Genomic DNA, 141,391 nt, shown 5'->3' on the forward strand with positions numbered 1-141,391 from the left:
ACAACAATGAAAAAACAACATCATTTAAATAAATTTATTCCCAAGTAAAAAATGCAAATGTTAGCATGAAAAATAATCTAGCTACCAGCGCTATTATTTGCACGGGCAACCTTGTTAGTTTAAATTTACACGTGTGTTAACCAATTAAAATCAGCCCTGCTCGCACTCTCTCCATCAAAACCGCCGGCCTCCTCCCGTTGCAACTGCTGGCACGCGGGTCCCCCGAGCAGCACTAGCAGCCTGAGGACGACCGGATCCTGGGGCTGCCAGGGCTGTCCAACGGCGTTGCGTTCGGCATGAACGCCGGCTACGTCACCGGCGACGAGCAAGCCGGCCGCGTGCTCTACGCAAATATGGCTCAGCTCCCTAAAAGGATGTTCCGTCCAACTAAAGTTTTCAATTTTCAAAAAATTGTTAAGACCAAATAAACTAGCACAACTTGGAACTATATTACTTGAGTTGAGGTAAGTGGAAAATAAATCTGGCAGATTTTTCAAAGGATACAATTATTTTGGTGTCTAACAGAAATCGTAGGATACAGAATCTGCTTATCCTTTGGGAATCTGGTCATTTTGTTTTTGGAAGAACTGGTTTCTGACATGGAATAATAAGAATCGTATGAGGCTATGACTGCTGTCTCTTCCTGATTGGTCCAGAAATCTGGTTACTAGCAACAGAAAAATCTGATTGTGACGCGGCGTCCTTCAAGGTCATGATTCACTTCACAGGCACGGTGCCCGAATTCGATCAGCAGAGGTCTGCGGCGGCGGAGGAGGCGGTGGCGATGCTGGCTCACCGTCTGCTCGCAGTGGCTCACAGGTATGAGCTGGAGACGCTGAAGCTGTTGTGCAGACGCAGGCTGGAATCTGTGCCATCTTCGTCGACATGGTGCCAGAAACCATAGTGTTGGCCGAGCAGCACGGCTATCGGCGGCTCAAGGCCAAGTGTATCGACTTCATCGTTGGGAACTTGGGACGCCTGAGAATCTCCATGCCGTGTTTTGGCGACAGAGGGACATAGGCACCTGGAAGCAAAGCTGCCCTTCCGTGCTGACTGAACTTCTCAAGTCCGTGCACGCCTACACGGGAGAAACAAACTGAAGAAGTAATGTTAGTTGTCGTATCCATCCCACGAACTTTTATGTAATACTCCCTCCATCTCGTTTTGATTCTTTCTATATACATATGACTTTTACTATGTATCTAGATATACACAATGTCCAGATATATAGAGAATATATATCTAGAAAAGACAAAACAATCTAATTTGGAATAGAGGAAATATTCGTTAAAGAGCTAAAGTTGACCCGCAGTCCCAACTGTAGAGCTCTCCCTCATTCTTCTCTCCTCTCCTCCCCTCGCCGCTGCCACTGCTGCCGTCGCACCTTGCTGTTCCGAGCGCCTCCCTGCTCGCTGCCTCCACTCCAGCACGGGCGCCGCCAGCTCTCCTCCGCGCCTCCCTCTCATCTCCTTGGCGAGCGGCCCCTTCCCTTGGTGAGCGGTGGATGCCTATTCCCACAGGCACTGTGCCCTGACCGCCTCTGCTCCTACCTGTAGCTCCACAGCATGACTAGGTACTGCCAGAAAAAGGAGCATTCGTCTGCGGCTGTAAGTACCGGCTGCCTTTCAGCCGGTACTAACACGCACGTTTAGTACCGGGCCGAAAGAACAGTGCCCCAGGGAGACATTTAATACGGGTTGTAGGCACCGGCCGGCACTAAAGTACACAACAGGCGCCCGGGGGCAACGGCTAGATTCCCCCTGGTGACAACTTAGTACCGGCTGGTGGCTCCAGCCGGTACTAAGTGGAGAGATCTAGTATCAGTTGGAGCCACCAGCTCGTACTAACATGCCTTCTATATATCAGCACCTTCTTCCTCCCCGAGCTCGAGCCAACCATCTGGCCGAGCTTGGACTTCTTGGACTTCTTCTCCTCCATGACATTCTAGAGAGGAGGTGCTGACCATTTTTCTTAAGATTCGTGGGCATTTCACTCATCCAAGTGCTCAACTGGTTAGCAACTTCATTCTCTCTTTTTTGATAGTCTTTATGCTTCGTTTCATGCTTTATAGTTAGAGAAATTTATGATATTAGAAAGAGTGAGAATGAGCACGATTTTTTGATTTATACATTCATTTGAGATATATAGAAGCGATGACTTGAATTTGAGAGAAGGTTTATTGGATAGTTTGCATGTGGCAAATTTAGAGTAATTTTTTCAATTATTGTCAAGTGTGCTAATATTGTTGATGTGGTTTTATTTGCCACGTGTATTTCATAATGTGCCATTATTGTTGATTCTTAATTTGTTTAATCCGTAGAAATGGTTTTGCAACTACATCCATGACTTTTTGATCATGCTAATATTTTATTATCAAATTTTATCCTTCATTATGTTAATATTTTAGCGTGAAATTTGAAAAATAATATAGATAATATAGAATATGATGATAGAAATAAAATTTGGTCCATCATAATACTAATACTATTTCGCCGTCTTTAAAATAATCCGTCAGAGCATTCTGCTTTCCCACCAAAGGATGGTTGAAGACCTTTTGTGTTGTTGAATGAATTTTTAAGTTGCATGTTGGTTGTTGGGACATTTGTGTTTGTTTGAATGGAATTTATGTTGTGTTGACTAATCAAAGAAGCATGTGTAGAAGAATTTATGTTGTTTGAATGCATTTATTTAGAGTTTGGTCCTTTGTGATAGTAATATCATTTCGTCATATTAAGAAAGATGTGCATCTTTGATTATAGTTCCTTATTAAAAAGTGTGAAGCTCTATCCTATTGACTTAAATTGCTCATGCAAAGTGTTCCCTAATGGAAAAATATGATGGCTGATGGACCGATAATGGATGTATGGCGATCGCTGCACCATGGCGTGGATTAATGGCCTAATATTTTTTCTTGACACGGATGAGGCTCATAGGCCATCGAAAGGTTTCATGTGCTGTCCATGCTGCATTTGCAGAAATAACAAAAAATTCTCTAGAAGAAGCATTCTACATGTCCACCTTATTGAAAGGGTTTTCATGGATAAATATATTCTTTGGACCAAGCATAATGAACCTGGATTCTGATGGAAGACGATGAAGAAGATGGTGATGATAACAACATTCTAGACTTGCTCACTCATATGAAGCGGAAGCCTTTAATGATGAACCAATGGACGAGGCTGAAGAAAATGCTGCAGAAGAGCAACCACATGATGAACTAAGTCAGATGTTGCTAGATGCATAGAGAGAGTGAAACTATGAAGGAGTCAAAGAAGTTTGAGAACATGTTGGAGGATCACAAAAAGTTGTTGTATCCAGATTGCAAACAGGGGCACAAAAAATTGGGTAGCACACTGGAATTGCTGCAGTTGAAGGCAGCAAATGGTGTTAATGATAAGGGATTTGCAGAGCTACTGGGAATCGTAAAGAACATGCTTCCCGAGGGTAACGAAATGCCTTTGACAACATACGAAGCAAAAAAAGGTTGTTTGCCCTTTTAGATTGGAAGTACAGAAGATTCACACATGTCCTAATGACTGTATCCTCTATCGCAGCGATGAATATGAGAAACTGGATGTTCGTCCTATTTGCGGCGCAAAGCGGTATAAGATCAAGCAAATTGATACTAGTGATGTCGATGGGGAGCCAGCCACGAAAAAAATCCCCACTAAGGTTATGTGGTATTTGTTGACGCTCGTTACAGACCAAAAATAAGCATCAACTTGACCTCAAATAAGGAGGAATCTGCATTTCTTATACATATGCTACTAATAAAAATACCTACATTCCACATATCCTTGGAGAAATTTATGTATGCAGGAATTTAGCTGAAAATAAAGGAGAAAGCACACCCTATGATCCAAGGAGAAAAGCCTCAACCAATCACGCGTCGCCACATGGACATCACATGGATTGGAGGCAAACCGACTTAACTTCAGCTCTTTCATCAACTAGAGGCGTGAGGGCCCACCTGGCAGTGGCTCAACTAAAGATGAGACCGGTTGGGGCTAGTCCTAGGTCAGCCGAACTAGGATGAACTCCACCGCCTTTCTCCTTCCAAGTGGTGCCTCCACAACTCTTCTCAAGGTCGGTTCCAGGAGGCTCACGCTATTTTTCCGGCCGAGAGGAGGTGTGCCACACCTATAAATATAAGGGGGGTCCTCCTAAATGAACCCACCAAGACGTAGTCCTCTTCTCTCTTGTAAGTGTCTCTAGGCAAGTGGAGTGTAGGTGGAGAGTAGTTCTTCAAGGTATTTAGGTCTTCATGAAGAGTATGGTATGGTCTTGTATCTTCTCTTTTATATAATAACTTGAGTTTGGTAATAAAGTTTATTTTCTTATCTAGCTTGTCTTTAGTTCATATGCTTATAGTTAGTATGTGATCCATTATAGTTCATGCTTGTATCATGTGCCTTGCATGCTTAGACATGGTAACACATTTAGGCCATGGCAACGGTTTCATCCCCTTAACTGGACCCCCTAGAACTAATGCTCCTAATAGAGACGGATGTCCTTGCGCGAGGCTGACGTGGTGTCTAGGTTAAAGGTTACATTTGAATGCGGTCCTACCCCATGGTTTGATGAGGTAGGCGGCAGGTGGTGACAGTCCTGTCCATCCAGTGTAACCCTCCCCGTTCGGGTAGTGGTTGTAGAAGGTCCATAAAGTAGCCGAATTGTCTGGTGGCCCCTCTGCTAGTCATGTGTTGTTCTCCCGGTAGTGCCTGGGAGCCTAGAGCCTGATCCTAAGCATGTGTATGTGTATGTGTATACAAGTATGAGCTATGCTTGCTTTCGATAGGAATAATCTTTAAATACCCTTGAGTGCTCCTGTGCCTAGCTCTAATCCTAGTTATCTCTAATCCGAGGATGGTATATCTTGTGTCACACTACCTCTCAACTATATTATCAATTACCCCTGCTTAGACTTTGGATTTTTAATCATGATATTCGCCTGAACTTGATAACTCTTTAAACCACCCCCTTCCCTGTAGAAATATAAATACGACACCTGAGATTACTCATGGATAAAATGCTACAACGGTATTCCGTGCGCTTGCGGATTTATCTGTGCAGTAAGAAATACCAACAACCATTTGTGGTGCCGTTACCAGAAACTAACAACCCTGGTGATGACGCTAAGAAATGTCAACAAGCATTTTTGGTGCCGTTGCCGGGGAACGCACCGGTTAAAAGATTTATTAATATTCTGGATTTTATCTATGATTGGTAGCCAATGTTTTAGCAGGACAACCTCGCTGTTTTCTCTTATTTGTGAAGATAGGGTAGTGTTCAATTGATTCTGATCTGCTGGTGAATTCATGATGAATCCGAGTCAACTCTCAGAGAGGTGTGATAGTGTGACATTATTCTTAAAAGCTCAACTCTCGGCGATCAAATCAATCCAAATTGCACCATCAAGCTTCAACACTATGGCATTTTCCTTCAAATTAATTTTTGTCGTTGTTTCCTGATCACCACCGGCGGGAGAAGATTATATTGACCGGACAATCAAGCCACATCACATGGTGCAATGAATTAGAGAAGTGGAAATTAATTCATTTCTCAAGGTCACCAGTATGGGATGATCAACATCAGAAATAATTCTTGACTTTGATCAAGAGAAGTAAGAAGATATTCCTGAAGACCCACTAACACCCGCTCCGAGGTAAGAATTTCATCGACAATCAAAATGAGCGGGAATTCAAAAAATCTCCGTCAAAGGTAACTCAAATTCTCCGTCAATCAAGTTTCCAATTGACGGATGAAAGTGTCTTGTTCAAAAGACTAAAAATATTGAACCCTTGCGTGCCGATAGGTAAATCGGTAGTTATCTTATATTTGATTTCACTCATTGCATATTTGTATTTTTCATATTTTTTATTCGAATTTTTCATGTGCATTTGCATCTTTTGCATTCAGGCCCTTGCATATTTGATTTGCTCAACTTTTGCATTTGCATCCCTCACAAAATTTGGATTTAGAAAAACATACAAAGGGCATTTTGGGGAGAAAATTTCAGCCATGAGCATTTGGATGCTAGTGCATGCATGAATGTGGATAATTTTCATGTCCAAGTTCATTTGGAGCCACACCTAGACCTGCACCGGCCTAGTTCTGCATCCATTCAAGTGCTTTTGGGCTTTGTGGCAGGTGATTAAGGCACCAGCAAAAGCTCCGCTATTTTGGCATCAAGATGGGGCCGGCCGAACCAAGGGGGAGGCTCCTCTGTAAAAGCCGGTGAACAGGGTTGGTTCTTGTTGCCCCAAACCGAGCTATGCCTGCTAGCACTCGAGTTTCATCTCCCTCTATTCTTGTTGATGCTTATTTTGGGGAGAGGGAAACCACAATGCAATGACATTCAAAACACCACTTTGCATTTGATGCATAAATGGCTTGCCTTAACGTGTTTCCCAACAGATGATGTTTGGCCTGTTCGTATAGATGAACTCCGAATTATTTTTGCCATGGTGAACAAAATCAAGATTTCCCCAGTGAAGTCTATGATAAAACAATGGCTAGAAAATTTTACCATGGTGGGCGCCGTTGAATGCACTTCTTTGATTACCTGAATTGCCAATCGTTTAAGTGCTTTGAGCTGGGCGAACATTTCTTATATCAGCTCCCTGCGTTTAATGGTCGATGAAAACTATTTGTTTATGAGCATACACTTAAACATGCTCCAGATGGCACTCTTGTTTTCTTTTTCCCCGGCTATGTAAATGAAATCTTGCCTCCTAACCTGGGGTATCATTTATATAAGTGCCGGAGCTTGACCTATGAGTTGCAGCCAATGGAATCCTCACGCACGAGTAGCGTGTCAGGTAGGATGACGCAGAGCAGGTCACGAAGTGCCGCGATGGACATACCGCCAGCACCACCGTACGCGTATCATGGGTATGCTGGAGGGTATGCTCCAGCTGGGGAGGCATCCGAATCCATATCCGGGTATCGCCCTGGTTGGGAGCAAACCGCCCAGCAACAACAAGCTACGGCATGGAAGAGCGCGAGTAGCGGAGAGTAGGATCAGCCCGCAAGGGCACACTGGAACCAGAGTGGTGGTTCTAGTTCAAGTGTTACACCCCCACTCTTTGCTGCTCGGCGCTCATTCTCGGCTCGAGGCTATCATGAGCTCAGCTAGAGAATACGCAACATCAACCTCCAAGTGGATGACATTGGCCATCGACAGCAACAGCTCGAAGGTGCTTTCTACCAACATGTGGAGAACTCAACACGCCAACACCACCATCAAGATGCGCAGCTTGCCCAAACCCTCGCCTTGCTAAGGCGGCAAGAAGAGAAGAGGAGAGCTTTCTACCGGTTCCAAGGGTACAGCCCCGACGCCGATCAATGAGCTAGCTTGGGGTTCTACCATTTTGCTCTGGTGTATATTTGGATGAAAACTCATGCTTCATTCTCTTCTCATCACACAATTCTTCAACTCGATCTTGTGTTTCTAAACCCACTTCTATTGTCACTTCTTACTTTCTTCACTTTGAGGTCAAATTAATTTTCAACCCTTATCAATAAAGGTGTTGTGCAGACGTAAGCTGGAATCTGGTGCCATCTTCGTCGACATGGCAGCAGAAACGCTAGCGTTGGCCGAGCAGCACGGCTATCGGCGGCTCAAGGCCAAGTGTATCGGCTTCATCGTTCAGATTCCGGAGACTCTCCATGCCGTGTTAGTTAAAGAGGGATATAGGCACCTGGAAGCCAGCTGCCCTTCCATGCTGACTGAACTTCTCAAGTCCGTGCACGGGAGAAAGAAATTGATGAACTAAATCTTGCTCAAGATTTCACAATCAGTAATGTCACTTGTACCTGGCCCACAAACTTTTATGTAAAATTCACTGGGATGGAGTTGAAGAGGATGGGTGCTGATCCATGGCATATACTCTCTGGCCTTCATCCGTTTCAAATAAGAGGTTATTCTAGAATTGTTCTAAGTTTAATCAAATACAAAGAAGAGAATGCCAACATCTACATTGGATCTAACTATGCTCGTGCAATCCTACGGATGGAGCCTATATAGACATATTATAACATTGTAATACTAAGAACTAGCAGGGTGGCCCGCGCAAATAGCGTGGATAGCTAGTTTTTTCTTTATTCTCCCTTCATTCCTAAAAGTTCATGCATATACATGCATCTAATTATCTTACAGCCACTCTATCATTTCCATCATATGTTGTATACCTAGCCTACAAATTTACTATTGCCGCTAGTAAGGTACAGTTTTCTCCTTTATGCTCATCATCATCTATGGTTGCCATCATCTTCTCAAAATTTGACTCGTGCTAATTTTTTTGAGCTGGACACGCTGAAGCTGTTGTGCAGATGCAGGCTGGAATCTTGGTGCCATCTTCGTCAACATGGCGTCAGAAACCCTAGCTTTGGCCGAGCAGCACGGCTATCGGCGGCTAAAGGCCAAGTGCTTCCACTTCATCGTTGAAACGCCTGAGAATCTCCATGCCGTGTTGGCGACAAAGGGGTATAGGCACCTGGAAGCAAAGCTGCCCTTCCGTGCTGACTGAACTTCTCAAGTCCGTGCACGGGAGAAATTAACAAACTGACGAAGTAAATCGAGCTCAAGATTTGCTAAAACAATCAGTCATGTACTTGTACCCGCCGCAACAAACTTTTGTGTAAAATTCACTGGAGTGTGCTGATAGGCCTCTGGCATTGACCATGGCATTTTGAGGAGGACGCTAACAGCTCTCTGGAGTGTGTTGCGTGGCTGCAAATTGCAGGCAGAGGCTGCAAGCCTGGAGGGGGCAGAACAGCAGCTGCAAAGCCAACACCTTCAAAATCAAAGAACACTACCTAAGGATCGGAATAATATTGCATGCTAGCTTGAAGAAGGGGCACCGATAAATTGACCTCACCTTTTAATTGATGGATTGATAGTTTTATTTAAGGGGGAGAGGAGGGGAAGGAGGCAAATAACGGAAGGAGAGCAACTAAGTATCTGACCTTCTATTTTCATGGATTTGAGGTTGAGCAGGTTGGATAAATAAATACAGACTAAAGAGGAGTAGGTCTGGAGGGTGGTCGGATTGAAGCGTGTGGGTTCTGAACATGATGTGATCGGAGCGTGGTCTCGAACCACCGTCCCGAAGGGCCAGGCGGGATTTGAGCTAAGATGCAGAGCAGAGAAGAATCCAAGAACAGAGCACCAAGATACGACAAATTATCTGAGTATGTTCTAAGCTAGGGAACGCAGCATCCTCTCCTATGAACCCTCCAAGAGACTGTCGTTAACACAAACACACGCAGCATCCTCCTATGAGCCCTCCAAGATGCTGGAACGATAGATCTTAAGATTGATAAAGTCACCACGGTTACATATGGCGACTAAAGGAATAGCTGCAAATGCAAGCACCCAAACTGAGTTGAAAATTCAAACCTATGTGCGCAAACATTCCACCACAACAAAAAATGTTCATCGGATATGAGTGCATGACCAAGTGACTCGTTAAAAGTTGAATTTTTTGCATGCAGACATACTGAAATTATCTGGAAGAACATTTTCCATGGTAAGACCATGACATCTAGCAGCAGGCTTCAGATCGAATAGGTGCCACACAAGAAGGGAACGGGCTGAAACATATGAAAAAATGAAGAATTAGTAACCAACTAGTACTGGAAGCGTACTGCGTGAGACATTAGCGTAATATACTCCATACCAGTAGATTGGCAAGGCGATAGAGAAGGGAAGGACGTTTAATCCCTCAGTAGCAGAGGTGCAGCCAGAAGTCGGTTTCGTCGTAGCACAGGCTGCGCTATTTATGATCTTTTATATGTATTTGGGCCTGCAGATCCATCCAAGAATGCGAGTACTGCTCCATGTACATACATCCCACACCTAATCCTCTCCTAGATAAAAGAAAAAAGCGCGGGTTAATTTTGATGCAAGACAAAGAAAGACGAAAGTATGTACTAGAAAGCAACTAATCATCATGAGGCATGCCTTGCTTGGAAGAGTGAGGCTGCTAGTATATTCACCTGTTTTGTTTCACGCTTTATTATTGATGTAGGCTTGCCAGGGTTCATGTCCACGGCTTTCTGAATTTCATCTACCACAGCCTCCACCTCCTTGGGCGTGGAACTGTCTAACTTTATTTTAACAGTGACATGCTCGAGCGATGAGAGGTTCTCCAGACCAAAGTTGGCATCACCAAACTTATGCACTGCGCCTTGAACACAAAATTCTAGATAAAGCTCTTTGAGATGTTGCATAGCTCCTGGTGCAAACACCACCTCCATGGATCCATAAGAGATTACTAACCGTGTCAGACACTGGAATGGATAACACTTGCCAATGACCAACCTTTCATCCCTGTCTTGTGTCGGTTCCTTCACAATTATTCTGAGGTCACTGAGAGATGGTATGCTCCCAAGGACTTGAAGATTCTGCTCTCCCAGACTTAATAATTCTATGTTTAAGGAAGAGAGGAAGCAGAGTGATGACATCCATCTTGGCACTGCATTGAGACCGTGGACAGCGTCCATATAAATGGAGCAAAGTTCTTGAGGGCCTGGATCTAAACTGTCACATTCGGAATATAGGCTGCTTATCTGACCTTGTATTCTCATGGATTTGAGGTTGACCAGGTTGGATAAACATTGGATGAAAGGTTTCTCATAGCTGTCATCCCAATCACGAAAGTCAACAGCCAAGGTCCTCAGCTCGGTCAAACTGCCCAGATCATGAAGCATGCTTGGAGACTCGATAATGACAGTCCCTTTAACTTCTTGTAAAGACTTCAGCTTTCCAAATCCATCTGGCAGTCTTATGAAGGGCGAAACCCAAAGCCGCTGCAGCTGTTGCAAGTGAATAATGGTTGAAGGCATCTTTATTACATGCATACGTGTTATATGTAGTACTTGCAAAAATTGTAGGTTCTGAATCTCCTTCGGGAAGTAAGTGATAGAGTTTGCATTGATACTTAAATACCTCAGGTGAAACATATTGCAAATGTCTTTAAAGTGATGGTCCTTCACTTCCAGACATTTCCTTAAATCCAGTACACGTAAGACTGGAAAAGTCGAAAGGTTTGGTATCAAATGAAAATCTTTGCTGGACACAGTAAGTGACCTCACGTGGGAGAAGTCCATGGTCCCGAGCTGCTTGACTTCCTCTTCCTGATTGATTTTATTGAGAGATAGTCGGCGGATCTTATTAGGCGGAGATATCTCCTTTTGTCCACCTAATTTTGTTAGAAAGTGCTCTTCATTCGACAAGAAGTTGGTAAGATCAAGGACCATATCATGTACACGGCAAGTAATTGTCTTACTGTTGCCGTCAAGTTTTACAGGTTGTATCATACTTCTGTTAACTAACTCTTCGATATAAACCTCACCTACTTCATACAGTGTCCTCCCTTGCTCTTCCTGGACAAAACCTTCACCGATCCATTTCCATATCAGATCTTCTATCTCAATCTCATAGTCCTCTGGAAACAAATTTAGATATAGCAAGCAAGACTTCAGACGTGAAGGCAGGTCATAGTAACTAACTGATAGTATCCTTCTCATGTCCTTCACATTAGTACTGCCATCTAGACCGGAACCCATATATTGGTACACACGGGACCAATAGTTCTGTGTATTTTCCTTTGCATTCCTGTTGGACAACATACTAGCTATTGTAATGATAGCTAGAGGTACACCACCACATTTCCTTAAAATTTTTCTAGACGCTTCAGCCAAATTATCCGGAGGGCATTTGTCTTCACTGCCAAATATTCTTTGGTTGAATAATTTTGTTGAGTCAGTGAAAGAAAGAGGTTCCAGTTGATAAACAGCACCAGATTGTTTTGCAACATCAAGATTGCGAGTTGTAGTGATTATTCTACTTCCACATTCATTCTGTATCAAAGCATATTGGATTGTTTCCCACGCAGAATTATTCCATATGTCATCAATAACAATGAAGTACCTATTACACTCCAAGAGACCAATATCAGCAAAAGTCTACAACAAAGTTTTCTGTCTTAGGTTATTCAAGTGAAGAATTAGCTACAGAGAAGGATAAAATAGAAATTGGCTTATGGATGTCTGGGATGTAGATGGCATTTGCTAGAACCCACTGCAAATCAAAATTTGTTGATGGACATGCTAAATTTGAGGTCATTTGCCCGGACATACTTCACCGAATACCGCCCTAGCTGGTCAGAAGGCTACGGCACTAGGTGATTTTTGAATTGTTCCTAAGTGAATATTACATGCATATTTTCTACTCTGCAGCAAAAAAAACTAGTGTCTAAAAGCAAAGAGTGAAAAATTTATGTATCTTGAGCCGAAAGCACTGAATGGGACCGGTGTGTCTTACGCCAAATTGTGCCTAGACTCAAAATACGGGTTAGAAATTTGAATTTTATATATTGCAATCTTCGTAAAGTTTAGAATAATATAATAAACTCTGCTTTCTATTATGCCTCTATTTGAACTTGTTACAAATGAACTCATACGTGGAAGCTGTGTACAAAGAAATGGACTAGCTCATCACGATAATAGCACAGTTGAGGTAATCTCTCCATTACTTTTATTTCTCCAGTCACCATTTCTAATAACTACAGGAATTTCAAATTAAATGTAATGTCTAACATTAATACTAGATATTCTATCACTACGGTGTGCATTGATCACCTATATAACTAAGATTTTGGATTAATCAAAATCAACAGGGGATCGGACATGGCCAAGTGAACTCCCGGAATTAACAGTTTGACATCTTCAGCACAAATAATATAAACAAATATTCAGGGTATATCTACAAATACATTTCATCATGCATCTATAAAAATTGCATATAGGTGTATAAGGGATGGGCAGATACCTCTTGTGTTCAAGGAACTTCCTCAGCTCACTGATTAGTTGTTCTTCACTCCATGTTGCCTGATTATTGATGTATTTGTAATTCTCCCCATCAAGTTGGTGGAGCATATTTTTGAAAATCATGTCCATGTTAGGATTATGAGACACAAAAACAAAGGCGCCACAATCAAATTTCCCTTTAAGTTTCTCGTACACCAGATTAGCAAGAGTAGTCTTGCCTAATCCTCCAAAACCAACAATAGAAACTACCACTTGTTGCTTGGATGCCACGCCACCATCGTCCACTAATCTTTTTATGAGGTCATTGCTCTTCTCTTCAGTGCCAACAAGCTCTGTCGCCTTCCTGTATAGAGCTGATAGACGCAGGTTGTCAATAGTTCTGCCGACAGGCTTTGAAGGAACCTGATCAACCTTGTACCTATCACGCCGCTCACTCACATCCTTTATGCGGCTCCTGATGTCCTTGATGTCTATGCCGATGTTGTGCCGAATCTTGCCCTTTGTCAGCAGGTTGAGGCTTCTATCGATGAATCCCTTGAAACTATGGTGCTTGCTTGGCTTCTTACCACCGTCGATCCGCACCATGAACTTGTCAATGCTGTCCTCAAGGTCGTAGGACAGCTCTCTGACCTCCCTTGTCCACAGCTTAACTTGGATATCAGGTGGGTGGTCGATCGGTGCCTCTGAGACCTTGATGAGAGCTGCCTCCATGCTCTTAAGCTCGGTCTCGAGGAACATGATCTCTCCCCTCACCTTCTTCTGTAGGTTATACTCCTCCTTGATCAGGTTGGCCAGCTTGGGAAGGAGGGAGCCCATTGCCCCGACCACTATCTCCGCCATGGCTAGCTGATAGCTCAAGGTCTCGGTGGCTGGTGGTGTATAGGGTGTAAAAAGGTAGCAATAGATGGATATATGGTGAGTGGAAGATGCCTTTGCTTAATGGTATCTTTTATAGAAGCCGGCCGGCAGTATACCAGGAGGACAGAAAACCTAACCAGGGATCGTGGCACAAGGCCTCGACAACGACACAAAAAAAATATAATCAGCCCACGCTGATATCATTCATCAAGCTACCTGCTCCGTTGCATTTCTTAAGCTACCACAAAAAGGTTTTTAGAGGTGAATAAAAAGGTACTTCCAGGGGCGGGTGACGTGTCCGCCCCTGGTGGCGGATGACGCCATCATCATCCGCCACTAGAAATACTATTTTTTGGGACGGGTGACGTCATCATCCATTCCTAAAAATGCATTTTCAGAAGCAGGTCAAATGCTACACCTGCTCTATTACAGAAACAGGTTACTTTTTAGACCGCCTCTAGAAGTTTCTACATATCATTTTTTATTAGTGTTAAGAAGAACTGACTAACCTAGAGCTAGAAACATAATGCTGGCACGTGCTGCGTGCCCCTGCCACATCGGCGAACGGAAGGTCACATGCTCACATCACATGGTGCACACATCACTAGGGATACAAATATAGCTAGAAGCATCTTACGCCAGGAAAATTAATAAGAGAAATATAAACTGTGAGTACTCTCTCTATTTCTAAAAGAAAATTATATTGGTTTAAAATTTTTCCCACAATTATTGTCATTGTTATCCCTTTGTATAGGTGCATATGCATGCAACAGCCCATTGGCACCAGGTATGACTAATAAACAAGGAAAAACGGGTCATTTCATGCTTTTGCTATAAGCTGTCTGAATTTTGCACCGAGCAGTACAACCAGTATATAGTTTAATTTTTGCTGTATTCTGCGTACTGCTAATGAACCGAATTAATTATTCTAAAGTCAAATCTCCTTTACTTAGGGCATGTTTGGATGGACTAAATTTGAGTACTAAACTTTAGCACCTACTAGCACTTATATTTTTTGCTAGATCTTTTAAGTCTTGAAGCCCACCCATTAGCACTCCTGTTTGAATACATTAGTGCTAAATTTTAGCACTTTAGAGTAGTATTAGTACTTGGATCCAAACACCTTCTTAATCCATTAACTATAGATGCCAGCTCGGCCGGCCATCACCTCCGTGATCCGTGTACCTGCTCTACAGCGACGTATATACATACTAATGCGTGCAAGGAAGATTCGTTTATTCGTTCCGACGGGGACGAACGAACAAAGATGCTGTACCTACCCGGAAAAGACAAAGAAGATGGTATACCTGCTCGGTGCAAAAAATTCAACGAACGAAGATGCTGAAACTTTAGCCACCTACTCGGCTACTCCTAACTTCTCAGGTCAGTCTAGATATATGCCCGAAATCCTCCGGCCTCTGGGTCTCAGCAACGCTTTGGGACCTTTGGCACTGAGAAGCCTGCATATGAAATTGTTGAGATATACTGAAGATTGCAAGGCATGCATGCATTGTTGAGACCTGTAAATATAGCTTGCAACGCTTATTCACATCACTTATACTACAGTGATGTATGTATGTGTTGTCATAGACCCTTGTAACGTAGAGGGACGAACGGAGCTAGGGTTGAAGGGTTGGGGGGAACTTAGGATTAAGTTCTTCTTGATCTCAAAGGTTTCAGTAGAAAAACAGAACCACGAGGACGGCCATGGCCCCTATCAGAACCCCTACTGGCCCTGTCACTTGTAGCTCATATGCATTGGTACAGATCTTATCAACATTGATTTGGTCTTCTAGCAACACATCACATATCGGTTGCTAAGAAGGTGTTTCTCTTAATTATTCTGCATCACCGCCCCTGCTGCGTCACAGGGACAGATCTATACACAACAATAAAGGCACAAATTGAGAGCGAGCAGCAGGGTAATTAACCGGAGTCGGTTGCTATTCTTACACCGTTTCGCCCCACAAGGAACACTTCTTTACATATTATAATCTCTCCGTCCAAAAATAAAGTTCTTTTAAGTTTGTGCTAAGTCAAAGTATCTTAGATTTGACTAAATTTATATGAAAAAAGTATCAATCTTTATGAGGAAAGTAGATATAGAAAGAAAATATATCTCATGATGAATCAAATGATACTTATTTGGTATCGTAAGTATTGATAGTTTTTTCGGATAAACTTGGCCGAACTTTTTTTTTAAACCAATGGCAGGAGCTCTGCCACTCTATTAAGATAAAAGAAAGAGTTTATGAGTTTATGTACAAGAAGGTTAGTCAAAAGAGATGCCTCAAGAGCACCCGAGTAGCTAACCACCCCATGCAATACGGTTGAGCACAAACATGACGCGCTGTTATGGGTTATTGTTGCCGAGCATAGAAGCAAAGCTACCATCAGCTCCGACTTCTGATGGCAGACCACCCACGAACCACCAACCGATGGGTCCAAAGCACGAGATCGCCTCCGTTGCCAAGCTCAAACAAGAGCAGCTCCGACTTCCAGTCACAAACCCCCTCCTTGCCTCCGGCGCATGCAAACCTTCCGTAGAGCCCCAGACCACGATAAGGGGGCGCCGCGTGTCATCATTGCTGAGCCACGTTCCCGACACAGCAGCCCTGAGGGGAATCGATGCGCCAGCTGCTCGCAGTAGCCGCACAGCTGCGTCGACCACCACCCCCACTGTCCGGCAACCCGTAGAGCCGGACCTGACTCCACCGCCCGCGAACACCACCGCACGTCGAGGTCGTCGCCGACCGCCAACGCCGGCACTGGCACCCGCCGCCGTTGCTGTCGGCCTCCGCCAGGAGCCACGAGTAGGGATGGCAACGGGTCGGGTTCGGGTCGGGTAGAGCAAATACCCACCCGCGAGCGTACCCGCGGCCACAGCTCATACCCGCCCGCGAGCGTACCCGCGGGTAAAATCTCGTACCCATGCCCGAACCCGTCGGGTTTCGGGCGGGTTTCGGGTACCCGTCGGGTTTTCGGGCGGCCGGGGCAGGGGGCGGCCAGGGCAGGGGGCGGCGGCCTGGGCGCCGGGGCGGCGGGCGCCAAGCGGCCGGGCCAGGGGGCGGTGGCCTGGGCGCCGGGGCGGCGTGCGGCGCCCTGGGCGGCGGGCGCCGAGCGGCCGGGGCAGGGGGCGGCGGCCTGGGCGGCGGGTGCCGAGCGACCGGGGCAGGGGGCGGCGGCCTGGGCGCCGGGGCGGCGGGCGCCGAGCGGCTGGGGCAGGGGGCGGCCGGGGCGGCGGGCGACGCCCTGGGCGGCGGGTGCCGAGCGACCGGGGCAGGGGGCGGCGGCCTGGGCGCCGGGGCGGCGGGCGCCGAGCGGCTGGGGCAGGGGGCAGCCGGGGCGGCGGGCGCCAAGCGGCCGGGGCAGGGGGCGGCGGCCTGGGCGCCGAGCGGCCGGGGCAGGGGGCGGCGGCCTGGGCGCCGGGCGGCGGGCGGCGGCCTGGGACGGGGTCACGGGGAGGGTGGGCTGGGTGGCGGCTGGTGTCTGGTAATGGGGTGGGAGTGTGGGACGGTGGGTGTTGGAGGACTGGACTACTGGAGGTGGAGTGGTGCTGTGGTGCTGTGGTGCTGTGAGAGTTAGGGTTTTTACCGGGCTGGGCCAAATCTAAATATGGGCTGAATTCGGTTACCCGACGGGTTACCCGCGGGCGGGAATTAAGACCCGCGCCCGACCCGATTTTTTCGCGGGTCGGGTTCGGGTAAGACCCACAGGTCAAAATACGTACCCAGACCCGTGCCCGTCGGGTCGGGTACCCGCGGGTAACCCGAACCCGCGGGTTAAATTGCCATCCCTAGCCACGAGGCGTGTGTCCCACCATGTCGGGCACCACCCCACACCCTGAGGGCGCCAGATCCAGCCACAAACCTGGCGCCCCAGGCAGACGCCCCCGCCTCCGTCCTCGACAGCCCGGGCCGCCGCGAGCAGGCAACCCAAGCCGAGAGCCCCGCCGCCACCCCGCGCCTACACAGGCTCTGGCTGCCACTGCCCCCGCCCCCGCCACCGCTGCTCGCCACGCCTCCTTGCCAGGGTGAGCCGGATCCAGCCGTCGGGGCACCAGATCCGGCCACCGGGCCACAGATCCGGCCGCTAGGGCAGCCTAGGCAGGCGCCACGCCGCCAGCGAGGGAGGAGGTGAGGGGAAGGCGGAGGAGGAAGCTCCGCCGCCAAAAGCGCACGCCTGGGCCCTGGCCGGCACCGCAGGGGCGGCCTAGCCAAGCTCCACACAGCTCGGGCTCAACCCCGCCCCACCGGACCGCCACCATGCGAGAAGAGGCCCCGTCGCCACCATCCCGGTGAGCCGCGTGGCCTTGCCGGCGTCCTGCTCCGGCGGCGGCGCGACGGGAGAGGGGAAGGAAGGTCGAGGCGGCGGCTAGGGTTCGGGGCCTCCCGGGTCGCCCACGTGGGGGGCGACGTGGGGGCAGGGGGAGTCGATTTAGCGAGCTATGCTGAAGGATTCGCATTTAAACTTGGTCGAACTGAAACTGATTGATTTAGGGAAAAACTAAAAAAATACTTATTTTCAAGATTGCTGCTTGCTTGCTATGTTACAACTGCTTGTCATTCCTGCTTGTTCCCTGGAAATTAACCTGAATGCTCTGTTCTTCGCTCACATTATAACCTGCTCTGCTCTGGCCCCCAATATATTCTGGGATTTCTAAATTGTAGTCCCTTTTTCCCTAAGAATTTTATTAATATTTGCAGACTGTTGCAACAACTGATGCATTGTATGGATATTCACATGGACGCAGTTGTAGTGCTGTACATTCTACTGTGTAGGGAGAAGTTAACTACGTGTCTACGTGCATGCACATGAGTACATCTGATCAATTTATTTCCATTCAGTCATATGTGAAGTGACGTGGCAAGATACAATGGGAAACATATATAAAATCAGTGGGAAGAAATGAACTAGAATTTCACATATGACCTCGTTGTGCCCTTCTTTGGTCCCCGCTTCTATCTGCGCGCAAGTAAAGAAAGTGAAGGCTAGCGAGCAACGACTCCTAAGGTCATTCATTAGCTGAACATGTGCTTGCCGGAGTAAGAAGAATGCAGTAACCTTTATCATTGCAATTCCAACGTGGGCTTGTTGGTATTTATGCTGACTGCTTTCTGAGTTGCAGCCTCCACAGAAATAACCTGCCTAACAAATAAGAGATGTGCTGCCAAGGGGTTTGCACTCACAAGGATAAGTGTCAAATAAAACATGTCCTACAAAAAGTGCATTTGTACGTAGTTGCTTGATTTTTTTTCGCTTTTTAAAGTTTGGTTCAGAAGGTGCATGCAGCAAGTTCGGTCAATTATCATCTTTAACAATAGGCACCTAACTCATTCTCTCTGTTCCTAAGCCGGATTTTTTTTAGTTTGGTCTGGACTTCTTTTTTCGAGAAATGGGTATACTCAACTGCAAATTCCTGGCTCCCGACCTTCATCACCGGCCATAGAGACCCCCTAGAATGCTTAGGCGCCTCCAAAAAAGTTTGTTTCTTTTGAGTAAGCGCCTCATTGTTTAATTTATCTCCTCCATTGCCCGGTATGCCACCTCTAACTGTGGGTTTTGCCTCTCTTTTGAAAATATACCACAGGTGATCAATAATTGCCATCACTTTTGCTTCTTCAGCCGTCATTTTTGTAATCCATATATTGTATTAGTAACAAAATGAACAATGTTTATTTACATTAACAACTGTCTGTTCATATTTTTGCAGAATAGCTAAAGGGTGCCCATGTTTTCTTGAGTCTATACTTTGAGACAGAGGCCGCAAACAGTTTGCTCATGATCAGCCAGCTACGGATTGAACCAACTGACAGTACTGCTACACAGCAAGGATTGTGCTGATATGCCCGAAAAGCTTCACCGAAGCAAATTTCTTCACACTGATGTAGCAAAGCAGGGAGCAACTAAACTCATGACGCCAAACAAGTAGTCTTCTATGGTCTTCACCTAAGCAAGTTTGCTAGAGCGCTGCATCTACGATGGCATAGGCGCGCCTGGACTCCTCAAGGCAGTCCGTGGGTTGGTGAAGATCTCCCGTGCAATGCCACAGATCACCAGCTTTTTGCGGCGTCGACAACACTGACGATTGGCAATGGGCAAAACACAGCATTCTAGAGCAGTGCTTGGCTGCAGGGCATGTCCCCAAAGGATGTCGCCGGCCCGGTCCATTTATAAGATCTTGAAGAGAAAAAAAATCTTTTGCTCGGCGAGGCGCTTGCAGGAAATGCATGGATTAAAGATTTAGATCTTCGGCACCCTGCTTTCTCAGCTGGCCACTTCATGGAGTTTGTGCAGCTTTGGAAGGCCCTATAGAAAGTCAGGTACAATTCATTTAAAAATTCACCACCTCTAAAGAGTATACGGCAGGGTCAGCATATCAGATACAATTTTAGGGGGTGCTACCTTCGAATTGCGCTGAAGGATCGAGAGACGAAGGATATGACCGGCCTCCCAGGTGGTTCCAGAAAGTGAGACGAAGGCTTCGGATCGAAGCCTCCCGAAGACGAAGCTGCCACGAAGGACGGGTAAGACGAAGGCAACATAAGGGGTTCACCCAATCAAGCAGCCGAAGGGGAAGCGAGCCGGAGGGCGACAACGAGGAAGGCTGCAGCGTCTAAGTGAAACGAAGGGGAGGCGAGCCGGAGGGCGACAACGAGGAAGGCTGCAGCGTCTAAGTGAACTCGAAGGGCGCGAGGGTGTTTAGATAGAAAATTACTGTTTGGTCTCTGAAATATTCGAGGGATACAGTGGTTGAGGGGTAAAATGGTGTAATAACAGTGAGAGGTAGGTGAAATGCCCCTATAAATACCCCTATTACTGTAGCTGATGGGACGGATCTCTGTTGAACAGAGGCTCACTGTCCCATTCTAAAGGTATCTCTCTTCTTCACTTGTGTTTATTTATGCTGTCTGAATTCGTTCCACGGACTGCTGTGGTGCTTCTTCACTTTGAAGGATACCCTCCACCAACATACAATTCGTAGGATCCATGAATACAAACTTCAACAAGATTATCTGGAAGGTTTGAGCTCCCCTTAAATGCAAATTATTCTTCAGTTGGCTGGCTGTACAAGACAGGCTTTGGATTGCAGACTGGCTAAGCGCAAGGGGATGGCCAAATAATGGGGTGTGTCCACTCTACCGACAGGAGCATGAAACAGGGAGACATCTCTTTGTTGACCTTAGAGTCGCCAAGCGCATTTGGACAGAGCTGGTAGATTGGCTAGCAGTGCCAGGACTTCGACCAATGTTCTGGGAGGCAACCTCCTCTATCCACACCTGGTGGTCGGCCATGCCACTATGCCACCTCGTGCCACGGCGTGGAGTGCGATCACTGATCATCCTAACCACTTGGGAGATTTGGAGAGAACGCAATGCACGTATTTTGAGACGCCAGCACCAGTAATCATCAGCAAGATCAAGGAACGATTTGGAGCTTGGCTGGTGCAAAGCACTTAGGCCTTCTAGTTAACACCGTCTAATTCTTTCGCGTTTCTTAATTTTGTTTCTCTTTCCGATCTCTTTCGGCTTCTGTAATTTGGCTCATCGGGCTCTTCCGGCTTTTTAATATAACAGGTAGATCTCCTGCCGGTTCGTTTCAAAAGAAATTGTCTTCTATGGCTAGGTTTCTCTGTATCAGCACATTCCATTAACAAATCTTCCATTTCAACTGGAAAACATAACAATTGTAACCTACCTAGACGATCCGTCAGCAAACTTCATTCTGTAGTGAACAGGTCAAATATGGATGTAGTGCAGGAGTGGTGCAAGAAAACTCAACAGGTCACTCCACTCAGGTAAGCAAACAAATGTTGGGTATCCCTGCTTCCGTCCAGCATAGCAGCCAAAGTTCAGGTTATGAGCGTGAGACACCAATTCTAAACCGAAAATTGTCAGTACTGCAGCTGATGGGCATTGCCACTTCTTGATGTCACCTACCTGCAGACCTACCAACAGAACATCATGGTTCTGCAAAGAGCACTAATACGGCAGATTAGGACCCTTCAGCTTCCTTCCACTTAAGTAGGAGGTTAAAATGGAGAAACAAGCTGCAGCTAGATAGACCATATGCATTGCTATTTGCTTCACTATGACGGAATCTGGGATGTGCAGGAATGTGTAAGCCGGCGGACAGACAGCAGTTCAAACCACAACTACTTGTCTGGCTACAGCACTTCAAACCACAGCTACACTTGTCTGGCTACTGCACTTCACACACACACAACCATGCTCCTCCTAGTAAGTAATAAGCTACCATATGAAAGTCCTTGTCGGAGCAGAAAAGTTCCATCTCACACTACAAAAACTGATCCCTAAAACTTCTACGAAATCCTCGCATTCAATGGCTGTTGATGCCATGGAAGCTGAATTCAATGAATCGCCCCTGATGTCTGGCAATGTCGATGCCATGGAAGCTGAATTCACTGAATCTGCCCTGATGTCTGACAATTACACACACAAACTAGGGCCAGCTCCTGAAGTCAATCAAGACCAATGCCCGGGCAACTCCTGAGAGATGTCCTATCAGACTGCTTGTTCCTGAAAACCGTACTCCAGTAATCTATCCATTCTCCGTCAAAATTTTCGTTGAACAATGCTTCCTGATGTTCAATCTATGAACAACCTATCGACCGGCCAATCTTTATAGACCGCCATTGGCAGCAAGGCATGCTAAACCGGAATCGACTAGCTGAATTTCATTGCAGAGCAAGCAACCAAGTAATCATCAAGAGATGCACTGAACTGAAAGCAGCAACAGCCATGGATTGGACATTTGGACTAGCACTGCAGATTCTAAATTCGTAATCACAAGCAAGCGGAGCAATTGTTGATAATCTCGAAAGAAACAGTACAATGGAGTTCAAGGGAACAAAACGCAGGAGACGCGGCCGGCGTCGCTGCCCACTCAGTCCGCAGCGGCGGGTGCGGCGGCCGCGGCCAGCTCGAGGACGGGGGCGGGGGCCGGCGCCTCCTCCGCGTCGACCGTGGCACTGGCGGCGACGAGCGTCCAGTCCGGCGGGAGCGGCGGCAGCGGCGGGTACTGCGTGGGGCGGCGCTTGATGTCCCACGGCTGCGTCTTCTTGGGCCGCGTCTTCATGTGGTGCTTGGTCGCCTTCTTCTGCGGCCGCGACGAGCACTCCACCGCCAGCGCCGCGCGCCCGCCGCCTGGGAGCGTGGGGAAGCCGAAGGACGGCCGGGCGTGCCTCGCCGGCGCCGGGGCCAGCGGCACGGCCGTGCCCACCAGGAGCGCGGTGACCGGCGACATGCTGGCTGCTTCTTGGGGGGGGGGGGGGGGGGGGGGGAGGGGAGTGTTACGTTTGGGATAAGACGAGAGAGGTGGCTTCGGATTGGGTTTGTTTTGTGTCGTGGGCTTCCTATGCTGAGCAAAATCTGGCCCGTTCGTCCCACGAGATTTGATCCAACCGTCCGTTCATCGAGTGAGTCTTTCTTCTCTCTCTCTTTTGAAAGAATTTTATTTCTGTTAAGAAAAGAGGCCTTGCTACTTTCGAAATTTTTAATCCGAGCTCTCGTGACTCCGTCACATCTTCTCATCGTACAGAACGTACGGTGCAAATCTCAAAATGAACAATTTAACCGAGTTGCCAAGTCACGCCCAGCTGCAAGAATACGAGGGAATTAGGTGTCAAACAATTCAGTTCCAGTATCAAAATACAGCGAAATGCAACTAGTCGACCACTGTTGCAATTACAGCTTCTGTTGACAATGCATCAGCACAATAATGATCACTAGTACTATGATCCAACATAATAACCCCTACGTATTTTGAGAAAATTTTTCTATTTGACATTGTGTTAAAAGTTGAGTTTCCTTAGTTGACGTATTTTCAAATTTTCTATTTAGCACGGAAAAATTTTCAAATTCCTTATTTGATACGTGATCTGCATTTGACACTTCTATCCATTTAGCCGTTCTCTTAGTTAACTCGCGCAAACGGTAGTACGTGGATTCTCCTCTATTTTCTTAGCTAAAACAGCTATCAGTCGCCTCCAAAACTTATGAAAGATTTTGAAGTACTTTAACATAATGCATTTTAAATTTTTGTTAAGAAACAAAATTTTGAAATAACTTCAAGATTCTTTGAGTAAATTGTGAAAATGGTAGCTTATTAGGGCCAAAAATATTCCTCATCAATTATTTCAAAAAAGTATACTTCATCAAGGCATTGCAATTGCAACCGCTCCAGGCTTTCCAGCCTTTTGCTAGATATTCTTATATTAATATTAATACACCAACAAAACAAGAATTTTTTAAAAAATAGTAGATGCTAGAGAGCATTAATGTTGCAGGCATAAGGAAAAAAAATGATGATGTCTTTTTTTTTTTGCAAAACCTCCCTCTATTTTATTACCTGAAAAATAAATGCAAGGTATAATTCTCGCACAAAAGAAAAAATAGATGAACAATGGAAGGGTACTCAAGCATCATGGTCTTAGAAGAATTGCAATCCTAGTCTTGTGATACGAGAACACTAGTGTAGAACAACAGATGGCATGAGTTCTAAAGCCCATGCATTTGTACTTGAGATTGGTCTGGATACTCGAATATTTATCCAGAGTATGAGAAGGTAAAGTGACGCTAGCAAGTCGCAAGATATCAAAAACACCAGAGCTGGATACGAAAGGACTTCAGTGATTTTGGGAAGGTACAGATCTCACATATTTGTTGGAATGTGTCATGTGTGAGAAGATATCAAACCCAACACCAAAGATATCGAATTACTAGCTCATATCTTTATTTGATTGTTTGAGAAGATACCAAACCCCAGTTGATCTAAAGACATGTCAACAGTACACTGTAAATAAAACAGATACAAGTAGAACTGGATCCACTCGTCCTCGCAACACACAGCAAGGAAAGGTCGAGTTGTCCCGGGCCTCTTCCTCATGGCGGCGCTACTAGTTAGGATGAGTACGGCGAGGAGGCTCGTGTACTTGACGGCTGCTCTGTTCTTGGTCCCGGCGATCATGTCCTGCACCTCGTCGTCCTGCCAAGCTGGAAACTGTATACATACATACATACATACCATTATCTACTTTGTATTTACTTTGTGTTGGCTTAACCCGACGAGAAATTACTGAACCAAGTTACCGTATTACTGAATCAGATTTAGTAGAACGGTGTCTGTAATCGCGTGCAGCAGTTATTACCGAAAATTTGTTTGGTTTGCACTGGGTTGACATTGGTTGCATGTGTGCAGGTATCGGCTCCGCCTGCGGCCGGCGCCCGCCGCAGCCGCCACCAACGGTCCGGATACGGCCGCTGGCCCTGCTTCAAGGCTCCACTAACAAGAAAATGTGGTAAAGCTTATTGCCAAGATGTTTGCGCAGCCCACGGCATTAAGAACTGCAACGACGCCTTCTGCTTAGATAATTATGTTCCACACAAGTGCTGCTGCCCAGATTGGCCGTAACTAAGCATTTTGAACAAGCGGGGCGTTTGATTTGACACTGGCGCCGGCGGTCAACTGCAAGAACTTGAAATCAAACAACTATGTTCCACTATCAAAATACAGTGAAACACAAGACACAAGATGATGTATTTACCAGTGTAACCAAATTTTGGTCATCTGAAATAATATGGTATCAGACAAATTCAGTTCCATTATCAAAATACAAGTATACAACTAGTAAACCACTATTGCAGTGGCAACTTCTGTTCACATACACAATAATGACAGAAGCAACAAGCAACCAAGAACAGTATTGCTAGTATTATGGCACCGAATAATTAGCCGCCAAATAGTGTAAATTATTTTTAAACAGGACTAATAAATTCCAAACTACTGATACATAACATCAGATAACCCTACTATTAGGCAATATGCTGCCAGATCAACTATTAGGCAATTGCTAAAGCAATCAAACAAAGAAGAATCGCTACAGCAAAACACCAAGGAACTATATCTACAATGACAGCAGAAAAGAGCTGCAAGTGAAGCCAAAGCATTCCAGTCCATCCACTTCAGCGCAGCAACTATACTGATTTGCACAGTCCTGTCGAACGCCTGAAAACTTCAGTAACCGTCCAAGACAGCCTTCGAGCTGAACAAGAAGGGTTCACGGTTGCTCAGTTTCTGAAGCAGGGCCTTCTGGTTTGATCTAACATTAGAGTATTGAACCATCTATACTGGTCAACAACTCAATGTTCCACCATCTCAACTAAGTTTTACACAGTACACGAGTGTAGAAGAGTTTGGTGCTGTTTGCAACTTCCTATTCAAGCACATCATCAGCATCACTCCTTAGGCAATTGATCATGAGGCTGCGAGACGAAAAATTTGGCATTCTCAGCAACCTCTGCTTCAAGCACAGCTTCAAGCACTAGGTCTGAGCCTGTTGGTCCACCTGCGAAGATTAAAAAAAAAAGTGAGATGGAATTGGGTATGTACTGATCTGAAGTTTTTGCAGTGTCTTAATAATTTCAATAAGATAATGTGATGCGATATAAAAATTAAAGGGCAACTAGGAAAGTCCCGGTGTATTTCTGCAGAACTTTAGTTATATATTCAACCTACTGAAGACTATCACTGATATAAATACTTCTGGTCACGATCTTACATACAATTTTGATAGACTAGATTTATTATACATTGGCACAAATATTAATAGAAACGCATATGAAAGATAACTGGAAAAGAAAAACAAGACATTCCACCGAGTAGGGTTAATGAAAATTTTAATGCACCAAGCTAGTTTAGCATTCATTGAAGAAACTAACACATACAGTGAGTAGCATTACCAAAAGGAAAAGATTAGAACATAGAAGTTATGAACAATATTTTCTACTATATATCCACTACAAGCACATGATAATCCTGTCCACCTCTCCACATCACAGCATTCCAGTATTTCTAGTAAAATCTGAACTCTTCAGAGTTAAGATTTAAGACATGCATGATTGGCTATATACCTGAGCGGTTTGGAAGTAATCCAGCACTTTCAGCTGATATTGGCAGTACATTTAGCAACCCATTGTTTTCCTTGAGTTGTTCTTGATAGTTCCCACTCAAGGAAGAGTCTGCCTTAAGTCTTGGGGCTTCAGATAGCCTTGCATACGTCATTGCTTGGCTGTGTAGATTTGTCAATCCTGTACCAGCCATTTTCATGTCCTACAGGAGCAAACAAGCGGTGAATTTCATAAAAAATAATCACACCTTGCATAGAAAATAAAATTATATAGTCACACCTTGGATTTCAGTGGCATATGGTCATCAGCCACATCAATTTTTCTAGCTTCAGTTGTGCTTGCTGAAATATTTGTGAAGATCCAATTAGTCAAGTACTGGCAAACAGTTCGGAAAAAAAATAACACTGATATTTAATTATAGAAAGACATTACAGTTACCAAAGTTTTTAGTGGAATCACGCATTCTACAGAAGCTTTCCATTTCTTCACGAATTATACTCCGAATTTCATGACGAAATTCTTCTGGCTGCATAGTCATTATAAATTATGTTGAGTACATTTTTTAACACAGAAGAAAACAGAAATATTGAGCAGAACGAATCAATGTTCTAAATACCATAGTGGAAGCATTGCATGAAAAATTTTCAGTATGTAGTGGCCATGGTATGCTAAGCTCTATTTACTGTAAAACATTAAGCAAACTCATAATTAAACCAAAACAATGCAATAATTTCTTCATGACGTGCATGTCCTAAGCCTTGGAGTAAGGACTCAAAATGGAACAGGGCTATAATACGCAAAAAATGGGATCATATCAACCTAAATTTGTACTGAAGCAGTGGTACAGACTATCCACGAGTAGACACAGCAGGCTGCTATCTCCTGTCTGCTAAAACAGTATAGCACACTATTTAGAAATGAGAACAATTAATGAACTTTTAGCAAGCTCAAACCGCTTTCAATCTATTCAAATCCAAACCAGACAACACAATTTACAGAACCATCATACCTCAGTTACAGAAACATCAGAGGCATCAGATTTCCCTGCTTCAGCCATGCCTGCTCCAATGAGTAAATACTTAGCCGATGCTTTTGAAGTTAAATAATGCACTAGGAAATAGAAACCACAGAAAATGCGACCTTATTACAAAGCAAGGTTATAATTACCAGTGTTCTGCTGTCTCATGTTGAAGTGGCCAGGAGTTAATCTAGACAGGTTCTGAACTTCATAACGAATTGAGTCCAGCTGGGTCATCGCATCTTTAAGCTCCTTATGAACCTGAATAAAAGAGAGATATTAATGATGCATAACGACAACTCCTATCACATGGGCTTTACACGTATATTGAACTTCACAAAGTATAAGCATGTAAAACATCCATAAACATCGCAGCTGTTGAAATTTTGATCACAATTACAAAGGAGTGAGCGTTTAACTAACAATATAGGTAACAGCAAGAGCATTATTTGTCAAAATGAATAGCAAAGCAACATGCAATTGGTTAGCCTCAGGTGTGTTAACAGCTAGTTGTGAGTTTCCTTTACCATCCAGAAATATTGAAATTTCTGTACAAATAAAATTATGTGAAAATGAGGATAGACAATTCAAGGTTCTGAATTTGGCAATGGCGTTTGCTCAGCTGCGCACCTAAATTTGGCCATACATCCTAACTGGCCCAATTATGCAACTCTAACTAGTGAAACTAAAGTAATAGATAGGGGCACCCATTCCTTGTATTGTTCTATACAGGTTTGTCACCCATCTTGTGGCACTGTGTGACTGCAGGCCCATGAGCATAATGCCTAATTCTATCAGGGTATGGCAAAGGTACTAACAAGCGATGATCAACCAAGTTGTTTCAAGAAACCAGAATGCTATTCTCATGAAGGGAGCCCATCCTGGATAACCTTCTAATCTTCTGTACACCCAGAACCTCATTACATCATTGAAAAAAAATGGAATCAACCGTTAAACAAGGTGGATATGAAAGAGCTTTCAACAATGTGGCGGAGTAAGTGATCCTTCCTTTCTCGGACAAAACACAAGTATTTCACCTAACGGTATCTTCCATTGCCACTTGCCAGTCACTCAGCAAACTTAAATAAATGGATACAAAGCATCAATTTCCCATTTCAGCTTAAAATTCAGTAGCGTCCCAGAGTGGCAAAGGAACACTTATCCCCCAAGGTCAGTTAACCTCGCTGAAATTCACCATCTCCTCAATACGAACTCACAGCCTACTCTTGAATGGGGGTGTAGTCAAAAGATACCTGGGTAGCTGCAGACTGCCCCAGGATCTCGTCCAGCTGCCGGCGCGCCACAATGAGCCGCCCGACCGCCCTCCCGGTCATCCTCCCAGCCGTCCTGGCAATCTTCACCATGTCGCTGGGCTCTGAACAAGAGCGAAGGAATCGGATCAGACCGGAAGATCAGTTCCCGAAACTTGCCAATCCGCCCCCAAAATGAACCATTTACTCAACGGTTAATCCTTCAGCGGCATTTGCCGCCGACTGGCCGGAGGCAGAATAAGCTGCGGTGGCGGAGGGCGGATCACTTACTCATCATGACGGAGCAGGCCCCGAGGATGACCAGCAGCTGGCCGGTCGAGAACCCCAGCATCTTCGAACGGACAGGCGGCCTCCGCGAGGGGGTGCAGGGAAGGAAGGGAGGAAGGGAGCCACGCGCTAAGCGGGCGGCGCGGCCGGGACGCGATGCGGCGGCGGCGGCCCTGCGAGGCGCGGCGTGTGAGAGGGGGAGGCGCAGGCGCCGCGGAGACGCGTGGAAGTGGGCCGGGCCTCGGTGAACCGCGCCGGAAATGGTTGGGCTGCGCGGAGGGAGAAGTGGACAGGTGGGCTTCGGCCCAGTGGCGTCGAGAGGGCCTTTTTCCGATGGCCTGATGGAAAGCTTCATTTACTAGAGGCCGAGGGCCTTTTATTACTTCAGTAAATGAAGCTTTTTCAGCATCCCAAAAGAAGAAGAAAAAAGGGTCCTCACATGAAAATGCAACGGCACAATAATCTCCCCAGTCTCCCTGATGGTACGGTACTTGGACTGTCGTGCATGGTCTGATGGTCATTGCACAAAAGATTCTAGAAAGACCTGCAGTTGGGTTGTTACAAGATCACTGTGCATGCATTCTCTGGATGCACAGGGCCCTCATTCTAACCGTCAACTAACTTTGACAGCTCACCTCGACGGCGGAGCTGACACGCCGAACTGCCAGAGACGACCATGCGGCATGCGCCGGCGGACGACCGTCTGATTGCGGAGGTTTTTCCGATCGGACGGTCCTTATTACATACGCCTCGTGCGCACGGCCCTTGTCTGCTTGTAAGTTGTAACATCGATTTCCTTGTCGCAGGCTGACCGATACACTAGACTTGGAACTTGGAAGCATGACTACGTGCTATTCCACTCGATCTCCTACCCAACGACTTCGAAGACATCCCTACCGTCCTATTCCATCTCCGGTGACATCAAGCCTTTGCGCTTGGGTTAGGACGAGAGTGGTTCGGAATCGGGACTACGAATCCGTAGTCTCGGTTCCTACGTCCAGAACTAAAGAGGTTACGAACCGGACTACATTATCTTTTTTGAACTAGTATTTCCTTTGCGCTCGAGGCAGAAGAAAGATGGAGGAAGAAGAAATAAGGCGACATTGTATGAGAGATGAGGTAAAATAGCATGGTATACTATAAACCATCCTTTCTACGTCTTGTAAGGCCGGTCACAATAGAGGGTTTTATAAGAGTTTCATGAGCATTAAATTATATGTTATATCAGCAAATTTGCTGATAAAGCAGAATCATTACAAGAAGAGAGAGAGTTTTATAAGATGAGAGATAAATTCCATCCCCGTAACATTCCTCCAGTTCGATTATTAAGTTCTCAATTTTGATAATTATACCATAAAATTATGTACTAAGACTAACCTAAGTTGGTAGCTAAGTCGACAAAATCTACGTTGGACAGTCAAATGACCGCCTATGTAAGTATGTTCATAAACATATATAGGAACAAACAAAGGTCGTCATAACCGAAAGATTCTAGAAGTTGTTGGTTGTTACTAGGACCTAGTTGTTGCAAGATCACTGTGTGCAGTCTTAAATGCAGCGCGGCACGGCGGAGCTGACACGCCGGAGCCTCGATCGAGAAAAGAGACGCCACGTCCCGGGACGACCGTCTGATCTCCGAGGTTTTCCTCCATCGGACGGTCCTCACACCACGCGCGCACGGTCCTTGTCTGCTTGCTTGCAACATCAGGCTGACTGATACACTAGACTTGGAAGCCATGACTCGACTGTGTGCTGAAGACTAAAGACCATGGAGCCCAGTCTTCACGGCGGCAGGTCCAGACCCCGGCTATAAAATGAGCTAGTCCAGGCCCATGTCTGCAGTACACTTTCCAACACAAAGCACCGTATCCATCGGCGATCCCTTTCTTCCTCCCTGACGGCGGCGCACCATCCTTGGCCATGGAGCGTGCGTCAGTGGCCGCCGGCGCCATGGCCTCCCTGGCGGCGAAGCTCAACTCCATCATCATGCCCAGGTACGAGCTGATGGCCGGCGCGAGGGCAGACGCCCTCTTCCTTCGCGCCGAGCTCGGGAGCATGCACGCCTTCCTCGAGCGGCTCTCCGCGGCGCCCGACCCGGACGCGCAGGCCAGGGCCTGGGTCAGGGAGGTGAGGGAGCTGGCCTACGACGTCGAGGACGCCGTGGACGAGTTCATGCACCGCGTCGATGCCGCCCATGGCGTCGCCGCTCCTCCTAACAACCATGGGTCGGGTACCCTCCAAGGGTTCGTGAGCCGCGTGGCGCGGCTCGCGAGCGCGGCGTGGACGCGCCTCCGCCTCGCCAACGAGCTCAAGGGCCTCAAGGCTCGCGCTGCCGAGGTGAGTGAGCGGCGGTCGAGGTACAAGTACGGCGAGGACATCTATGTTCTGTCAGGGGACCATACGGTCGCCGATCCCCGGATCAACGCCCTCTACGCCGATACGCCGGATTTGGTCGGCGTCGGCGGCCCCATGGTGGACATCGTGGAGTGGGTGATGGGTGGAGCCACGGCCACCCTCAAGGTGCTCTCGATCGTCGGGCCCGGCGGTCTCGGCAAGACGACCCTCGCCATGGAGGTGTTCCGGAGGGTTGGGGGGCAGTTCGGCTGCCGTGCGTTCGCGCCGGTGTCGCAGAAGCTGGACATGAAGAAGCTCTTGAAGGACTTGCTCTCGCAGGTGGCGCAAGGTGGGGCTGACTGTGTGGACTCATGGGAGGAAGGCCAACTCATCCGCAAGCTGAGGGAATGCTTGATTAATAGAAGGTAAGCATGTCAAGTCTTTTTTTTATTAATAACTCGTGTCTACCTACGCTGTTCTTATCAGTTTAAGCTCTGATGCAAGCTAGATATGGTGTCAGAGAATATAAGACCTGGCTGTGCAGTTTGAAAAAAAAATAGATGTAGCTCATTTCAAGTTCTCGTCAAAGTCTCATGACACCTTGATGTAGCATGACTTTTTAGAGCATCAAGAATACTATGTAGCTTAGAACCTAAACGAGCTGGACTAATGCAAATCTGGTTCTTGTGAACTAAACATTTGGACATATCAACATGACCTTTTGTAATAATTCTAAAATCGAAAAAATTGAGAACAATGATAAAATCCTAAGATTTATCTATTATTCTAGAGAAGATCAGAGAACCCTTGTATAGCCAATATTCCTTGTAAACTTGAATTATGAGAAAATCTAGCAAGGCACCATATCTCGTTCTTTTTTAATATTCAAACAAATATGTCTTACTAATTAAGTTAATTTTTTTGATAGCATTATAACTTCTAGTTTTATTATATCATACATATTTATTTGGAACTTCAGGTACTCTATCTTAATATTATTGTTTTTCCAAATATGAATTATATTTGGAAAAATATATATTACATTTGTTAATACTAAAATACAATGAAGGATAGCTCCGGCAATAGCTCTTCGCTCTTGCAACTTTTCTGTGACTGTTCCTCGAAGTCACAAAAATAACTATTTAAAACCTTGGCAAGTACAGTTGTACCTTTAGCCATATATATTAGGATTGTAGAACAACTGCAATTGTATTTTCATAGCTTACAATATGGGCTATTCATCTATTGAAACTTACTTAACAATGGACTATTAGGATAGGAATGTTAGCAACGGACTGTTAATCACGGCACATTATTTTTGACAAGATCACCAAAGAATGTAGACAGTTATACATAGGAATGCTTTTCCACTCAGATTGATACTATTAATATACTGAGCATTAATCCCCTAGGTAATTTGAAAGATTCAAGCTCAATTTCTAAGTGACAATAAATATATTGAACAAAGAAACAACCCGAATTGGATTGGTTACTGTCTGCTGGTTATTCACTGCTCTAAAGAAGTTAGCTCCATCATCTGTTATCTAAATCTTGCTCAATGTTTCAAATAGGTACCTCATTATAATAGATGATGTTTGGACCAAATCAGCATGGGAAAAAGTGAGATGTGCTATACCTCTGAATAACCACAACAGCAGGCTCCTACTAACAACACGAATTGAGTCGGTAGCAAAGTCATGTTGCTCTGACCCTGATGATCGTATATACAGAATTGAACCACTTAGTGAATCTGATTCAAAGGTCCTATTTTTCAAGAGAATATTTGGTGACAAGGAAGGTTGCCCTCCCCAATTAAAGGAAGTTTCTAATCAGATCCTGAAGAAATGTTGTGGCTCGCCATTAGCAATAATCAGCATTTCTAGTTTGTTAGCTAGCAAGCCTGTCATGTTGAAGGAACAGTGGGAGAAATTGCTGATCTCTATTGGTTCTGCTTTAGAAAAGAATCCTGATCTAGAAGGCATGAAGCAAATACTTTCCCTCAGCTACTATGACCTTCCCTACCACCTGAAAATATGTTTGCTGTACCTCAGTCTATATCCTGAGGACTTCAAGATTGACAGGGATAGTCTGATTCAGCAATGGATTGCAGAAGGATTTGTTGGTGTAGAAAGATGTCTAAGTTTGGAGGATGTTGCAGAAGGCTACTTCAATGAACTCATCAATAGAAGCATGGTCCAACCAATGGATATAAAAAGTGATGGTAGGGCCCATGCTTGCCGGGTTCATGATGTTATGCTTGAGCTTATAGTATCAAAGGCAATTGAAGATAATTTTGTCACTTTGATTGGTGGTCATCCAGTTCCAACCTCATTTGTACAAGGCAATGTTCGCCGAGTATCTATCCAGTGTGATTCAGAGATTCCCAAAATACAAGGGGGAATGAACTTATATCATGTTAGAACACTAACCTCATTTGTTCAGGCTACCCTTTTACCTCCTTTATCCGAGTTTAGAGTCCTGCGAGTATTAAATCTTGAGGGATGCCAGGGATTCAGTGAAAATAGTCTGAAAGAGATCAGCAATTTGTTTCAGTTGAAATATTTGAGCCTTCGGAGGACATGGATTTCAAACCTCCCACCGGAAATAGGAGACCTGCAAACTTTGGAAACATTAGACATAAGAGATACAAATATAGAAGAGTTACCTGGAACAATAACTGGGCTTGACCAAGTGAAGTATATACTCAGTGGTGGCTACGCATGGGGAAAACTAAAGGTACCAGATGGTATTGGGAGCATGACATCCCTAAGAGCCATATCAGGTCTCGACATTTGTCGCAGTTCAGCAAGTGCAGTACAAGAACTTGGTAATCTGAAAAGTTTGATGGAACTTGCAATCAATTGGACAGATTTTACTTCTGGAAATGTGAAGCACCAAGAGGCTATGATGACAACTCTAGGAAAACTGGGCACAAGCAACCTTCAATCCTTTGCAATCTGCAGTCGAAACTTAAGTTCCCTTGAATTCCTGGATTCTTGGTCACCACCACCCAATCGCCTTCAGAAGTTCCGACTGTCAGCATATTACTTCCTCCCAAGAGTACCAAGGTGGATGGCACCACTCTGCAACCTCATTGATTTAAACATTAACATTGCAGAACTAACAGATGAAGAGATACTAATACTCAGAGAGTTGCCTTCTTTACTTTATCTCGACTTATGGTTGAAGTCACCCCAGAAAGATGATACGATTGTTATTCATGGAGTAGGATTCCCATACTTGAAAGAGCTCCTCTTCAGTTGTGAAGGAACTTGCTTGATGTTTGAACCAGCAGCTTTGCCAAAGCTGGAGAGGCTATACACAACAGTCCATGTAATCAGAGCAAAAGCATACAGTCAGCAATTTGGCATCGAGCACCTTAAATCTCTCAAGCAAATCAACATCCAAGTTTTATGTTATGGCGCAAGTGCATATGATATCAAGCATGTTGAACATGCAATTTCTACTACTGTGAGGTATCATCCTAACCATCCTAGGATGAATATCGAAAAACGTGGTGTGGACTTGAACTTAGAGGAGAGAAACAAGAGAGAACATTCTGAAAACAAGAATATGGAAAAACATGCTAGTAAAGAGGATATCAATCATACAAACAAGAAGAGAAGGAAACTACGGATTGAAGAACATCATTCGTCAAGTGCATGATGATTTCTCAGCAACTGTAAATTTGAATGCAAAAAGACACAACTAAGGCAGGCTGATATATTTACACTAGGACTTTGTTTTATTAAATGTGTGGCTAGTTATAGTATGCAATTAGCATAATTCTGATGGATAACAACTGGAAGAATAACAAAGAACAAGTCACTCATTTATGAATGACATCGATTACCAAACAAATAAGCACACATCTGTCTTCTTTACAGAAATGAGCAGCAACGGGTGCAGATTACAAATGGCATGAACACAATCATGCCACCCAGATATTGGAACCTACATGCGACAGCCGAAAACTATTGAGCTATGTACAAAGACATTGACCACACCTTTCACAATTAACTTTTGATAGCAAAATCATTAATCACTACCAATTTTCTTTAACAATCTTTGCTTTCTCGAATATGAACTTCCCTTCCTTGTATCTCTGCGACTCCTCGTAAGCTCTTTCGTATTTCCAACCCAGTACTTCACGGCAATCATGGCAGTAGATATCAGCAACCGTGTGAAGCCCTGTCATGAGTTGCCTATCCTCCTTAGGCCCCACAGCTATGTTCATGGCATGAGAAAACAGAAATGCACGGCCATTCCTTCCCTATAACAGTCAGAAGAGCAAGGGAGAGACAGTATCATCCTCCAAACACAGACCAAAAATCCAAGCTATATCAAACTACAACTTGTTCTGCATCTAAATGAATTGCAGCTGTTTTCTCTACAATCAACTAGACTCATGTCAACACCCATTCAGGTATGTAAGCTTTGCTAACAGATCACCATAACTGAAACTTGGACAAAACTTGGATTTACATATTGCCTTCCTTGCTGCTAGAAATGGGAGAAACTTGGATTAACTGAAATCCTGTAACACAAATCTCTGCACTTATAACTCTGCAGGGAGACGAATTTGGGTGTCCCTAGGAATGTAGCAACTAAAGAATTAAAGAAACTCTGTTCAAACTGTGATTTTGGGTGCTCCTAGGATTAATGCAGCAAATAGACAGGATTTTAGGTTGCTGCTGAGCTTCTTCAGTTCTGTTGCAGCCAAACCACTAGTGTTCTCATCAAAAGACAAATTAAGGGAACGCTTCACTCATTGACTGATGACAACTACTACTATAGGATGCCACAAACAATCAGCCCAGCGCTACTGTTACTGAAGAAATAGGCCCCCGTGTTAGGAAGAAATCTGAAATCCCCAAGAACACCCCTCTTCATTCACCTGAAAGGCCTTGGAGATGATGTCATCGTGGAGGCAGACGTGGTTCCGGCAATGGCAGCAGCTGTACACCCGCGGCCCCACCAGCTCCGCCATCGCCGCCCCTCCCCTTCCCCGCAACCAATCTACAAATTCACAATTCAAGAACCGATGGTACATCACGAATCATGAGCGACAGAAATGTGCCATTTTCTCCCCAAAACAGGAGAGGAAGGCCAACGAAAAACCGTGAATAAACAAAGGACAGACCCGGGATTCGGCTTTCCGGAACGTACCTGCGACTGAATCGATGAGCGGGAAGCAGGGGACAGGCAGAGAAAGGTACGGATCAACCAATCTAGCTGGCAAGGCAGGCAGGAAGGAGGAACAGCACGCAAACCACGGTGAGAGGGGCCACGAAGAGGGGGGGCAGAAAGAGACGGCGAGCAAGAGCAAAACCAGCATGAAATCAGGCGGCGCCGACGACTGGAATATAAACGGCGGGATTTATAACCAGATGGATGGAACAGAGGTAAATTTGACTCTTGTGCCAAGAATCTATGGGGAAAAATTTGTCCCGAGGCTGGCGCAATCAGGACAAGGATATCCTTGCCAGGACAGCAGAGGAGGAACAGTGATGACTGCTGAGCGTGGTGGGATGGATGGAGTCCGAGTCGGAAAGGGGAGCGGTGCTGAAGAAGTTTGGATTAGAATAGAATTGGTGCGGATAAATTAGGGAGTGCTTAGTCATTACGCCTGTCTAATTTAATCAGTTGCTGGATTAGGGAGCATCCGGAAGGAAGATAGAGGGAATCGAGCAATGGATTAGACTAGGTCGTTTTTTAATTACTTAATACAACTTAGACGCTCACCACGCACATAGTGACGAGACATCAACACTAACATACATCCACGCCGATATAAATATTTATTATTGATCCTATTACTCATGCTCAACTTAATCATTAGGTGAGTTTATTTTAAGTTCATGTCCATCATATTTAGACCATGGAGACGCGTGCACTTTTATTTTGCTTAGGAACCAAGGAGACGACCGAAATGGAAACGGATTCGCGCAGGCTGGATTCGAATTGCAGAACGGCACAAACTCGTGACGGTCACTACGGTCGCATACGGACTCGGATTGGGACGTTCAAGTACTTCATGAAAAGTTTATGAAGTCTTCTTTCAAACGGATCCTACATCATATCCATATCTGTTCGGAGTCGGCCGCAATCATCGAATTAATACAGAGTTTTTTCTGCCCACGGTGCTACGTCACCCTATTTTAGCCCAATGGACTGTGTATCAAATTGAGTCCATTACAGGCGCGTCCTAAGCTTGGAGTACGAACTGTCACCCCTGTGGCCGTCCTCCGCATCCTTATACCTCTTAACCACCGCCAAGAATACTTGAGTTTTATTTTGTTAAAAGTTTAGCCATTGCTACTTGCTTGTAGACGCGTGTGTCGGCTAGACCATCCGTTCTACTCGATCCAGAATCCCACCTTTGTGATTTCAGATTGGTTTTTATCTCCATATTTGCAATTGAGTTTCTTGTTCTACTTGTTCTTACTTGTTCTTCGATTGCTCGCAGGACGAGTGCCTTAGTGGCCAAGTGTTGCGCTCCACAAGATCACGGCAGACATTGGAGGTGGTATATCGGTTGCTAAGGTGCAGCATCCTTGGAAGGGTGTAGTCGAACCGCGAATATCGTCTCCATCCACCAATCAAGTTATCCATCCCCTCTCACCGAAAGATCGGGAACAAACCTAGCGGGTTCACATTACGCACACTCACCCCTATAAACACACGTACGCAAACCTTACCTCTATGAGCATCTCTGAAGACTGAGCCGGCAAATCCTCGAGATTGACGAAGTCACCACAGGCACCTCGCTGTCGACAGGAATGTCGCCTACCACCTAAAGCGCCATTAAATTCTACAAAATTCGCTCCCACAAAGAATCAAATCTAGGACTTGAGGTGCTACCGAGACTCTTATAACCACTAGGCTAAATTGTTTAGACTAAGTTGTTTTGACCTTATAAAAAGACATTTAAATAGGGTTACTCCAATCCTTACCGTGAAAGGGAACCATATGCAGTCATCATCGTGACACCGAGTCCTTAGCACATTGACGCCGGAGCTGATAGACAAACATTTGAGTCACTCGGCGTCACTCCGACTAGTCGGCTTCATCAATAAACCGTCGTGGCTCCATCAACGACCGCTACGGCTTCATTGACAATCATCCACGAATCAAGCTAAGTCACTTATATCTTTTTCGACTTGTTCTTCAAAGAATCGGCTACTACTTTGGGTACGCCTCTCGACGGGAATTACCCTCGGGAGCTACACCATGATTGACTACTTTAGGGTTAGCTAACTAACAACCCACACACTTGGTACATCGAGTTCGTAGGACGTTGCCCACGCGCTTGGTACACTGAGTTATGTCGGGCTCATAGCGGCTACACCCTACAGGCATATGCTCTGCAACATGCGCTCTCGCCGACTACTTTATGCCCAGAGCATACTGACTACTTATTTATACATTCATTGTCTTCTCTTAATGGTCGCTAATTTACCCGGGTAGCACACGCTTTAATCCGTGAAACCTCGACTCTTCTGTACGTCTATATTCCTACGCGTGCATGCGGCCATGCTCCCTGCGCCATGGGCTACGGCTATCAGGGATCAGGTGCTTAAACGTAATAGGCTAACTACTTGGGAGATTAAATGGCCTAAATAAAAGCTTGATGCAACAAGTTTATTTTTTTACACCGAATAAATTTCGGTATCTCTGTATTATACTACATAATGTCTGCATTATTTTTTCATATCAAGCTTCGACATCAACTCGTCAGACCGCTCAGTGCACCTTCTAGGCTCGAGGGCTGGGTGGATTACTACTCAGCGTATCTCCAACAACTCGCTAGCTCCTCAGCTCGGGGGCTGGGTGCCAATAACTACTCGATGTGGCTCCTACGACTCACCTGGCTCATAAGCTCGGGATCGGACGCCGCAAAATTACTTGGAAAAAGACTTACGTGAAGACTCCCCTCTATTACCACGGGGTTAAATAACTAACGATAACAGATGGGATCTCAAGTTAAGATTTGTTTTGAGCGGTAATTTTGGATTACTTTGGGAAAGATTTTTGCTTAACCATTTTCTCAGGGATGCTAGCCCGAAAAAAGAGATGTTCGAATTTCTGAACCAATTTACCCACTTTAACCATCAATTCAAACTCTTAATTTTTTACACAATGCATGCCATGACTCTTTGGATCCTTTTTTCCAAATCTTGAGATTTGGATTCGAGGCTCGGGGGCGGTAGGACACGTGTTATCGACGGCTTATTTTTCAAATTTTTGAAAGATAAGAGCAGAAGATTCAAGACTATTTTGACCCTCAGCCTGATTCTTCGATTCAACCTAAGACTCGGAAGGGCTACTTCATATGGAGTGCGAGTTCCATCGCACCCCGTATAAAAGAAGACTTGAAAAACTACTCGGGGCTCGAGCACTTCACAGCCTCGATACAGCCAAGAAAGTTCTCAAAAGACACATTCAAGACCGAAGTTCGGAAGAACTTGAATATGCCTCCAAAAGTACTCGAAAGCCTGCAGTACTCAGCTACGAAAAGCTCGAGGGCTTGTCATGAATAGATCTCAGGGTACCCTCAAGGAAGTTACTTGCAAGGAAGGAAGAATTAGACTCCTACCAGAATTCCTCTATAAATCCTACTAGAACTCTAACCTATAATTCTACTAGGACTCCTACATTGTGTACTGCAGCCCTCGAGCCTTGAATCCAAATCCCAAGATTTGGAAAAAAGATCCAAAGAGTCGTGGCATGCATTGTGTAAAAAAATTAAGAGTTTGAATTGATGGTTAAAATGGGTAAATTGGTTCAGAAATTCAAAAATCTCTTTTTTGGGGATAGCATCCATGAAAAAAATGGTTAAGCAAATAACTTTCCCAAAGTAACCTGAAATTACCGTTCAAAATAAATCTTAACTTGAGATCCCATCTGTTACCGCTGGTTATTTAACCCCGCGGTAACAGAGGGAAGTCTTCAGGTAAGTCTTTTCCCGAGTAGTTTTGCGGCGTCCAGCCCCCCGAGCTTATGAGACAGGTGAGTTGTAGGAGCCACATCGAGTAGTTATCGGTGCCCAGCCCCCGAGCTGAGGAGCTAGTGAGCTGCTGGAGATGAGCCGAGTAGTAATCCGCCCAGCCCCTGAGCCTAGGAGCCGCACTAAGCGGTCCGGCGAGCTGCTGTCGAAGTTTGATCTGAAAAAAGATAATGCAGACATTATGTAGTATAATGCGGAGATGCCGAAATTTATTCAGTGTAAAAAATAAATTTATTGCGTCAAGCTCTTGTTTAGGCTATTTAATCTCCCGAGTTAGTTAGCCTATTACGTTTAAGCACCTGATCCTTGATAGCCGTAGCCCATAGCGTAGGGAGCATGATCGCATACACACGTAGGAACATAGGCGTACAAAAGAATCGAGGTTTCACGGATTTAAGCATGTGCTACCCGGGTAGATTAGCGATCGTTAAGAGAAGACAATGAATGTATAAATAAGTAGTCGGTATTGCGATAAAAAGAATGCCTGTTGGCATAAAGTAGTCTGAGAGAGCGCATGTTGTAGCACATATGCCCGTAGGGTGTAGCCGCTATGAGCCCGACACAACTCAATGTTCCAAGTGTGTGGGCGGGGCCCTACGAACTTGATGTACCAAGCGTGTGGGCTGTTAGTCAGCAAACCCTAGAAGTTGTCGATCATGGTGTAGCCCCCAAGGGTAATTCCCGTCGAGAGGCGTACCCAAAGTAGTAGCCGATCCTGTGAAGAATAAGTCAGAAAAGGTATAAGTGACTTTACTTGATTTGTTGATAATTGTCGACGAAGCTGTAGCGGTCATCGATGGAGCCGCGACGGTTTGTTGATGAAGCCGACTAGTTGGTGTCGATTCCGACTAATTGTTGATGGTGTGAAGTCCGCTCCCGACTAGTTTTCTTATCGAGACAAGTAGTCAGAGTAGTCGTCGGCGGGTCGCCAAGCATCCTCGCGATGCGAGCTGGAGTCAAGTTGAGTAGTTGAGGTAGTCGCTGTGGCGTGAGCTGGAGTAGAAACTGGGTAGTCAAGGTCATCGCTGACATAAGCTGGAGTCGATCCGATCATGAGTAGGAGCCGGGTTGGATCCGGACTTGTCCTTGTGATTTCCGATTAGATCAGAAAGTCGAATTTCGCCGAGATCATCGGCGAGGTCGTCAATATCGCGGCAGGATGCTGGAACAGATGCCGTCGGCTCCCTGATGTCGGTGAGGTTGCTATTGAAGCCACCACGACCGTTGGTGATGCAGAACTAGGAATCGAAGGCGAACGTCGTACCCTCGTCGAGTACAACGCTGGTGAAGTTGAACGATGCCATCGACTTCTCCGGTGGATCTTCGATGAGCACCCCTACCTGGCGCGCCTGCTGTCAGTTTTTAACCTTCAAGCCCACCGAGGGATATCTCCGAGGTGGTAGATTGTAGGTGGGGTATCGCCGAGATCAGAAACTCGAAGGTGCAAGAAACACAAGATTTAGATAGGTTCGAGCCGCCGAGAGCGTAATGCTTTACGTTGTGTGCGGTGGTTTGTGTTGCCTTAGAGCAACTCGAACAAGAAGTCCTAAAATTAGGCCCTAAAAGTTAAATTATACCTCATTTGAGTTATTTAGGGCCCAACAGATTTTTGTTACTCCAACAATGAGGCTCTATTAATCAGATTATTGGTTAATTCTGGTTTTCCGGTGGAGGTGTCCGGTGGTTGTGATACGCGATTCTACCGGATAGGACCCCTTCGCCTAGGTACTATATTTAGGACCTCATGGTTGGAGTCCTAAACAAATTTGATCAATTTTTTTAAAATAAGACTTTTGTTGGAAGCTATTTTTTATGCTTAAACCCTATATTTCAAGATAGGATCCAATTTAAGAGCTTTGTTGGAGTTGCTCTTAGGTGTTGATGTTGTGCATGAGGCACGAGTTGTCTCTTATGTTATAGTTGTTGTGATTCTGTTGATATATGTACCCCTACCCTTGTTTATATACTCTAGATAGAATTATAGGATACAGTCCTAGAAGAATTACATTCTAAGTAAGAGTCCAACTTCTTCCTTCCTTACGAGAGTCTCGTGGACAATGCCAAATTTTAGTATTATTGTGTACCTCCTCCGACCTAAAAGTTAAATCACTCCCGGATTCAAAGTTTATCTAAAAACTAAGTTATTTTAACCAATCTAGCGTGTGCATATGTGTGCAGCAATTAATTAATGCCAATAAATAGACATAAGCAAAATTATTTTACATTCTTATTAATCTATGATATAATTTCTCGAATGATTTGTTTTTGAACAGACGGAGTAGACCAATTCCCTTGACAAAATGCCAACTTTTTGAAAAAAAATATTTTTGAGCTAATGCTTTATATTTTAAATATGTATTAGTTTTAAAGGGTCAACGAAAAAGAAATCCACGCAGGTAGCCAGCAACGTTAGCCTAGGAGGTTAGGACCTGAGGTTGCTACTTTTGCTACAACATATCTTCGTATTACCCCTTCTATCTGTTTTACTCAACTATATATAAATTTAAGGGATACTTTTGTGAATTGTACATCTCGGCTACTATTATTATTGACAATTGCCATAGATTAATATTATTTCAGAAACACTTTCAATAAGAGTCCATTGATTTAAATTTTGTATAGTAAATATGCATATTTTTATTAACTTTTTTTTTGGAAGTACAACTTACATTTTATTTACATTTTGGTTAGATGTTCCAAATTTTGATTACGTTTGGATAAAAATACGTCTTAAACTGAGAACGGACGGGTGGAGTAGCTCCCGGCCTGATGCCATGTGCTAAATACCAGGTTTAGACCTAACTAACACTACGGCTAGATGCCTAAATGCAGCCATAGACAGAAAAAGAAAAGAAAAGAAAAGAAAATATCTATTAGTAAACCCTACAACAGCGATCCATCTTACATCCCGACTGTCAAGAACCAGAATGGCATCATTTTTTGCTTGCAAGAAAAAAAGGGGTGACATCATTTTTCGCTTTTAAGTTTTAACACAAAGATTCTCATTTACAGGTCGTTTTAGGATCAGAAACACAGTCGAAACAAAATACTCTAGCCCTGGTCCCATTCTGTGGTAGGCAAGCTACAATTTTGTTCCCTTGTTCAGAACAGGGGCGGCATTCAATTGCCTCCTTCCTCCTTTCCCCATCTCCTCTCCTTGCTCTCCCGAAGCAGCAAGCCAGCCTGGTTCCCCCAACAGGCCAACACCCGCAGCCATCACCTCCTCTCCCCAATCCGGCAATCACCCACTATGAATCTGCTTCCCCAAGAAGCCACCGCTCCCAATCCCTCCTAACCACCCCGCACATCTCCGCCAGCAATGGAAACAGGCCGAGATGGGTTCTTTGGTGCGGCGGAAAGGGCATCGCCGCCGCCGCCCTCTTGCTCGTTTCTTGGATCCGCCGCCGCCACCACCGGCTCCGGTGGAGCGCAGATGCTGAGCTTCTCCTCCAGTGGCGCAGCAGGTGATATGTTGCAAAGAAAAGATAGATCTTTTTTCCTTTTCCTTTTTATTTTTTCCATGGCGAGATTACTGTTGCATCTGTGGGGCACTGGGCCTGCACCGTGTTCTCTCTGAGCTGAGCCCAGCTTTGATTGATTGCTTGCTCATGGGTCACGGCCATGGCCATGGCGCCCTCCTGCAAAAGCCCCTGCCTTTGGTGTCTTGTCGCGAGCAAAAGGGAGCGCATGTCCATTTTATTCCCCTCCCTTTTGCTTTTTTAACCGGAGGCAGGATGTGTCCTGTCCCCAAAGATCCAATCTTTATCCTCCTTTCACATACCTCGCCGCCAAAAAAGCTAAAGAGGCCACTGATTGGGGCTGCTTCCTTAAATCTTGCATGTGTGGGAACTAGGGAGCCATTGGTCACGGGCACCGGTTCCTGCAGTCGCTACTGTACCTGTGTCCTGTGTCCTCACTGTTTCAGTGTTTGTTCTTGTTAGTTGTTACTGATGATGTTCTTGTGAATGAAGGGTTGGGCCTGAGCTCAGGGGCTAGCAAGATGCAGGGGGTGTTGTCGAGGGTGAGGGGGCCATTCACTCCGACGCAGTGGATGGAGCTGGAGCACCAGGCCCTGATCTACAAGCACTTTGCTGTAAATGCTCCCGTGCCGTCCAGCTTGCTCCTTCCCATCAGAAGAAGTATCAATCCGTGGAGTGGTCTTGGCTCCAGCTCATGTAAATATACTTCTCCCTCACCTGTATCTTTGTCAGTAGCTTAAGGTAGGAGTTTTGAAATGGTTGCTTAAAGTTCATGGAAGAAGCAAGTAAAAAGGCCATCTGATTGTGTTTTCTCTGTTAGTTCAGTTATCTGTTTTGTCATTGATATGAAAGGTTGTTCTGCCTTATGATTCTGCTATGGTTTAGTTATATTTCACATTGTCTTTCTTGGGATAAGATGATGTTTTCATTGGTTCGCTTCTTCAGCCGCAACAAGCTTGCAAGACAAGAATAGTGTACTGATAGCTTAAAATGCATGGAAGTAAAATGGTCATCTATTTTTTTTGTTTTCCTGTTAGTCCAGTTCTCTGTTATGTCAGGTATCAGGTTTTAGCTTGACGTTTCGTTGTCTTTCTTGGGATAGGATGGTTGTCATTCTTCAGGCACAAAGAAAAAGGTTGCAAATCTAGGCATATAATGATCTCAATGATTACAGTAATTCTGAAACATGTCATTTCTGTGCTACTTTCTGATGCTCATTAGGTAATATTTTCATGTTACTAGTGTGATGCCCTGATGCTACATGATTTTAGATATATAAAAAACACGTTGGCTTTGGGATTCCATTATGCTGAACAAGATGCCCAGAAGTTCTTCAGCATTCTATATGCAAAAGTTGTGACTTGGGTGATATGAAATTCTGAATTTGCTTCAATTTTTGGGTGGTTTATGTCATTCTCATATGTAATGGGAGCTACATTTTACAGTAATATGGACACCATTTCGTCCTGGTTCTGGTGATGCTGAACCAGGAAGATGCCGTCGTACTGATGGCAAGAAGTGGCGGTGCTCGAGAGATGCTGTTGGTGACCAAAAGTACTGCGAGCGACACATAAAACGCAATTGCCACCGTTCAAGAAAGCATGTGGAAAGCCGAAAGGCGACACCCACCATTGCAGAACCATCCCTGGCTGTTTCTGGTGGACCATCATTACACAGTTATGCTGTGCCTTGGCAGCAGCAGGTGAAAAGCTCAGCTGCTAATGTGACTGATCCTTTCTCAAGAGAATCTAACAGGTGAAATTACCTGATCCTACATGATTTATTGACTCTCTCATATCTTCTTCTTATAGAATTTGCAAACAAGTGTTTGTGAAAATAAATGACACTTATGGTTGATACATGTTGCAAATTAGTGCTCAGGATTCAGGACTTAACAAGATATTTGAACTTTTTTCATGATCATTAATAATTAGATCTGTTTGACCTTAGTTTTTTTATTGCAGCAATAATTTCTTCATTTAGTTGCTAAGCTCATCCTTCCTTTGAAAAACTTCATTTTTTTTGTTCCCATGCTCAGTCGAGCAATTATACTAGGTTGTAAAGTATTTTGAGGATAGCTAAATTCGAGTATTAGGGCAACTGTACAACTTTAACGAAATTTGCATTCGAGAGTGAAAGAATAGTTGAACAATTTTTCCTTCCACGGACTAAAGATATAGACTCCGCTTTGCAGGAAGTTGCTGGAGAAACAGAATGTACACAGCCAGTTATCAGTATCCACTCCCATGGATTCCTTCGACTTTTCAACCTCAGGTTCTTCCCAGAACCGTGACATAGTAGCATTATCACCAGTGGAGTTTCAGCATGATCATGATCAGGCATACCTTGTGCACGGAGTAGGCAGTTCAGCAGAAAATGATAATGATTTGCAGGAAAGTCTCTTACTAGTCTCCAGGGAAACACTTGATGATGGGCCTCTAGGTGAGGTTTTCAAAAGCAAAAGTTGCCAATCAGCATATACAGACATCTTAACTGACCAATGGACTGCAACCCATGATATGCATTCCCCAACTGGAATCCTACAACTGTCTAATAGCAACACAATGCCAGTAGAGAACCACATAAATAGCAATGACTATCTTATGGCAACAATGGTGAATGCTCAGACTGTCCCAACATTCCTTTAAGTGTTCATCAGGCCTGTCTTGTCGGAACCATAAATAACTGAAACTGTGTTCATTGCATGAGTCTGCTGATACTAGGTTTCCAGTCTTGTCTTCTAGTACTCCTGTTTTAGTTGTTACATGTTCAAGTTATGCTGCCTTTTCTTTTCAGTTCAGGTGTACTAATAATTAGTCTTCTTTTGCCCTGTAAAGAATTTGAATTCCAATCTGAGATTGGGATTTATGTTGGTTGCCTAACATGGAGTCATTATGCAATCCTGGTTTCCAATGGAGCACTATTCCTTTCATCGCACAGGGAATGCATTTTTATTGAATTGTCTATGCGCCACCCTTTGCTCGGGCTTTTCAAGTGCTGCTACTTGTGCTTGAAAGAAATTTATCTTGAGCTTGTTTATTAACTGTGAATGTGAACAGAATCTGTCATTCTCGTATAATCTGTCATATATTCAGGAACAGTGCATCTATGCACACTGGGCGTTACAACAGGAGTTGCAAGAATAGCAAGTGATGACTGAGAAGCAGGACCCATATCTTAGCAGGGAGATTATGCGCTGAATCCTTGGTACTTATCATATCACTTCTTGAACACTTCAAGCTTACCACATCACTTTTGCTTGCTGTGGCGCAAGCAGAAGGATTTGAGCCTGTCAAGGCCAACTTCAAGAGAAGATGGTGCGATTGCAAAGGTGATCCAGAGCCAATTCTTGTATCCCACAGCACATCCTGGACAAATTTGTTAGTTCTAACTATAGGTTTTTGAATATAACATGCTTGCAATCACAGAAAAGATAAAAAAAATATCTTGCACTATACAGATGCACTAATGGCCATTCATTTACATGTTCAGTTTCGCATCATGTTTCTGTGAGAATTGTACCTGGCAAAACCACCACCAATTCTTCCTTTGCAAGCCGGCAGCAGAAATCCATATCATCTTTGATGTCTTTCAGGCAGGACAGATCCAGTTTCACCTGTAGCAAGCCAATGAAACTTCCCACCCCATTAGCAAATGCCATTGTGCTTGCCACATTTAACAGTGTGTGTAGTACTCACAGACCATTACAAACATGGAACCTCAGGTCAGCTGGGGCAAGTGATGCAGCTGATTCCCTTCAGCTTCTCCCAGCATATATCTGCGGTTTGTCTTAGAACCTCGATGGTTTTATCGAAAAATTCTTGCTTAGTGTTTTTGATGAGTTGCGGAATTGCTCCCTGACAAGCATAATTTATGTCAGATTGGATTCAGACTGTTGCACTTTTCCTATACTCGAGTCTTTCTTTGGTGATTCATTCTTATCCCGAAAGAAAAAAGAAAATGGCATGGCAGTTTCAGACACCTGGATAAAAGTTGGAGGATCAGAGGAGATGTCAAGGTAACTCTTGATGCTGTCCACTACCTGAAAGGGGGAAAATGATTAAGCATTATTTGAGTACAATTTCCATGGTTCAGGATTCATACAATTCCAAAAATCTGAAGCATCCCTTTGCTAGTTTGCTATTTACTCTGAAATGTGCTCTGTTTCAGCAACTGATTGCGATATTATAGATATATCCAAGCATTAAGTGCAGTGCAATGAACCTTGGTTTTGTGAAATACACCATTAGGATCATTGGTTACTATCCAGCCAAGTCTCCATCCAGGCACCACCCATCTCTCTGATATAGATCCCAGAGTGAGCACCGGCGCCACCAAGCCGAACACGCCCATCGGCACAAACTTCTTCTCCCCAAACGTCAAGTGCGCATACACTTCATCCGCAATCACAAAGATGCCCAGCTTCTTCGCCATCTCCGCAATCTGTGAAAAGAAAACCATTGACGGTTCATGCATGATTCATGAACCAAGCACTTGCCTTGCCCAAATGCTCATAGTTGTAGACGTTGCCCCAGGGGTTCCCCGGGTTGACGATGACCATGGCGACCGTGTTCCCGTCAGCAAGTGCCTGCAGGCCATCAAGGTCCACCTCCCAGCCTCTCTCCGGTACGAGGTCGAAGTACCGGGCCTCCATGCCGTTGAAGACGGCACGCGCCTCGTGGAACAGGTAGCTGGGCCTTGGGAGCAGGATGTTGGCACCATGGCGAGCCAGGGCAGAGCAGACGACCTCGATCGCTTGGGCGCAGCCGCTTGTGAGCTAGACGTCGTCGGCTGATAGCTCGTACGGCAGGTCGCGGGACAGGTACTGTGATATAGACCTGGAATTCTACTTGAAATAAACTGTTAAGAGTAAATAATTTCACAAACGCACCAATAGCCACACACACTTACCTGCGTGCTGGTTCCAGGCCGACGCAGGCGGCGTAGGAGTTGTGCTCCCCGGACCGGACCGGAGCGCGCCGGCGACGGCGTCCACGGCCTCCGGCGCGGTGCGGAAGCACGGGAACGCCGACGGGTCGCCGTTCTCCATTGGGGACTGGCGGTTGTGTGCTTTTGCGGCGCGGGTGGAGAGTGAGACACGAAGAGGATGCGTGCGATTGTGGTGAAGGTCTACTTTTAGTTCTGGTGAAGATTTTTAATCAATATTTTTTTTAAAAAAAAACTCATTCATGCAAACTTTCTTTCCTTTGAAAATGACATATTGGCATATATATTGTCTCGGGAAAAGTATGGCTAGGATGCACTATATTTCAAAAGAGTATATATATTTTTTTCCAAAAAAACAAAACTCACCAAGTGGCACATGAATAGCTCTTTTCACATGGCTTTTCTATATGTTTATCATAAATTTCAGAGTTACTAAAGGTCACTGGAGCCTTTGAAGCCACCTTCTTACACGAATTTCAGGGCAGAGCGAGGATCTTCTCCGCCAATTATGTGCTAATTTAATTTTTCATTATATGGACTTTCCTGGGGATAAGGCCATAATTGGTGTGTGATGCATGCATACATAACACTCGGTGTGTGTGGATCTTCTCCGCCACTAGTTGGTTGTGCGCAAAGATTTGTGTTGGATCGAAGGGTGGTGGGCTGGGCTGGGCTGTTGAGGGTCTTGTTACAGTGGGGTTCTATTATTTCTCCAGTGCTTATATATGTTAGATACAGTAGCCAAAGGTGACGCGAAATACTAGGAAGAAGATGGCAATTTGGTGGTGCTATCGGATACAAACAAACATCGATGTGGGCCACGCGCGAGATCGAAAGAATGAATCTGGCCATCGCACGACGGAGCACCCTATCGACGCGTCTTATTAGTTAATTAATGCACTATAAAAAATAATTTGCAGCAACGTTTTTTTTTATAAGAACGGTCAAAAATTAACCCGCTTCTACAAATAAAACGGGGTACTATAGCATCCGACCCGTCCCTGCCCAAGCAAATGGGCATATGTTCAGGGGCGGGTCATCGTGTCACCCACCCCTAAAAATAATATTTCTAGGGGCGGGTGACGCCACCACCCGTTCTAGAAATGATGGTATTTTTAGGGGCAGGTGATGGCATTACCAGGCCCTATCGAGTTTCTAGGGGCGGGTCCCGTGATCCGCCCCTAGAAATATATTTTTAGAAGCGGGTGAGGGGGTGACCCGTTCCTAAAAATAGATTTTTATGGACGGATGAGCGTATGATCCGCCCCTGGAAATGGATTTGCAGGGGCGGATAAGGGCATAACCCGTCCCAAGAAATAGATTTTCAGGGGGGCGCGTTACTCGTTCCTGCAAACAGCATTTTTACCTGCTAGCTGCGCGAAAAGTAGGGGTGGGTATAGCAACCGCCCCCCTAAAAACTGTTTTTGTGATAGTGATGTGATCGTTCATGGTCAGTGATAGGCGCAAAATTTTGTGGCTTGCCGGCTAAGCTAACTCAGAATTTTGGCACCAAACGTCTCTCCTTGGGTTGTGCAAGGAGAAATCAACTCGCACCTTAATAAATTGAATCCGCCAGTTCACCCACATTAGCAAATGATGGTTATTGCTGGTATGGTTTGCTCTGGTTTACGGTTTGGTCTTTCTTGGTTTGATTTATTACCAGCCAAGCTGCTTTTGATCTATCACGTAAACAAGCGTAGTGTTCCTTATTTTAACTTCATCTCTTCGTTCAGCTCCACATGCTCAGATCTAATTTGGTTTTATCATGCAACAAAATTATAAATCTATTAAGCTATAAAGATTGTATACACAACTCTACAGAAGGCCAGAGACCGCATTCCATTGTCCAGAACAAATTGGGGGCACCAAAATCCAGTCCCAATACCAAGCAACCTTGTAGACTTCAGCACATTGCACACCCAAATTACCCTGCAACAAACCATGCCTTGCAACTAATGCAAATTGATTACCCACCACACCTGATCGAGACCCATTTCCGTGTAGTTGATTGCCTTCCGGAGACTCATCTCCGACTCAGCTCAGCGACCCACTGCCTTAGGTAGCAGCCACAGCTGAGGGAGCTTTTTTCTGTGCTGGTGATTTCATGGACGGGATTGTTCAGGTGGTGATCTGCCAGGCACGTTAGGCATGGTGTGGAAACATGTTAATCTTTGCCGGCTTGGCGGCATGGGGAGCTGCAATTGTGTAAAATGAGGGTTTGCTTTCCATCCTGATGCCTCACATTTCTACTTTACAGTCACAGAATTCAGTGCAACCAATCTGTGCGCAGGGTTACATAAAATCATGATACACTTTGGTTGTTTCCATTTGAACTCCTCAGCTTCAATAAACCTGCTCGGACTGAACTGCAAATTCATAGCAGAGTGGTGAAAAAAGGCTGCTCTGAGTCTCTATATCCATCATTGAAGAGCGTCACCGTCTTTATATCAGCACCCACGTGAGTACCAAGACAGAATTGCGGTGAAACTCTCTCCGCTTCAGTTACAAATAGTCTAGAAATTCAAGATTTAATATTTGAATAAAATTGTGTAACCATGAGTAGGGTAAAAGTGTGACTCGGGAGTTTGATTTGGTGAAAAAAAATGTTTTAATGAAACATCAATTTTTTTGTCTGCCAATCTCTAATGGTTACTATGTAGATTACAAATCGGCAAGTACAAGATGTTTTGTTGCATTGAAAACTGGATGACTGGATTATTAGTATTGCCATTAAATGTGGGAAGGGTCCAGCTGGATATTTGTCTTTGCTTTGGTCTCACAACTAACAAACATGTTTGTACGATTTTGAAATCGTTAGGCTAATCCTAATGCATGGTATCATGCAACTCTCTCCAAGATTGCTACTATGTATATAAGTACAAGTATGATACAACTCACAGCGCATAGCATTTTGGTGTTATTTCTTATGAACCCAAGGTAGGGAATTGGTCCACGTGTTATGTCTAGGATGATGAGCTCAAAAAATATATAAATGGTTTTCTTGTCTTGGATATTGAGTCTAAGATGTATCTCATAATAGATATTTTCTAGATATTTTGGTGTACATCTATCACTGTACATGTGAGGAGCCACGTAGACATACTGGGCCCATTATTATCACACGTGGATTAGTGAGCCCCACCATTACACGTAGGGGTCTAATGGATATAGCTGGCCATCCGGCCTGAGGCCCATGGGCCGGCCCACGGCACGGTTTTTTAGCCTGGCACGGCACGAGCTTAATCGGATTCGGACCGGCCTGGCACAACCTCATGTCGTGCCTATGGCCCGATCTTGGCCTGATTAACAGCCGGCCCAAATAACAGCAATACCAGCCCATATATATATCTATATATACACACAAACGTTATTCTCCGAAACCATAATTGCAAGCTCTCATGTGTCCCAACTCCCAAGCGCCGCCGCCACCCTCTCTTCCTCTCCTCACGCGGCGGCCGCCTCCTCCCCTTCCTTCATGCCTCGGCTACCTCGTCCCTTCCCCTTGTAGCCGCGCGACGGAGAGCACCGCTCCCTTCGCCCTCCTCGAGTCGCCGCGCGGCAGCCGGCGCCGCCCCCTCCTCCACACCGCGGCCTCACGCCCCCTCCCCTCGTAGCCGCGCGACGAAGAGCGCCGCTCCCTTCGGTCCTCCTTGCGTCGCCGCGCGGCAGCCGGCGCCGCCTCCTCCTCCGCTCCGCGGCATCATCGTCCCCTCCACTTGTGGTCTCGCGGCGAACAGCGCTGCGGCCGCCTCCCCGCATCGCCGCGCCGGTGCCTCCTCCTCTCCCCGTGCAGCACCGGCGCCGGCGCCAAACCTCATCGCGATACGGCACGTCAACCTCCTCCCCTACCGACGCAGCGCAGCGCTGGCACAACAACTTCATGCTTGCGGGCTTAATGGGCCAATTGGGCTGACGGCCGGCACGGCACGGTTAAAACCGTCTCGTGCCATGTCCATGCCTGCAGCTTGGGCCATGGGCTAGCACGGCACGGCCTGTTTATAACCGTGCCTAGACGGGCCGTGCTGTGCCGGGACTCCGTTTGGCCATCTATAGTAATGGATCATGGCACTGGTGCTTCTTTCACAATCCAACCCGGCCATTATATATTTTCATAGCTCAAAATTCTATAAAATAAGAATTCGGTTTTTTTTAGCCCACCCCTTACGTAGTCTAAATTTTAGACCCTTCACCACCCCTTTACACGTGGCCAACCGGTGCTACGACGGGTAGCAACCGTGAGAAATGAGTGATAATATCGATCGATGTTGATGGAGCATTGTTTTGTAACCATACGAGGTGTTGTTCTATGATGCTAATTTTACTTTTGTCATAATCTCGTATAGTGGCCGAGGGCTGTCACGACCCATGACGAACCATAAAATTTCATCATAAATATGCACTGCTCAATGGAAGAACGTCACAAGAAAAATATCGTAGATGTGACCACTTCTACCTATGGGCGGGCGTGCTAGTGGCGATGCATGTCAGCCAGTGATGTGCAACTCTCCGATCGCAACCAGCCAACCAGGGATCTGATTGGACCGGGTCCCTCGTGGTTTGCTAGCGAGATATTTTGATATTTGACATTGAATTCGTACGCTTCACGTCTTTTAATCCTCAATTTGCAAGTCTTTCAAAATATAACCCTCCACATGAGAATTTCTTCGATTTGAAGCCTTTCAAAATATAACCCACCATGTGAGAATTCCTTCAATTTGAGAGATTTCTACCGCTTTTCTCTATTTCTCTTTTTTCCCTTTTGCTTTCCATTTTCTAGACCTAGTGAATGGACAGCTACACTCCTACCTTATCCTCTGCATCGATGGGATTTGGATCCCCAACCTTCATCTGTTCTTCTTTGATGCTGCTTGCTCAGCTTTGCCTGACAAGCTTTGCTCAGCTGGGCAAGGAAATCCTTGCGCACGCAGGGCTCTCCTGCGCGAGTAGGGTTGCTCGCTCACTCATGCGCTCACGTGGGTAGCTTGAGCCTCAACCGGCGACGCCGCAACAAGCTCCGGGCTCCGGCACTGCTGGATTGACCTCCGCCAGCACAATATTGAACTTCACCATCTCAAATCGAGCTCCCCGGCCTCCAAATCGAGCTCCGCTGCTACCGCAAGGGAGCGCGAGGCTAGTCGCGGCAAGGGAGCCAAGCCACTACTATAAAATCTACCATTGCAAATGCCCCATCACCGCTAAAATGGAACCGGCGGTGATAGACTATCACCATCGGTTTCATATCAAACCGGCGCGGTGATGCCCGGTGAGTCTATCACCACCGGTTGTTAATACGACCCGACGGTGATGTCTGCTATCACCGTCGGGTCGTATTACGGACCGGCGGTAATGCCATCCTAGATATTTTTTTCTCTTCCGATATATTCCTCTTCTATCCTTATCTCTTCCATCCTCCTCATCTCCCCCGTCGCCTTATCTCGCTGGTCATCCTCACCTCCTCTGTCCTCCTCCTCCACCGCCAGTCTCCCCCGTCCTCCTCACCTCCCCTGGTCATCCTCCTCCCTTGCAGCCTCTCTCTCCCTGTCCTCCTCACCTGCCCTGGCCATCCTCCTGCCCCCGCAGCCTCCCTCCCCCGTCCTTGTCACCTCCACCATCTTCCGCCCCTGTCACCCCTGCTGCCCTTTACCTTCCCCTCCCCTCCCCTCCCCTCCCCACCGCTCCTTTCCCGCCGCTCCTCCCCCACCGCAGCAGCGAGAGAAGAGGCGCCGGGTGAGGCCGCGGTGAGAGGAGGCGTAGCTCCGCGGTGACAGGAGGCACAGCTCTGTGACGAGGTGTGCGGCTATCGGCGGTGACGCGTAGCTCGCGGCGGCGGCGCGACGCGAGGAGATGCGGCACCGCGCCGCAAGGATTCACGGGCCATGGTTGCGGCGGCGTGCTGCAATGCGAGGAAGCAGGCAGGGGGGCATGCCGCGATGCGAGGAGGCAGGAGCTGTGTGTCTTGGTTTTTTTTGTTTTTAATGGGCATCACAGCCGATTTCAGTGCCGGCGGTGATGGCCTGCCACATCACCGTCGACCCTAATCCAATGGGGATCCAAACTGGCGGTGATGGGGTTTTGGAACAGGCGGTGATGACCTCTGTTGTAGTAGTGAGCGCCCCCACTGAAGCTTGCCTTGCTTTGCTGGGCAAGGTGAAGCGAGGCGAGCGGCAACAAAGCAGGCAGACGGTGCGCGCACCATGCACCACTGTGAACTACGGCAATGTGACCCACCGCTACATCAAGGACACCGCTTGCGCAAAAGCTGCACGCGGAGGACGGCGACAAGGAGGAGAGGACAGCTTCGATGTTGTCCCTAGCCGCCGTGGCATTGTCTGCTGTGAGCCGAGAGGCCAGCATCGCCACCGCGGGCGCATCGTGCGTGTCATGGCAGGGCGCAGAGGGGTCAGCATAGAGCGCGGATGCGCAAAGGGCTGGGGTGACGTAGTAGCCTCCCAACCTCCCGCACACCTCTTCCAGCGCGCTGCCGCTGCAGCCGCGCCTGCTTTCGGCAGAGGCGAAGAGGAGGAGCACGAGGATGGCGGCTGTGTGAGCAGGAGGGGAGGACACGGCGATGGCGGCCGCGGGAGAGAAGGACCTGACGGCGGCGTGCATGGGAGGGGAGGACCCGGACGCTATGCATCCGCCGACGATAGAAAAGAAGAGGCAAGGTAGAGCGTGCGGAGGAGGCCGGCGATAGAGAAGAAGAGACGAGCTTCCATTGGATGGATGAGGTCAGGCGCAAAATGGTCTGTTCACATGGGCTGTAAACCAAAAATGGAAAGGAAAAGATAGAAATTGAGAAAAGGAGAAAAAATCCTCCGAATAGAAAGAATTCGCACGAGGAGGGTTATATTTTGGAAGGCTCGGAATGATTAAAAGCCTCTATCCTTTGCCCTCCCCGCCGCATCTCATGGGCTCGTGCAACCGCGCTTTGGCCATTTTGCAAAAAAGCCCTCCGACTTTCTAATAATCACAACTAAACGCAGCTCGCCCAGACCATAAAGCACCCACACTCGTGTATTTTTCACGTAGACCCTCAGACTAATGCTTATTTTGACACGATGAAGGAAAAATTTGATAATGATGTTGTGTTTGCAAAAACCCACCCGCTAGGCAGTTTTTCATTCACCACCGCCCCAAACTCTAACCCCTCTCCCTCCTCCCCGCCACCCCTCTCTTGCTCCCTACCGGCGCCTCTCTCTCTCCCACTCTGCTCTTTGCCTCCCCGCTGCCGCTTCCCCTCTCCTCCCTGGCTCCCTCTCCGCCTGCCTACGCTGCCCCTCCCCGCTGCTGCTCCTCCTGCTCTCTGCTGCCGCCGCGCGCTCCCGCGGGATCTGGATCTGGCGCAGGGCGCGGCTCGGAGGGAGGGGGCGTGGGCTGGCCGGCCACGGCGCGGCCCGGGAGAGCGTGACGGCCGAGCTCCTCGACGTGTTGTGGGAGGCCATGCGCACCACCGTCAAGCTCTGCGCGCCCCGCCGCCATCTCCCTCCCTCTCCTGCTCTCTAACGCCACCTTCTCTCTCCCTCTCCGCCTACCTCCATCGCCCTTCCTTGCCGCCACTCCTCCTGCTCTCCGCCACCTGCCGCCCACGTGGGCGCGGGCCGCGGCTCGGAGGAAGGGAGCGCGGGCTAGGCGGGGCACATAGCTGCTCTCCCCCCCCCCTTCTCTCACCCTCTCCTGCTCCCTACCGCCGCCTTCTCTCTTCCTCTCTGCTCTCTGCCTCCCCGCCGCGGCCTCTCTCCTGCTCTCCGCCGTCGCCGTATGTTCTAGTTGAGGGTTAAAAGATGTGAGGTGCGCGAATTTGATGTCAAATATCGAATTTTCTCCTTGCTAGCCGCAGTCAGCATTCTGGTCAGACAAGGCACAGCCGCACAGGGGAAGGATGAGGACATTTCGAAAAAAATGTTCACGCTAAACCCTAAACCCTTACCGAGAGAGAGAAGGGAAGGGAAGGGAAGGGAAGAGAGATAGTGAAATACAGATATTTCCTACACTGATTTTACACCATACATAGGGCTAGTTTAGTTTGGAAAATATCCAAAGGGGCGGATGACGTCGCTGCTACAATGATTTTGCACCATAGTATTATTTAGAGGAGCAAACCACTGCACGAACTTCTAATTAAAACCATGCACCACATCACACCATACCCAAAATCGTTACTCCGGTAATTGGATTTGCTCTCACTAGCATATCCGTGACATGGAACAAATTGAAGGCCAACCGGCGGACCTCTCTGTAACTATATATGGAAGCAATATAGTTGGACTTTGCATATCATCTAGATCTAGCAGCACTCCACGTCTCTAGCCATGTCGTTCAAAAGGAAGAACCTAGTGGTCGCCGGCCTCACCCTGGCCTTGCTCGTCGCATCATTCTATGAGCTCCCAGGAGTAGCCATGGCGTCATCGTATTGTGAGTTCCCAGGAGAACATTCAGCTCTTGAACGCTAGCTCTAGCTAATTAATTCTTCCAGAGACAGTTAACCTTAATTAATTTTCTTGTTGAGTTGCAGCAGGAGGAAGAGGGCTCTGCGACGTGAGCACGGGGACCGAGTGCACGTCCGACGCGACGTGCAGGGCCGGCCATCTGCAAGCCGGGTGCCAAAGGCGACTACTACGTCGGTGCCTACGTACTGCTCCAAGAAGGATCGTCCCGTGCCGCCCGGATGCGTGTGCCAAGAGCTGTGCGGCGGCGACGACGGGCCGTCGGCGCCGCCGCTCGCCGGGGGACGACGAGCGTCCGCCGCCGCAGGAGAAGCCAGCGACGACGACGACTCCGGGATGGCAGGGGATGAGAATTCCGAACGGATTGTACATGCGGGGGAGTTAGGATTGGATAAGAGGCATGGAGCAAACTAATAAATTTATTATTACTTTGTGGCCAATCGTGTGCAAGTAATAAATTTTAAGTGAACTAGTGAATTCATGACATTATTTATCTTTCAGAAATATACTCCTACCTCCCTAGCATATATTAAGTATGTGGGCTGAATTTTCTACTTAGTTTAGGCCCAATCCAGCCCTGCAGCCCACCGAGCGTATCTGCACTACTACAAGTAGCTCTCGCTCTGCTGCGTCTCTTCGTCTCCGTCATTTTCTCCTCCAGGCGGCGGTTCGACTTCCTCGCCGCCGCACATCGGCGCATCACCGGTCGGCGAGTCGTCTTGCTCTCTAGCTGCTGCCGGCGGACGAAGGGAAGGAACAACCCACCGTAAGTGAGGTGATCATAGGTTGCACACGGATTTCCTCTTCCCATCTTGATCTCCGCTCATTTTTTTATTTGCCCCCGGCTACCGCAGACCGCTGCGGCGCACGCGACATGTTCGACGGGATGAGGAAGAAGGCTGCGGGGCCGGACGGCGAGGACCGCACGAGCGAGCTCCCGGACGCGCTGCTCCACCACGTGCTCTCGCTGCTGGCGGTGGACGAGGCCGTGCAGACGTCCGTGCTCGCCCGCCGGTGGCGGCAGCTCTGGAAGGGCATGCCCGCCCTGCGCCTCGTCGGTCCCAGGACGAGGTTCCCGAGCGCCGAGGATTTCGACAGGTTCGTGAACCGCCTCATCGCCGTCCGCAGCGATTCGCCTCTCGCCAGCTGCGAGATCGTTGAGTACCTTACCAGGGATGATTACGCCGGGGAGCCCGACGAGCCGGAGCCGAACGTACACTTCCAGTCGTGAATCCAGTACGCTCTGGCGTGCAGGGTTCAGGTGCTCAAAGTTGTCGGCGACCTTGTTGGCTCCGAAACAGAGCTCGTCGTGCCTCTCATCTCCCAGCACCTGACGAGCTTGGATGTGCACCATGTGTTCTCGGACAAAGATTTCGTGGATTTCTCGAGCTGCCCGGTGTTAGAGGAGCTGAAGATGCTGGAGTGTGGCTTTTGGGTGCAGAGCATGTCATTTCCATCATCGCTGAAGCGTATGTGCCTTGTGGAATGCAACTTCCCCGAGGGTTACCGCGTTCGTATTTCCGCACCTAGTGTTGTTTCGCTGCGCCTCGATGATTGTCGAGGCAAGACTCCTTTGCTCGAAAGCATGCCGCTGCTGGAAACAGCGTCCATTTACCTTTCCTATGGGTGCAAGGATCAGTGTCGGGGTTGTGGCGGTGATGAAAGCTGTGAAGGTTGTCATGGCTATCCTGTTGGGAGTTATCAGAGCGTGCTTCTGAATAGTTTGTCTAATGCTGTTAATTTGGAGTTGAAAGATCAACCTAAAGTGGTATGCTACTATGCTTCCCTTATATTGCACACTATGCCTATGCTTACTGTTATTTGCTATATGGTTTGGCATGCATAAACACGTACTTAAACAACTTCTTTGTTTTTCCATTATCATTTTTTGGTGCTTTTACCGTCAGTAATTCGTGAAATACCTTTTAGTTTGCTTCTGATGATTATGATAAATTATTCCTACTATGTGGAGTTGTCAATTTTGTACTCCCTAGAATTGTTAGACTGAATGGCCCTTTTCAATTTCTTTAGGAGCTTATAACGTCAGCCATTGTGGTCAACATATCAATTCAGATGCAGAAAAACTTAGAAAGACATATGGGTTATTAATGCTTCTCATTAGAATGACATATGGATTATGAACAATTCTCACCGCATTTGCATAAGTCAAAAATAGACGCTAACTATTTTACTTATGTATGTCCAATCAAGCCCCTGTACTATTGATTACTTTATGCTAGCCCTCGAATATTTATTTTGTTGAAGTGCACCCTTGGATCATTTCATTTATTTGTGAATGTCCTATTGAGAGGCCTGATTCGACAAAATGGTAGTTTAGGGCCTTCAGGTGTACTTCTGTGTTTTTCCTATTTATATTTAGGAATTAAAAATGTCTACCAAAGATTCTAGTAACCCCAATTATTTCATTTCAAAAGCTGTAAATTCTGAGTTTCTGAAATTTATTGCTCCTCTGCAATGTGTACAGTATATCTACAAAAGGGATTTGGAATCTTGCCCCATATTTGGAAGATTAAAGACCCTTTTACTCGACATGTGGTGTAGAGCTATTGACATGCATGAACTAGTTCGCATTCTTCAGCACACGCCTATTCGTGAAAAGCTCACTCTTCAGCTTCGTAGTGACGAGGTAGATTTTCTGGATATATGATACCATTGTACTATTGAATGTGTCATGTTTATTCTATGAGAACACAAATGCCGCTTATTCTATTGATCTTACTAATGTCTTGCGTCCTGTAGAACTTCTTAAACGCAGGCCGAGGTGAAAGAAAACATGTTCGCATTGAGCAATCATTTGCATGTGCACATCTTAAGGAAGTCAGTATTGAATGTGAAGAGAAACTAAGGATCAAGGATAAAGTCAGGCAAATTGTGAAGATCTTGAATAGAAGTGGCATGCTTACTGAGCAAATCAGTTTCAAGAAGATCCCAAGGCCAGAAGGTTGTTAACTGCTGACTTTCTTCATGATTCACATGTGTCTCTAATCCAAAAAAAACGTGGAACCATGTTCTAACCAATATATTCTAAGCTGTAATTATTCAAGTAGAGTATGTAATAACACACTTAACAGTTCATTCATATTCAAGTTTTATTATCCTGAAGTACGAGCTGATGGAGTTCAGAATGGGGGTATTATTATCTCACCAGGATCATGGTGCTACTAATAGTTGAAATACATTTCGATGGTGCATGGGTGCCTATAAAATCTGTTCCCTTCTACTGATTACTTGCTGACAGAAACAGCAGTTCTCATCTTCCAATACAGTTTACCTCTTCCATACTCCATTTCCTATTTTCCATGTCACTAAGGACCATTGATTGGTGACTGTTTTCACTTTTTTATGATTCTGTGCCCAATTTGCCTGTGGGGGATTGATGGTATGCTGCCATCTCCTGATCTCCCCATGGCACCAAGGCAACTAGCATGCCTGCCACTCTTCCGACTGAATGCCGAAGCTCTCTTGAACCTTGAGGCCTGTCTGTTATGTAGTTCTCTGCTTGAAAAATCACATCCAATCAATGAATGTATCATATAATAGAACTGATAATGTGTTTTTATTTTTTTTGTGCAGGCTATTATTTCCAAGTTGTATCACCTAGGGCCTGCGATGACAACTGGTCCGGTTTCGGTGGCAACTAAGGTGTATGTTCGGCTGTGATGTTAAGCCTGCGTCGTTCGTGCAAACCTTTTTTAGTGGTGGCCCTGTGCAGGCTGTTAGTTTCGTGGTGCCTCTTAGCTAAACGATTTCCTGTCTGGTCTGCTGAGACGTTACTATTTCGGTTTTGCAATTTCTCAGTGGACTGAAGACTTTCTCATTTTAAAGAATGAGTAAGCGTAATCTGAAAAGTAACAATGTCTTTCGTCTGAATGAATGATCATTAACCTAACCTATGTGTCTATGATGCCTGAAGCTGAACCAAATGCTTTTGTGTCTGCCTCTGCCTCTGCCTCAGAACAAGTCTTTACAAATGTGCATTTTAAAATGCTTTGCTCAGATCATATAATTGTCGCAAGTAAGGTGATCATTGATGATAGAAACTACATATAGCCATTAGTAAACTCACAAACATCTATAGTAAACAGGAGGACATTAATAACTGAATCTGTTGCACCACCACCCCAATGGTATTTTTCGTCTACTATCTGATTGTTGTGTCGTCACTGCCGGATTTGGGAATGGTCAGTATGAACTCGGCAGACGGCAGTGATGTTGGTACAATATTACTGCCGGACTGCCAGGGTCTATAATCACATAATCAAAAGAAAACTTGCATCAGAAACACTGCACGCTCGAGAACTTGCCATCTGCTGACAGCCAGATCACATAATCAAATTACAAGACTGACAGCGATGCTATATGTTAATGTTATAGACAAACTTACCATAAGGTAAGCCGATCAACGATCGGGAGAAATCCGTGCAAGGATTGGAAATTCAAGACCTAAAAAGGATGCATATTAACCAAGCAGCAATAAGCCGATAGGTGGGATCAGACTAGCAAATAAATAAATGCATCATGGTCCATAAGTTTGGCCAACCTTTGCACCTTGTAGATGCACAAAAGGCAGTAATAACCCAAAAAGGGAATTCATCAGCGGTTCAGCCCCAACGATAACTACAGATAACCAACCTAGTCCTGGAGCATGAGTTAAACGGGATGTCAAGCTAGACACATCTAACGATTTACAAAGATCATGCATTTAGCAACTTCGGTTGCAGCTCAGCCAAGATGCTGCTAAACAGTAGTTGAGCATCATCGCATGCTTTGTCAATGCTTCTGCCCTCCTGCAGTCTTGAGAGCTCTGATTGTTCATGTTCTCTCTCCTCAATCTTCTGTCGTTTCTGGCGAAGGTGCTCAAGCTCAGCTACAGCCTTAACCATTTTCATCAAGCAATGAACTCAATTGGCTCAGGCCTTGTTTAGATGCTCTCAAACTTCCAACTTTTTACACTCTCTCTCCATCACATCAATTTTGAAACACATGCATGGAGTAGTAAATGTATGTAAAAAAATAACTAATTGCACAGTTTAATTGTACATCACGAGACGAATCTTTTAAGCCTAGTTAGTCCATGATTAGATAAAATTTGTCAAATACAAACGAAAGTGCTACAGTAGCACTGTTGCAAATTGCTTGCAATCTAAACAGGCCCTCAGTTTAGTTATCTTCTCCAACTTCTGTGCTTCAACTGCGTCTTTTTCGTCAAGAAGTTTGGTATATTCAGATTTCGCCTGAGTCAATCTATTCTGGCAGCTTTGCACAACATATTCAACATTAGCCTTTAGTTTGCAAAGCATACTGTTCCTCTCTTTAAATAATGCTTCACTATCTGCTATGCATGATGTCATTGTACTTTCCATTAAGCCATTCACTACAGTTGCATCCTGTGAGCTATGTTGACTGCACTTTTCTTTGGATCCTGTCTTTTCTGGCACTGCAGATCATACAGCAATTGTTAGTTCAAATGCACCACTGTGTTGACGAATCAGTTTTAGAGCTAGTACTTACATCTTTTCAAATGCGTAACAACCTTCCTACTTGAACCTTGATTAGTCTGATCTGACACCTTCATGTAGATTCACAATCAGAACAGAACATGCACATGAATAAGGAAAATTTTCAAAGCCAACAACCGCAAGATTTTGCAATGTTACTTCAACAAAAAAAAATATAATGAAGGGGACTCACATTATCAGAGGAATCGTTATTTCCCTTAAATGCTTCTATAGGGTTTGTTTTTCTGCTTTGGTTCCCGGGAAGCATCATGTTAGATAGGGTGTCTTCATTAACAGGATTTTCACTAATAGTTGGCATCGATTTGTCTGGAGGTGTTGAATATCCTGAGGAAGCAAAAAGAAGCCTATTCATTAGCAATGGATGAGTTTTCACTGCCCTGTGCGAAAGACCAAGATGACTGTTCTTACCAGATAGCAGGCAAGAACTGGGAGAATGGTTGCTTGCTGATAACTTGCTTAATAGTGCAGGTAAAGAAGAGTCCTCCTTAGAGACTGAAGCATGTTCAGAACCTACAGCTAATACCATTTGCAGCAACTGTGGTTCTTTCTTTGCCTTTTTTATAGCAGAATTTTTAGGATTATGACTATGTTCGTCATCACTAGAAGTCACCTCAACTGGTGAGCTTGGACGTTTCCCAGATGACGAGTGCCACCTCAAGTTAGCCTGGCTCTGTTGAAGTTTTGAAATATCAGAATGGAGCAAGCAAGTTGTAGGGTAGGACGCAATTCTGAAAAGTGAAAACATTAAGACAAACCAAACTATTCTACTTTAGCCATCGAAGTCTCTATTATTATTACTAGTTGAATGCCCTTACACAGTTAAGAAAACCATACTTGATGCCCACTGTGGTGAACTAACGTGTGTTATAGCAATCTAGCAAGCCATGTTGCCATCCACACCTATATCATAAGCAGCCCGGAAATAAAAAGTACTAAAGAAAAGAGCTTTTAATATAACATCGCAGGTTTCTTTTTTTCCAAAAAAGTTCATTTCCTCACAAACAAAAAATTATGAGCAATCCCAAGTAAAATGAGATAATGAAGAACTAAGCATGAATCTCACATAGGATAGAAAATACCAAAAAAAAAAATCCATGTACAGTTGCAATGAGAAGTCTGACAGTGAAAGAAGACTAAAGAGAATCTCAGCATTTTACCAATATCCAAAAAAGGGCATTAGCAACAAAAATGGCTATCCCATGAATTTTCTTGAAATATATCTTGGAAAGTGAATCTACATAGCAAAAAAAAAAGAACAGATGTGATTTAAGGCACTAGGATAATAGAATATTATCATGTCAATATGTCTGGGAAACAACAATGTAAATCATATAATAGACTCTCATGAATTAAAAGGCGAAAGAGAGATACGAACCAATTATTTGGTGGGACTATATCGTAAATGTGAAGATCAATCATTATATATTAGCAACCCATGCAAATATAACACTTTTAAGAACCTTGTGAGTTACAAGTCTAAGGGATGTGTTTCCACCTAACAAAAGAACCTTAACAAAGATAATGCATGTTTACACCAATGAAAATTACCAAAGGTACAAAAGAAACTTCCAAAAGAACAATGGGTACTCCTTAAAAAATGAAAACAGCATACTGTGGCATGAATAAATTAGCTAGACTTTAAAGCAATTACTAGTACTCTTTCAAAAATTAGACTTTAAAGCAATTACTAATACTCTTTAAAAAAGGATTCTTTACACTTTAAAGCCATCTATTTAATAAAAATTAGTTTTCTTATAATACAGGAGAACCAAATTGATCATCGACTTCCACTCTTCTAACTAAAATTTTTCACTCCAAACAAATACATGCCACCTCTGTTAGCTCCTCCTCTCACATGACTATACACAGATTGCCTACACCAGAATCCCACATGTATATGTAGAAGCATCTAATCTCAACTTACTATAGAGATAATCTAGAAGTTTCATGTAGCGGTAATCATTTTCCTCTAAAAATATGAGCAATGCTGATTTAGCCAATGTGAGATAGTCAGATACATCCTTTGCGAGTTTTGAAGCTAAGTAACCTGGATTGTTCCTAAAAATCAAAATTAAGTCACACAACTTCTGGGGCATTCCTGATAGTAAATATAACCACATCATCCATTCTCCTTTAGCTATACTGTAATAATTGAACAATTAGCAAGGCAAAACTATAAAAAGAAACAAAAGCAATTATAACAAAAATGTAATCATGGATTGATCATTTCAACAGTTTCTCAAAAAGTACTTGATATCATTCAACAACAATACAATATAGTTACTACAAAAGAACACATTTCTTCAAAATCCTCATGTAAATTTCAACCGTACCTGGTTGGAGGTCCGACGCATCAAAGTTAAGGAAATAAATTATTATTTCTGTATTTCAATTCAAATTGAAATCGAGATTTTGAGGGGACCAAAAACTTCGTCTGCTACCAAATTCACCACAATACATCCATTGCCCAAACAAGGAACTTTACAGCTACATATCTACGTCATCAACATGACTAGAGCGAATAGCGTGAAATGCAAAGCTAGAGAGGACAGCTACAAAATGGATTTTTTGCTGTATTACCTCAGTACTCACAACGCTTCAGTGACTGCCATCCCACTCATGCCGCGGCCGGAGCAACTCCAGCACCTTGATCACCACCTGCTCAGCCTCCTTGCCATTGACAATTACCTCATACTCACCCTCCCCGGACATTCCACGCACCACCCTTGGAGACCATGCCCCGTCACAGTACGCCTCCACCGCAGAACCGGGCGCAATCTGGAAACCGTCCTCCCGGGCCCTATGCCGGTCCGCGGCCGGTCGGATGCACTGCCAATGCAGATACTCCATCACTTTATCCCCTTCCTCCTCCTCATCGGAGTACTCCACAATGTAGCTAAGCTGATCGACCGCCTTCGCCACCGTGGCCGGGAACCAGGAGCTGCCATACGGCTCCCGGTCCCTCACGGCCTCGACCTTCTCCCCGGCCTCGTAGACCCTGACTGAGCGGGCCGGCTGGACGGCGACGGCGGTCTGCGAGGGCACCCATTCGCCGGCGACGTAGTCGCGGCGGGGGCGGACGTAGTGTGGCGGGACGGTTATCACCTCCCGGGTGATGGGGAACGCGACGGCGACGGACTTGGCGGCGGCGGGGGAGGGAAAGACGACGCCGGACCACCAGCCCCTGCGGTGGAACGCCTCGACGACGTCGTGCTGGCGGAAGCGGCGAGGGGATGGGGACGGCGACGGGGGCCGCGGGCGGACGTGCGAGGCGGCGACGGACTCGGCGGGGGCGGCGCCGCCGTCGGTGGGAGTAGGCGACGATGTAGCGGGAGGCGGAGGGGTGGCCACGCTCGGGATAGAGGCGGACCACGGTGGCCTCGAACCAGGAGTCGTGGAAGCCGGCGTCGTCGACGCGGACCTCGACCTCGGCGCCGGGGGGCAGTGGAGGCGGCAGTGGCGGCGGCTTCTGGGCAGGGGACGTCGCTGGGGCTGCGGAGGCGGACGGGGGGCGCTTCTCCTTGCTCCGGGCGCTGCCGAGCTGGCCGGTGAGCGCCGGCGAGCTGCCGGCGGCCATGGGGAATTGGGGTTTTTGGGGGCGGTGGACACAGGACGGGCTTCAAGGCTTCGACGGTAAGCCATTTGGGTCTGGTTTCCTTTTTTACCCTTCTACTCGTTCACAAGCAAATTGTAAGACGCACACCATTTTTGGATCGATACGATGCACCACTTTTCTTTCGGCAAATAAAGGGTTATGTGATCGGAATTCTCATTTCATTTCTAAAAATTTTGCGTGAGCAGTAAATAGATAAAGGCATTGTTGTAATCTTTTTATTTTATCGATAAAATAAAATCCATCTTTTAGAAGACACAAATTGCATACTACATAAATAAAAGTTTTCCAGAATAATCAAAGTGAAATACTTGTCTGCTAAAATTTTCAGTACCGAAACAAGGACTTTTAAATACCATGTTGGCACATCACACCATTCAATCATTCTATTAATGTTTGTTTGGATCTCAGGACTAATTTTTAGTTCTCGGATTTGGACGCCAAATAGATGAACTAAATATGATCTAATTGAGGGCTAAATGGCACGGATAATGGCTAATTGGTTATTAAAGACCATTAACCTTATTAAGCTCACAATTAGCACATATTTAGCCATTGTTACAACTAGAGGTAATTTTTAGTCCCTCGCATTTAGCTTGTTGAACCCTCTTTATGTGTATGGTGTTATAATCGCAGGTGGCTTATATTTGTGTACATGAATAGTGCTCTGGTGTTTTTTTCAGCTATTAATTCATGGCGTGCATCCCTACTTGTTTCTAGTTATTAACAAGCTTGGCGGCTTGTTGCCATAGAAGTTAGGAGTAAGAGAAGTATATATATATAGTTGGTTTGACCTACTATATTTGTCCTATATAGGTTTATCTTAAGTTAAAATTAGCTAATTTTGACCAAATCTATAGAAAAATATAGCAACAATTATACTACCCAATATATGCATTATCAACATATATTTTATAGTGAATTCAATAAAAATTTGATACTACAAATATTATTATTTTTCTCTACAAACTCAGTTAAAGTTGATCAAGTTTGATTTAGAATAAATCTAATATGATATATAAATAAAAACAGAGGAAGTATAATCAAAGAGAGACCTCGGTAATGATCCGGTGCTTTTATCAGAGGAGAGTGACCTCATCACACTTGTGGTGAAGTTTTCATGATGCTGTGCTGAGAGTTTTCGTGTCTCTTTAAAAGTATGGGCTAGCCGGCAGCGAATGCCCATCCAAACGGTGGTGGCGTAAAGGTAAAATAGAATTAAGAAATTATAAAATTACTATGAGATAATTTGGGAGACAACCTATTATACATATTGTCTATTAAATCGTCTCAGTATCATTTTTCAATGCATGAAAATCACATATTAGACAACACCTATTTGCTCTTTATTGGCTTGTGTCCGTTGGTTTTCTTTTTGAACCAGTTCTTCTCCTTTCCTTTTCCTTTTTGTGTTGTTTCACGTTCTTTTTCTATGCTCTTAAAAAATTAATAATTAAATTAGGCTTGTGCTGAAATACTTTTAGAGTGGTTCTCCCGCTCTCTCTCTCTCTCACACACACACACAGGGGGGTCTTGACTTGCTCGTTAAGGAGGTAAAGTTGTATCAGGCTGTCTTTAATTGGGAGATCGGAAAATTAATTTGACACCTCATTGCATAAAGTTCCATCATACGAAAAAGATAGTTAATTTTCTAATTTAATTGCTGTGTTCAACAAACTATTGCTATAGTTTTTTGATAAAACTAAATTCATGTATTTTTCCTTCCTATTTTTTTCTTTGAGTTGGTGAATTGGAGGCCCATGCAGACAAAATGGCTTGCTGTTGCTTTCAGGTGGCCGGTTTGGGCCCAATATGAGTATTAACAGTGACATGATCTGAACATTTAAAAAGTAATGGTATCTATATATTAAAATTGTAATTGACATAGCGGCACAAAAATTAAACCTCATTCCCCCAAAGTACAATCCAATCAAACAGCTATATAGATATGATAAGTTTCATGAAGATATGATCACATGTCAACGATCATTTAATTTGCATCTTAGTTATAATACATAAAATGATCCTAGGAAGTTAATAATCCAAAAACACAGTGATACCTTAGCCTCAACGCCTGCACTCCTAGAACTTGACTAATTATTGGGTGCAAGGTAAGATCATGAATCATGCGCAGTTGCTTCCATTTCATGTCATCCACCAAGATTCTACGAAACTGATCTTCATCATCTTTGTATGCTGCATCAACCCTTGTTTCATCCTCCTCCAGTCCCAACAGTTCCTCAATATGTTTTATGTTCAATAGCTGTATTTTTTGCTTGCTCATGTTGTACATTTTATCCAAAGATTTTTTTATGTCCGATAAATTCCGATATCTCCAATAAAAACGTTTATCAGTACACCTCCGGTAAAATTTGTGTACCGTCCGGCAATCTAAACCATAAGAAGAGTGTATACTGAATAAGTATGAAGAAATCATGAATTATGAGAAGTAGTGGCAGATGTGCCACCAGCGGCCTGATGCGGCCTCCATCTCGCGGTCGCTGCCACCAACTGGATTCGGCGGCACCGACCTTCCGCCAGACAAGAACCACGCCACCGGCACAAGCCCCACGAAGTACGCAATGCCGACCTGCACCTGCCAACGCTGGCGCCGTCGCAAACAGAGCGCCGCGGCCCTCAGACAAGCGCGCAGCCTCCTTTAGCGCCCAACCACACCCACCGGTGTACCCGTCGCGTAGTGTCCCAATCGCCGGAGCTCGGAGGAACCCGATCTGGCGTGCCACAGAGGAGACTCGGCCAAGGGCGGCCGAACCTTGCCGTCCATAGCCGAGAGCCTCGCCGACCGTGATGACCCTCCACTGCGAACCACCATGGCCAGCGAGCAGATCAACACAAGCGGCCGGAGAGCGAGAGGGATCGAGAAGTGAGAGAGGACGCGCGAGTGATATGATAGCCATTTTGGCACCACCCGGCACCCGCTGGCCGCCGCCGCAACGGACACCGTCGCCGGCGGCAGCGACCACGCTGGCTTCGTTCTGATGGCTTCCGTGGCGCCTGCCTAGTGTTGGGGGCCCTGAGTTGCCTCGCCTGGGAGGGAACGGATCAACGGGCATTTGGGGCCACGCCAGCTCAGCATCTCGAGGACGAGCTGGCCGGAGCGCCTGTCTGCCTCGACGTACAAAAACAGAAGGGAACGCGCGCCCCTCCCGTAGTCCCGTCTCGTCATTTCCCTCTCCCGTAGCCGCCAGATCTACGCCAGCCGCCTGGGCTCCGCGCCGCCGCCGGAGCTGCGAGCTTTCGGAGAGGATCTCTCCGACCTCGCATCCCCGGTCCCCGGCGCCCGCGTCCGAATCAATAGCTTCAGCTTCGCCGACTCCGAGCCCGAGAGGACCGAGCGCCGCGGCATTGAGAGAAGCAGCCTGGAGAGGAGAAAAGCTAAGGTCGCCGGAGGCCGGGCTGCCGCTGCCGTACGTCGCCGCCGGTAAAAACCCATCTTTTTCGTTTCTTTATTATTTTTCTAGCTGGACCCACACGCTCTCGCTCCCTCGGAACCCTAGTGCCTGCTCGGCTCCTCTGCCTCCTAAGTCCTATCCTGAGTTCCTGTGACACCGTCCGTCCTTAATTTTCTTCGCCACAGCAAACCATGCATGCTCAGACCGTGGAACACCTCATCTCTGCAGGCTGGCTAACTTGCTTGTTCTCCTGCTCTTCCAGCCTCGAGCTAGTATCGGTGGACTGGGATTTTTTGACGCACTGTGGGATTATTTACAACCATGAAAGGCTGCGCGAGAACTCAAGGGAAAAAAAGAGTGATCGATCCTCAGCATTTTTTAAAACTGGTATACATGCATGCACGTCATTCTCCAGAGAGAACATGGTGATGCAAATGCATCCACCATTAGTTAGGATATTATTGTAAGAGCTACATGCATGGAGTGACGACGGTGGGCTTAATGCTTTGATTTCACTCAATATATAACACATATTCTGTGGAGATAATTTAGTTTAGGCCCATTATAGTTCTACCGAGTCAAGAATATAAGCATGTAAAAAAAGACTTGCGAATACTTGAATTAATTGGTACAGCATTTTGTTTTGTTTGACGAGTACCAGTAAGCTAGTAATAAAGCCATTTATGTGTTCGAGTACTTGATTTACTTTTTTCTTGGTTTGCTCATCATTGCATAATTTGATGTTAGCAGGAATCCATTGAAAAAGCATCTACCTTAACCTACCAATTCTCTGCGCGCCCTACGGAAAAAGCCACATCGCAAAGTATTTTACTTTTACTTAAGAAAACTTTCTGGTGCACGCTTTTTTTTTGTGTGTTGGCTCACTAATCATCATTGAATATTAACAGGTAGTATCCATTGATAAAGCTGTTACTGCGTGCAACTTTTTGGTGACATCCTTCCACAGAAGCACGTACATCAATTACTTTCACATGTAATTATTGTCCGTAGTTAACTGGTACGAACATCCTTTAATTTGCTGCCTTTAACACGTTAAGCTAGCAGTAAACTCAAGGTTTAAAATCTCCGGCTATAGCTTCCGCTATCTCTGGCTATAACTGTTTGAGAGAGATTTAGCTAAGTTTTTTCATGTACAACTTAGCTCTTAGCTGCCGCTCGCTATAGCCGGCTATAGCCTGTTTTTGGACATAGATAGCTAAACGCCATAGACGGCTATTTGAAACATTGAGTAAACTACGTAATAAATACAGAATGCATGTTATTTTGTGTGATAGCAATATCAATTACTCCCTAAATATTTGTATATACATCTTTTTCTGTTATTGTACCTTTAGCTACCCGTACTTATTTTTTTCCCTTGCATTGTCTCACTAAGTCATCCCATGGTATTTGATGTTCGTAGATCTTTTCCATCAATGAAGTTGCTAAATCGTGCCATTTTCGTATGAGATTCTACTGCAGAACTACATCAATTACTTCCTCAAGTACTTACAGTTAATCGGTACATCTTTTTTCTTTTTTGTACCACAAGCAATAAGCTGCTACTTCATTTGTTTTCGCTTGTCTCATTGAAATATTGCATGACATGATGTTATTATTAACAGGTATTAGCCAATAATAAAGCTACTACCGGTACCATTTTTTGGGACATCCTACTGTAGAAACATCATCAATATTACGCTGCCAAGAATACTTCTTCACTATTGACGTAAGTTTTTCTTAATTTTTCTGATCTTCAGTTTTTCGCTTTATTCAAGTACCACCTTCGTAATGTCATGCCATAGAGAGGTGTTGAAAAGCATGCTAGGTACAATATATTTAGATTATTGATACAGTATCCATACATAGGTTTACATAACATAGGCGGTTTCTCTTTTTTTTTGGCTCAGTACAGTAGTAGGTGCAATTCTTATGAAACCATACACTATATAGCAATATTCTACACATTTTCTCTTTATTACTGCTATGAGTGCAGGTAGATGTTTATCAAAATTGACCAACTATATTTTTGGTACTTAATTGATTGACTAATTATTGAATGTATCTAACCCTATTCCATGGACACAGAGATCAGTACTTCGGTAATGGCTCATGGTTTCTCCATCCGGGGATACACGGAGAGCATGAGGGGAAAGGCACCAGTAGAGCTCAGAACATTTGGTAAATCTGCCAAGGACCTGCCGAAAATAACCTGCGGCCCAAACCGGTGGTGGAAGCACGAGCTGGAGGCTTTCAAGGCAGCGGGGGTGCACGAGGACGAAAAGGATGCACCTTGGAAGGGGTACATCACCTCTGCGCACTTCAAGGCAGTGCCCCCAACAATGGATGCGCTCGATGGTGGCAACACACTGGACAGGAACAAGAAGACGCGACAGGACACCATGAGCAAGGTGACGAAGCAGAAGCGAACAAGGGTTGAAGAGGAGGTGGTGGTCGTGGAGGAGACATCCGCTGCAGGAGAAGGGCATGAGGTGGAGGGCAGTTTCAAAAGAGGGGTAAGTTGTAATGTGTTTTTTATTTATGTATGGTGTTATGCCACGTATTATTATTACATCCAGATAACTGAAGCTAGCTGCTAAAACTTTTCCAATTTATTTTGTAGATGTTGATGTTCAGAATTTTATAATATTACATTTACTATGAACACTAAGCTTCTATAATTTAGATAGATCTATATAGCTCATGCATTGTAGGCTAAGCGCAAAGTACAGAATTTAAGTATATATGATGGGAAAGAGAGAAATCAAGAATAGAAAAAGGTAGACATGTTTAGCTTGTACAGTTCAGTTAAAGCTGGAAATAACAATGTTCAGCATTATATTCTTGCTTGGATTGTTTTCCTCTGTCTGAAATTATTATCAGATTTTCAAACTTCAACAAATGCCTATATATATATATATGCATCATTTCCTATTGTACATTGTGAAAATGTTGCATTCACAGAGTGACATGTATGTCCAGGCATTTATTAATGATTCTCAATTTTGCAGGAAGCACTTGACAAGCCGAGTCTGTGTGAAGAGCTGGATCCTCATCAAGCATCAAGAGAATCTAAAGTTGAATATTATGTCAGTACAATAAAGGAAAAGATCCCAGTTTCCGAGGGGGAGGAGAATGAAAAAATAAACAACTTTCAGAACAAGGGTCGTGAAAAGGAAACAATAAAACAAAGAGACCAAAGACAAGCTATCCCTTTGCGCAGCATTCTGAAGAAAGGCACAATATGCACACGGGCAAAGCATGTCAGATTCCTTGAAGTTGATGAAGCCAGCAGAGACACCAAGGAGCGAGGGCACGGCAGAGGACAAGGGTTTCTAGGAGGGTGCTGCAGAGGGTGTGGCCAGGATGTTCTTTCCTGCTCTTATGATTTTCCAAATCGTTTTTCCAATAACTTTGCACACAACTAATGGCAACACCGAACAGATGTATAATTAACCAGTCGCAGACGGAGATAATAACGAAACTGAATGTTGATGACAATCTTGCAATGTAGTGTTTTATGATTGCAGTTTTTCAGTTTGAGGTCAAAACTAGCTTGCTCACGTAAGAAATTTCCATGGATGAAATTGGTTTCTCTTGCTTAACAATATTTTCTCGAGTCGTGTGAGTGCCTAGTGGAGATCCAACAAGTTATTTTTTGACTGTGCAGTGAAAGTGTCGCACGCTGTGCACAGGGAGATGTCTCATCTTCGCACAGTCCAGGGAAGAGCTTGCATTGCCATAATTGCTTGTCAGGGGTTTGTGTGAGCGTTTTGTGCCCCTCCTCCTCTGGCACTTCCCTTCAAAATTGGCCTATGGTCTTTCTGTGGCTGTTGGCTCCACTGTGATTCGGTGAATCCGCTATTGGGTGCCTCTGCTTTGTGGTCGCACTCCTTTTTGGTGGCACCACCAAATCAAATATTGTTTTTTTTTGCGAGGAATCAAATCAAATACTGGGTGTGCCCATAATTGCCAACCTTCCCTCCATGGCTTCCTTCTGCCTAATGGTGTTGGAAGTGGCATGAATTAGACATAATAAGCTTTCTGAGATTATTTTATGTCACACTCCGATCTGTCACAAGAGATTTTTATGGTTCGTTCTTTCGTTTTCACGGCCCACCGTATGTGTCAGCCCTGGATGTTCTCGCATCCAAGCCCCCAGCCCAAGAACCCAGGTCCTCCCATGCTGACTTATCCCTGATGGATCATTATTTAAGACACGCACGATGAGTGCTTGATGCTGACAAACGACAGTTTCACAACATCTTGGCTGGTATGCTACAAAAGCTGCTAACCTGAAATGCTATGAACTCATGCTTCCGCACAGCACTGTACATATTTAAGATTATCAGTAGCTATCGTTGCGATCTTGCATTAACTTTTTTTAGGGCGATCTTGGATTAACTTGGTCGGACCATTTGCTTCTTTATACATATGCATCTACAATACGCAAATAATGATGGTGCACTTATCGATATCGATGCAATTTATTTCCTAGCTGGAACCCAGACACTTGGATCTTGCATTGGCTGCTGGGAACCACACCTTTCTAATAATGCAGCTAACACTTTCTGGATAGCATGCGTAGTTATAGCTAAGGAACAGGTGAACATCAGCATTCCAAGTTGGAAGAGGATGTTCATGATGAAGAGAAGGATCTCTTCTAGTAATATATTTCATATATGTTCAAGATACAGGAGGACTCGATGGAAGCCATTTTTGGAGCAAAGCCCTAATCACCTTCGCAACACCAGTGCATCCGATGAGCATGTCAACACCAGGGGTGCAGCCAAAAATTTATGTTGTAGGGGTTGTCAGGGACTATATGTTGCCATCATATAGATATATAAGAGACTTTTTTTTTGCAAATTTTATGATGGAATTACTGTAGAATTAGAAATCGGGGTCAGCTGACCCCAATAATTGTACATAGCTCCGCCCCTGGTCATCACATATCTTATTGACTTGACTGAGATATATGTAAGCCATATATATGTGGATTCCCACCTTGGAGACATCTGAAACGGAATGATCCATGCCAGATTCTACTAAAAATTACTAGTACCGGCCAGGGTTTTGGAATTCAAAATGTGAAAAATTTCTGTTGCCACCAAATTCGGTGAATTTTGGGAAAAAATCAGAACTTTCAGACTAGGATTCAGTTGTTTGAACGGCCAATGAATTTATTTCTATATAAAATTTTGCTCGAATTTGATGGAAATTTGGGAACTGACCATTCTGGAAAAGGGGTGTGCATGTGGGGGGGGGGGGTGGGGATGGGGAGATACGGTGAGGAGCTAAGGAGGAAGATGGCGAAAGCACACTATTTCTGCACGTATTAGCCATCATAAATTGAGAGATATACAAAAGAGGCCTATAATTATGATGTATTCATGTTTTTATGTCTAGAGAAATACGTGGGCTTGCCTGGCACAAAAATTAAACTTTGGCTGAATTTTGGAACGATTCAATTTTATGTCAGTCGTCATGGAAATTAATGAATTTCACTGAATCTCAGAACCCTATCAGCATGGATGATGATCCGTACCAGGATTTAACATCATCTCTATAGTGAACAATTAATGTATACGACATTGAATTTACTATAGAACTATATAATCGGTACGTATGTTAAAAAGGCTAACCACACACACTGAAAGCAGGAACACTAATGATATGAAGTTCCTACACCCTATATTGCAAAAAATGGCTTAGGAAGCACCTGCCAACGTTTTGTTCAGCTTTATTGTATACCTGGAACATAACATAACAGAGAACACAGCACTGTAAGTGTTGATTTTGCTTTGAGTGCTTGTATTTATGGTGTTGGGAGCAAATGTTGGGGGCAGGCTGAATGGTGAATGCATGAAAGACAGCTTCATTGTGAACCATCGAATGATACAGTTGCATATCTCATGTGTTAGGTATGAGTGAGGTGAGGTCTGTATGGGAGTTGGCATATATTGTGCTTGGCGAAGGTGATTTCTGGTTCTGGAATGACAATCAACACTAGCTCGCCGTGCTGCCCCACATGTGGCAGTTTACCACCATGGTACTATTTATTTTACACAAAATCCATGACATAATCTTTTTTTTAGAAAAGGGAATTGTTGCAGCCTCTGCAGCCGTCAAATTTGTAAATGAAACGAAATTTATCAGGTTCTCCAAAAAACATACTTTATGTATAGCCTCCTATATGTATCTGTGGTGCTTAAGCTTGCTCACCACAACTGCATGGAGAAAGTTAGCATATGCTAATATCAATAAATTTATAAACGGAAAGCAAATTGAAGAATTAGGCATTGAATTTTTGTATCTAGATTATTTTTTGTTACAATGAGCAATCAGTTCTAGCTAGCAATCGTCACTGACGCATAGGTCCAGACCCACGTGTCAGTTACCCAAAGTCCATGCACGGACGAGTCTTCTCTGACCAGGGCGCACACGCCTGGGCCTGCCTAAATGTGAGCACATCACGTTGTCTAACACAACTAAAACTTAATTTGGACCGTCAGAATGTTTGGTTCGGCGTTCCGTAACATAATCAGATTGCGGCTGGTAATAATTACCGTTAAACGTGTTTGGTTTAATGTGTCCAGTAATCAGGTATCGGGCTATTCATATCTGATTTCCCCAATCTGCCGCTGTTATCTCTTCCTATTACGGCTGCGCCGTCGCCGCCGCTCATGATTCTTCTACACAAGCACCCTTCAATTCCGCTCATGATTCTTCTACACAAAAGCATCCCCGCCGCCTCCTTGTTTCCCAGCGCAAGGAGCTCCGCCGTTCGTCTGCGGGTGCCGCCGGTGCCGAGAGCCTCAGAAATCACCCCCTCCGATTTCGCCCGTCCATCTCCGGCGCACGAGCAGCACCGCCCACTTGGCCTTCACCTGAGCAAGGAGCTCCACCTGTGCAGTACGCATCTTATTTGGCAAGAGCAATATCAGTCGCTTCTTCTTCCCTCCATCCAGATGTGTTCTTCTTCCCTAGATTTGTTTTCTTCAACATGGACGGTCTCCCGCGACCTTGGTAGGAGAGTTCTTCCAGAACCAGCAGTTAGCGAGCACATATAGCCATGAACAGTCAACGCCGGTGTGGCAGACCCACCCAAGGTAGCAGTTCCAGCTGCTGCAAACGGTGAAGGTTGAAAGAATGATGTCATCTTCAAGGCGAAGTGGACCTCCACGATCTGGCCAACAGATGCGGACGGGTCGGACGACCCTGGTATCTGATGCCGTTGGGTCGGACGATCTTGGTATCTGATGCCGTTACATTTTGAAACCAAAGAAAGAGTGCAATCAGTGATCCCACCTCTGATTACAGTGTAATTTGATTCCATTTTCACTTGCGTTACCGATGGTAACCAAACACTATCTCAGTTCATATGCTATGTTTTTTATTTTGAATTTAGAATGCGATATGTTCAGAAGAAGAATTATTAGATTGCAATCGTTAACCTACGTTACCTTTTCTTCTATTGACTAACCGACACGTGGGCCTGCGTAGTGGGCCGGCAGCCTTCTGCGATAGCAGAATACCTGAATCGCACGCGTTAAGCCTACTCCAATGCTACCAATTCGGCGACATATCAGGTGCAAACTAGGGTGTCCGTGCAAACGCGTGCAAATCAATTAAAAAAATTCTCAAAAAAAATTATGTATATACTTCATAGACTACTCTACCACTATATAAAATTTTCAAGTTCAAATTCATCATATGTTAAGAGATACTAAAAATAGAAAATTCTGACAGATAAATAAAAGAGAAAACTCTTAAAACTTTCTCTTTTTTTATCTCTTAACATATGATGAATTTGAATTTAAAATTTTATACAGTGGTAAGGAAGGCTACGAAGTATATACATAATTTTTTTGAGAATTTTTTGCGATTTTTGTTAGTTGGTTTGCACGTGTTTGCACATGATATGTTGCCTACCAACTCAGCTAGTTTATACAAATAAAATACAATATTTTATCTAGAGGTGTGAGAGAAAGAGAGTCTCGTACATGTATTTTCAAGAGTATGTGAGGCGATATGTAGATCTATATTTTGAGTTGTGTGCTAAGAGTTAGATTGTTAAAAAATTATCTCTTATGCTATCTTAATTGCTATGAGCTAGCGGTTGGCTCGACCAACATCTAAAGGAGGCCTTGTGACAAATTGTATGGACGTCCAGAGTCCGGGAGAGTATAAGGCTATCTCCAGCGATATCCTCTAAATCCCATCCCCTATTTCCATCCTCCATATCAATTTCATCCTCTATACCAAATTTAACTCCAACAACGTCCTCTATTTCCATCCTCTATACCCCACAATCATATTTTTTATTCATTTTCTCCCCTCCCCCGCCGCCGCGCGCCTCCCCTGCCCGCCGCCGCCCCGCGCCTCCCCGGCCCCGCCGCCGCCGCCGACGCGCGCCTCCCCTCCCCCGCCGACGCGCGCCTCCCCTCCCCCGCCGCCGCCCCGCGCCTCCCCTGCCCCCGCCGCCGCCCCGCGCCTCCCCTGCCCTGCGCCTCCCTTGCCCCCCGCCGCCGCCCCGCGCCTCCCCCGCCGCCGCCCCGGCCCCGCCGCCGCCCCGCGCCTCCCCTGCCACGCGCCTCCCCTCCCCCGCCGCCGCCCCGCGCCTCCCCTCCCCCGCCGCCGCCCCGCGCCTCCCCTGCCCCGCGCCTCCCCTGCCCCCCGCCGCCGCCCCGCGCCTCCCCTGCCACGCGCCTCCCCTCCCCCGCCGCCGCCCCGCGCCTCCCCTCCCCCGCCGCCGCCCCGCGCCTCCCCTCCCCGCCCGCGGCCCCGCCCCGCCGCGCCCCGCCGCCCCGCCGGCTGCGGCCCCCCGCCGGCCCTCCCGCGCCCCGCGCCGCCCCGCCCCGCCAGCTGCGGCCCCCCGCCGGCCCTCCCGCGACGTGCAGGGCCGGGCGGCGGCCATGGCGGGCGGTGGTGGCGCCTCTGCTCGTTGCCGCGGGCGGGCATGCGTCGGAAGCCGCGGCGCTCGATGGAGGACGCCGCTCCTTCCTGCGTCTGTGCGGGAGGCAGAGCGCCTCCTCCATTTTACAGTACCCGATAGCGGATGTCGCTGGAGTGATTCAGGCGCTACAGTGTCCCGTATTTTAGAGAACAGAAGCTTTTACCGTGTATCGTTGGAGATAGCCTAATATACCCGATGGGTAAGAAACAGCTGCAGCGACAAAAAAAACAATATTTTTTTAGTGGAAACATTCTCCAACTCAGTTTTTATGGGTTACACCCTCTCCCACGTCCTTCAACCCTGAAAAGCAGATCCAACGTAGAGGTACAGCAGATCTAATCTAGATGAGAAACATTTTTCAAAAAATTTCGTTCTTGTATAGATAGATATGCGATGCCTATGGTTACACGTAACTTACAGATAATGAATAATGCAATCGTGCACTTAGTTACAATTACAACCTAGCAGAACCTAGTTTCACATATTAACAGAACTACGTTGACCATCGTAAGCAACATAATAGACTAATTGTTGATCTGATCGAAACTCCCTACGAAAAAATAAACTAAAGTATTACAGTGTACAGATGGAGATTCTTTTGCCCGATCTCTTCTTGATTAACTTCTAGTTTGTCCCAAAAGGTCATGCTGATCAGCACGCTGTTCTGCAAATGCTGCTAATTGAAATCAAAATCATCAATGCCATTGTAGACTCCTGTGCCATCGTCGTCATAACCATCGTAGCTGTAGTAACCATGATCGAATGTTTCACCATCAGCATCGTCCTGCCCATACTGTGCGTCAAAATCCATCTCTTCTTTCTTATGCGCGCTGCCATCTTCATCTTTAGTCTGCTTGCAGAATTGATCGCCATTGTCACAAAAATGTAGCATAATGGGCAATATAGAGTCAATGCTGTTAGTTCATTTAGTTTTCCAAAATAAATTCAGCTACGCAACCAATAATTATTAAAGAAAATACTGCAGAATCGTTTATAGTATATAATTCATTCAACTCACAGCAGGGTATAATTTATTAACTCTACATGTGAATCTCTATCTCTATCTCTACTGTTACTAAAGCCTAGTCCGTCAATCGGAATTCTAATCAGAATCTGGGTGACCATATATTGAGTTAAGACTCCAAAACTATTTAGAATTAGCGCTTGGTGAATAAAATAGTAAGAAACTGAAGTCCTCAACCGACACGTACTATATTATACATCATGTTAATTAATATATTTATATGGTTTCCCGTAGCAACGTACGGGCATATTTCCTAGTAATATCTTATAATATAAACATAAAGAAACAGGCATACCTTGTATAATTCGCCAACAGCTCCCGCACTAACCTTTGAACCAAGTCCCTGCTAGAAGGGACATTAAATATATAACTTCAGCTTTACAATCGTAGTTCAAAGTTACAGTGCACATAGGACAATTATTTCAGGTGTATGTGACAGAGCACAAGTGATCTACCTTTCGTTTTAGCATGTTGTATGTTGCTTCTGCTGGTGTTTCAGCAGGTTTTGAGCTCTTGGTGTCTTCATTACGTCTTCGTTTCTATGTTACAAATGTCCAACGATGATAGTACCACCCAGCATAAAATGGTAAGCAAATGTGTAATGTACCAGGAAGTTTGATTGCACAAAAGTGTTTCTTACTTTCTTCTTTCCCTCTTCCACAACAACACCTCTAGCTGCCAACTCAGCTGCCAAAGCTTCCTTTGCCGCCTGTTCCTGTAAAACCAAACAGCAGGCAGTAGCATCCTCTGGTCAAGATGAGAAAATGTGTCACATTGGTTGAGTCACCGTTACCTCAAGGTACTCTTTGTTCATTTCCTCCCAGATAATCTTTTTATATTGTGTTTCTTCCTCATTGTGAAGGTACCAATCAACCTACAAAATTTGGAGCATTTCATCAAATTGCAGAAGCTTGTTTGGTCATCACCCCACATTTAACTACTAGTGCCATAAAATAAATCCTGAAAAATAAGATAAAAAGAACTCATCGAGAAAGTACCTCTACATCATCAATATCAGAAAGGCTTTCTGGATCAGCATCGCCTTCACAATTTTCACCTAAGCATGCAAGTTAGCATACAGCTTTCAGAAAATAAAACAATTTAACAAGGATTTAAAACAGGAAAACTGAAATTATTGCTAAGTATGATGGTTCAGGAAGTAACAAACCTCCTCCTTCAGGATCTTTGGACAGTATAGAGTCATTTGTGCATTCCTCAGATGCAACTGCTGAAGATTTATCTCCGCTTATACCCTGTTTGAAGTGAGTTCCCAGAGAATAGAAAAAGGGAGGAAATAAGCACATAATGAGTTGTAAAAGAAAAAGGTAATAGAAACATGTAAAGATGCTCCACATCCCAACATTCAGCAACAAAAAGAGATTTTGGACCATTTGATGATTAAAGTGACTAAACGTTCTTTTTTTCACAATCAGTATTGTTGCTTGGGTCTAGAAGGTTCAAAGTTACAATGGTGCCGAATTAATCTTTTACCTAGGTAAATAGTAGAAATCATGCACTGGGCAGAAACATGGAAACAACTTTACAAAACATAAGTTTTAAAAAGTTCCCAGAAAAGTCTCGCGTGCAGAGGGCATGCTCATACACAGCCATGGAAAATTTCCAGACAAAACTTCATTTATTTTGTGACATGTGAAATCGACAAAAGAGTGAAGAAAAGACAGAAATTCATTGCAATAACTATTTATCCTGATTGTAGGCTTTTCCTTCATTGTTTGCCGATTTCATATATCATGAAAGAAATTGAGTTTGATCTTGACAATTTGTATGATTATAGAACATCAGCTCTCCAGCCTCTCCTGCATATGGTATCTTATTTTTAGGAATTGTTCAAAACTTCTACATATGTTCTACAGGGTTGTTTTCACGTGTCCACCTAGGATTGTCGCCCACTGAGTAACCCTTTCAAATTAAATCTTTTTAGTGCTATAAAGTTTACTTTTACATTGCTGACAGAAGTAGGCACTAGGCAGAACATGGCTTGAATGGAATTGAGGGCTGCACGCCGACCCTGACCACCACTGAGGGCTGCTGTCAGCAAGCAACGGTGGCCCTCATCCCCACATGCCTCCCAATGTCCCTTGACAGCAACCCCTGTCGCCACGCTTCTGCTATACCTCTGTCCCTCCCTGTCTGAGGGGCAGGACATCTTTCATGTCCAACACAAGCCTTGTCGCCAAGGTGCTGCTAAGGATGCACCTTGAGAACACTGGACAGCGTGTCTTCTAACACAATTTGCCTCTGCACCTCGCACAAAAACATACTCCCTCTGTTTCAAAGTATAGTTCGTTTTGGCTTTTCTAGATACATAGCTTGTGCTATGCACCTAGATATACCTATGTCTAGATACATTGTAAAAACTATGTATCTAGAAAAGTAAAAAAAAACCTATAATTTGGAACGGAGGGAGTACTGAACAATGATATCAACTTATGAGACTAACCTATATTGACTCTTACTATCCTAACTTGAAAAGGACTCAACGTTCCAAATGCAGTCCTTGGCTATCACCTTAGGTCTCTTCTGCTGGCACAACGCCTTCTGTCCTCCAGTCCTCCACCCCTACATATGCCTAGACACGACATTGGTACTGATGTCTTGAAAACAAGTCTATAAGCACATGGCTAAGCCACTGAAATTTTGAACAAACAATGTGCACTATATGGAACATAAATTTAGAGAAGTCATCAACTTCCAAACTAAACAAGTTTCCTATTATTGTGGCCCAACATACACTTCAGGAGCAGCAGATAACATATTATGTAATATGTTAGACAAATCAAGAGCTGCTAGACAATTTGGCACACTAAACATCCGCAGCTAATTTACTTGGAGCACCAGAAGCAAGGAAAAATTCAAAACAATTATCGAAGCCTTACTCCAATCCTCCAAGTGACAATCCTGAAGTACCGTCTATACTAATATAATGCAGATGAAATTGGGTACAAATTGTGAATGAAGTTAACAGATATTAAAAAAAACTATAAGGTGGAAAAGTTGCGGAATTGGTGAAATTGCATAAATAATGTCGAATAGTCAAAAAAGAAGTATTTAACATACTGCCTTATTGAACTACAATGTTTGTTTACTTGAAGAATTAAGACTTACCGAAGACGATTATAACAATCAATTTGGAAACAATGCACATGGGTAGGTAAAATCTCTGTTATGCAGATGACAAGATAAGAAGGAAACTACATATAAGTATAATCAGTTTCATCGCAAACTAAATTTATTTTCTTAGGCATACTTGTAAAAGGGACAGGTTTCCTTAAATTCAGGATACCTTTAGGTACCCGGGAACCACCTGCTCCCCCGCCCACGCACACGCAAGCGCACGCACACCAACCACCACCACCCCAGGGAAAAAAATTCCATGCCATTAGCCTTCCTCTGTACAGCAGGTATTACCTTACTAGGAGTTATGGTATTCTCAACATCAGAATTCTGTGTATCACAAAGAGATTCTTCCAGAACTGCCTCCTTAGCTGCAGCAGCATCTTCAGCCCTTTTAGCAGCTTCAAGTCTTTGCTTTTCAGCTCGTTGGAATGCTGGAGGGTCACAACCACCTTCTAGTCCACCCGACAGTTTAGTGAACTGGACAATCAGACAGTGTCAAAAGCAAATGAAGTCTGCAAGTCAATTCGCACATAGTAGATGTGATTTACCTTGTTGTAGCATTTTTCACACAGTCCATGAGCAAAATGCACAGAACCTTTATTATCCTTGTGCTTGCAAAGAACTTCTCCAGACTTGAGTGAACATTTTGGAACAGGCTCTAGATTACATTCATCAGCTGTCGCCAGAAATTCTTCAATCTAACAAAGGGGCATGAAGATATAGGCATACGCACATCTTAAGAGAACTGTTAACATGCATTAAGAATGACAAAAGAAGCAAGCAATGTATTTTTGATAGGGTATGTGTTGTTATTGCCTGCTAAGGTTGATACTTGTGTATTACACCATGATGTGGGATGGAAATCCGTAAGTGAACAGTTTTCTCTAGAAGGTGGCAGGACAAAGAATACCAGTGCAGGAGCATTACAATACAATAACAATTGCACTTTTTTAATTCAAACTGATGAGAAGTGTTTCTGAAAGGGAACTAGGCTAAGTACTGGTAATTCTGTACAGGAACAAGCCTAGAAATGACCAAACTAAAATTATGAATTTACCTTTTTAAAAAACAATATGAATGTAAATGAATAGACTAAACCACATGACAAAAGTCTGGTTGCTTGCAGTTGCTGGCCTAGAAAGGATCAGTATCGCCTCAGGTCTGAGCTTTTTTTCCGAAAATTGGAATTTCAAACCATTACCATGAGATCTAAAACTTGCCATATAATGTTAACTCATGTTTACTGGACAGTTCAGTAGACTATAGAACTGCAGCTTACAAACAAATGACTCAATTTAAATGAGAACAGCACCACATGAGTTAACTGTCAGCCATTCTGCCCTGGAAAACAAAAAAAAGAGCTAAACCAAACTGTCAGTTTTTGGTTTACGGTGTTTGTTTGTGTGTGTGTGTGTGTGTGTGTTTTTGTTTTTTTGGCAACATCTGTGAACCTGGTGGCCAATGGGAAGCACAGCGTCCAGGGTCAGCGAATGGGGCAAGATGTGTGTGGCGAGAAGCGTGAGTGGCTGGGCATGGTGCCGCTAAGCTGGCAGGTACTGGGCCCTAGTCGTGGGGCTGGTAGAATTAGGAGGTTTCAACCTCGATTTGATTCTCCAAGACACATCCTAGTACTCCGTTGGCTTGCTGCTGCTGCTTTCTCTTGTCAAGGTATGCTGTGATTAATCTTGTGTCCTTTTGCACTGGTTGTTGATGTGGGAGAACGATTGAAGCGTTTGGCTTAATATCTGCATCTGTTGTTTCATGATTTCTCAACTGATAGAGGAAGTATGGAGAACTTCAGTGAAAACCTAACACCAAACAGAAAAAGCTGACACCGAATTGGTCAGTTTCTGTCTTTATTGTGCACCGATCGGTTTTGGATTTTTGTACACCGAAGTTTTTGAGCACCGAAAAAACCGAACTGAATATACCAATAAAACCAATTGTCCAGCCCCATTCATGCTTGCAGTGTGCCAAGAATATATTGTAAAACCAAAAAGGAATTTCAATTGAATATTATAAGTTGAAAGGTTCTTCGAATTTGGAAATTTCATGGAAGAAATAAGCATACCGTTAAGCTGCCAGCATCTGTATTTTCAAACTCTATCAATCGCTTAGTTAGAGTGGCTTCACACACATGCACAACAGAAACCTGGGAAACATAAAACAGAATTGATGTCACGCAATGTTCAACCATATGCCTGTCATACACATAAAAATATGCAACCGTAACATTTTCATAATATAAATTGTTGAATAAGTTCAAGTATCCCATGATCATCTGGACTTACAATATCTGCCTTGGTGTAATTATACCCGTGAGAGAGTGCAGCAATGTATAATGCTGCACCACATAATCCACTCGGCTTCCTACCAGTCTGCAAGCAAGGTGGTAAGCTTATTCAGCCTTGTGAAAGAAGATAAGAGAAAGATAGGAAGGAACACCTGCCTGCATCCAGTCTCGCTTCATGCTAGCTATAATGCGTAAAGCTGTGTCTGATACAGCATTATCCCTTCCCCCCAGCAAACCTAAAAACAAAACAAATATATTGTAACAAAACCTGAATAATCAGAACCATGTACATAAATAGAGGAACTAATTCTGGTCAATCCTAGAAGCAAGGTCCACAAGGATCTCATTAGTTGTAACATAGCAGTATAGCACATGTACAATATTCTGATATACATACCCATATGGCATGTAACTTGCAACATTTGCACAAAAAAAACAAACCACTCAACAAATTGTTCGGTGGCACAATTTTCAGTTAGCCATGAGGTAAGATTAGATGAAGTTCAGTCTCAAATCGCACTGAATGGATTAGCCAAACAGAGTTGATGCTGTTAATCAAAACCTGCAGACCTCTCTAGTGCTAATCTAACAGTCCGCATGGTAATCCAACAGTTCACTTTTTTTACTAAACTGTGAACTCACTAAGCAATGATTTATTTTTTATTTGGTACCTATTGAGTTCCACTATTTAGCATAAAAATAGATCCAGGTTGAAGTCATGACGTATTGACAATACATAACCAAATAAAGCCTAGAACGCACAAGAAAGATTATCAGCATTAAGTACATCATATACATATTATAGGAAAATGTAGCTTTTTGTAAGTCTTGGAGCTGAAACACATGCTAAGTGACAATCTCCACGCAGAGTTTCAAGATCAAAATACTCTAATGGGCAAGCCATGATTGAACAGGCAAAATGACGGCTGCTCACAACCATCGACAAGCTTGGACAGCACCTTAGAATATTTGTGCATACCTCAACCCTTTGAACAATTGCACACACTACACACATAAGAACCAATGAACAAAATATACAGTGCAACAGAATATGTTATCCGCTTACGTTGAGTAAAACGATGGATGAAAAGGCTGGGATCTATAAGCTTTTGAACAAATGGATGATCTGAGAGTAGCAAAACTTGGCAAAGTTGGAGAAAAACAGCACCTAGGACATAACTGAAACAAAACAAAAAAAAAAAATCCAGATGAGTTGAGTCATACCAGATAAAGGGCCAAAAAGGTGGGATACTCACACACTTATTTGCAGATAGTCGGAGAAATCGATAAGAAGATAAGCTTTTTTACTTTGCCTGGCAAGAAAAGTAGGTAAAACTGAACATTAGTAAAACTGAACATTAGGTAAAACTGAAGCCAAAAGGAAAGGAATAAAAGGAAGTCAAGCCAGATAAGACTTTGCAAAAGATACCACCAAAAACATGATGGTGAAAGCAGTATTTTGAGGATTAAGAAAGACATAATAAACTAAATTGGGAATTCAGCAATAATCGATGAAACATAAGAGCTTTTGGAAGAAATAGGGTCTGCTTGGAACCTTCACTAGCATTGCGTAGCTTAGCTGGGAGAGGCTAGCTTCGCCTAGCAAAGCAAGGCAAGTTCCCTACGGTGTGTCTGATCCTTCCCTCATCTTTTCCCTAGAAGCAGACTTCCATTCTTCCCTGTACTCTCGATGGGCTACAAAGCTTGCTGGTTGCACAATTTTATTTTCTTTTTTTGAAAACTTTGCTGGTTCCACAATCCCTCGACATGGAACTTGTTCCTAGAGGCAGCAGCATTTTCCAAACAATGAGGACCTCGTCTCCGGCAGCAACAACACTGACATTGATGATGTGGACCTCGGTCCACACAGCAAGATGCTCACTCTGGAAGCAAAGGTGTTGGTTCCAGAATGGGAGCTCATTGTTTATGTGGGGAAGATATATGTTGTGTTTACTTGGAGGAATGCAGCACATATTAACATAGCCTCTTGAATGGGTTTGACATGCATTTATGTGGCCTGGAAGAGCTTACTTGTGTTATAGTTTAGGCATTTAAAATGTTGTAATCCTAATGGACGCTGAGATGAAGCTTCTGAAAGTTACATCTTTACTTTTCTAATGAATATAATAGTAAGTAAAACGTGTAGGAGCTTTTCCTAAAACAAAAGGGGAAGAAAATATAACATTATCTACTGAAGTTCCAATAAGTGAGCCTGTAATTAGGTGGTAGCATACCGGCAGGCAATGTAAAGGCAAGCAGCTGCAACATGTGTTGTTCTACGACCCCTTGTAAAATTACGGTCAAGAGCTAGCTGCACTTCAAAAAGAAGAAACATCAAAATCATGATACTGGATTCTATTTAAAAAACATGACTATTGACTGATAACAGAAATATAGACCTCATAGAAGTGAAGAGCCCTCTTAATGATAGTATCTCCACCGCTGACATGTAAGTTATTGACAATCTGACTAATCTCATCCTTCCCTGTAAAATAAAGTATAAAAATTAGCTCATGGAGTAGCACAATAAGTAAAATAAGTAAGTGCCGAAAATTCATACCTTTGTCTAAGGTTCTTTGATGGGACATTGAATATCCAGACTCAATGCTTGTCAGAATACTTCCAGCCAAGCGGCTCTGTATAGCCCCAAAACATATCAATCTGAGCAATTGGTGAACAAAAAGATAAAAACCAAGTATTACAAGGCATGGAGGCAAAACCAACCTGCCCCGAGTTATCTTTAACAAAATTAGGCTCATCAGTGTATATTTCCTGATCAAGAACCTTTCCACATGTACCACAGCATCTGGTCATCAAATATGTCAGTTAACGTATCAATAAACAAGCCAAGAGCACCAATTGCTTTGTAAAATCTAATGGACAATCATTAACAGGGCAGGAAATAAGGCCATGTTCATAAGAACCATACTGACTGGTTTTGCATCGTATCCCACTAGAATAATATAGAAAGAACAGAGAGATCTCACATGTATCCTTTGTCAGGGTCCTTTATGGAGGGGCAGTAATCAGCACAGTGAGTACAATAAACCATTGCTGAAGGAACTGTACAGCCTCAAATTAACAACTCAAATCAACCTGTGAAATTTTGAATGAGTTTTCTGTTCAGTTCCAAACTTATATGAAACATCCTTCATGTTCATTTCTAAAATAAATGCAGATTGAAAAAAAAAAGAGTTTTGGATTCATGTTCCCCATTTCCCGTTTACCTTCCTTCTTCAAATCAAAGGCTTCCGCAGCCAGTAATATTTTTTCCTACTCCCCATTTCAATATGTTGTTGTTTTTTCTTTTCAGTTTATTACTCATCGCATTTCTCCATGTATGGGAAACCATAGCAACATGTTGTTGTTTTTTCAGTTTACTCATCGCATTTCTCCATGCAAATAATCATCCTTCTTCTTCGAACGTAATGATCATAATAATAGCAACACTCAAGATAATGCTTCATTGCACCCATCTATATAAATTATAGAAATATTAAAGAATGATACAAGACATTTGACGAGTAACAGCAAGAAGATAGTTAAGACAGTCATACCTTGTTGCAGCAGATCTTGCAGTAGCCCCCGGCCCTCGGAAGCAAGAAGATAGTAGCAGCTGAAAAAAAAAACAAGAGCATTAGAGGAATCTTTTCTGTGAATTTCATGCAAGGTACTTGGCCGTTTTTCCTCAAAAGAAAGGCAGGAGTACTGCTGCTCGATTAAGGTGCTTATGCTTCATAGCAGAGCTTTTAGATGGTTGTGCTAGTTTTTTTTTAACAGGAAATCGACATGAAAAAATGTGTTAGCAATACTGATAGTTAAGAGAGAAAAAAATGTACAAAGGTCCAATGCTGATAGTTAAGAGAGGAAAAAATGAAAAAATGTGTTAGCAATACACACAGCATCTTGAAGAGATGCACAAGCCAGGGGCGGCGGCCTGGGGGGCGGGATGGGCGGCGGCCAGGGGGCGGGGGCCAAGGGCGGCGGCCTCAGGACGGGGGCCAGGGGGCGGGGGCCAAGGGCGGCGGCCTCAGGACGGGGGCCAGGGGGCGGCGGCCTCAGGGCGGAGGCCAGCGGGGGCGGCGGCCAGGGCGGCGGGGGCCAGGGGGCGGCGGCCAGCGGGGGCGGGGGCCAGGGCGGCGGCCGGCGGCGGGGGCCGGGGGCGGCGGCCAGGGGGGCGGGGGCCGGGGGCGGCGGCCAGAGGCGGCCAGGGCGGCAGCGGCCTGGGGTGGACAGGGCGGCGGCCGAGGGGGCGGGGGCCAGGGGCGGCGGCCCGGGGGCGGCGGCCAGGGGGGCGGCCAGGGGCGTCCAGAGCGGCGGTCAGAGGGCGGCCGGGGGGCGGATCTGCCGGCGGCTCGGGCCATGGCGGCGGCTTCCCCCAGGGCGGCGGCCAGAGGAGCCCATGGCGGGGAGGTCTGTCGGCGCGAGGAGTACTTGGAAATCGGCGGCGGCAGGAGCTCGAGCTCCTCGGCGGCGGCAGGACCACGGGTGGGGAGGTGGGGAGGGGGGGGCGACGCGCCTGGTGAAAAAAAGTGCGGCGCGATAGGACGCGGCGGCCAAATCGGACGCCTCACCCGCGGCGAGAATTTCTGTGGCTCGTTTGTGGAATCTTGCCTAAGATTGTGTGGCGGCCTATGGTTAGGAAGTTACCTACCATACTATGGCGTGCCTAAGCTTAGGCTGCTTACCAAACAGCCCCGTATTCTCTCATAATACCAGAAACACAGCAAAGCAATATTGGCACCGTAATAAGACCGTTCAGAATACCTGGCTGCAAAAACAGCAAGGAATGCGACAATGCAAATGCAGCCAAAAAAATAGCCCTGTACTACCTAATCACTTAGGCTCATCCCAGGAACGTACCTTTCAACATATCAATATACTCCTTAGGAAATGAAAATACAGGCTCAATAAAAGGAGCACGGCAAAGATGATCTACAAATAATAATGAAGATGATGTCGCGAACACTAAATGAAGAAGAACAAAGAAAATAGGCAGGCAATGAGAGAAGGCACAGACTTTGCCTCGCTGCCGCCTTGACTCTATTACAACACATTCTTTTAACATGATTCTCGTTAGAATCAACACGTAGCACCAACGGACAGTAATGGTCTCCTATGTTGACAACATCAACATAGATAGACTGAATAAAGGAATGAAATTCTATATGCTTGAGAATATATAGCACATAGAAGAAAAGGCACTAACTGACGATGATGCCCCAACAAGGAACAGCTGAGGAGGCTGCACCTGATAGAGCAGGAAGGCCAATAAGCACAGCCATACATATTGGTACAGATGCAAATAGATCACAGAAGAGCAAGTCAATAATGCCACACACCGAGCAGGGTGAAGAACATGGAACAACCGAGCACAAAATGAGCCGCACTGAATCAAGATAATCCTTAAAAAAGAACGGACCTGCACTTAAAAATGCAGCTGGTCGGCCTTCAATAAGACCAGTGCGCACACGATGACCATAACGGCCATGACAGCTTCCCCGAGCACTACCACGCACACGACGGACGGACAAAGCAGAATGGGCTGATGTAGAAGATAATGCGCACGCAGATGACCGAGCATTTGTTGCCCTTCTAGAAGGCACTGAAAATAGAAGCCAACACAGCTATGCAACCCACACAGAGAAATAAATGCACTGAAAAAAAGAAATGACACTGAAGCAGTTAAGCAAATGAAGACCATAACTAAAATGGAGGTCAAATGCAAAAGTAACCTAAAGGCAGGATAGCACAAATGACAACCCCCAAAAAAGGTCACTGCACAATAACAATATCCTGAGTACAAAGGGCATGTATTAAATTAAATTGTGAACACAATAACAGGAAAAGCAACGCACATTGACATAATTTACGAGCCACAAGGCTATTGCAGGACAAAAGTGCGCACAACAGCAATGAAATGACAAAACAAAGCCTTTGCAACCGAGCATCGCTATAGAATAAAACATGAGCGCAGGCAAAGAACACATCATACTCTTAAGAGACTAATACTAAGAGCAGGACTAGGAACTGTCACAAAATGAAATGAAGCCAAGTGCGCAAAATAAGCAGACGGCTGGCTATAGAACAATATAGATATGATTGACACACATATAGCACAAATAAAACAAAACGACAGAGTTTTTTTCCCTATTTGCAGAGGCTATCCATAGGAGTAAGAAGAAGCCGCAGTCAGAGAAGAAAAGGAAAAATCATACCCCAGAATAACCAGTGGCGGACGCAGGATGGCAAACTAGGTGGGGCGAAGAAGACAGTAAAACAAGATTTTTTTGAGAGCAGGGCGTGGCGTGGCGCTGGATTTTTTTGAGAGCAGGGTGCTTGGCGCTGGATTTTGTTGGAGGGGGTTTGCTCTGGTCCCGGCGGGCGGCGGCCTCTGCGTGCGGCGCGGGCCGGGGGGGGGGGGGTGGCTGGCTGCGCTCGGGGCCTCCGGGCGGCGGCGCTCCGTCGGGCCTGGGGGCGCTCGGGCCCTCCGGCGCTCCGTGGGTGGGGGGGGGGGGGGGATGGCGGCGCTCGGAGGCCGGGCGGCGGCGCTCCGCGGGCGGGGGGAGGGGGCGCGGCCTGGCGGCGCTCAGTGGGGGGGGAGGCCTCCGGCGGCGGGGCGGGCGGCGCTCGGGGTGGGGGGCGGCGGGGCGGGGGGACCTGGCGGCGCGGGGGTCGGGGGAGGCCGGGGGGGTGGGGGCCGCGGGTGTGGGGAGGCCGGGCTGCTGGGGGGGGGTGGGGGTTGGAAGCGCGGTGGTGGGCCGGCCGGACTGCTGGTGGGCCGAGGGTGGGTGGGATAGGAAGTGGGCCGCCCGGATGGTTGGTCTGGCCAAATTTAGCCGTAGAGCGTGTTTTGCTCCACCTAATCTTTAGTTTTTTTATAATTTTGCAGTGTACTTTGTATAGCTGTTAAAGGATCAAAAAATTGAGATGGGGCGATGGCCCACCTTGCCCCCACTGTGGGTCCGCCCCTGGCTTCTGACCCATCCAGAATATGGCGATAACACATGCCCCCTAGTTTCGGCAATGGTAATTCCAAAATCATTTATTTTAAACCACCTTGACCCTTCAGCTTCCAATCCGTATATGCCTTTCCGACTTCCAACCGATATGACTGCCTTGTACCAATCTCCTCAAGAACTGACACGATGCCGATTCACCTTTCCCCTTGATTTACCTTTATAAACTTACCCACGGCAACTTCCCCAGTCATCTTTTTTACGGCCATACCAATTACACTCCTCCTCTTTTTCCACCATGGCTTCTTCTTCCTCTGCCTCCTCCACCATTTCTTATGAATCCGAGTCCTCTCGAGAACCAACCCCGGAATACGACCCAATCGCCGCTTACGAGGTCCGTGCCCCCCTGCATTGGGACGCAGAGGAGTGGGACTTTCGTTACCAGTCAGAGGACGATGAATCCCTGACTGATGGCGAGGATCTCACACTCCTCCTCGGGGCCGAGCTGGAGGAAGATGAAGACGACGCGTCTTGGGGGGAAGACCTTTCTTCCTCGGAGGAAAGAGCCGATTCCTTCTCTTCCGAGGAAGATCCGATGGCAGGTACCTTCCTTCTTGGCAGGTCATCAGACGACACTTCCGACGGCAGCGCAGGAGCCGAAGACGATGACAGCTTCCCCAGCGACGGTAGCGGAGACGACGACGACAGCGGCAGCGATAGCGGCGATAGTGGCCCTAGCATTGCTCCATCGCCCAAGCGCCGCAAGACCTCTGGCGTATACTGGTGGTAGGTCGTGGTATCCTCATTAGGCCACTCTTAGGAGTAGTTAGCTCCTCTTTTGTATTCACTGTCTCGCTGTGAATGAAATTTACTTTTGTATTGGCAACTTTTCTTGTGCGCAATTGTCTGTTTTAAGAGTCGATGGCAACGCATCGGCCTTAGAATATACCGATTCGGATCCGAAGTAACTCTTCAATTTACTTTACCCTTCCGCTGGCCTTTCACCCAACGCAAATCTCTAAAGATTCTGGGATCCAGATCAACTCCGATCCCCTTTGCTCTCAAACCCTAGCCGCAAGATCCTCCCCGGCCCTTGAGACACATATCCGATCTTGCGCCGCCAAACCTAGATCCGCCCTCCAGGATCTCGATTCAGGATTCCCGATGGCAGAGTCTTCGCGCACCGCCGCCGCCGTCTTCGGCCTGAAGGTGAACTCCGACCCCCATTAATTTAACACAGCATCTGCAAGTTTTACTGCGCGGTTAATTAATTCCTCCCTCGGCAATCTTGTTTTTCTTGGGGTTTCTTAAGGCTTCCGATATCTTCTTGCCGCACCCTTCTTCCCCCAACTCTTTCTGCCTTGGGCCTCATTCCTATGAGAAATCCATAGATTTGATTTCTTGTGAGGCCAATCGGATCCCCTTTGTGAGTCAGGGCATAGACCTAGAATCTTGGTCGGACAGCCTCCGCGCTTGGCCAAATCCACCTGAAAACTGGATAGTTTGGTACAACAGAGTAGCGAGCGCTTACCAACCCTTATGGGAATCCATCGGGATAGCCGATGCTCTGTCTCTGTCCCTCTCTCCCCTTGAAAAAGATGAGAACCTTCTGAAGACCATCGGCTATTTCTGGTCTGACGCCTTGAATTGTTTTCTCTTCGGGCACATCCCGTTAGCACCAACATTGCTAGATATTATGATGATTACCGGCTTGGACATATCGTCAGCCTGCCCCTCTGCTTACAGCCTCCCTGTAGTCCCTTATAAACTGTCTTCCAAGACCGAGTGCACTAACTGGAGCACATACCTGAGCCAACACCAGAAAAGCAAGGGCCCTGTATCGGAGAAGGAGCACACAGCCTTTCTGAACCTGTGGCTCGAACATTTCCTCTTCTGTGGCCCTTCCCTCGCCCCAACCAAGAACTACCTCTCCTTGGCTTATGAGCTGGCCAGGGGTCAATCTATTGGCCTTGGTAGGCTATTTCTCGGGGAACTTTACAGATATCTCCATTTGATGACTTCTAGCCTTCTTTCTCAGAAGAAAATCAGAACCGGTGGCCCATGGTGGTTCATCCAGTTGTGGGCTCGTCTTTATTTTCAAAGTTCTGACCCTGATTTCCCTTCCTTAGTAGGCAATTCCTTCCCTGATCTGAGTGGGAGACAAATTAGGTGCACTAGTTTCGGGCAGGCCTTGTACAGTCTCCCTGGCGGAAAACTAAATCCTCTAGATGCTTCCCGTTGGTTCAAGGTTTTCTATAAAGGCCTTGACAACCCAAACTTCCTTCCTTATGCCGATTCTGAGCTCTTCGAGAACCCGGCTACCTTCCGATTAGCCGATATTGCCTATGATGCCAACACTAAGCGCCTTTACTCCATCATGGTTCGGCCCTGTCTCCTCCCAGTTGGCATGAGTACCTCTAACCGGATCCTCAAGCCTGGTTATGAGTTTTACCAGCCAGTCGTAGCAGCCCGGCAGTTCGGTCTTGCGCAGGTGCCTCCCCACTTCCTTCTCCACCTGTTGACATCAAACAGGGTGGACCTTCCTGACGCCTTGACCACCCATAGGTGCTACAGCCTGTTCACAGACCTCCCCTTATCTGTTCCTGCCAATCTTTCCTTTACTTCTTCGGCTGTTGACTTCGATGAATGGTGGTCGATGTGGAAAACTCATGTTTTCCGAAGAGCTCTGGGCCCGATGCTGCAGCAGATCCATCCTGAGTATGATATTCCCGCCGAAGAGGTACCGCCTTTGATTGACGTTTCTTCTTTTAACTTTTACCAGACCCCTCCTGAATCCATTTTCTGTTTCTGCAGCAAGAAGACGGCCCAGAGCCGATGAACAATGATGGGTCGCCCTTTTGCTTCCTGGCGGTTGCTCCTGTGGTCCTCTTCGGCAAGAGTGCGCCTCCTCCTTCCAAAAGCGTGATGCAGATTCAGCCGAGCACCGTTAAGCTAACCCCCAAGCGAAAGCACTTTCAGAAGCTGTTGCCCCCCGGGCTCGCGCTAAGACGAGGAAAATTCTTGTCAGAAAGGTCCGGAAAGAAGCTACGCCGTCTTCCCCTATTCCATCATCTCCAGTCACCAACCAGGTTTGGCCCCTCCTCCCGCTTTGCAATCGGACTTTTGTTCATATCTCCTTTAACGATGCTTCCTTCTCTTGTAGCCTGCCGTTGTAGAAGTCTCCAGCGGGGAGGAGCCCCCATGCCAGAAGGGCCCAGCTTCAGAGGTGCCAGAGGACGTGGATGCGCCCATCAGGGCCTTGATCATTCTCCGTGATCCCGGCGCGACAATCTTAGAGAATCCTTCCGCATCGGCTGTTGTCCCAACTGCCTTGCCAGGCCCGCAGGCGCCGATCGTGACTTCATCCCCTGCTGGCCCCTATTTGGAAGGACCCCCTACTGCCTCAGCCACTGCCGATTCCCCTGTACGAGAGGTACGTCCCGCGAAGCCGACCGTCATCTCATCGGCTGTCTCTCTCGCGGAGCCGACTGTTGCTCCGTCGGCTGTCGCCTCTTCTTCCGGAGGTGCGGTTCATACAGCCTCTGCCGCCATCGTTCATCCTTCAGAAAGGACGCACCCCCGGGAGCCGATTGTCCCTTCGTTGGCCATCGCTTCTTCCTTCTCAGGACAGGTATGGCTTTTCTTCGCAATTACTTTGATCTTTCCCCGCAACGCCTTGCTTACCCTCTTTTCCTCCAGAACCTGGATCTTTCAGAGCTCCTTGCGTTTGATCCTGCCACGATTGGGTCGACCATATTGGAAGCCGATGACTCTCCCTCAGGCCTGACCAGCACTGCCGATCGGCTCCTCCGCGTGAAGGATCTTCTGTCGGGTCCGATCTCCGCCCTGGTTCAAGATTCCAGTGCAGTTAAACAGATCCTTGACGAGGTCAGTTCCCAGCTCCCTGTGAGCCTCCAGGCCAAGCTCTTTCCGGCCGGATACCTTTCTTCCTTCCAAGCAAAAGTGGCAGAAGCTCGCCGCAGGATCGAGACTCGGCGTTCCCAATCCCTCTTAAGGACCATCATCGCTGAGATGTGTCAGTCGATCAACAAGAAGAAGGCCGCACTCGACGCAAAGGTCAACACATCTGCTTCTGCCCATCGGCTTCGCCTCTTGGAGAAAGAACTGGAAGATCTTGAAGCCAAAGTCCGGACCACCAAGCAGCGCATCCAGGAGGAGAAGGATCTCATTGCGGGTTCTAAGCAGGAGGCAGAAGCTTTGACTTCCAAGCTGAAGACGGACTTGGCCGAGCTGAGCAACTTGAGCAAACAAGTGGTGCTGGGGGTGGACGAAGAGGATGAAAAGGTACTTGCTGAGGTTGACCGCATCCGCCTTGATGCTATCACTGCTATAGACGCTTTCCTTCAGTAGTCCTGTTTAAGATAAACTTTGTGCCTTTATGTAGTGAACCCACTGTGTTTTCATGTAGTGAACCTAGAGTCGATGGTGACACATCGGCTGTCTGATAATTTATGATGCTTGATTGCCATAAGCAGAACTTCTAAAAGTCGATGGCACCGCATCGGCTGTTCTAATCCTTTCTATTAACATACGGGCCGATCAATGCTTATCGGCCTTTTCCCGTTTCCTGTCTTGCCAACGCCAACGTCGTTGATTCAGCCTTCGCCCCCCTTCTTAGCCTGCTGGTTGCATCGGCTTCTTGCCTGATGGGTGCCATCGGCTTCACTGTTCGTTAGCCCACATACTTGGGAAGTATTTCTTTAGGTGTTGGCCGTTGACTGCTACTGGAAATTTGACGCCGTCCAATTCTTCAAGCATGTATGCGTTCCCGGGTAGGACCTGATCAACCCTGTACGGTCCGTGCCAGTTTGGGGACCACTTGCCATACGCTGCGTCTTTGGTTCCCAACGGTAATACTGCTTCCCAAACCAAGTCTCCTATCTGAAATTCCTTTGGCTTGACCTTTTTATTATATGCACGGGCTACTTTAGCCTTATTCTCCTTAATCTTCTCTAGTGACCATAACCTTAGTTCCATGAGGTCCTCCACATTATCACTCATCAGAGTAGCATATTCTTCAGCGGATAGGTCATTCTGGAATTCTATGCGCCTGGACCCGGCTGTAACCTCCCACGGTAACACGGCTTCCTGCCCGTAGACCAAATGATAAGGGGAAGTTTTTGTCGCCCCATGACAAGATATACGGTATGCCCATAATGCTTCTGACAAGACTTCATGCTAGCGTCTGGGATATTCATCGATCTTCCTCTTAATCAATTTGATAAGGCTCTGATTGGATGCTTCAGCTTGCCCATTCGCCTGGGCGTAATAAGGAGATGACCTAATCAGCTTGATACCCATATCGGCAGCAAACTTCTTGAATTCTTCTGAAATAAAAACTGAGCCACCGTCCGTTGTTATGGTTTGTGGGATCCCAAATCTGTGAGTAACATGTTCCTTGACGAACTGAATCACATCTTTGGATGCTACTGACTTCATTGGGACGGCTTCTACCCATTTGGTGAAATGATCTGTGATAGCTAAAATGAACTGGTGACCCTTGCTAGACGGAGGATTGATTTTGCCGATCATATCCATGCCCCAGCCTCTGAACGGCCACGGTTTAACAATGGGATTCATTACGGACGCTGGCACCGTCTGGATTTTTCCGAACTTCTGGCATGCTTGACATCCTTTATAATACTTAAAACAATCTTCAAGCATAGTGGGCCAGTAGTATCCTGACCGCCTGATTAGCCATTTCATCTTGTGAGCTGACTGATGAGTCCTGCACGTTCCTTCGTGAACTTCATGCAGGAGCCGATTGGACTCGGTCGGCCCCAGACATTTGAGCAACAGCCCCTCCAAGGTCCTGTAAAACATATCATCTCCTATCAGGACGTACCTCATGGCTTTATATCGTATCTTCCTGGGTGCCCCCCGAGCCGAATCCTTCAAGTAGTTGAAGATATCGGCTCTCCAATCTCCCTGATCCAGGAAATACACCTGATGTCTTGATCCATCGGCTTTGTATCCTGAAGCCAGCTGCGCGAGATCATTAGCCTCTGCATTCCGAGCTCTAGGTATCCAATAAAAATTTATATACCTGAACTGGGCTATCAGTTCCTAGCATTGCATCCACAACGGAAACAATAGCTCACTTTCACACCTGTAGTCCTCTGTGAGTTGGGAGATTACCAATTTAGAGTCTCCGAAGACCTCTACGGCTTCAGCTCCGGCCTCCAGAAGCAATTCCATGCCTTTACGTACCGCCTCATACTCTGCAAGGTTATTAGTACAAGTGGCAGGTAACCTAATTGAGAAAGAGTACGTTGCCCCCCGAGGCGATACCAGCAAGATGCCGATTCCACATCCATCTCCACAGGCGGATCCGTCGAAATACATAGCCCAGGCTCGTATGGAAAGCGCTGCTATGTTGGTATTAACCCTCTCAGCAATGAGGTCTGCCAATGCTTGCCCTTTAACTACCTTCGCGGGTTGATATCGGATGTCGAATTCTGATAATGCAAACATCCATTTTCCCAATCGGCCTTTCAACACAGGAGCCGATAGCATATGTTTTATAACATCCGATTTGCAGATGATAATTACCTCAGCCGATAGCAGGATGTGATGAAGCTTGGTGCATGTAAAAAATAAACAAAGGCAAAGTTTTTCCATGTCAGAGTACCTTGTTTCGGCGTCCAACATCCTTCTGCTGAGGTAAAACACCACCCTCTCCTTGCCATCGTATAATTGTATTACCACCGAAGCAATTGAGGTGTCACCGACCGATAAATATATGTAAAATGGCCTGTCTTGCTGTGGTGGCACCAACACAGGTGGTCTCGACAAATATTCTTTGATTTCTTCGAATGCCCGTTGTTGTTCTGCCCCCCAGCGGAACTCTTCATTGGTTTTGATTTTTACCAATTCCATAAAGGGTTCAATCCGCCCAGATAAGTTAGAAATAAACCTCCTGACGAAGTTAATCTTACCAATAAGTTGTTGGAGTTCCTTCTTGTTAGTGGGTGGCACCATAGTACGCATGGCCTCCTGGCTTTTTAGGCCAATCTCTATTCCTCTTTCATGAACCAGGAAACCCAAGAACTGCCCAGCTGTTACACCAAAAGTGCATTTTTTCGGATTCATCCTGAGCCCAAATTTTCTGGTTCGTTCCAGAACTTGCCGTAGATCATCCAGGTGCCCTTCGACTGATGCTGACTTTACCACGACATCATCGATGTAGATTTCTACCAGATTGCCGATTAGGTCATGGAAGATGTGGTTCATGGCACGCTGATATGTTGCACCGGCATTTTTCAATCCGAAGGTCATAACCACGTACTCGAACAGCCCCACCGCTCCGGGTACTCTGAACGCCGTTTTGTGTATATCTTCGGGGGCCATAAAAATCTGATTGTACCCAGCATTACCATCCATGAAACTCAAAATCTTGTGGCCGGCAGCTGCATTGATTAATATTTCTGCAACAGGCATTGGATATTCATCTTTCGGAGTGGCCCTATTAAGATCCCTGAAATCCACGCAAACCCGCCATCGGCCATCTTTCTTTTGTACGGGTACGACGCTTGAAATCCATTCGGCATATCTGCAAGCCCTGATAAATCCGGCTTCTATCATTTTCTCTATTTCCTTTTTTACTTCGACCAAGACATTGGCTTTCATCTGACGTATCCGCTGTTGGAACGGCCGAAATCCACTTTTGAGAGGGAGCCGATGCTCCACTATGCTCCTATCGAGCCCAGGCATCTCTGTATAATCCCAGGCAAAGCAATCGGCGTATTCCTTCAATAGAGTTATCATCGGCTCTCGCAACGACGGATGCAATTTCTTACTAATGAACGTTGGTCGCGGCTTATCCCCGGGACCAATATCGATTTCTTCAAGTTCATCAGCCGATGTGAAGCCATACCCTAACTTCCCGTCTTCCGTTAGATCAATGCTGCAGATAGGAAAAGAAGATAACAAAACGATTTCCAGCCGATCGTTAGTATCGGCCAATACACATATCTCATTATTTTCCAAGTTTTTATGAAAAGAATCAGGCCGGCTGTGAGTGCTGGCCATCCCATGACAACTATGTAAAACACCTGTCACCAAAAATTCATTTTTTGGGGGCCGATTGCGCGAATCGGCCTCAATGGGTACATTATCGTGACGCTCTTCATGCAACTTTTCTATTCTGTAAGGCCAGTGGATAAGACCAGCCTTACTCCGTTTTTTGTAGCCTCGATGCGATCACACCCTTCTAAGCTTATCCCTGAAATTGGCTCTTGGTCCTCCGCATCCCAGATGCTCATGGCAGCATGCGAAATCTCGATTGAGTCATCTGCCTGGACTACCTCCACTTCATCTCCATCCCATTGGATCAAACATTGATGCATTGTTGAGGGGATACAACAGTTGGTGTGGATCCAGTCCCTGCCGAGTAAGATATTATAGGTGCTTTTGCTGTTGACGACGAAGAAGGAAGTCGGGACGGTCTTGCTCCCGATGGTGAGATCTACACTGAGGACACCCTGAGCTTCTGAAGTTTACCCGTTAAAGTCACTTAACGTGACATTGGTCTTGATCAAGTCTCCGGTGGATCGCCCCAATCGGCGCAGAACTGAATATGGCATAATGTTGACTGCCGCTCCCGTATCCACCAGCATTTTATTAACGGGCTGACCATTGACATACCCTTTGAGATACAATGCCTTCAAGTGCTTGTAATTCTTGGCTTGCGGCTTCTCGAATATCACCGGCCGTGGTCCCAAATCAAGCTGGGCCACCGACGGCTCTTCATAGGTCCGGGCATGGAATTCTGCAGGAAGCACAAAAACCATGTGCGTATCAGCCGATACCTTCTTATCGGCTTTTGTTGACTTGGGTCGCCATTCTTTCCTTGAAGCGCGCGGTTTCTTTTCCTGCACATAATGAACCTGTTCTGCCAGATCTGGTCGCGCTTTCTTCAATGTCTCGATGTATCTGGCCTCGGCTTCCTCCAAGCTCCGTAGCCTCTGAACCCTACGCTTTTGTGAACGGTTTAGTCCATCCGGGCACCAACGTGGGCGATGATACCTATCCTCCTCTTCATCTTCCCTTCGTGGTGATCAAACCCGCTCTTGCTGAGTTGGCGCAGGTCCTAACCGTCCGAAAACCGATTCCCTTGCCTCTGTCTTCATAGATCCACATTCTGGGCAGTCCCTAACAGTAGGCAGTCGGTTCATACCGGAATCCCAACAGTACCTGAAGAATGGGCAGTGCCAATGATCACGAGCATCCTCATGCTTCTTCAAACGCTTCCCGGTGCGATGCTCATATTCCTCATCTTCAGATTCCCGCCGGAGGCGCTGCTGGTACTGATACTCATATTTCCTGAGAAGATCAGAAGAAGTTGGACGTTGATTCCTTACGTACCTTACTTGCTCTTCTGTGACATATCCTTTTTTCTCCCTTTGGGGCCGATTGCTGGAATCAGCCTCTTTATTGGTGGCCTGGTATCGCGACGCCATCCCTGCCATGTTGATGCCGAGCGCGAAGTCCAACTGCCGCCTTGCAGACCGATCATGATGTTCCACCATATTTACACCAGGAAAAGGCTGAGTGTCTACCTTCATGGCGGTCTGTCCCAAGATCAACCGGCCCTGTTCAATAGCCGATTGGATTTGCCGACGGAGCTCCTTGCAATCACTCGTGCCGTGAGTAAAGGAGTCATGCCATTTACAATATGATCTTCCTTTTAACTCCTGTGCCGTGGGAAGCTTATGTCCCTCTGGAAATTTCAACTGCTTTTCTTTTAGTAATAAGTCGAAAATTTGTTCGACTTTACTCACATCAAAGTCAAACCCTTTTGCAGGACCAGTTTGCTTCAGCCATTTACAAGGCACAGGATTTGCGCCACGAGCCCACTCAGCAATCGACACCTCCAGTTCTTCTTCCGAGTCATCGGCTTCTTCCGTGTTGGCTACCGCTACTTGACGCTTAAACTTATCTTGGTATAACTCGGGATGACGCTGCTCATATGTCGACAGTTTCTGGACCAGATGCGCCAAAGAGGTGAACTCCAGTTGAAAAGCCAGATCTCTGATCGGCTTTAATAATCCTACTGATGCCAATTCGACAGCTTCTTTTTCTGAGATCCGTGTTGAATAACACCTGTTCTTCATCTCTCTGAAATGTAGAATAAATTCCGCTACGGTTTCTCCACGCTTCTGTCGGAGCTGCGCCAGATCGGCAATTCCTGCTTCCGCGGCTTCTGAATGATACTGAATATGAAATTGCTCCTCCAGCTGCTTCCAAGTGCGGATGGAGTCCGGATCTAATGACGTGTACCATCCGAAGGCTGGTCCTGTAAGCGATTGCGAGAAGAACCTTACTCGCAATGGATCTGATACAGAAATCATACCCAACTGAGCTAAATATTGGCTCACATGCTCGATGGAGCTAGATCCTTCTGCCCCACTGAATTTGGTGAACTCGGGGAGCCGATACTTGGGTGGTAACGGGATTAAATCATAATCTCCTGGATACGGCTTAGTATAGCCGATCGCTCTCCTCTTTGGTAATATGCCGAACTGATCCCTTAGGATAGTGCTGATTTGCTCCGCTGCCTGTGACCCAGGGGCCGAGTGCATACTGTCATAACTCGGCCCGGTAGCGTAAGTTGCTAGCCACGCTTGTTTGTCCGCATCAGCACCAGAAACCCCTCCAATTGTCTTCTGTACAGGACGTACCAGATTGTTACTGTCCGGTATATACGCACACACATAACCATGTGGGATCTCCTTGGGTGTCTCGCTGAAAAACTGGTGATCCGTGGGATCACCATCCTCTTTGTAAACTACATAAGCTGGAGCACCATGGGATTCTGCAGCTGCAAGTGTATAAGGCAACGGTGGTCTGGTTTGGAATGGCAATTCTCCCCTATGGCTCCCCAAGGTAGGTCCAGTTGGGGAATGTTGATGCTTCATAATCTCCTGGACCACACGCAGAGCCACACGCTCGAAAGCATTAACCAAACTTTCCGAATATCGGTGCAATGAATGAGCCACCGCATAATTCACTTCCTGACGCAGCGCTCTAGTACGATCTTCAGATGGAATAGATAAATCTACTCCATCAAGAGCACCTTCAGGTGAAAATCCCTTCCACCTGACACCATGGCTGCGAGTCCTTTCGAAAGAGCCGATGAGATCGGCTTCAAACTGAGTCTTGATTTCATCGTACTTCTGCTTATGTTCAGCAGAGAGTTCCTCGTAAGTGATCGGATCGTCCCTTGACATCCTGCTGACCACTACTGACAGAGCCGACGAAGATGACGAAGTCGATGAAGAAGATGCAAACGCCGATGACGAAGTCGATGAAGAAGGTGCAAACGCCGATGACGAAGTCGATGAAGAAGGTGCAAACGCCGATGACGAAGTCGATGAAGAAGGTGCAAACGCCAATGACGAAGTCGATGAAGATGGTCCCACTGGGCGTGCCAGAATGTGTTGTCGATCGAAACCCACCGGCGAGCAATGACAGGCAACACGAGGAGCCGGGAGGCTTCCGGGACGGCTGGCGGGCCCCGGTCCCTCGGTCAACGGCCCAGCGATCTAGCGCACACCCTGGCTTGGAGTCGCTAGGCGTGCCACCTGATCCTGTACCTGATCAGGAAGGTGTGATTCGTGAAATTCCTGTAAGCACAGACACTTGTAAAGGTTAGTCCGAGCGGTGATCGGCTCATCACTCCTCCCCGGTATCGGCTGTAAAGAGCCGATTGCATCAACACCGGATCGGACCTTCGGGTCAAATAACGTATGTAAACAATAATGAGATGAAAACTTGCTTTATAGATATTGATCTAATCCAATCCACGATAACTAAGCCCTCACTACACGATCGGAACATTCTACACGTGATTGAGCCTAACGAATACGCAAAGCATCAGAACAAACAACCTAAACAGAGATCCTAAAAACAGCCAAAGAGCCGATTCCTAAGAAATCCTCTACCCAGGCTAAGATCCGATACTAACATACTGCCGGAACTTTCAACCCGTTTTCAAGGCCTAATCATGCACATATTGAGCTAAATCCCTAATAAATAGAAACTAGCCATAACAGATCGGATCTATCAACATAAACAAAGCAAGGTGCGACCATTGCATCCATAGTCGGGCACAATGATCGCGGAGCGCGCAAGAACAATGAACAGAACATGATCATGATACAAATAAAATAACATTACTCTATGCGTGCTATGATAACTAATGCTACTCGCCATCTACAAGGCTTCAGAACGAGCAACACATAAAATAAACAGGCAAGAGCAATGCGCCCCCGATCACGCGAAGCGTGATCGGGGGGCCACATGGCACTTACCCGATGGAAAACCCTGGAACAGGGGAGGCGATGCGCCGTGAGTTGTTGATGAATGAATCTCTCTTTCTTGTTTATTTATGGTACATATTTATAGTCCATAGACTTGCCCTCTTCAACTAACCCTAACCAAACACAACACGAATCCTAACTGCCTAAACCTGAGTTTACACGGCCTTACTGGCCCCAAACCTTACTGGCCCCAAACACTTGTACGGGAACCGATCTGTAATCGTGCCGAAATCTTCTTCTAGGCCCATCTTGCTCCTTGGCCCACTTCTGGCCCGTCCAGAATATGACGATAACAGGCGGGGGGCGAAGCGCCGCCGGATGGTGGGCCGAGGATGGGCCGTGGGCGGGACCGCGGGAAAGAAGTGGGCCGGGTGGTCTGCTGGGCCAAATTTAGCATAAGAGACTGTTTCGCCCCACTTAATGTTTAATTTTTTTCTAATTTTGCAGTGCACCAAAAGGATCTCAAAATTTGAGGTGGGGCGATGGCCCACCTTGCCCCCACTGTGGGTCCGCCCATGAATGCACATACTAAATCCAAACATAAGTAAAACTTCAAATTCCACGAGTAAATGCATTATACAAAAACAGTGTTGAAGTCTGCAAGAGAAGTAGGCATGTGGACCGTTTGGTTGTTGCTGTAGCAGCCTTGCATGTGTTTCTCCATTAGCAAGAGGCTCTCTTGACTTTGTTGGCTATGGAATACCGTGGTACTTCATGGTCAGGGCATTCGAGTGCAGCGGCAGTGAGACAGTAACATGGAAGCATGATAGCTTGTGGCTGTGGGGGCATGGCAGAGCCCACCATGCAGTGCCTTTTCTTCCACACCATTTCCTTTCTCTTAGCGCCAAAACTCAAGAAGGGCACTCACATGGCAGCCACATGGGGGTTACTAATCCCATAAAAGCTACATGTAAATTCCATCTGAATTTTTTTTCTGGGTGTATGTGTATCTCTTGTCTTGTTGGGAGCAAAAAAACTAAATGTGTAGATAATTTTGTGAAAATCTACTCTGGAAGGAAGCTTCAAGCAGCATGGTCATTTTCTGTAAACTAATTAGTGCTTTGAGCAGTCAAAGCTGGTGGGTGTGTGTATGCGCGTGTTATCCTTGCAATTTCAAAAATAAAATGAATAAAGTGGCTAACTTGATTTTTTGTTCTCCATATATACTAAATTTAGTTCTTGAGTTTACTAAGAACAATTTAGTTTAGTTGAATCTTGCTGCGCACAACAGATTTTTCTAGCCTGTAGTTTAAGAGGAAAAAATATGGTGTGTTCCACTAATTAGGCAGATTCATTTTGCCATCTATTCCAGAACAAGACTACGATTTAACAGTGAAGTTGAAGGACCAGAAATGCATGGATATTTTTTACTTCCAAGTCAGAGGTACTATAACTAGTAAGCACAAAAGCATATGCCGTACATCCACAAATACAAGAGATCGTGAGATTTTTAGAAGAAGTCAAGGGGATAAGAAAAGACTCACATGCCCCTCATTAATGCCTTGGGGCTATCTCCTAGTTAGCTAGATTAAAGGGAAGCTATTGAGGTCAGCTCCTAATTGGATAAATTAAGATGTCATATACAATGAGAGGTTTTAAATTTCTTCAGGAGAAATATTTGTGCCATATTTGTGTAAATTAATGTGTCCATATCAAGTCTAGTAGTCTAGGCTTGACTACAATAGAATCACTGGACCCATGGTATGTATGCCGCCAGAAGTCCTTTTGATAAGAACCCATAACCAATCTAGTTCCTCTAGACAGATATATTCTTTTCTTTAAAAATTATAATTCTCTCAAATCAAGTTGGAAGAACAGCATGGTTCCCACATTGCATTGAAACTCTGGACATGTACACACAAGGCTTCTTTTCCGAGAACTCGTTTTCGAATATTCCAAGATGATAGCACCACCTACTTCGATAGGGATATGTAACCTCATTCCTGTGAAACTGTACTATAATAAACAAAATAACATGGGAGACATGCATGAAGTGTTTTTTCCAAAGTCAAAGTATAGTTCTGTTCAACTTCAACCTAGTGGGCCTCAGTTATCAAACATGCTTCGTAGGACCAGAGACAACTCCAATGAGTTAGCACACTCGTGGATATGTCGATAAGTTTTTCATACATCTAATCTTGGCCTCTAATACATCCAATTTACATAAAATATTAGCACTTAGCAGCTCAAATTCTGGCGTGGAGCAGCTTCATACACTTCATGATATCAGATATTTACCTAGTGTGTTCTGTTTCAAGTGACCGTGGGTTATCATTATTCTTCACAATTTCTTATCATGTGGCCCAGGTTAGTCTCATTTGGGCAGTTTTTGAGAGGATAAACAAATTAGCAACCAACAGTTCTCAAGCAACAATTTCCAACAAGAAGAATGCCAACAACTTGATAAATGTCCCTGGGGGATTTTCATAATTTAGCTAAACAAGCCTAGGCTATTGGAGAGAATTCTGAAGAAGATCAATAAAATAGGCATCGGTCATTCGCAAAAAAAACTCTAGGTTAATCCTGAATAATAGGAACAAAGATTTCAAATCCAAAATATATTGTTAACTCACTTGTTTTCTGCATTCGACATCCATCTTACTTATTTGGGTGTACTTGGAGGATGGCACACACCAAGATCAGCATTCGACATTTACTGTTTTCTGTCAAAAGTTCAAGTGTCCCTCTGCAATGCACCTACATTATAGGAGTTTCATGATAACTTTGTCAAAACAAAATATCATAACAAAAACACAAAGCAAATCATCCAAATGGTTTTTTTTTGAACCACAAGCCATGATCCAATACTCCATTAACATCACATATATAGCATTAAGAGCTATGAGAGGGAGTAGCTACTTCCTCTCCTCCTCACGCTATGGTAGCACAGGATCCCAACCATATTAGCATCAAAATCCAAGTGCCAGGAGCACTGGAAGGTGGCCCCTTGAAGCACTGAGAGCAACACATTTGTCAATGGGGGCGCTGGCGAGTACTGTTTGTACCATGCTTGGGGGAGGCTGTCCCCTGGACACCACATGCCGCTATTCAGGTGCCCGTGGCATGCGGACACATGGATGGGCTCCTCCTGCCCAGCCAAAGCCACGCATCGCTCCTTTCAAGAATTATTAGAGATCTGAAGGGCAGGCCGTCCGTCACAGGGACCCATGCCGGCCTCCCACTGCTGCACAAAATTTGGGTGCAACTTGACAGGATCAGTCAGTCAAATTGCTCACTTTTTTGGTTTTGGGCTCCTGGGAATCTAGGCCGGGTTTGTTATTAAGTTGCCTGATCCTACCTTTGGTAACCCCTGCATCACATGCCATCTATTCCAAAAAGGCTAAGATTGCCTTTTCGTTTAAACCGTTCTTTAAATCGATGTTTTCTAATTTTATTTTAACTTGTTTCATCTGTGAAGGCCAAGAATAAAGACTAAGACAATCGGCACGACGCTACAGTATTTGACAAACAAGTTAAATGTTGAAATATTCATAGTGCGTGGAATGCTGTGTTCGAGAGTTATGTGATAGCCTAGTGTGTGGTTATAGGAGTTACAAAGCTGCTCGTTGTTCCACGAGGTATCGATGGGCGAGTATTATTGATGGGTACCTAATGAAATTTCTCGTCCAGAAAAATTCAGCACATGCTGTTCACCTCAGATCTCTCTTGAAAAAAAATGCATGTCATCCCAGATGATTGAGATGTAAAGAGCACCTTGGGCAGCCCTACTAGGTTCTTTCCATACCCCTAGTTTGGGTGCCGATGCAAAAGAGATTGGTCATGCCTGTCAGCCCTGTCCACTTGGACTTGGAGTGGCGGATTGCATCTGACTGCATCTGCATCCAAGCATGCTTTGCGCTCTCAGTGAGTATGCACATGCCTGCTTCTGATTTCAAAAAGGTAACCTTGGTGTTATCCAAGGTAGCAATGGCCAAGTAGCTTTTGTTTAGTTTCCCCAAGCACAGTCTCATGCTTGCTGGCCCTCCTTGAAACATGGAGAGAGGCTTGTCACCTCTGTCCGCTTGCTGTTGTTCTTATCCTGCTTCTACAGATTGAGGCTTAGCGGCAAACCAGGATTTGGTGGTAGAAAACTCTGAAGACCATGCCCGAAATGTGATGAATCAGCACATGTCTATGGTTTATAGAATAGATGGCACAGCATCCAACTTATTCCCTTGGTATTGTTTCAACCAGATGTTGCGTTAAGTGTTCACCAACCAAGAATTACTAGCATTTCCACCGTGGGTTTTGTAACCGACATCACTTGTGTAGAAATCGGGATTATCATAATCAAGTGAAGAATTGATAATCACTGTCACCTTTTTGGATGCAAAAAAGATAAGAAAAATGAGGGGTTTTCCTTTTGGACCCCTTCTATTTGAAACTTTGGACGACCAGGGTATATATGAGTTCAAGTGGAAAATTTGTCATGGAGGACTCGTAAAGTGCTGCTATTTTATGAGTTTTTGAATCTTTATTTTTACTTGAACATAAACAAACTTAAGCTTTGCATACTACGTATTTCACATTTAAAAATATTTTTTTGGTCTTTAAGCAGTGAATATATAATTTTTTTCATCATGTTATTGTTATTTTTTATTGGTACTGTTTTTAAGTTCTATAGGTAACCCCATCAGTGAACTACAATACAAGGAGTCGAGCTTGATATGATATAATTGCTACATTAGTTTATCTTAAATTTAGGTGCTTAGATGTGTCCAAAATAAAAAAGTTATCATCTCGTCGAGTGTTAGACTTCTCAAATAAAAGTTTTCTACATCCAAGTTTGTATGAAAAAAATTATGGATTTTTACAGACATGCTATAAACTTATTAGTGCCTGTTCACAAGTGGAACCTTGATAATCCATTACCATGCGGTTTATGACTAGAACCAATTGTAGAAACTAAAAGTTCCTTTAGAATCTGCTCGTCACTAAAACCAAGAGTACTAATGATACATTTCCATTGTTGGTTCTATACATGAACCGACTATAATAGCATTACTCACAAAACTAATTATGCAAACACACTAATGAATAATGCCTTGGGTTCTTTGGAGCCTCTTTCACGTATGACAATCCGAGATAAGAAATGGAGATACCAACTGTCACGACCCCAATGTGTAAAACATAGTTAACAAACAATTAAGAGCACCATGAGCATCATTAAAGCATAAATGAGTATCAAGGCATAAGCATTTGCTTGAGTTTTTTTAATGTGGTTTGAATGTGAGTTTGTAAAGCAACTTAACATTTCGCTAAGCAACTGTGCCTACACTTAATTTAATTAAATACTATGTGCAAAATGATGAATTAGAGTATTTTTTGCTGAATTTGTTGATGACTCATGCTAGGCATAAAATTCTTGCAAGATAATAAAAAGGCTGATTTGTTATTTTTATTATGATCAGTCTAGGGCAGACTTTTGAGGGTTTTGAAGTTGCATTTAGTTCTTTGTGATTGTATCTATCCCGTGGTAAAATTTGGTAAATTTGCGGGCCACCTTATCTCGCTGTTTTGAATTTTAAAAGATTACTTTTAGCCTGAGCCCACCTATGGGCGCGCCTGAACCACCCCGTCGTTCCCTGCCTCCGATGCTGCTCCGCCGCGACAGCCGCAGTCAAGGCCGGCCAAGCCACACCTTCACCCGCCCTCGCTGCACTGACCCCAGGGCCCACTTGTTGGAGCCCATGGATAGCTTTAGAGCGCGTGTAAGAAATGGTTGTAGACAGGGTTTAAAGAAAAGGAAATAAAATCTGGTTTTTGTTGTTTAGGAAATGTCTAAGAACTTGTGAAATGTACACAAAAATGTATAGGACTCTACAAATGATGAAGTTTCTTTTGCTGGATTGCTCGTGATGTAATCTTTCATGCAAAAATACATGTTGCCATGTTACTGTTGTAGATATTTAGTTATGCTTTATTTATGCAAAAGTGAGTTAAATGCTTAATAAATTGTGTACTACTCCAAAAATGATGAAACTAATTTTTTTAGGTTCCTATTGTAATGTAATTCTAATGGTATTGCTTGTTGTCCTGGATCTTGCATGTTTATTAGAGTTTTGGTTTAATTTTGTGCTTGCTGGCTGAAACTTGTTTGCATATCTGTTAACTGAAAAGTGATAAAAATGCAAAACTATTCCATTAGCTTTGTTTTACTGCATAGTTTCTATGAAAATGTTCTTCGAATTATTTGCAATAGTATGCACGTACTTTTAGAATTGACTTGTTTGTAGGAGCTGAAACTTGCTTCCTTTATAATTAATTGTCCAGAAATGATTTTAGTGTAAATCCGACTCTCATGAGTTTGTGTTGATATCCTCTGGCTGTGAAGTTTATTTGAAGTTTATCTTGTCTTATGAAGTTAATCTTGTAAATGCTTGCTTCAGGTTCCTTATGATAATATTTGGAATGTGGTGATGCAATGTCCTTTTATTTTTATGCTTGATGGTCTTAATCTTGAGTGTATGTTGTGCCATTCTTTTTTCTTATACATCTAATGATATTTAAATTTATGGCATCATTCTAATGCATGCATCCATTCACATATTTTAATACCAAGACGTCGAAGAGCGAGACCGTCGAACCTGTTGAGACCAAGGCCGAGGTTGAAGCCATTGTTGAGCCAGAGAAAAATCAAGGCAAGCAGCTATGCATGTTAATTTTATCTGCAAAAATTGAATTACTATTATGTCTATCACTTGAGTACTTGTGGTTTATGTATCTATTTACTTATTGTATTGTTGGTTACCTATCTTCATGTATTTACCTTCCTCGTTTTGAATATATGTTTCTTGTCACTCGAGTAGTTGGGTTAATTACATAATTTGATTAATTACTTAGCTATGCTTAGCTTTAGTTCATAACTTAGAAGAAAAGGTTGGATAGGTTCACAATCACCAATGCTACTATTGGTTGCACTTGTTATCGAAAAAATGGTTAATGTTGTTAAAATGGATTCGAGATTTGGGCAGAATAGTAGGATCCTGAGAAAGGAGTCTTGGAGACTAGTCCGCTTGAATCGTTTAAGGTCCGGACAATATTGGTTTTGAGCATTAATTTCGTACTATCACATATCCAATCATGATATGGATAACCCAACTACCTCTTTTATCTTGATCATTGAGGTACGATCCTAGATGTGTGGCCTTTGGGCTTTGTAGAGAGGTCTAAGGGTGTCCCCGATAGACCTAGGTACCTCTCTGCGTGAGTTAGACGTGTGCTCAACGGTTGAGGCTTATCGGGAAAGGTTGATACGAGTGCCCCCTTATCCAACTTTGGTTGGTTGGGTGAGCCACATGATCCTTGTATCGTGTGGGTAAAGTAGTACGTCCTTTTAAGGTTAAATAAACCAATTCTAATTGCCGTGCTCTCGGAACCCTTGAACTGTTTGTAGAATTTCTTGGTTTATTATGACTTTGGTTACTTATATGATCATGTTTCATTTGTTGTCCTTCTATTAAGCAACTAAAATCAGGTTGGGCAAGATAAATAAACTTGTTAGTGAGCTTTCATTCATTTAGAATGCTTAGGCTTAGGCAAGTTCAACTTTACAGTAAAGCCTATACTTGTTTTATCCTCATGCATCATCCTTGATTATTTAATTGTATAAGACTTGCGGTCACCTTTTATACTTATATTGCTTTAACCCTAAGTTGTAGGTGAGTCGAAACTTGTGTTTGGTCATTTTTACCCAGCCAATCCCGATGTGGATGAGGAGTAGACCGTTGTTGTTACAATGATTTCCGGGGACAAAGACGCTATCGTTTATCATGCTTTTGTTATCGTATCCGCTGCGCAGATGGGCTCTTACAAGATCGTGTTGGAAATCATTAAACCATACTTCATATTACTCTTAATTTTTTTGGTGAGCGTAAGGCTTGTAATGTGGAGCTTAGACCTTTAAATTTCATATTTGAACCATTTTATGCCATGAACTTGAACTCTTAAATGTTGAAGCTTGTACTCTCTCCGTCCTGAAATGTAAGGCATTTTGCTTTGTCCTAAGTTAAAATAGTCTAAGTTTGACAAAATTTATAGAGAAGAATATTAACATCTTCAAATAAGTAATTTATGAAAATATATTTGATAACGAATCTAATTATTCTCATTTGAAATTCAAAATATTATTAATCTTTTCTATAAACTTAGTCAAACTTAGAATAATTTGACTTAGGACAAACCAAAATGCCACACATTTCAGGGCAGAGGGAGTAAATTTTAAAATTTGCTCTCTGTAGTTATTATGGTGATGTGTGATTTATGTACAGTGTGTGTGCTTATTTCTTGAACATGTGGCAAGCATGTACCGGTACTACTAGATTTGTTTTCACTTTAAGCGGATTGTTTGTCAATTTATGTGTCATCTAGATGTGAGGTAGCACATGGCATGCTCTCGAGCAAATATGTACTAGCTCTCGTCTTAATAGAAATGCATAGCGGTTCACTTAAGCCGAGTAAAAATTGGTTCTTGCACCAACCCTCTCTTGAAATGTTTTGTATAACCTTATTCTACTTGTGTATGGCAAACATACACTAGCAAATCACATATGGCTAACCAACAGTTGAGAAATTATTTGTTGGAACTCAACATATTCAGAAATACTACACATAAAACCCAATTAAACCCTCTATTTCTTGCTAATAAACTTTTTAACGTTCACTGACTCTCTCTGTTGCACACTGCACAGAACCAGACGCCTCACATTTGCAGCATCAGCGAGAGAACACACACACACACACACACACACACACACACACACGCCATATCAGGGTCAGGGTCCGAGTGCTCCATTTGCCTGCACCCTTTATGTCACTCCGGCCACTCACCCTCGCAGCAGCTAGCGCTGCAGTAGGATTGGTGAGCCATCATCTTCTTGTTTCTTCCTGTGTCTGCAACCTGTCTGCAGATTGATAACGGCTTTGCAGCAGGGTGCACACAGACGCTATGTGCCCGCTGAATGCGATGCGACTGGAGCTTGCTTTCTCTGAATCCTGGGAAAAGAGACTGAGAACAATACCGCAGAGGGATCCGAGGAAGGTTCAAACGTTGCTACTCATTTCAATTATTTTCCTTTCTTCCGTCGCATCTACGATGTGTTATGATCAAATTCCAGCATGTTGCTGCTTGTCTCGAGCATCACGAGGCACTAAATACACACTATATCACCGGCCGTCTATCTGCTGGTAAACACTGTGAGAAGAGAAGTGCATAAACATGGAACGGTAGCCCTGTGTTTTGGTGGCAAGTTGTCGGCTATTCATGCGGCTTCTCGCCACGTCCAACGCGCGATAGGCGACAGCGACCACATTCATTCGCAAGTCACAAACTGAATCTTGAATCATCGGCGAGACGAATTCTGATCCACTTTTGCCGTATGGGTGCTGGAGCCTCTCCTGTTCCTTGCTCTCTGAACCTCTTCAACCTGTCACAGCATCAGTTAAGTTTCACCATGAATAATGGACCCCGTGCCTGTCTGCGTGCAGACACGGTTGCCCATACCAAAGCAGGCGCCATTCCCTGACACCAGTCCGATGCAGCCAGTCCACCTCCATCTGAATTCTGAAAGCCACGCCTGACATGTTTTGCAGCAGGCGCCCGGCTCCTCCCAAGTCCCATCATCGTCACGCATGTGCCACCACCTGTGGCGTCGTCCGTCCCTGAGAGCTGAGAGCGAGCGAGAAAGAAAGGGCCATGGCCGGCTTCCATGTAAACGCAGAGGAAACGGACGGCCGGGGCCTGGACCCCTGGACCATGCATGAGTGACGACGGCGAGCACGACGCGCCATCATTCCCCTCGGAGCCCGTGCCCCGCCGATCGCGACGGCTGTTCGCTGCCGGCCGCATAGGAAGGAAGTAGCAGCTAGTAGCGCCCCGGCCCGGCCGGCCCCAGGAGCTCGATCGACGACGACGACACTCGCCGCGGTTCGCCGCCGACCGCCGTCGTGTTGTCCTCGTGTTGGGCGTGTCGAATGAACCCGTGGCCCATCATCATGGGCTAGTGCTCTTGTGGTCGCCACCTGCATTGCATGAGAGCTTGGGGGCTGGACCAGGTGGCAGCGGTAAGCTCGGCAGCGTACAGGTCATTTGACCTCTGGGTCACGGTGGTCGCCGGTCAACCGGATCTGATCTCCGGTCTTCTTGCAAAGCTGTAGTTGTTTGGTGCGTGATCGTGCCAGTGTGTCCTAGGCAGACAAGTGCTGTTCAGAAGTAATGGCCTGATGGGGATGCTGCTCTCCAGAGTTCAAGCGCAAGGGAGTCAGGGCCACACAGGAGCCAAGGGATTTTTGTTTGGAGGAAAAACAGATGATGCAATTTAAGAAACCAAAGAAATTCAAACAAAATCCTTCTAAGTTCTAATGAATGCACTAATAAAAACTTCTAGGACAAAATCCAAGTCCTGAGCCCAGATTCTTCTCTGAGACACTAAAGGTAAAAACCGAAGAGACTGTACTTGCAAATCTGAATAAGTAACAGACACCAAGATATCAGGGCAGAGGGCGCATGCGAACATGCATCCATGTGCCACCACTGTGCCCTCATGAACTCGGGGGTACGGCGCCTTGTACTGCACCCTAGTTACTCGGCTGCTGGACGGAGCAGCGCCTCTCGAGAGCTTCTGTGCCCTGCACGTTCCAGAATCTTCAACTTTCAACCTGATGGTTGGGTCTCAGTTACCCGAGTGACACAACCTCCCAGCTGAGAAAATTACTGACTGTCCAGAGAGAATTTATGCAAACTAAATAGTATAACAGCGAGTGAAAAAAAAGTTACAAGTATCCTTTTCCGTTAGTAAAAAAAGTAACAGTGTTTCTACGAATGACAAAATAATAGAGACCGAAAAATAAGAATTTTCTGAATGCATGCAGCAAGCACCTCAATGAAGCCAACTTGGTTCCTGCGTACCCAACTAGCTAGCCATGGATCAACTCTTGCAGATCTGCTGCTGTAAACTTCGGTGGCAGTACAGCGCAGCAGAATATCCACGGAAACACGGCTTTGGCAGCCAGATGTCCCGCAAAGCAAGGCAACCAGGCAGGTGAGGGCTCTGATGGCATGTCAGGTTCGTATGACTTCATCACCATGATCCAAATGAGTCAAACAAGCAGTAAAAAACACGGTTGAGCTCAACAAGTACAGCTAAAAGTTGAATATTTCTTACTGCTGAATGACTGAATCTATATGACAGTCAGAAACACACATAGAGTGGAGACAGGAAAACTAATTAAGGCTATCAGAAACATGCAAGCTAGAGCAGAGGTTCATATGAAGGTGAAAAACTGCGGCCCACACTGCCGGTGACTTTCAGTGCTCATCTGGTGAACTGAAAACTTCTGATGTAGCCACTGAAGATGTATCTGAAAACTCGCTCGTGGCAAGGACGCTGATGCAGAAAGTATGTGGTGCCGGGTATAAACCTTGAATGCCACAAGATTTATTCTGAAGTAAAGAAGCGATTTAGGTGTATGCTAGCTTTGGGCTCGCCCTAATGAATGAGTACGTATGGTCCTTGCTGCTAGTCAATAGGATGGGACCGAATTATGGGTGATCTCCGAGCACTAAGGCAAGCGTTAATGGCACTGATAAACAATCATTATGGGTCCTGCTTGGATCATGGACCATCAGGCCACCAGAGTTAACAGTTTCTGAGAATAAGAAATGCATTTTGTTGCCATAAGCTAGATTTGCATGCTAGAGCTAACAGTTTCTTACGGGCTAGATTTACGGAAAAAGTCTACATAACCTCCCAACGTATCAATGGTGGATCACATCGCCCCTGAACAACATCACCCCTGAACAACAAAACCGGGTTTCTAACCCCTCACCTTTGCAAAACCATATAAATAACCCCCTAAAGTGGTTTTACAAGGTGCAGCCATTTAGGCAGTTTTTGCCACGGTGGACCTAAGGTGGTCATCAATATTTTGTCTTGGTGATTCCGACGAGTGTGTTCTACCTACTAGTGACACCGGGTCTTCTTCCTCCTCCAGACGAAGCACCTGTCGCCGGCCGCTCCCTCCCTCCCGCATCACTGGCCGCCCCTCCCTCCCTCCCGTGCCATTGGCCGTCACTCCTTCCCTCCCCACGCCGCCGTCCATGCCGCTCCCTCCCTCCCGTGCCGCGCCGCCGGCCCCTCGAGCCCCCGCGTGCCTCGCCGCTAGGCGCCAGGAGACAGGCCCATCCCGACCGCGCCCCCCGCATGCCTCGTGACAGGAGGCGGGCCGCGGCCCCCAGGAGGTCCACAGCAACTCGGCGAAACTTGTGGCGGCAACGAATTGCTCTGCCGATGACCAATGGTGCCGAATTTTGTGGTTTTGACCCACGATTCCCCCACCCACGATGAAGTTCCGGCGAGGGGGAAAAGACTGGGACACTCAGAGAGACAAGCCGCACCCAACCCCCTAGCTACACACGTGAGCTAGTGACCCGAGCCGGCCGGTGGCGAGCGGCGGTGCAGTCCGGTGACGAGGGCCAAGAACGATCGTGGAAAGTCGGTGAACGTGATGAAATGAAGGAAACATGAGCTTTAGGGGATCACCGAGGTTCAATTTGAGCCATCGTTCGGGGAAAACGGTGGCCGGAAGGTGTAGTTCAACATTGAGGTCCATGGCGGGCGCTTATGGCAGCTCGGGCAGATGGGGAATCCACGATTGCCAAGTCGGACGGAGATGGGGCTGGTGTTGGAGCGGCTGGGAGGAAGCTTGGAGGGTTAAGGAGCTGTTACCGCGAGTAATTTGGAAACAGTGAAGGGAGGGGCTCGAATTTTGGCCGGTGGCGCAAGCAGTCCGAGCGGCCGAGCTTCATCTGGAGGAAGAAGAACAGGGGAAGGGAAAAGAGAGGAAGAGAGGGGACTTACAAGCGGGGTCCGCACGTCAGCCGATCCACGTCAGCATCTCTATCCACCTCAGCGCATTAGTACAACAAAACCACTGTGTAAAGCCACCTAGGGGGTTATTTAACCGGTTTTGCAAAGGTGAGGGGGTTAAATACCTGGTTTTGTAGCTGAGGGGTCATGTAGATGACCATAGATATATCAGGGGTTATATAGACTTTTTCCCTAGATTTACAATACTTCATAAAAGTCAACTCACAACACATTAGTGTAAGGAACTCTTGAGAATTCAGATTGAGGGATGCTCAAATCAATGAGGCCTCTGGCTGGGCAATTATCCACCAGCACATATAAATCCTGAAGCGTGCAGGGCCAGGAGGCAGCTTCCCTGTGGGCAGGGGTCATACCCTGGAACTGAAATGTGTGAGAATGAGAAGCAAAGAACAAAAGGACCAGAACATGTTCCAGATGGTGGAAAGCCATATGAAGGTATTAAGCATTGAGTTAAGTTTTCCATGTCTTGGCATGGAACTGTAAAAACTAATTCCATAGAACTTTAAGAAAAACTAATATAACAATCACCTGTCTTCTGTCATGTTACATTAGCTAATTCTGTATACTCTGAAAAAGATTCAGGCTATTAGTTTTTTGTTTGTCTGTTGCTACTATCCACTAAATATTTGCTACACCACCCTGAAATAAACTAATATTGAAATTCATCAATGCTTACGCCACAAAAGTTTGCAAGTAGGACATACCATGTACAGTTCCTATTGAATTGCATGCACGGACTAGTTCAACCGAAAAGACTAAGATGATGAGGAGAGGTACTTCAACAGTTCCTGAGATCAAATTATTTAGTAAGTTTCCTACTGCATAAATTATTTAGTACATATTTCTGCCTCACCAGCTTACGAAGCTAGCTACCGTGCTGCAGGGAGATATCTTCTCGGATATAGCTAAGAAAGGCACTATTGTTACCCAGTTCAGTGAGCTACGGATGAAAAAAAAAATCTAAAGAGTATTATTAGTTTTGCATTTTTCGTATTATTAGTCCCTGAAAAACAACATTGTAACAGCTCTTTGTTTTTTCCTTTCTTCAGACGTGACAAATTTGCAGGAAAATACTATAGGTAAGATAGATTAACATGAAATTCATGTATTCTAGCACTGAGTTATTTTTACTTCGTTCACTATACTAGTTTTGTTTATACCACATATGAGAATTAAATGGAAAGGGAACTGAGATGAAATTGGTTTCTTGAGAAAGGAGACAAAAGATTTAATTTGTCTGCAAGAGTGGTAATTTCTCCTAATATAATGACTTGCAACTCTATGTCTGATTCAAGAAAAAAGGATTCATGGATTTCAGTTCCAACTTGGGTGAAGATGGGGATTTTGTACGTTCTGGAGTACAAATATAGATGTATAATTAAAGTAAACTAAAATTGAATGACACCACATCTATTTGACTGGGTCCGCTAACAACATTTAACGTTTTGGAAAAAGATTGTAGATCATCCATTTAAGAACGCAACTTTTCAGCTAAGCAGATCATCACATATGTTCCCTCTACAAGCGAAATGATTTCTTGCCTTCAATGTGTTTTAAAATGACTCAGCATTTTAACTCAAAATGTTACTTTGCAACTCCAAAATCAAATAGAAACTTCATAGAAATGTGAAAGCATGTGTGGTGAATCTGGTGATATATTCAGGTTACTACATACATGAGATATTACTTTTCAGCGACAGGTTTTAAGTCTTATTCTTTTATTACTTTGACTTTTTTGGACACTACATTCAACAATTTAAGCTCAAACACATCCAATGACAAAATGGCAAAAGGTGCCAATTGAGTAGTAACATAATCGCTCTCATTGCAAGTTGGACATTTGTTGCTATTTGCACATGCGAATTACTTGCTGCTGACAGAGCTCTCTTGTTGCAAGTTGGAAATTTGTTCCTATTTGTGCATGCGAGTTGCTTATTGCTGACATAGCGACAGATGAACAAAAACTCCCATAGAAGTACCCCCAGACAGTCAGGTTTGTTTACAATTTGCAGGCGCTCTGAGCTCGCCATGTTGACACAATCGGAAAAAAAAATGAAAATCATCGAACCTTTTCATTTTCTTTGGAGTTGAATTCAATATACAAGCTATGAACAAGAAATAGTGAGAGAAGAGAGATGATCTACAATCATTTAGAGCTTTGAGATTGGATGGTAAAAATAAACAATTACAAGAACATAATTACAAATATGTATTTTACATTGCAAGATCACAATGGCTCTTTGTTCATATCAAACCAAAGAAGCAACCTTCGAGGCCGGCCCAGAAACCTAGCCTTCCATGCAGGTTCTTCGCCTTCATAAACAAATCCACTCTTCTTGTACAGCTTTTGTCCTGCTATGTTGTTTATGGCGACATGGACGTACAGATCTGTTATGCCTGCCAATGTTTCACGAGAATTGTTACAAGTATGTTGGAATCAGCAAACCGAGAATAAAGTCTAAGGGCAGATCATCGCAAATAAAAAAGAGGAACACCAGGTAATAATAAAGAAGATAACAGTAAAATGGATCAACTACACTAGATGAAATAAACTTGCCCCATTCACGAGCTAATTTCTTGGACTTGTCAACCAATGCATAACCTAACCCCTTTTTCTGGAGCTCCTTAGCGACACAAACATTGCTCAGATATGCTCTTGTCTGGCTGTCTTCATTCACCTATTAACAATAAACAATGGACCAATATGTCAGTTCTTCAATGAAGCAACTGAACCAACTTTGAGCATCTTTCAGAAAATTTGTGTTTGGACAATTTTTAATCTAGGCAGATAAAAAGGTACTTCAAATAGCTATTCAAGTTTTGTGCAAGTCAACATAATATAACAAAAAAGTGAATGACATTAAAAAATAACTAGAACGAAAAATAGTTAGGTCCACTGAGCTTTTTCTGTATTGCATGAGAATAACCAAGAGATGATGAAAGCAAGTTCGACAACGTTAGTCACAACTATCAAAACATACATATTATCCACAATATTCTGCAAGAGAAATGAAAAAGGAAGCAGCAGCCTTACCCCAGGCCTCTTGCCAGTCAATTCATCTGGTAGCCAGAGACACTGATTAAGGTCTAAACTACCAACTACTACTCTCTCTTCTCCATCCTCCACAAACTGCATGTACAGGCAACAAACAGGGCATCAATTTTAGAGTTAAATGCCTTACAAGAGAATCCATAAAGTAAACCTATTAGAAATAAATAGGCTGACAACAGCAAAGAGCTCAGAATGTGAGAAAAGACAGGTGATAGGCTAAAAATTGCACTATGATGGTGAATCTCAGTCTAAATAACAAATAACAAGTAATGAACCTTTGCACAAAAAAATTGGCATGTTAGTTTTTGATGTTCTTTTCCTCCAAATATAAGCGATCATTCAAATGAACTAGACAGGAAATCTATTGCAGAAGAAAAGTACTCACACATTTTTTTGTTATAATTTCAGTGTAAGCATAACATATAAAATATTCTCGTAGAAGTATATAAAAACAATTGTTTACCAAATTTGCACGAGACAGTTGGGTGAAATGTTTAAAAACATTGCTGAAAGAAATGAACAATTGAGGGAATGCAATCTATACCTTGCACATAGAACAAAGCTCATCAGCTGTCATTAAGGATGGGGACAGTGGTACAGTCCCATTTATACAAGAAACTCTTTGGAAATTGATCATTTTCCCAGAAATTCTATCCTGCAACGCTTCAAATTCCCTGTCTGCAAGAGCCTTTCTGTGATCCTAGCAGAACTTAACAACAAATAGTAAAGTTAAGTCATCAATGGATCAATACAATGGTGCGGTAGTGTACCAGAAAAGAGAAGGAAAAAAGAAAATTGCATGAAAGTAAATACAGGACTACCAAGCACTAAGTATTTTAAAGAAGTAGTTGTGCTTGACTGGCTACATACATAGTATTTGTTTTGAACAAGGTAAGTTGTTTTTGCTAGGAATCAAAATGGACTTGACTAGAAGAGTGCAATTTCCAGCATAATAACAATATATATAGTGAGATGCATGCTTTATTTCTTCACCTTTCTATTTCTGAACAATGTTAGTTAAGCTCAACTTAAATTTATGTCTTTCTGAAAGAACGATGTTGCACACAGTAAACTGGCATGAATGACCAGTAAATTAACAAAGCTATGTGCCGTTTACCAAATCTGCTGATCACTGTTCACTACAAATCCAATTGTCTAATGTGTTTCCCGAAGTTTGGTGCGAGCGTCAGTTGCAAAACTGAAACCTACTAATCACAAACTAATTGACAACAATCACAATAAATATTTCACCAGATTCTTCCGAACTACGACCAGATCACACCCATAGATGCATCGCATACATCGCGCCCCCTAAACGGCTAAATCTATCGAATCTCCCGAGTTCTTGATTTTCCTCGCATAAGACATCCTAAAACTTAGGATGCCCCCAGCCACTCCAAAACCAAGAGCAGTCTCGTTATCCAATCATAGCACAGGGAAGAGATGAAAGGGGACCGATCACCTCGGCACCGACAGAGTCGATGGCGTACTCGCAGAAGGTGCGCACGCGGAGGCGCACGGCGGCGCGGAGCTCGTCGAGCGTGACGAACTCCCGCAGGGCCACCTCCGCGGCACTTCCGCCGCGTTCGAGCAGGGCGGCGCCGCTGGAGGTCGCCGCAGAGGAGGCGGCCCGGCACCGGAGGCGCGGGACGGCGAGGTGGCTGCGCGTACGCGGGCGGTGGAGTGGCGCGGCCGGAGGAGGCGCGGGTGGGAGCAGCCGCGACGCCGACGCCATGGATGGGGGATGGTTTGGCGCGGGTGGTTGGGAGGCGGGGATGTCTCCGCCACGGCTGCCGGACTGGCTTGGCCTATGCTAACCGCCAGCGCCACTGCGTTCTGCTGCTTTGCCAGTCAAAATTAGTCGCAAATCACTCCCTGCGAGTAATAACTATTCTAACTGAGGTGATAAGAACAATTTGCATTGCAACCACCACGTCCACGTGTTCTTACTAGAATCTCTGCTCCTAGAAAAACTAATTGGAGAATAATTTTTTGGTGCAACCCTCGTGTCTTCCCCCTTAACCATTTTGCCATTCTGCTGTGCAATCATCAGCAGTGCAATTTGACGATGATGCATAGGGACGGCGCGCCGAAACAATCGCGACCCACGTCGCCCTCCCGCTGATCCTCCATCTCCTGTGCAGTGCGAGCCGTCCATTCTGGCTGCCGATCGAAACCAACGATTGCACGTCAGGCGCTGATCCTTTTCTCCCTCGCATCCCTCGCCCTGCCTCCCTCAGCCGCCACCGCGCCTCCCCCGAGCAGAACGTGAGGAACCATCACCCCTGCAATCGCAGGCGCCCTCGCCGACATCGTCGCATCCTCCCTCAAGCCAGCGCCCTCACAATCGCCATAGCCGCCTCCCCTGATCCTCCGCCATCATCGCCACCTCTCTCACGCTGGCATCTTCACCCTCGCCCTCGCACTCCCTCCCCTTCCTCCCCGACCCGCCTCCCGCCCCACGCGCGTGCGACTCCATGCCCGCCTCCCCCCTCGCGACGCGCCTCCCTCCCTCGCGATGCGTCCCGCGCCCGGTCTAGGGTTCCAGCTGGTACACCGAGAGCGCACGACGTCGCTTGCGCCCGCCGTCGCCACACGCTGTGGCCTGCGTCGCACGCCTCCTCCTCCTTTTCTCCTTCCTTCTACTGCACGGGCAGCCGAGCAAAGCCGCCGCCGCCCCTAGATCTGCCGTCTACCAACCGTCTCCCTCCATATCCACAGCTGCACCGCCCTCTACTCCACACCCGCCTGTCGTTCCCCGCCCAGCGCCTGCCTCCTCCGAGCCGTTGCCCACGCCTCCTTCAAGCCCTCCGAGCCGTCGCTGTCGGGCGGTCGGCCTGGTGATCGTCACGTATCCCCATGGAAGTAGGCGACGCGGTGCCCGTGCGGCCTCGACGCGGCCACTGCACCCATGGGAGATCGCCGCACGTGCCTGGCTCGAGTCATTCCCCGACGGCTGGCCGCCCACTGAGCCCGAGGTCGACGCCTACATCGACGCACTCTGCCCCGAGCTCCCCTCCCTTCTCGCTCTCGGTGGCGACCAGGTAACCCAACGCCACCCCCTATTGCGAATCATCATGAGACTATCCGGTTGTCCAGTTGATGGGATTGATCGGCTTGCACGCTTCATCTATGTCTTTCTTTTTTTGCATCGGATCTGAGTTTGGTGTGGTTTATTTCTGAATCAATCCAATGACCACAGATCTGGGTTTACTTTATTGCTATGTCATAGAGGTCGAGCTTGTTTAGTTACTATATGTTAAAACACTATACATCGCAGAAGCGTTTAGAGAGTTCCAGTATGTACATGTTCTTGCTCCTGCTGTTTCTTTTCCTCTGAAGTACCGCTGCATGTGCTATTATGTGTAATAGTTGGTACTTATATATGGGCCACATTTCTAAATAAATGTTGTTAGGCGTAGCTTAGCTATGCTCAGTAGTTACTAGATGTTAATTTAGTATTATTCTATATTGACTTATGACTATATTTTCTTTATTTGCAGGAATGAACTTTGCCATTTTAGTGGCCATGCGATATATTTAGGGATGGGTATTAGGTTCATTCATCCTGATTCCCAAGTATTTCCTTTCTGATATTGGTGGTCATCTTTACCAAAAGTTGGAAGTTTATCTTATAAATTTTGCTGTGCCATCGCTAGGAGATCCACCCCCTTATGCAGACCAAATCCCTGTCTCACCTCTATGTTTTGATTATATTAGATATTCAATTCCTTTGCTCTTGATCTTTTGTGTTGTTTTTCTAAGCCTGGTTTATCTGTTGATCCTGCACAACTAGGATGGGTACAGAAGGGGAGCAAAAAGGAATGTCGGTGCCAGGATATCAACAAGAAGCGACTGCCCAGACAGCGAGGTACACCAATCGGCATCAAGGTAGCTTCATGCTCGGCGACCAGCTGCCCTCTCTCCTCTTCCCACTCCTTTGCTAATTTTTGCTAAGTGTGATCAATTCTGTTCATCATTTTTCTGCATTGTTTTATTTGGTTTGCTATTGCCAGTAGAACGAACAATTAACAAGTAGTATTTGTTATCTTTGAGACCTGTAAAGCTTAGAAAGTATGCATCAATTTCAAGACTAGCATCTTTCTGCTGATGATCTAAGGAAATTCATGAACATCTCAGCCACTGACTTCACACCTTTTTGTAACTTTTATTTGAATGTAAAACCTGCTTTGTTCTTCAAAGTGTAATAGTGCTACTTTATGTATGGCTACACTGAGCAAATGCTCTGTATCAGTTTTTAGGACTTAGGATAATGAAATATTTTGTCATCTTTGAATGTGCTTTTATTTATTCATTGTATTCTTTTATCTATGCGCAGATTACTTGAAGGAGACTGTCCGTGATACATTAAGATTTGTCAGGTTCTGTTTTGCAGTTTTACTTTTGCTTCTTTAGTCATTCTATTCATTCCCTTTGTAGCCCTTTGCATGTTTAGTCATAAACTAAGCTTTGCACAAATGCTTAAGAAGAACCACTTCTAACTCTGCGTCTATATATATTCAGCGTCAGTCCAAAAGGGGTCAAGTTCCTCTCTACGCTGGTAAAATGGATGGCACCACTGGTTTTACAGCTGACTGCAGAGATGATTGATCTAGAGGAACATGCTAGTTCACAGCACAAAGAAGGTGGTGGTTTAAATCATGTGCCCACAATAGAATCCGAAAAATTTTCTGAGGTAGGTTTCTCAAAATGCTATTTATTAGATCCCGATCCACCCACTACTTAACCTGGAAATTTTAGCTTTTTGTGTTTTGTGTCTCATTTAAATTTCTTTCAGGATGAAACAAAACTTTATCAAATGCTCCTGAATGTCAAGATGAAGCTGGCTCAAGATATTGGAACCGCTCCGTGAGTAAAAATCTAAACGATAACAATGCGTTTAGGAATCTGTGTTGTTTAGCTATTTTATGTTGGAAAGGTTAGCAAACCGATATTTTAATCCCCCTTGTTACAGATATGATATATGCGGTGATCAGACAATAAGAAATTTCGCAAAGATGAGGCCTTCTAGTGGAGCTAGACTATGGATGGTGTCAGCCAGGTATTACTTTGAAAACGGTGCACAGCAAACTGTCTTTCTTAATATGTATTGTATGCATTTCTGCAGTGCATCCAATTTTAAAATACACGATAGTGTGAACATTCTATTCCATCTTGTACTCGTATTTTAATACATCTGACATTTTGTTTGCAGCATTTTTTCTCACGTTTCAGTGGCATTTTCATCCAAAATATCACACAATTATCGAAGGAGTTAAACCTTCCATTGGATAATTCACCAATACCACCAACAACAACAACAAATCCAGCTGTTGAAAATATAGCTGGTTTACCGAAACCTGTACAAAACAATCTTCCAGGGATCTTGGGTGATGCAAAGTTGACTGCATGGGAACTGGGGCAGAAGCAGGTGTTCTCATTCCTGAAAATCGCAGTGAGTTACCATTGTTTTCATTTTTCGTTTTGCACTGATGGTATACTCAAGTTCACAGCTTAATATGATTATGTATTCCAGTATTTTCGCAGAGCAGTGCCAATAAAAGAGCAAACTGTTATTGCGTACATACTTGATGCTGCTCGAGAAGGATGTGAGATGGACTGGAGTAGGTTTTGCAGGGAGGTAGGGCTGACACCTGAGATAGCCTCAGGGATCCATCTTGCAATAGCAAAGGTTGGATCACGTGACAAGTTGAAGCCGATCAAAGAGGAGCTCCCAGATAATGTAATTTTCTCTTAGCGCATAATCACTCTATTTCTGTTTGTGATTTAGTATTGCTTGGAAAATGTAATAGCCACTCTTATCAAGCATTGGCTGTAGTTCATTGTATGTGCATCCAAAGTTGTCGTGAATGTCCAATTTACTTATGACAAAAAGAAATGCTACATGACAATCGCAGGTAACTTACGACATGATCAAGACCTTCCTGACAATTGAGGGGTGTGGATTGTCAGAGCAAGTTTTTAGTAATGCGCCTGCTTCCCCCATGCAAGCGAAGCCGGCGGAAATGATAATCTAGGAGATGGTGCCCTAACAAGTGATGCAAACCCTACAGCAAAGAGAGGCCAAACTGACGGTATGGTTGGTTGTGCTAAGGAGCCAGCAATGAAATAGCAAAAGATACAGGAGCATGGAGTTGAATCTTTTGGCACAATTGGTGTCACCGAAGAATCTGTGCTAGAGTTTGTTGCTAGCCGTGATGGGGTAAGCGGAGACCCAATCATACCTTCTGAAGCTTGGTTGGAAAACCACGTCGTTCATGTCGTCCTGTGTTGATGGTTGACTGTTTTCACGTGTTATTAGACAAGGTAGTCAAGCACTTCAATGGCTCCAGGAGAGAATCAGTTGTCGAGATATTGGACAGCCTCGAATCTGAATTCAAAATTCACAAGTAAAATGGGAAATACATGATGATGTAACAAACTTAGGGGTTGCTATGTCAGATTCCTAAGAGCTTGCCAGGCTAGACCAGGTAGGGGATATGCCTGTCGGTTGTATCTGGATGTGTATATATGCTGGTGATGACTTTGTGCTATGGTTGGGTGAACCTTTTATCAGCAACATCGTTGTTCCGGCTGGTGTGCATGTGCACGTTTTGGGGATCGACCACAAGTTGTACGAAAGTTTGTCTGGATATCCTACGACTGTACGGGCTCTCATTCTCACAAGTATGCAAGTAAGCATTCAGTAGGATGGCAACCCGTATCAGTGATATATCGAGCTATCTGAAACACCCATGACAGAAGCAAATGAAAAGGAAAACCATAACATGTTCTATCAATTGACACCCTATGTTCTAACTCTCTGAAACATGAACCTTATCCTGCAACAGGAACTATACCCCATCAGACAACAGATATTGTAGCCCATTCGAGAACACGTACACAAACCTGGGTACCGTAGCAATGAACTCTGATCTCGGTGGCTTGTGCTCGACTGCGCGGCTGTAGCAGTAAAACGATTTCCCGGCGACCTTGATGTCCTCACAGCGATGTTCGTGGAGGGTGAGGGGAGGGCGTGGGGGCATGCATAGGGTGGACTGGGCGGCGAGATGCGAAATTACCAGGGTGATGGAAGCGACGGGCAAAGCATCAAAGGGAGGAGGCGAAGACGGGCGGCTTCTAGACCGCTGTCATCATCGATCGGTAGGCCCACGGGGAACGCGGTTCAGGGGCACGATCAACAATTGGACTAAGGCGTTAGATGGTCGCAAGTGGGGGGGGGGTGGATGATGTACCAAGCCCGTTAGATTGTCGCAAAGGGGGCGGAAGTTATGAGTTTCATTTTATCAAATTTTTTTAAGAACATATACAATTCTTAGAAACACTTAGTGAATTATGATGTTTTTCGCTCTCCGTGACTGTGTTAATTTCATAAACTTTGTTTTTTGGATTAAATGACACTTTAACATTGTTATTTAATTTCACAATATTGTTATCTTATCGTGTGATCCGTTTATTTTTAGTATAAAAGTTTTGCTGCCCCGTAGCGGCACGCAACCTAGTATACTTCTAAGGGCAATCTCAATCTGTACCCGTAGTGTCCATAGATGATATCTATCTGCCACATAAGTAAGACACCTCCTTTAGAAACTCCGCTCTACAACCCATTATTTCTTAGTGTCGATCAAATAAATTTATTCTTTTTTCTCTCCACCTATCACATCTGTTCCCCATCTATCGTGAAGATACTATCTTCTCCCAATGCAAACTTCATAGTGTCTAATGCCTTGAATTTTGCATTGAAATTTAGTCTTGCATGAGATCCGGTTTCTTCCTAATGGGGGAGAACTTCACGGACGACCCCCCCCCCCCCCCAAAATGCGATCTTTAAGGAGCTAATCATGGATAGGCCCTCCCAAACTGTGCAGCTTGACCTGACCGGGAAATCACGCGGCCGCGGATGGCCCTACAGCTGGAGGAGCATCGACAACCCAGTATCAGGCTCAGACGCAGAGCATGAGCCACCTCGCCCAACCCCGAGAGTGCGGGCGCGGCCTCGCCCGACCCCGAGGGCGTGGGCTCCGCCTCACCCGACCCCGAGGGCATGGGCTCGGCCTCGCCTGACCCTAAGTGCACAGACTCGGCCGTACCCGTCTCATGGACGTGGGACCCTCAGGGTCCCGCAGGAGTGAAAGTTCATGTCGGAGGTCAAGCCTCCGATGCAAGAACAGGTGAGGGCACGCCCCAACGTGACTCCTGGTGGTGAGAGGCCATCATGGTGAGTCCCCCTCACCCGCCGCGTCGGGGGTTAAGCCACAAAACACGCCGGGGTCTCACGCCGCCCATCTTGCCAGAGCGCACGTTGCCCACCAGAAGCGTCGGGGGCCCGCGCCGCCCGTCCTATCGGAGCGCACGTCGCCCACCAGGCAAGCCGTGGGCCGCGCCACCTGTCCTGTCAGAGCGCACATCGCACGTTGTGCCAGGGGGGAGGTGGGGAGGTCGGCGCAAAGACACCCCAAACATCATCTAAGGGCCAACAGAGCCCATGTGAAGGGGAGGAGAGCAGCGGATCCCGGCAATCCTCCTCTTTCTACTCCTTATCTCTCTCTCCATCACTCGGGTATCCGACCCCTACCCCTTAGCTTATAAAAGGGAAGGGGAGGACCCCAATAGGGGGACCGAACTCTCAGATACTCACGCACTCGCATAGCACTTTGCCACCAGAATCTTGGGAGCTCGTTCCCTCTCTCGACCGTTTGTAAACCCTACTGCAAACCAGTGCAAGAACCTCTTGTGTCTTCCTTGCACACCATCCGAGCCAGACACGCAAGCACAAATTTACTAGTTAGTTGGCGGTCTAAAACACCAACACTTCCTCTCTCTTTCTCATTTATTATAATGCAACATAAGCTAAAAGTCCTATATAGCAATGCAATTAATATCATGGACACCATCCTACATGAAGGGTTGGGAATGCCCTAACATCTATTTTAAAGGTACTATCCAACATAATTTTTGAATTTTTGGTTGGTTGGATCAAACACTCAAAGATTATCGACTGGATAAAGATTCAGATTTTCGATCAGATCATGGTCAAAGCGTCATCAATTTGTGAATAAAGGGACTTCTAAAGTTAAGGGCGTAAATTTTGTATTACGTGTATTTATATCCAATTATAGTGTTATGCGTCTAAAAAAATTATGTTATTACCATTACTCATATGACTGTGATTTTATTCTCGCTCTCTCAGTAAAAATACAATACCTTAAAATACTCTAAGATGAAATGATATTCCTCACAAAAAAATAAAAATGATGTAATATTAGTTTGTGCACTTACATACTTATTAATTAACCAATTATAAGGGTATATGTTGTGCACTGCCAATTCACCCCTAGGTCGCCCTAGTGACTCTAGGGCACCACTTCGCGTCATGGATGTGAGAGATGATGAGTGTATGATGACCATTCAAATTTTTAAGACCTAAAGTTGGTGACATTATCTAGCTTTCATCGGGCCAAGTCGCCTACCTATTTTCTCCGTTAGATCTCGAGCAATACGAATCTCATGTCATCCGTAGGAGTGTCAGAGTTTCGCGACCCTTCGCTGAGCTCGTCGATTTCCGATCGTTTCCTTCTTTTTGTTAGAAAACGAGCTTCTGGTCAAAGGTAAAAACAAGGGAATGAGTTTCAATTTAGATTAGCTGCGCCAACGCCGTCACCACGGTCATGGCTGCCGTTGAGCTCGGAGTTGCCGGTGCTGGTGCTCCACCCACGGCTAGAATCGAATCGGCCGTGCCGTCTGCCCGCCACAACAGCGTGCTGCTCAGAGAGCCCTCCACCGCCTCCTAGCCTCGTGCACCATTCCGACGTCTCCACCTCTGCCTCGCTCAAACACGACGGCGGCAGCATTGAAACCGCAGGCCGTCTCATCAATGAGACGCTCAGCTGTTCGGCCGATGCCGGAGCCCCGCTCTTGTGCCCCTCATGGACATCGTCGTTGGCCTCCATCCAACTTGTGGCGAGCGACAGTCAAGGAGAAGATAAATGAGCGATGGGGTCACAACCACGGCCTACCTGGCCATGGGAAATTTGGTGATTGACTATGATTTGTGAATTTAGAGGTAAGTTGGAACTGAGAAATTTTAGTTTAATTGAATCTTCACGGGTTCTTGATTTGTTTAGAGATAAAAATGCAGATACAGAGACTGACATGGAACAAATTGGAGCTCAGGTGGCCAAAGAGCAAGAACATATTACAGCAGATGGAGCTCCGACTATTTTAAACCAAAAATGATGGTTGCTTGTACTGTATGTGCCTTTGCCTGCACATTCGCTTGCCATCTGCTCGATGGAATGCCAACCCAGAGATGAGCCCTAGCTCAGTCGCCCAATGACCCAATAGCTGGAACTGTCAGAATTTTCCGTGTTTTCACAACCATCTTGTCAGGAGAACGGGAACGAGGTGATAACCCCATGGTCATATATGTTGTGCCAAAGGAACACGTTAAGAGTATTTTGCTCCAGAAACAGTGCAGGTAGTTCCATCCAATTGACTCTACTTTTCTCAAATTGATTTAAAGAATCAAGTATCTCATGATTTGAGCTAGAAACTAAATCCTGCTTTCATATTACGGGAAATCGTGTAAACTTGTTGCTTTGAACCCATCCGATATTGACTCTTATTATTGTTGAACAGATTACTCATTTGTTTTCTATGGTTACCTTTCAGCGAGAACTGGGTGATCTCATTTATTTTTTTTCTTCTTGTACCCAATGGCAAACTGCAAATAGCTTCTTTCCTTATGCCAATATAGAAGATTAAACATATCTTATGATTTCTATAAGAATTAGAGATATATGATTTCACCTAACTACGTAAAGCAAAATTTTGATATTGTGTAATAAGATTTCAGTGTGCAGGTATATCTGGTATCTATTTATTTCATCATCAATATTGTTCATGTGAACTGCAATATTCAAATTTTTGTCATCCCAATTGCTGTTTAATTTTTGGTGCATATTTTTTGTTGCTAATTGGTATAAATCATGTGATATGCTTTGTTTTGGTTTCATTTCCTATAACTCCAAAGGTTCAAATTTCTCAAAACCACATGAAAAAAAATAGATGACTTTCTAAGCAGGTAAACTGGCCAATGCTACAAAAGGGCACGGTAAAACCGTGTTAGGATTTCTAGTTCAATATAAAAGGTGAGCTTGTTCGTATATTTGGATGATGAAGTATTTGACACCATGCCACAACCTAATTTTGGTCATATAATTATGTCTAGGAGATGAAATGAGGATGATGTATATGCGGCGTGGTTGGCGCATACAAAAAATATAACTTATAGTACAAGTTCATGGAAACCCAAAAATCAGCTTGGAGTTAGCCCGCTAGTACAATGTTGCGGAGGTCATAATTCTTTCAACCAAAGTAGGATGGAGGTCTATGATTAGGGATGCAAGTCATATATAATTTGGAATGTCATTCTGAGTAAATAATTTAGGAGGAGAAATGAACAAAAGCGGCATGCCATCGTAATTAAATAGTTGACTAAAAAATACTATTGGGTACCTACTTGCATCCTTATTCATGACTATCTGATGGAAATGGATATGATTTGACCTCAATGTTATGTCCAAAAAGGCTTTTAAATTGTCAAAACAAGTCACTTTATTTCTGCCAAGTGTTGCACCTCATTTTTAATTGGGCTTTGAGTCTTATAATTTTGCTTGAAACCTATACTCAGGTTACTGTGCACCCCCACCGGTACGAGCACGCCCCAAGGATGCTCTAGGTCAGCCTCCCTTGGTCCAAAGGGGGGAAATAAAGGACCGTTCCGCTGTCTAGCATCTATCAATCCTGGGGTCACGTGACTGCGCACATGGCATAAATATTTTAGAATATGGATGGAGCATGTTTAAAGAATCTTGGTGATGCCTAGAGGGGGGTGAATAGGCGTATCTAAAAGTTTCTGAAAAATCTTCGCAGTGGTTAAATCTGTCGGAACTTCTAACACTGTATAGGAAGTTTGAAGTTTCGATGGGTCGGAACTTCAAACAAAGGACCAGAACTTCCGACTAAAAGGAAAATTCTTATATGAAATTCAAAATTAAACTTGAAACTGCAGAACCTGGCTGAATCAAAAATTGCACAATGATACTAGAAGACTTCTGCAAGTGATCTTTGCAAGCACAACAACTTGAGTACGTAGATCGGCACAAAACAAACTCTAGGTCAACAAGAACTAAATAAATGCAATAAGCACAAGATACAAGAGATTTATTCCCGAAGTTCACTCTCACTAAGGAAGCTAAGTCTTTGTTGAGGAGCTCGCAAAAAGCAGGGTCTTACACTAACCCTTTTCTTCCCTCAATCAACCACAAAGTAGGATTGAGTCACTTACTATGAAATCCACGAAGAATGAGTAATACAAACTTCCCGGGCGCATATACACGAGAGGACGCTTAACCGGGCGACGCCGAACCGTCTAGAAGCAAGCTTTCAAGAGTAACAAACACGAATCGATGGATGAAAATGCTTCAAGTGCTCTTGAGATGAACGTGGCTGCCTTCTTATTCAAATGTTCAAGTCTTACACCTAAATCTTGCTCTCACCCAAGCCATAGCTCAAATCAACTCAACGATTAGCTCTTGGAGGGATTGGGGAGTAGCATTGAATGTTCTTGGAGGTGTTTGTCTCGGATTAGGTCAGCAGCAAATGAAGGAGGGGCTGAGGAGGTATAAATACCCGAACTCCTAAAACTAGCCGTTATTGTGCTGATTAAGTGATTGTCGGAATTTCCAAGCTATGGTCGGAGCTTCCGACCCTATTAAATCAGCCGGCCCAAAGGACCCTGTCGGAAGAAGCTGACAACTTCCGACACTCCGTCGAAACTTCCGATACACACTAAAATAGTGAGAGAACTAAGTGCACAAGTGTGTAATTTTTATCTCTCTTGGATAGTTAGTATCTCAGTTAGACACTTGACATTTTCAAGCTATCTATTCGTATCCCTCTTAATAGTACAGTGTTTCCAATACTCAAATTCGAAATAGAAATTAATAAAAAATCTTTTTTAAACTCCAACACCGTCCATAAATTAAATTTGCATCTTTCCTTTCTCATTTTTCATTTCATTGAATTTTAACCTATCCATAACTCGATAAACTCATTAGCTCCTTAATTATGCATGTCATCAACACCAAAACCCACTAGGGGACCAAATGCACTTTCACATGTCCCATACCTTATGTCTATTGTAAGATACTCGGACACGAGTAGGACTAGTCGGAACAGAAAGAAACTACCCGGGTAGCACTCGGGTAGGACTCTAAGCTCGTATCTGGCTAGGATATTTGTAACCATATCCTCTCAGACTATATAAGAGCGGGTAGAAACCCCCTCAAATCATCCATATCTAAGGCAATATAAATCACCACACAGGATGTAGGGTATTACGCTCCTTGCGGCCTGGACCTGTCTAAATCTTTATATTTCTTACATCTTCGAGTTCCTGATCTCAGCGACACCTTACCTACAATCTACCACCTTGGGGGTATCCCTAGGTGGACTTGGTAGTAAAATCTCAACAGCATCTACCCTATATCAGTAACGCAGCATACAACTCCCTGTTGTACTGCGCTCTTCAAGTGTGCTTCTTCCCCCTTCTCCCCCTTACCATGGCAAGTCCATGGGAAATAACTTACCAGTTCTAACTTTGATTTTGTTGAGTTCTAGTTTCCCTCGGTAAAACAGATATTCTTCATTAAAACTGCGGCGACAAATCCTTTTACTATGGATCAGGATCCTGGTTCTATTGAATCAAGAACTTGAATCTTTATCTAAGGGTGCGGTTGGCAGAGCTCCCAGAGCTGATTCTTTGCTAAATCCAGTAGGAGAAGTTTTTCAGAGAGAAGTGATTCTCTGCTGATTCTATGAAGTGATTATGTGAAATCAACTAAGAGGCTCGGAGCTGGAAAAAAATAGCTTCTCCTGATCCTGTGAAGTGATTCTCCATCCTGATTCTAAGAGTTTGTGCTAGAGAATAAAAGAGAATCACTTTCAGCCACAGAATCACTTCTCTCATAGAATCAGCTCCTGTAGAGAATCAGAATCAGATGGAGCTCTACCAAATAGATCCTATGTAGAGTTCAATTCTTGATGGAGGAATCTGTACCATCCTATTATACATAATTGAGGTGTGTAAGCCTATCAAACAATTACGTAATTGATCTGAAAAAAACTTTATATATTCATGCCTTTTAAAGTTTAATTTCATATGGGACAACACACAAGTCGACAAAAAATGTTATATTTTCTAGCCTTATGTTGTTATTTTCATTTGCCTCAAATACAAATCATTTTTCTCTTAAAATCTTGGATGCACAACTTTTCCTTACTACTGTAAAATTTTTAGTGGGATTGGATGTACAACTTTTCTTTACTTTTACCTCAAAAGAAAAATATTTTAAGTAGATGTTCTTTATTGAGATTGAGTATTTATATAAAAGAAGCGCTTTAAAAAAGTTTCATAAAAAATCAAATTTAGAAAAAATAGTGTGCTTCATTCTTTCATTTCCGACAGTTTTCATCCCTACGCGGCTCCTTTTGGGTATATGCCGGCAGGCGCATGCCGTGGTGGCTAGTCACCGGCGCTAGTGTGGTAGGAACCACCAGGCATGCAGGTCCTCGAGGTCTCCACTGGTCTTCTGCTCAGCCTCTAGGAACAATTGAGTTTTTTCTCTTTTATATAATCCTCACCCAGCCTCTAGGAACAATTGAGTTTTTTCTCTTTTATATAATCCTCACCCCATCTAGTTTCTACTCTTTCCATTCCAAATTATTAGTTGTTTTAGCTTTTCTAGATACATAGGTTTTGCTATGTACCTAGACATAACATATATCTAGATGCACAATAAAAACTAAATATTTAGAAAAGCTAAAAGTACTAATAATTTAGAATGAAGGGAGTATACAACAGATTGAAATCGAGTCATCTGTGGCTTTGGGCAGAGGGCCACCATGGCCAAAAAAAAAACCTCTGATACCCTTGTACTTTTTTTTTGAGAACAGACCCTTGTAATATGTAAATACATATCGCTGGATCAAAACGGAGCCTCCAGATGCCTAAGCGTTGTTAGTGCCAATTCCGTTGCTCCGCGTGTCCCTTGCTTGCCCAGTTGCCTTCTGCGTGTGCGACGTATTTCGTGCGGCCCGCATGATCTGGTCTGCTGCTGCCTATATTAAGCGTGTTCTGCTTTTGTTTGGGCCGTATTTGATTGCTAGGCCTTCCTATGCGTCGTTGGTGCCTCTTCATTATTTTGTGCATTTTTTGGTTGCTGCTGCTGCACTGCGGCCTTCTCGTGGACTGCGTGCCTCCTACGCCACCACCCTGGTGTTCTGGCCCTCGGCTCCCACCTGTCCGTCATTTTCCTCGGCGCCGCGGGGGACTGAAGCCTTCTTTTTTTCGTCCTTCACTCTCTCGGTAAGTTTCTGTTCCTAGCCCTCCCACCCTGTAAATGCAAAAACATAAGAACGCAAAATTTTCCTTCAGTGCCACCCCATAAACATAAAAATACAAAAACGCAAAATTTTATGAAAAAATCTTGCTAATTTGAAGTACTAAATAAAGTCTATTTACAAAACTTTTTGCATGGATGGGCTGTAAATCGCGAGACGAATTTAATGAGCCTACTTAATCCATGATTTGCAACAATGATGTTACAGTAACCATCCGCTAATTATTAATTAATTATGGATTAACTAGCATCATTAGATTCGTCTCGCGATTTACAATCCATCCATGCAAAAAGTTTTGTAAATAGACTTCATTTAGTACTTCAAATTGGCAAGATTGCGTTGAAATTTTTTTTTTGCGTTTATAGCCCGTGGAACTAAACATGGCCCTATTCTTTTTCGGTTGCTCTTCTTTGGTAAGTCCTGAGATCTGCCGCCCTTTCTCCAGCCGTCCGCCCTGCTTCCTTCCCTCACTCTCATGTCCACAATAATAAGGACTTTGAAGTGCCGATCAATCCCCTCACAACAAGTGAACTCTTCAACGTTCGGGAATGACTTACCTTATTCTTAATGTCTCAAGTTGTCGACATGAATGGAGAGTTCCGTTGTGCCAATCCTGCCTTTTGAAACAAGTGTACTGCATCTTTTAAAAATAGTCGATCTATGCATGTGACTTTGCTATGCTTATTAAACTTGAACAACAAGTCTGCTGCATCTTTTGAAACTAGTGCGGTCTTGGTTGATGTATGCATATGAGATTTTCTACGCACACTAAACTTGAACAACTTATGGTCAATTTATCGATACACTGGACCTTTTGTGATCGACTTGTGTCATTGTGTGATTCAAAACTAGTGCCTTCTTGTGATTGCCTGGAGTGTTTTGTGGTCATTTTGTGTGCCTCGATGCTAACGATTAAATAAGGGATTGGGGGGGGGGGGGTTTCTGTTAATCGCTTACAAATTCGTGTTAGGATGGCCGGGTCCATTATGCACCAGCAACTACAAATACATTTTTTTGGCTAGCCGCATCGGTAAATTACTCAACATAATGGACGCGTGGTCATCACTATGACTTGGCATGCTCATGGTAGTCGTGCTCCTCGTCTTCGGCAACAGGCTATGCATGCTGACGTTCATCAGGGTGGCAGTGTCATCGTGCTGTTGCCAGTGCTTGCAAGATTGCATGTTCTGTTCAGGAGGCATGTTCTGTCACAGCTCAAGAGGCTGGCTTCGGTGTTGGTCATGATCATCTTGGTGGCTTAGTCTATGGTGGCGATGCCACCGTGCTACCTATTGTTTGCTTTGAGTCGTGTGAGTTCCTAGTGAGATCCAAGTTCTTTTTGACCGTGCAGCCAAAGCGTCGCGCTCAGTGCACATGGAGATGTCTCATCTTCGCACGGTCCGGGGAAGAGCTTGTCATCGTTGCTTGTCAGGGATTTGTATGAGCGTTTTGTGCCCCTTCTCCTCCGGTACTTCCCTTCAAAATTGACCTATGTTCTTTCTGTGGTTGTTGGCTCCATTGTAATTTGGTGAATCCGCTATTGGTGCCCCTGCTCCCCCTGCTTTGTGGTCGCACTCCTCCTTGGTGGCGCCATCAAATCAAATACTGGGTGTGTCCATGATTGCCAACCTTCCCTCTTTCATGGCTTTCTTCTGCCGGATGGTGTTGGAAGTGGCATGAATTCTACAGTAAGCTTTCCGAGATTATTATGTATCACACTCCAATCTGTCGGAAGTGATTTTTATGGTTCGGTCTTTCGTATTCACAGCCCTAGGTGTCAGCCTAGGATGTTCCTAGCTGGAACCCAGACACTTGGATCTTGGCTGCCGGGAACCACAGCCTTCCTAATATATTGCAGCTAATGCTTTCTGGATAGCATGCGTAGTAATTGCTAAGGAACATGTGAACATCAGCATTCCAAGTTGGAAGAGCATTCCATGGTGAAGAGAAGGATCTCTTCTAGTAATAGATTCATATACGTTCAAGATACAGAAGAAATCAATGGAAGGCATTTTTGTAGCAAAGCCCCAATCACCTTCGCAGCAGCTGTGCATCCCATGAGAATGTCAACACATATCTTATTGACTTGACTGAAGTATATGTAAGCCATATATGTGGAATTGCCACCTTGGAATCATCTGGAACGGGATGATCCATGCCAGATTCTACTAAAAACTACTAGTACCGGCCAGGGTTTTGGAATTCAAAACGTGAAAAATTTCTCTTGCCACCTAATTTGGTGAATTTTGGAAAAAGTTTCAGAAATTTCAGACTAAGATTCAGTTGTTTGAACGGTCAATGAACTTATTTCTACATAAAATTTTGCTCAAATTTGATAGAAATTGGGATGTGACCACTCATGTAAAAGGTGGTGGGGAGAAATGGGGAGATACGGTGAGGAGCTAACGAGGATGATGGCGAAAGCACACACTGTTTCTGCATGTTTTAGCCATCATAAAATGCGCTGCATCTTCCGCATCCCTGACCCCAATCAGGAGCCAAAATCCATCGCTCCCAGTAGGCAACAAGAGGTGATACAAAGATTTGAAATTCCGGTAAGCTTACCTTGGATCGATGCTCCAATGGGGTAAATGGAATCGTTGGACGGTGAGGAAGACACCAAAGGGAAGAATTGAAGCGAGACTTGTTTTGGGTGTCAAGCTTGGCTGCTGAAAATGGACTGCCACCATGGCCGCAACACGGTGTGTCATGCACCCGCTGCACTTGAGTGGCTCTAGCGAGCACCCGCGGGGGGCAACCACCCGTGTGCCGTTGCCACGCACTTGCGTGCTACCTCGTATGGGAGAGCAGGGGCATGGCTCCGTCCGCTAGTTCTCTAGGGACAACTTCATCTGAGCGGAATATCTCGCTCGAGGACCATCCGATCTCCAAACATGCTATAAAATGGGATTGTCCCGTCACGGCTTGTCCCATTCTGTGAACAATACGCATGCTTGAATTTGGAGGGTAGCATCTATTTTCCATCTACGATCAGCCTTTAGCATACTAACACGTGGAGCGGCGCCTGCTTTCATTTATTTTCTCTTTCTCAAAAGACTGCAAGCATCAGCACCTCCTCTCACCACATAGGAGCACCTCATCCTCATGGCCAGCAGGAAGCAAACCGACTGCAAATGTATAGATTCACCTTCCCCTTGAATCTATTTTTTTTGAATTATGTTTTTCTGTCAAAAATGTATTTGTCATGATTTAGTAGTTTTCACTTCCATTGAAAAGGGTTTGGTTGTGAATCAATAGCTGTCCTCGCTGATTGAAGGTTAATTCGAAAGTTTCCACGGATTAGAAGTTAATTGACTTGAGCCAAAACTTCTCTGCTTGTGAATTGGAAGTTTTATTTGCCCCAAATCAGTAGCATTTTGGTCATGAACTCTCAGTTTTGCACTTAACTGAAGCTCCATCCTTTTGCTTTTTCCCAGGGAGCGGGATCATGGGTGTTGACGCGTCAAGAGAAAAGATATGTGCAGGCAATAGTATGGCTGTTAACATGACACTTAGCACTTCTTATCTGTTTCTCCTCTTTTTTTTATCTGTTCTCCGTTTTAGCTTTTGGTAAATTATTGAAGACATATCATTGTTGATGGAGATAACGATAATAAGAAATGGCACGCCAGATCGATGTTAAATGATTCTCCTGAACAGAAGATTATACATCACAAATGATTATTATGCCATAACCGATTTCCGATTTTATTAATTACTGGGGACGTATCTTCGTCCAATCACCTCCATCGGCACCTCTACATCATGACCTTGCACTGCAAACAAGACCAACTGTGAATTCTTAGATTATCAGCTCCTCGATACGTGTAGTCATATGAAGTGGATCAGAATCTTTTTTACCGGGATGGGCTTGCAGATAACTTTCAGATTTAGGATCCTCTGTTCGATGTTCTGGGCCTTCTCTGGATCTGTAAGCCGACCATATATGCATTCCATGTCCCTCTGTGGCACATCCCTCACCTTGATGCAACAATAACTTTTATGTGCTGGTACCTTACGGGGAGGAGCATCCTTGCGAATGTAACCTTTGCAATTCTCCAGGATGGCCTCCTTCTGTGTGTCGGTACATTCGCCGGTGGCATGGTGGGGAGAGATGGTTACAGACAATAAGAGGACAAAAACTGCCACAACCTTAGGAGGCATCAAACCTATAGGCACCTAGATAGCAAAGTGCTAATGATCTGTTTTGTGATGACTGGGTGATGGAACTAGGGAGAAGCGACCAGACTAAACCTGATTCTATCTTTGGTTAGTTCCAACGAAGTGCTCCATATAAAGGAAGGAAAAAGTACCCACCACAATCTGATGGGATGCGCTAGAGGTAGATAGATAGATAGATAGATAGATAGATAGATAGATAGATAGGTAGGTAGGTAGGTAGATTTTTTTCATCAAATGATAGATAGATAGATAGATGGATGGATAGATAGATAGATAGATAGATAGATAGATACATAGACATACAGAAAAACGAATGGGCGGATGGATAGATAGATAGATAGATATAATATATGGATTTGATATCCATCTGGCTAGGACATCATATACAAGCAGGCCAACCTGACAATCTCAACCATTGGACAATGTTCTTTTAGTACATAGCACTCCTTAATAGCACCATGTTGTTCAACAAGAAACTTGTGGTCTCTGCCTTCACCTTGGCCTTGCTCCTTGCGTCCTGTCGTAAGTTCTCATCAGGCGATTTATTCAAACTTCCTACAAAATGATTCTACGAAACAATAGCTCCTAGCCTGCTGCTTCAATATCCAAATAAACTTTTCTTCTTGCAGGCGCACAGCAAACAAGAGCACTCTGTGAGGAGAAGATAGACTGGTTTGTGTGCTTGGGCGACTGGATGTGCAAGCCCATGTGCTTCGGGGAAGGCATGACCGGCGGCCGCTGCTCCAAGAAGATGCATGCCGACCCTAGTTCGGTTGCTGTTACAAGCGTCTCCGTATGCTTTTGCATGAAACCATGCCACGGGGAGGATGATCCCCGGCCAAAGAAGCAGCCGATGCCCCGAATCCGTGGGATGCGAATGCTCCGCTGATCGAGTGGTGCAGCAGCAGAATCTGTCCAGGGTCGGACGCGCACCATGTAACCGAACAATCTAGTGAAAATAAATTAAAAGTGGACCATGGATTGGATTCATGTTGACTTGTTGATTAGTGAAAATAATGTGGTATCTTTTTTATTAGGAAGACGGAAAGTATAAAGTCGTTTCCTAACCAGAGTAATAGGTGGTGTGAGAGGGGTGGGCTCTGCGGG

General features: G+C 45.1%; 11 protein-coding genes, 1 long non-coding RNA gene and 2 pseudogenes across 18 annotated transcripts; 5 read left to right on the forward strand and 9 right to left on the reverse strand.

The window, feature by feature from the left end:
- Window positions 1–8,784: 8,784 nt before the first annotated feature.
- LOC112903228 (disease resistance protein RPP13-like) lies at window positions 8,785–13,813 on the reverse strand. The gene is made up of 5 exons (XM_025972459.1): window positions 12,839–13,813; window positions 10,003–11,938; window positions 9,684–9,873; window positions 8,883–9,597; window positions 8,785–8,798 (listed from the first exon to the last, which is right to left on the reverse strand). The coding sequence occupies exons 1-3, from the start codon at window positions 13,675–13,677 to the stop codon at window positions 9,784–9,786; spliced, it is 2,865 nt and encodes a 954-aa protein (XP_025828244.1). The 5' UTR covers window positions 13,678–13,813; the 3' UTR covers window positions 8,785–8,798; window positions 8,883–9,597; window positions 9,684–9,783.
- An 8,622-nt stretch (window positions 13,814–22,435) lies between these two features.
- On the reverse strand, window positions 22,436–23,000 carry LOC112902899 (50S ribosomal protein 6, chloroplastic). Its single transcript, XM_025972091.1, has one exon. The coding sequence runs from the start codon at window positions 22,960–22,962 to the stop codon at window positions 22,603–22,605; it is 360 nt and encodes a 119-aa protein (XP_025827876.1). The 5' UTR covers window positions 22,963–23,000; the 3' UTR covers window positions 22,436–22,602.
- Window positions 23,001–25,290: 2,290 nt separating this feature from the next.
- LOC112901994 lies at window positions 25,291–29,405 on the reverse strand. Of its 2 annotated transcripts, none has more exons than XM_025970883.1 (8): window positions 29,184–29,405; window positions 28,896–29,017; window positions 27,792–27,903; window positions 27,634–27,683; window positions 27,057–27,150; window positions 26,904–26,965; window positions 26,628–26,826; window positions 25,291–26,062 (listed from the first exon to the last, which is right to left on the reverse strand). In XM_025970883.1, the coding sequence occupies exons 1-8, from the start codon at window positions 29,242–29,244 to the stop codon at window positions 25,953–25,955; spliced, it is 810 nt and encodes a 269-aa protein (XP_025826668.1). In that variant the 5' UTR covers window positions 29,245–29,405; the 3' UTR covers window positions 25,291–25,952. The 2 variants fall into 2 exon arrangements, with proteins under 2 accessions (XP_025826668.1, XP_025826669.1); XM_025970884.1 differs by having other exon boundaries at window positions 27,063–27,150; window positions 29,184–29,404.
- A 1,583-nt stretch (window positions 29,406–30,988) lies between these two features.
- Window positions 30,989–31,943, forward strand: LOC112903791 (probable disease resistance protein At1g59620). The gene has a single exon (XM_025972997.1). The coding sequence runs from the start codon at window positions 31,101–31,103 to the stop codon at window positions 31,941–31,943; it is 843 nt and encodes a 280-aa protein (XP_025828782.1). The 5' UTR covers window positions 30,989–31,100.
- A 5-nt stretch (window positions 31,944–31,948) lies between these two features.
- On the forward strand, window positions 31,949–35,180 carry LOC112903792 (disease resistance protein RPM1-like). Its single transcript, XM_025972998.1, has one exon. It carries the CDS (start codon window positions 33,420–33,422, stop codon window positions 35,178–35,180), a length of 1,761 nt encoding a protein of 586 aa, XP_025828783.1. The 5' UTR covers window positions 31,949–33,419.
- Window positions 35,181–35,325: 145 nt separating this feature from the next.
- On the reverse strand, window positions 35,326–37,098 carry LOC112903397 (protein yippee-like At4g27745). The gene is made up of 3 exons (XM_025972651.1): window positions 36,684–37,098; window positions 36,412–36,533; window positions 35,326–35,787 (listed from the first exon to the last, which is right to left on the reverse strand). Exons 1-3 carry the CDS (start codon window positions 36,850–36,852, stop codon window positions 35,560–35,562), a joined length of 519 nt encoding a protein of 172 aa, XP_025828436.1. The 5' UTR covers window positions 36,853–37,098; the 3' UTR covers window positions 35,326–35,559.
- Window positions 37,099–43,558: 6,460 nt separating this feature from the next.
- LOC112902322 (growth-regulating factor 8-like) lies at window positions 43,559–47,458 on the forward strand. 3 transcript variants are annotated; one of them, XM_025971345.1, is made up of 5 exons: window positions 43,559–43,988; window positions 44,496–44,699; window positions 45,449–45,758; window positions 46,198–46,445; window positions 47,099–47,458. In XM_025971345.1, exons 1-5 carry the CDS (start codon window positions 43,844–43,846, stop codon window positions 47,161–47,163), a joined length of 972 nt encoding a protein of 323 aa, XP_025827130.1. In that variant the 5' UTR covers window positions 43,559–43,843; the 3' UTR covers window positions 47,164–47,458. The 3 variants fall into 3 exon arrangements, with proteins under 3 accessions (XP_025827130.1, XP_025827129.1, XP_025827128.1); XM_025971344.1 differs by lacking the exon at window positions 47,099–47,458 and having other exon boundaries at window positions 43,561–43,988; window positions 45,452–45,758; window positions 46,198–46,903; XM_025971343.1 differs by lacking the exon at window positions 47,099–47,458 and having other exon boundaries at window positions 43,563–43,988; window positions 46,198–46,903.
- Window positions 47,056–49,068, reverse strand: LOC112902324 (annotated as a pseudogene).
- A 9,212-nt stretch (window positions 49,069–58,280) lies between these two features.
- Window positions 58,281–61,056, forward strand: LOC112903793 (F-box/LRR-repeat protein At3g59190-like). Its single transcript, XM_025972999.1, has 5 exons — window positions 58,281–58,555; window positions 58,649–59,162; window positions 59,880–60,041; window positions 60,155–60,356; window positions 60,989–61,056. The coding sequence occupies exons 1-5, from the start codon at window positions 58,281–58,283 to the stop codon at window positions 61,054–61,056; spliced, it is 1,221 nt and encodes a 406-aa protein (XP_025828784.1).
- Window positions 61,057–62,761: 1,705 nt separating this feature from the next.
- LOC112902035 lies at window positions 62,762–63,238 on the reverse strand. The gene is made up of 3 exons (XR_003230462.1): window positions 63,107–63,238; window positions 62,927–62,977; window positions 62,762–62,852 (listed from the first exon to the last, which is right to left on the reverse strand). It is a non-coding gene; the product is annotated as an uncharacterized LOC112902035 (long non-coding RNA).
- Window positions 63,239–63,469: 231 nt separating this feature from the next.
- LOC112902034 (serine/arginine repetitive matrix protein 1-like) lies at window positions 63,470–66,584 on the reverse strand. The gene is made up of 2 exons (XM_025970930.1): window positions 65,515–66,584; window positions 63,470–63,604 (listed from the first exon to the last, which is right to left on the reverse strand). The coding sequence occupies exon 1, from the start codon at window positions 66,574–66,576 to the stop codon at window positions 65,533–65,535; it is 1,044 nt and encodes a 347-aa protein (XP_025826715.1). The 5' UTR covers window positions 66,577–66,584; the 3' UTR covers window positions 63,470–63,604; window positions 65,515–65,532.
- Window positions 66,585–79,273: 12,689 nt separating this feature from the next.
- LOC112902358 (transcription factor IIIB 90 kDa subunit-like) lies at window positions 79,274–110,373 on the reverse strand. 4 transcript variants are annotated; one of them, XM_025971400.1, is made up of 22 exons: window positions 91,593–91,796; window positions 90,797–91,031; window positions 88,932–88,990; window positions 88,362–88,470; window positions 88,099–88,180; window positions 87,935–88,010; window positions 87,774–87,859; window positions 87,609–87,685; window positions 86,631–86,687; window positions 86,441–86,553; window positions 85,531–85,610; window positions 85,373–85,459; window positions 85,153–85,233; window positions 83,630–83,779; window positions 83,373–83,558; window positions 81,112–81,196; window positions 80,942–81,000; window positions 80,737–80,817; window positions 80,584–80,658; window positions 80,399–80,482; window positions 80,239–80,289; window positions 79,274–79,769 (listed from the first exon to the last, which is right to left on the reverse strand). In XM_025971400.1, exons 4-22 carry the CDS (start codon window positions 88,424–88,426, stop codon window positions 79,596–79,598), a joined length of 1,749 nt encoding a protein of 582 aa, XP_025827185.1. In that variant the 5' UTR covers window positions 88,427–88,470; window positions 88,932–88,990; window positions 90,797–91,031; window positions 91,593–91,796; the 3' UTR covers window positions 79,274–79,595. The 4 variants fall into 4 exon arrangements, with proteins under 4 accessions (XP_025827185.1, XP_025827183.1, XP_025827186.1 ...); XM_025971398.1 differs by lacking the exons at window positions 90,797–91,031; window positions 91,593–91,796 and adding an exon at window positions 110,231–110,373; XM_025971401.1 differs by lacking the exons at window positions 90,797–91,031; window positions 91,593–91,796 and adding an exon at window positions 110,231–110,371 and having other exon boundaries at window positions 80,239–80,286.
- A 9,235-nt stretch (window positions 110,374–119,608) lies between these two features.
- On the reverse strand, window positions 119,609–122,475 carry LOC112901889. Its single transcript, XM_025970751.1, has 5 exons — window positions 122,079–122,475; window positions 121,161–121,316; window positions 120,599–120,694; window positions 120,122–120,242; window positions 119,609–119,961 (listed from the first exon to the last, which is right to left on the reverse strand). Exons 1-5 carry the CDS (start codon window positions 122,349–122,351, stop codon window positions 119,792–119,794), a joined length of 816 nt encoding a protein of 271 aa, XP_025826536.1. The 5' UTR covers window positions 122,352–122,475; the 3' UTR covers window positions 119,609–119,791.
- A 1,000-nt stretch (window positions 122,476–123,475) lies between these two features.
- On the forward strand, window positions 123,476–127,054 carry LOC112903794 (annotated as a pseudogene).
- The last annotated feature ends 14,337 nt before the right edge of the window (window positions 127,055–141,391 follow it).

Source organism: Panicum hallii, chromosome 8 (assembly GCF_002211085.1).
Source record: "Panicum hallii strain FIL2 chromosome 8, PHallii_v3.1, whole genome shotgun sequence".
NCBI lineage: Eukaryota > Viridiplantae > Streptophyta > Magnoliopsida > Poales > Poaceae > Panicum > Panicum hallii.

Coding starts and splice junctions, on each gene's coding strand:
- LOC112902899 (XM_025972091.1), bottom strand. CDS start 22,962: ATGTCGCCGGTCACCGCGCTCCTGGTGGGCACGGCCGTGCCGCTGGCC.
- LOC112901994 (XM_025970883.1), bottom strand. CDS start 29,244: ATGCTGGGGTTCTCGACCGGCCAGCTGCTGGTCATCCTCGGGGCCTGC. Junction 27,904..28,895: donor GGCAGTCTGCAGCTACCCAG/GTATCTTTTGAC, acceptor TCTTTTATTCAG/GTTCATAAGGAGCTTAAAGA. Junction 26,063..26,627: donor ATTACTTCCAAACCGCTCAG/GTATATAGCCAA, acceptor TAATCTTCGCAG/GTGGACCAACAGGCTCAGAC.
- LOC112902322 (XM_025971343.1), top strand. CDS start 43,844: ATGGAAACAGGCCGAGATGGGTTCTTTGGTGCGGCGGAAAGGGCATCG. Junction 43,989..44,495: donor CTCCTCCAGTGGCGCAGCAG/GTGATATGTTGC, acceptor TTGTGAATGAAG/GGTTGGGCCTGAGCTCAGGG. Junction 45,759..46,197: donor TTCTCAAGAGAATCTAACAG/GTGAAATTACCT, acceptor TCCGCTTTGCAG/GAAGTTGCTGGAGAAACAGA.
- LOC112902358 (XM_025971398.1), bottom strand. CDS start 88,426: ATGGTTTATTGTACTCACTGTGCTGATTACTGCCCCTCCATAAAGGAC. Junction 80,818..80,941: donor CTGATATTGATGATGTAGAG/GTACTTTCTCGA, acceptor CAAATTTTGTAG/GTTGATTGGTACCTTCACAA. Junction 80,290..80,398: donor ACAACATGCTAAAACGAAAG/GTAGATCACTTG, acceptor TGTCCCTTCTAG/CAGGGACTTGGTTCAAAGGT.
- LOC112903228 (XM_025972459.1), bottom strand. CDS start 13,677: ATGGCGGAGATAGTGGTCGGGGCAATGGGCTCCCTCCTTCCCAAGCTG. Junction 11,939..12,838: donor AAGTTCCTTGAACACAAGAG/GTATCTGCCCAT, acceptor GGAGTGTAATAG/GTACTTCATTGTTATTGATG. Junction 9,874..10,002: donor TAAAGCGTGAAACAAAACAG/GTGAATATACTA, acceptor TCTTTTATCTAG/GAGAGGATTAGGTGTGGGAT.
- LOC112903397 (XM_025972651.1), bottom strand. CDS start 36,852: ATGCTGGTTTTGCTCTTGCTCGCCGTCTCTTTCTGCCCCCCCTCTTCG. Junction 36,534..36,683: donor GCTCATCGATTCAGTCGCAG/GTACGTTCCGGA, acceptor GTGAATTTGTAG/ATTGGTTGCGGGGAAGGGGA. Junction 35,788..36,411: donor TCATCTCCAAGGCCTTTCAG/GTGAATGAAGAG, acceptor TGACTGTTATAG/GGAAGGAATGGCCGTGCATT.
- LOC112901889 (XM_025970751.1), bottom strand. CDS start 122,351: ATGGCGTCGGCGTCGCGGCTGCTCCCACCCGCGCCTCCTCCGGCCGCG. Junction 120,243..120,598: donor TGACTGGCAAGAGGCCTGGG/GTAAGGCTGCTG, acceptor TATTGTTAATAG/GTGAATGAAGACAGCCAGAC. Junction 119,962..120,121: donor GAAATTAGCTCGTGAATGGG/GCAAGTTTATTT, acceptor AAACATTGGCAG/GCATAACAGATCTGTACGTC.
- LOC112903793 (XM_025972999.1), top strand. CDS start 58,281: ATGAGGAAGAAGGCTGCGGGGCCGGACGGCGAGGACCGCACGAGCGAG. Junction 59,163..59,879: donor TGAAAGATCAACCTAAAGTG/GTATGCTACTAT, acceptor CAATGTGTACAG/TATATCTACAAAAGGGATTT. Junction 60,042..60,154: donor TTCAGCTTCGTAGTGACGAG/GTAGATTTTCTG, acceptor TGCGTCCTGTAG/AACTTCTTAAACGCAGGCCG.
- LOC112903791 (XM_025972997.1), top strand. CDS start 31,101: ATGGAGCGTGCGTCAGTGGCCGCCGGCGCCATGGCCTCCCTGGCGGCG.
- LOC112903792 (XM_025972998.1), top strand. CDS start 33,420: ATGTTGAAGGAACAGTGGGAGAAATTGCTGATCTCTATTGGTTCTGCT.
- LOC112902034 (XM_025970930.1), bottom strand. CDS start 66,576: ATGGCTTACCGTCGAAGCCTTGAAGCCCGTCCTGTGTCCACCGCCCCC.